Source organism: Poromitra crassiceps (assembly GCF_964638095.1).
Source record: "Poromitra crassiceps genome assembly, chromosome: 18".
Taxonomy (NCBI): Eukaryota; Metazoa; Chordata; class Actinopteri; order Beryciformes; family Melamphaidae; genus Poromitra; species Poromitra crassiceps.
The window spans coordinates 3,127,783-3,253,307 of NC_139636.1; the positions used below are offsets into that span (position 1 = coordinate 3,127,783).

The 125,525-nt window shown below is 44.3% G+C and overlaps 2 protein-coding genes across 3 annotated transcripts; both read right to left on the reverse strand.

The window, feature by feature from the left end:
- Positions 1–6,461: 6,461 nt before the first annotated feature.
- cep83 (centrosomal protein 83) lies at positions 6,462–12,975 on the reverse strand (the record flags this gene model as incomplete). The annotated part of the gene is made up of 2 exons (XM_083654149.1): positions 6,462–6,510; positions 11,150–12,975. The coding sequence occupies 2 exons, from the start codon at positions 12,973–12,975 to the stop codon at positions 6,462–6,464; spliced, it is 1,875 nt and encodes a 624-aa protein (XP_083510275.1).
- Positions 12,976–45,171: 32,196 nt separating this feature from the next.
- kitlga (kit ligand a) lies at positions 45,172–120,416 on the reverse strand. Of its 2 annotated transcripts, none has more exons than XM_083655055.1 (10): positions 120,115–120,416; positions 56,182–56,292; positions 51,841–51,897; positions 51,631–51,645; positions 51,059–51,266; positions 49,564–49,620; positions 47,801–47,904; positions 47,004–47,113; positions 46,275–46,339; positions 45,172–46,174 (listed from the first exon to the last, which is right to left on the reverse strand). In XM_083655055.1, exons 1-9 carry the CDS (start codon positions 120,127–120,129, stop codon positions 46,309–46,311), a joined length of 708 nt encoding a protein of 235 aa, XP_083511181.1. In that variant the 5' UTR covers positions 120,130–120,416; the 3' UTR covers positions 45,172–46,174; positions 46,275–46,308. The 2 variants fall into 2 exon arrangements, with proteins under 2 accessions (XP_083511181.1, XP_083511180.1); XM_083655054.1 differs by having other exon boundaries at positions 51,487–51,645.
- Positions 120,417–125,525: the final 5,109 nt, after the last annotated feature.

Sequence of the window (125,525 nt, forward strand, 5' to 3'; positions counted from 1 at the left end):
GCTGTAGGTAGCTTTTGCCAAGCCGTTTTTTGAGGATTCTGGCTCATTTTACAAGAGCCGAGGATTCTTTTCTGCTTGGAGTTTGTGAACACAAAGTTCACAAAAGTACTAATAGAATGTGTGCTTTCTCTGTCTAAAAGGGTTAGTTTGTAGAGTTAGTAGTTATGTAGATATTAGCCGTTGAGTACAGCATGGTTTTAGCGTCTGAGAGTGAAAGCTGAGATAATCGCAGTTTTGTGAAATTCAATCAAACAGGCAGAACAGTCACTTTAACCATTTATTTTTGGCATCAGTGAGAGATCAGACATCCAAACAATAGACCCTTCTCACGGGGGCCATTTTGTGCCGAAAAGGCAGGGCAAACACAGGTGCAAGCAGAACACTAATGAGGGTTTCCAAATTCCAATCATGGAAGTTGGAAACCCTCATTAGTGTTTTGCTTGCACCTGTGTTTAACCTGGCTTTTCGGCACAAAATGGCCCCCGTGAGAAGGGTCTATATAGTTCCGAACGCCCTCTCCTTCAACTCCTCCCTCCGTGGACGTGTCTAGTGGCTTTCAGCCTGCGTTTGTCACAAGCGAGTGCTCTGCTGCTGCTGCTGCGAGTTTGAGCAGACTCCCTCCCTGGCAGCGAGTTTGAGCAGCCTCCCTCCCTGGCAGCGAGTGTGGATAGGTCTCACTCGTCTCTTGGGTTTGAGAGCCCCGATGAAGCCCCGTGCGACTCTAGGCTTTATGCTGCCCACCCAGTCCATTTCTGGAACCCCCCACCGCAGCAGCGCGAAAGCGTCCCCGCCTACAGTATGAGAATGAGGCTCGTTCGTTTCTGACTGTAAAATCGCCAAGCCATTTCCTTGAATGGAGGAAGCAGCCGCGGGAGGCGGCTGCTTTTGGTTGACTTTATCTCTGTCGGGAGAGGACCGTCGCCACCTAGCTGGTCGGTAAAATAGATTATACACATTCAATACTTCCAATATCTCCATAGGAGACGCGGGGGGCATTGATCCACGTAGCACCGTCAAAAAAAAAAAAGTATTTTTTGACGACTCAACTCGTCGTTGGCAGTGAACGGTTGGATTCTGTTTGACGACTCAACTCGTTGTTGGCAGTGAACGTGTTAAACATGATCTATTTACCCCGCTCTGCTTTTGCACAACACTCGTCTTTCTGCTAGGTAGCGTTGCTTGAAAGTTTTCCAATGCTGCGGAGGGTTTGCCACGGCTTATCGAACCGTTTCTCCCTCATTTTCCGCTGCTTTTCCAAAGGAGAAGACGGGTCACATGACGTGCAAATGCGGAAAATGTGTTTCCATTACACTTTTGCGATAAACTACTATATCGACACGTCTGAAAAACCACCTCATGAGAGCGCAAAAACGTTTTGTGATATTTGAGAGGTTTTTCGAAATTTACGTGTTTCCATTACCCAATTTCTATTGCGATATTTAGATTTTGCGCATTTCTGAGGGTAATGGAAACACGACTAGTATGTCTATGTGGCTCTCTCTCTCTCTCACTCACAGACACCCCCCCCCCCACACACACACACACACCCCGTCCCGCATTCCAAGCTGGTCTGCAATCACCCGGCACATTCTGTTTTTTAATTCCGAATCTCTGTATTCCTGCTTTGTCGTAAAATGCTTTGTGCTGGGAGACTAAGTGAATTAACTTCTCAGACGCCATTTTTCATTGTGAATAGCAACACTACGGCGGCTCTGGGTGGTCAAACAACTGTCAAAATGATTTCATGGATGCGGAAAAACGCAGAAAATCGAACCTCGTCCGAAAACTTAAATGACGGACGTAATTGTCGGACTCGTGTGTCAATGATGATCGACACAAATGAGGTTGTTTTTTTTATTTTTTTGTGTGCGTCAATTTCGGACGAAAAAACGGACTCTGTGTGCAAAGTCTTTAAGTGTTAACAGGGGAGAGCGATCACACTGGCCGCAGCGTGTCGCCTCGCGACGCATGCAAGAGTTTTGGCGTGTTGAGAGTCAATATAAGTTGTGACCAGCGCAGCGCAAAACAGCAGAGTGAGGCGTGGAGTAAAACAAAGCACTTCTGGTGTGAATGCCGAGGCTCCTGCTCGATCCGTGACGCGCTGCTTTGGAGATGCTTCTGGTGTGATCAAGCGTAAGTAAGTAAATAAAGCTTTATTTATATGCGAGACCCAATCAGCCGCTAGTCATAGGAAGGCCAGCCTAAATGGGTTTTTAGGCATGTGGTGGCATGCTTTGTGGTGGTAAGATTTTGATTGTAATCTACTTTATGCATGTAGTTTGTTTTTGCTTAACTTTAGCTTGCTGCTCTCTTGACCAGGTCTTCCTTTCAGACCTGGCTCAATTTTATATAACTGTTCAAAATCAGGCAGTAATTCTAAACCTCCAGCTTTCATCTTAGTCCAAGACTGGCGTGACTCATGTTATTATTATTGACACGATGGGCACAGTAATGGGCTTTGGGATTGAACATGAGGCTGCATGTATTTCTTTCAGCGGATCAGAGAATATGATTCAGAGAAATCAAGAGTGTGAAAAGGATTTTCTAGGTCACAGCTAATTTAGCACGCAACAGCGCAGCCGGGAGTCATCTTCAGCGAGATGAGAAGATGACGTTTGACATCCTCTTGACCCCCTATGATTTGACCGCTTCCCATTCACACTCTAAATTGCACTCCTCTTAATGTCTCTCAGATCTTCTCCCAAATAATCAAATTGGCAGGTGGCTGCAGCATTCCCAACAGATGTGGAGGGGCCCAACGCCCAAGCATCCTTTCCAGTTTGGATAATCAGTTGGCAAATCTTGTTTGTCTCAGTGGAAAGGTCCCTTCCAGTTCCAGGTGTTGCTGACCATGCAGTGATACAGCGGTAAAGGTCGACATGGATTCATTATTCAACTAGCACATCTGTGTCAACTGTGCATATTGACACCTTGCTATACCCTTCCTTCACACCATCTCCTAGGTGAGGATGTGGGTATCAGCCTCCTCATGTGTGCATGGTGCAAGATCCGAAATATCTCAGGCTGAGTACAGAGGACTTCAGCATGATGGGTGCTGGTTATTTGTTTGTCAGTGTCAAGGGCAGGAAGGAGAACAGCTCAGCGTTGTTGTCGTTGGGGTACGGTGGCGCAGTCGGTAGCGCTGTCGCCTCACAGCTAGAAGGTCCTGAGTTCGATTCTCGCCTGGGACGCTGTGGGCGCTGGGGTTGTGTTCCCCCCCATATCTTCAGTGCCTACTGCCCAGGTGGGTTATCTCGTCGAAAGGGCCTTTCTGTGTGGAGTTTGCATGTTCTCCCCGTGCTCAACAGAGGGTTCCTCCGTACATAACCCCCCCACTAAAAACATGCAGAAGATCGTCATCGTCATCCGACCAGTGACGACAACATCCGAAGTTGGTCCCCGGGCGCTGGAAAGAAAAAGCGACCACTGCTCCTGGCCTGCCCCCCGGAGGAAAGGACAAGCCTGGATGGGTTAAATGCAGAGGACAAATTTCACCGGCCACCGTCAGCACGAGTGTGTGTGTTTGTGTCCGCATGCATGTGTTGGGTGTGTTCGTGTGACAATAAAAGGGTTACATGCTGCCACTCCGACGTGCTGCCACTCCGACGTTCTGCCACTCCGAAATATCGGCACTCAGAAAGGGATCATGTCTATGTTCCCCGGGTTCTATATTCCCCATTTTCCCACGCCAAACCTAACCTCCCCCCATGCCTAAACCTAACCTCCCCCAGACCCTAACCCAAAACCTAACCTCTCCCACCCCCACGCCTAAACCTAAGGTCGGCATTGCGGCTTCTAAGGTGAACGACCGCCAGTCCGAATAATGGAAGTTAACGTTCGGAGTGGCAGGGCTTCGGAAAGGCAGACAGTTACCCAATAAAAGACGGGCTTGTCCGTCTACTAACTGTTTAACATTGCAGCTGAAGCATGTATTAACACTATTCACTTCTCAGTCAGCAGCGCCAAGGTGTGCCTCGATCTCCTCCCCTCCTCTCGCCGCTGTGCCAAATGCGCACAGACACAGCCACGCAGGCAACCTGCCTGTCACCATGGATTCTTAATTCTTAAACAATTTCTGTTGTTAAAATCTGTAATCTCTGTCATCTGCTCGCTATATGTTTGTCAATTATGTTTTTATCACCATTCAATCAAAGAGTACAACTTGAAGTGTGAATGTCGCATTTTGGCACCATTGCATCTCATCGCGTCCAACACCTGACAACACCGACATGTTATTTGAGCCTTTCTTCTTTTTATTAGATTGACATTATCATGCAGTTTTGAGGATAAAGCAGCATTTCCCTACAAGTCCGAAAAGACAGGAAAGGTAGAACAATGAAAAGAATATAGCCTATTAAGGGTTCATTTCTCTTGTGCCTTTTATTGGGCCTATATATTTATGTATTTATATCATATAAGCATTTTATCTTAATATTTCTTCTTATTGGAGATCATAATTAGCCCTACAACTTTCACCTAATCATTTTCACTTTGATAGGCTATGGCGTATCAGCATGTGTTCATGTGTGTCTATTGGGCTAATTTTAAGAATGGCTTTAAATCTGTTTTTGCAAATGAACTATATGAAATATGAAATATAGACAGGAAATAACCAAATACCGTAAATGACCATTAAGCCCATTCATGACCACATGGAGTTAAATAATTAATCATCGAGATTTAAAAAAAAAACATTCCAGTGTTGGCTGGTAGACTACGATTGTTCCAACGTTCTAAACATTTCCAATTACTTGAGGCGGGGAGGTGCACGGGGGAAAACATACATGTACTTTATTGACACAGGAGAGATCATTGATTTTTTTTTTACAACAAAATATGTTAGGCCTACATATCTTTTCCAAATGCATTCACTGCACCACAGAACCATTATCTCTGCTTGTCAACAAAGGGAAACCGCGCACTTCAGTTGGACGGCGGTCTGGCATTTCAGCTTTGGAAATAATTTGTGTGGGATAAGGTGCGTATGTGTGCACTTCTCAGTGACTTGTCTTCCCCACTAAGCCACTGGGGGGCGCTGGACTTAAAGATGGGTCAAGGTTTGCGTAGATTATTTGCGTAAGTTGTCTTTTTTTACTTTTCAACAGTTTTGTTGTTACTATACGTCTGTGTGGGATACCTTTGCAAGACGATACTGGGTGGTGAAACACTGATTGGATGGTTTTAGTAGGGATTCTACGCAAGGATTGATAGGTGAGACGGTGAGACCCCTGCACTGACAAAATGTTTGGGTCCGGGCAGTTCAGGTCGCCCCCAATTATTGGCCAGCGCAAGCGGGCCCCATCTCTGGCGATTTGAGTGCCGATGCTCGTGAATGCTTTATCGCGCTGGCCATATGCTAGGTTCCGACCTAGCCTTGTTATATTTTAATTCCTGGTGTCAGGGAGTAAGTCAAAAACCTTAAAAAATTGGGCTCGTCTATATTTGGACCATAAATGTTGAGGAAGGTTAGCGGAAATGAATTCATGGTGCCAGAAACTAAAATATACCTGCCAAAAGGGTCCGCAGTACAGAAGTAAGTAGAAAGGGGATGTTCACATGGTCTTTTAACTGTGCATTCCCTTTGCTATGATGTACTTCTTTCCATGCAGCAATGTATCATTAAGGGAGTGAAATAGTCATCTGATTCATTGAGGGAATGATAGACTTCAGATGAAAAGTGAGCTGCTGAAGGGGAGAGATGGGATGAGGGACGTGTGGGATCAGGATGGGTGAAGCAGGGAAACCAGGGGGAGGGACAGCATGATGGAGTGAAGGAGAGAAATGGAGAGGCCACTGAGGAGCTCCACACATCTTCTTTCCAGATATATGTGGCTCCACACATCTTCTTTCCAGATATATGTGGCTGAGCGCTGTGATTAAAGGAAGATAAGAGACTTCACACCGTATATGTTTGCCCTCCTCAGCCACATAACTCATGATCCACTGGGACCCTGTTCTCCATCATTTTACATGGATTGACTTTTTTGTGTGCGTGTTTTTTTAGCGGGGGTTCCTATCTGAAGGAAACCCTGCAGGGGAGCACATGGAGAACATGCAAACTCCGCACAGAAAGCCTCTTTTGATGAGCCCATCTGGGCAGTAGGCACTGAATACATGGGGATGGAGACACACCGTCAGCACCCACAGCGTCCCAGGCGGGAATTTAACCCAGGACCTTCTTGTTGGTGATGTGGCATTGCGTAATGGTGACAGCTAGTGTGCCTGTGTGTGTGTGTGTGTGAGAGAGAGAGAGAGAGAGCGAACACCCAGCACAAATCAAAGCAAATTATAGCCTATACTGGGAATACTCAAACAAATTATTTAACTAAAATCGGTCAGATTTGCTGTGAAAAAAATAAACAGGAACAAATACAAAGAGGGGGTAATTCTGTCACGGGATAGGGTCGAACCCAAAAGCAGATGGACAACCGTGAGGAAAAATTACAAAGTATTTTTTTTTTTTAGATTTTCCGGTTGAGCTCTGGGTGGCAAGTCAGCAGGTTGATGATCCTGAGGACACACAAGGAAAAAGACGTCAGGCTAACAGGCAGACAGGCAGCAGATCAAAAAGGAATCAAAAATAGGCTTTTCGCAACAACTCTGACTAATACTGGCTGGAGTCAGGATCACAAACCATGAATGGCAATGTTCCAGCAGAGACTGATGACTGAGGATGGTTCTTATAGTGTGTGAGATGAATGACTGAGGATGGTTCTTATAGTGTGTGAGATGAATGACTGAGGATGGTTCTTACAGTGGGTGAGATGAATGACTGAGGATGGTTCTTATAGTGGGTGAGATGAATGACTGAGGATGGTTCTTCTAGTAGGTGAGATGAATGACTGAGGATGGTTCTTATAGTGGGTGAGATGAGTGCTGATTGCTGACAGGAGTGTGCTGATTGGTGATGAGAAGCAGGTGTGTAGGTTCAGGTGGGAGCAGCAGAATGGTGTTGTGACACTAATGGGAAATGCATTGACACAACACACAGACAAAACACAATTTCTCACCCTTTCACCATTATATACACTGTAGATTATGCTAGAAAATGGTCAGATATTATATATTACACACACACACACACACACACACACACACATATATATATATATATATATATATATATATACACACAGTATATATATATATATATATAACATATACATACAGTCAATTGTATTAACCTGGTAGTTGGTTTTCCTGGTCCTTGTGATCAACACTCTCCAAGCTTGTTCTGAAAGAACTTTGACATTAGCTTTCGGATAAATGCCTTCACCATACAGAAAATATGCAACCCCCCCATCCATAAACCTCAATGTAAGAATCAATTAGACAAAACAAGCATTGTACCTTCCCATGGAGTAGATAGATGGATGGGTGCTGCCGCTGGCGGAAGTGCCTGGTAGAAGAGGAGATGAACCTCCGTCAGTGGATCCTCAAAACAGCCACGAAGCCGCAAACACCTTGTTTTTCGTCTAAAAGACAAAAAGTTCTAAATTAAATGATAAATAGCAAAATTGCATTTTGTGCATTTTTCATTATTTTACATAAATAATTAAAAGTGGACTACAAACCAGTGCATCTGAAGTAGCCTGTCGGGGCCTATAGAGGCGCAGTATGCAGTTGACAGCCAGAGCCAAACGGAGAACCTAAATGGAGCCACATTGAGTGTGCAGTACTTTTTCCTCATTTTTCCCTGTTTGACTCCCTTCTTATAGAATCTTGTGCTGTTTACATAAAGGTGCAGGACATCTATCGAGTGAAAAAATGGGCCAACAGTGAGTAAAATAAGTAAGTAATGTGACAGGAGTAAAAAAAAAAAAAAGCCCAGTAACTGCAGGGTCAGAGAGTTAACATATGTCATAATTTATTGGGGTTAACACTGGACCAGCAGTCAGTGAGATTGTTGTACAGCGATGTGATAGAGTGTGCAGACCCTGAACGGAGTGCAGGGCGAGGTCTCTCTGCTCCAACTTCCTCCTACTTCTGAACGGAGTGCAGGGCGAGGTCTCTCTGCTCCAACTTCCTCCTCCTTGCTAAATTCCCACAATTGTTCTGCTGAGAGCTCTGAGAGACGAGGCCAGTGACCGTGCAGCTATATATAGCTTTTCTCATGAAACACAAGGGGAAAGAAAATACATTTGCCAATCCTGCCTCTTAAGTCCTGGAGACTTGTGTACAGTCGTGATTTAAATTGACCAGTGGTTTCACATGGAAAACGATCTACAGTAGATTGAATCTAGGTCACGTCTGTGTGACCGATGAGTTCAAATTCCTTCATGGTTTACAAGTTCACTATCCAGATTTTAACCGGAGGACTATCTGCCACAACAATATTTCATCACATCTTTGCTTTTTTTTTTAACCGTTATTTATACAGGGGGAGTCTCACTGAGAGCAATGCTCTCATTTTCAGGAGCGCCCTGTTCACATTCACACATTCACACACACACATTCACACCTGACCAGTAGGCTACAACCACACTCTGATCTGCTGGCCACTGAGCAGCTCAGCCCCACTGGAGCGGTTGGGGTTAAGGGCCTTGCTCAAGGGCAGCTCAGTGGTGGTAATGAGGGAGGGGCAAGTGCTACCTGCAGGGATGTGCACAGATGGACCCCAGGTGGTGCCCAAGCACCTGCCCTTTTGCCCTCTGAATGTGCCCTTTTTACAAGACAAATCCGCGACCAACATTACTGTGTTTCAGAGGCTCTAGCGGACCCATTTTTAAAGCTAGAGTGAAGATACTGATATCCTCCAAAACTAGAATGCCTAAGGCATCCATTGGTACAGTACCAACCATGTCAGGCTAGTTGGGAAGGGGGCTAAATAATAACATTTTGGCGAGGGAAAAACTGGCATACAATGCCTTCAACTTTTAAAGAGCATGGTGCAGGTTAGACACCACTTTGCATTAACATGTAGGACTTTTATGTAGCAATTAGGGTTCTCTTTTGTTTTTTGTTTTCCCCCCACACATAGCTGCATCTAGACTGGTTTTTGTGAAGCATCTGGCACACGCACATCAAAAAACCCAAATCTAGCAATAACACCTGTGACGATTTTAATACACAATAATCAATAAATGTTCCCTCGGAATTACCTCGGTAAGTCCAGCGTCTGTCCCGGTCTGTCCGTCCATCGAGAGGCAGCTCGCTGCAGTACATGTCCTCCACTCTGCAACTAAAACTCCTCCCCTCAGTCTGGAGCTAAAATCTCCTCTCCTACAGAGCTCCAGCGAATGCCACTTGTGTCCGTCTCAGACGATAAATTTATCTGCCTGACACCATTCTGCAGCCGGGTTACATCAGCGGAGAAGGTCGGTCCGCTGTGCGGTCTGATGGCTCTCCAAAATTATATTTGCAAATAGGCGTTATTTTGAAAAACATTGCATATTGGGGGCAACTAGTTACGTTTGACTACTGAAACGATTAAAAACTTCATCAAGTGCCATATTAACCATAGATAGAGAGCTCAAACTAAACAGAAAGTACAAGAAAACTCGGCTCCGCCATTTCCCCACTAGAGGCAACTGAGTTTTTTTTTCTCCGCCGAAATGCATTCAGGCGAGGCCACGCAGCAGCCAAGCTGCGTATGCGAGCTGCAGGGCCAGCTCGGTGAGCTGCAGGATGGGCGAGGCCACCCAGCGGCCGAGCTAGCGAGCCCGCGCAGCCGGCAAGCCTAGGAATCGAGCACGTGAGATGCCTAGTAACCTACAAGAGACATCTCATACACATAACAGGGCAAAAATGTGCGTTTTATCATGTCATATAGCTTCAAGGAGAGACAGTTGTCACAGAGTGATGTGTTTGACATGTGATTGTCAGGGACCCCCTTGTTTAATTATAATATGTTAATTTACGTCTTTGCATCAGAGGGTCAAACAGGAAGTGGGAGTGGCTTAGAGATTATATCCATGGATTTCAGGTGCGCAGCCCCCTCTCTGCCATGTTGGTCTGCCAGTCTGATCAGGAGGCCACGTATCGCTCCTGCTCTCCAATTCTCTAGTGATCCCTTTGTTTCCACGTGTATGGGTGTGACTGTGTGTGTGATATTATTTTGAATTAGCGTCCCTAATCTACTGGACGGGAGCTGCTGATGGCCAGCTTCCATACTACCGACTGGGCTGGCCATACAAGCCGGGCTGTCTAGGTGTCAACGCCCCGGCCTGCTAAGGTAAGCTGCTCTCGACCATATTGGTGGCTTCTTGTTTGATATTTCTGTGCAAAGACGTTCTGTGTTGTTGTGGCAAGGTTTGGAGTGACTAGACACGAGCTTGAGCCTGTATTGAGAGCCAGACTCTGTCACACAGTTGAACTAGCTGGAATAAACCAGAAAAATTTAGTAGTTGAAGTATAGTATAGCCTATAACTGAGTGAATAAAGATGAAGGGTACATTATTGTCATTGCTAACTTTGCTAGCTACTTGATGTTGTTACCCTGTGCTACCTAGCTTACCTAAGGTTGACTTTGTTGTTGGGGAAAACTGTAGGAGTGCAGAACCGCCTGTTGGATCAACGGTGGATAGGTCATTTGGTGACAGTATCAAATGGCAACTTTGATGATATATTTCAAGTGCGCGTTTATTTATTTATTTATTTGCGTTGAAGCCGTGGGTCTCCTCCTGTGCGTAATTATGCAGCTGAACCTTAAGTTCATGCTCACCTGATCCAGCAGCTTTTAGCCCCCGAATCGCATGCTACAACCCGAGAATATGAACTTGTATATTACTGTAACACTCATTAACAGTGTGTCATAATGCATTCGCCTCTGCAACTTTGCAATAAGACAGTATTCTGTGTGTTATGGAACGCATCTGTACCAGCGGCCAATAACGATGCCACAACGACAACTGGGCCAAGTTAGAGAAAGCATGTTGTAAATCAGAATGTATGGGACTCTAGTGGAGAAAAACAAAACAATTGACACTCCTCCTGGTGGGTGTGGCCAGCGGCGTCCTGCAGCGCCCTCTGCCAGCTGGGTCTCTAGGTCCAACTAGCTCGTCCTTGTGGGCCGCCTGCACCTTCCTCACCAGCTCCCTCTCCTTCTTTGGCAGGAGCTCCTTCTGATGCTCCACAGTCCCCGAGAGCACCTCTTGGTCTGTCTGCAGGACGTTGACCTACCCTTGCAGTGTGTGTCGACCTACTGTACCCCTGCAGTGTCTGTCTCTCTCTCTCCACAAGCTCCTCCAGCTGCTGGGTGTCCTCCAGGTCCTGCAGCCTGCGATGCAGCAGAGGCAGTTCCCTCTGATGCTGCTCTTCCAGGTTGCTGGATACGGGCACCTTGGAGCTAGGGATGAGCGGGGGATGGAAGGGGGCAGGTGTGGAGGTCAGCAGAGCAGGGCCAGTGGCAGAGGGAACCAGGCCGGCCAATAGGAGAGTGCCGGACTCGATGTGTTGTCGCTGCCACTCCTTCAGCTGCCAGGGGAGCTGTGCTTGCTCTTCCGAGTACGACAGGCATCTCTTGGCAACACTGGCCTCCAGCTCAGCTATCCTGGCCTCCAGCAGCTGGATCTTATCCCGCAGCCTTTTCTCCCTGTTGTCTGTCTTCTTCTGGGCCTGTGCTGCCCTGTGCAGCTTATCCTTGGCCTGGCTGTATTTCTGCTGCAGCTCGGCCTCTCTCCCCTGCAGCTGGTGCTTCTCCTTCAACCACTCCACACGACACTCCTCCACCTGCCTGTCGACCTTGTGCTGGCCCCTCTCTGCCTGGCCGCGGGCTGTCCTCAGCTCCTCTCTCACTCTGTCCAGAGTGTCTCCCAGCTGCTGGTTCATCTCCAGCAGCTCGCCTTCAGAGTGAGACAGCTTCCCCAGCTGGACGCCCAGAGCCTGGTTCTGCTGCCTCAGGTCAGCCAGCTCTGCTTTCCGTCTGTCCAGCTGTGAGCCTTGCTGCTGCAGTTTGATCTTGAGGCTTTGCAACTTTCTGTGGGCTGACTGCTCCCCCTGCTGGGCACTGCATAGACGCTCCTCCCACTCCTCCTGGTGGGCGTGGCCAGCCGTGTCCGGCAGCGCCCTCTGCTGCTCAAGCTCTGCCAGCCGCATCTCCAGGTCCAACTTGTCCTCATGCAGCGCTGCAGTCTTACGGAGCTCATCCTCGCAGGCTGCCTGCATCTCCCTCAGCAGCTCCCTCTCCTTCTCCACAGTCCCCAAGAGCACCTCCAGGTCAGTCCGCAGGCCGTCGACCTGCGCCTGCAGACTGTCTCTCTCTCTCTCCACCTCTCCTCTCCCCCGGGCATTCTCCAGCTTGACGTTGTCCACCTCCCTCTTGTGTGAGTGCTTCAAACTTTCCACCTGGCAGGTGAGGGCGTTCACCGCTCTCTCAGCTTGGTGCAGTCGTCCGGTCACCTGGCTCTTCTGATCGTGGCTGAGCTGTAGCTCGCCCTCTAGATGCACCAGCTGGAGACGCAATGACTGGCGCTCCGCTTCCACTGTCTTCATGTTGGCCTGGGACTCGGCCAGATTGAGGAGATGGACCAGCAACTGGGCCTTGTCTGTCAGCAATGCCTTCACGCGCCGAGCGTCGCCTGCTGGGTTAAGGGACGCAGCTGCCAGCACCTCTTGGTCCCCCACCAGACGACACATCTCTGCCTCATAGCAAATCCTCCTCTCCTCCAGTGCTCGAGTGTGTTCTTCTCTCTGGTGGTCAAACTGGGACTTAAGGGATGTGAAGTTGTACTGCAGCTTTTTGTACTCTGACCGGTACTTCTCTGCCTCCTCCTCCATCTTGTTGAATCTCTTACTGATCGGATCGTACTGTAGCTGCTTCAGCTCGGCCTGTGCCCGCATGTGCTCCTGCTGTAGCCTGGTGTGTTCCTCCTTCAGGGTCTCATAGCTGCTCTTGTAGTTTTCACACCTAATCCTCTCATCAACCAGCATCTCCTGCAGCTCCGTCTCTGGCCCCCCTGTGCCGCTGAACTCCCCCGGCCTGGGCTCCGGGGTCAAGAAGGACGGGCCCAACTGGCCAAGGGTGGACAGTTTCATCTCACCCCTCCTGTTGACAAGACAATGACTCTGTGCGTAAGTAGAGAATAATTTATGACATCACTGATGATGTCACAATGGCTCTTTCTCAAGTTGCAACAGTCCGGGAAGGATTTATGACATGAAGTGATGGGGTGGTGCATCATCTCCAGATGGTGATGAGATCGTACAGAATGTAGAGGCAATCAGTGGATTTATGACATCAATGATGAAATGATCAATCTTACTACTAGATTTCAAGATTCAAGATTTCAAGATTTTTTATTGTCACTCCGTAGTACAAGTATCACGTGTGAAATTCTTGTGCTGTGAACTCCGTTTACAACATAGTACAAATATAACAGGGCATATGAGTGCAAAAACAACAAGAGACACAACAAGCAATAAGGCAGTAGAGTGATAAGACAAGTCAGAGACAGTGGCATAATCACTGCACATAGGTGCACATGTCATGTGCATACTTGGACGTACTTAAACATTTTGAATTCGACGTATTTGACGTACAGGTGCAAATAGCATATACCTAATTAAACATACAATTAAACATTACACATACCTAATGGTAGCATCTACAGTGCGGTACAGTACAGCTACTACACTATTTGTGTATGTTAAGGAGTCTCGTGGCCTGCGGGAAGAAACTGTCCCTCAAGCGATTTGTGCGTGCTTTTGGGACCCTCTATCTTCTCCCTGAGGGTAACAGGGAGAACAGGCTGTTGTGGGGATGGTTTGTGTCTTTGATGATATTCAGGGACCTCCTGAGGCACCGCTGGTTATATAGTTCCTGCAGTTCTGGCAGCTCACCTCCTGTTACGTGCTGGGCTGCGCGTCTCACTCTCCGTAGCGCCCTGCGGTCCATGGTGGTACAGTTCCCGTACCAGGTGGTGAAGCAGCCAGTCAGCAGGCTTTCAATGGTGCCTCTGTAGAAGTCCCTAAGGATTTCTGGCCTTAGCCCAAATTTCTTTAGGCGCCTGAGTCCGTGTAGTCGCTGTTGGGCCTTTTTGACAACAGTGGCGGTGTGACCGGCCCATGTCAGGTCCTGGTGGATGTTGACTCCCAGGTACTTGAAGCTGTCCACCCTTTCCACCACTGTGCCGTTGATGGTGATTGGGGGGTGTGCTGGCAGGGTGGGTGACGCGTTGGGGTTTTGCTGTTGTCTTTCCCCTTTGAAGTCTGTGGCAGCGTGGAGTCCTCTCCACAGGTGTCTGGGGTTGTTGGAGTCCAGTTTCGCCTCCAGCTGCCTGCCGTATTCTCTCCGCGTTTTTTTGATTGTGATTGTGATTACTAAAGCCCGGGACAATGACATACTCCATGCTGGCAGCGAGAGGAGCTCCGCATTCCAATGAAACGCAATTAAAAGTCAATGGAATGCCATTATGTTCAGTAGACTGCGGTTTCACTCTCAAACGATTGTATCACACATGAATAGAATCGCCAATCCTGTTTTTATTGGATGTAAATAGGCCTAGATCTGTCTCAAACACAGCACATTACTTGAAATGACTAAAAACTAACAGTTAGAAATCAAAGTTTACCACATGGGTCAAGAAATGTGGTCAAAACATGGCTCAGTGTAGCCTACTTACTTCTACATTTAGGGGCACTTTACACGAGGACGGTTTCCTATGGAAACGGGGAATTATTGTATCGTTAGTGCCTCCCGTTAAGACGGCGACGGCAAATTCGCGCTTAGGAAACGACACATTTTAAAACCACCCTCCAGAGTGGAATTGTTGGTGACGCTCCCCGCTGAGCGCTCCATGTAATCACTTTGGAACGGCACATTTCAGAAACTCTGACGTGCCTGCACAGGCGACACACGCGATGCCGTGCGCGAGTTGGCAACCAAATACAACGTCAGTATGAATGAAGTTTGGCAACACTCAGAATTAAGCTACACTGCGGCCAACTTCAGTTACATGTTCATAGCGTTACTGCTGCGAGGAGCCGATGGCTGTACCCGGTCGGCATTTAACGTTAGTTACAAAAGCAGTCGACAGTGTTTTCTCACTGCCAGTAGCAGTAGGGTGACAGATCACAGTCAGCTGGCCAGCGCTGAATGAGGAGCCTCCCGGTCCTCGCTGCTCGTTAAAGATTTCCAATAGGCGTTATTCTGATAAACTGGTCACGTATATATTACATTCTCACCCGACAAATATTAAAACTTTAACAGTTTGGGGTTTTTTTTTAGCTTGAAAAAAGCTTTTTGGCAAGTCTAAATGACTGCGGAAAGTGTACTCTACTTCCGCGTTTAAAGTGAAATTACGTCATGCAGTAAGCGTCCTTGTATGGGCAAAGAATAAGGTGATCACACTGCCACCTAGCGACCTGGCATGTACATTACGGCGTTTTAAAAATTCAACAGCGCTCATGTAAACAGGGAGAAGGTGTGAAGGAAAAGGTGTGAAGGAAACGCTATTGTGTCGTTTCTTTCAGAAACTGTCCTCGTGTAAAGGGCCCCTTAATTTCTCTTCCCGTCTCTCCCATGGATCTATTGTCTCCCTGCAAAGCGGAGCAGAGCGGTGCGGTGCGCTGCTAGAAAAATCTGGCGACACGCGTTTACGGCTGCGGTGGCCCCGCCCCCACCGTAATGACGTCATATTGGCCGCACGGCCCTCGCGGTTGGAAGCGTGCATGGAGTATGTCCTGCCCTTAATACGGCGGCGTTTAGTACTATAAAATGGCGGCATTCTGAGCATGCTCATTTGAGCAATTGTGGGTGAAGACAGTTCACTCCCAGGGCGTCCGGGTAGTAACGGTAGATTCCCTGCCTACCAACATGAGGGTCACAGGTTCGCGCCCCCCTGTTACCTCCGGCTTGGTCGGGCATCCATACAGGTACGATTGGCTGGGTCTGCGAGTGGGAAGCCGGTTTGAGGGTATGTGTCCTGGTTGCTGCACTAGCGCTTCCTCTGGTTGGTCGGGGCGCCTATTCGGGGCGGAAGGGAACTGGTGGGAATAGCTCGATCCTCCCATGTGCTACGTCCTGCCGGTGAAGCTCCGTGCTGTCAGGTGAAGAGAAGCACCTGGCAACTGCGCATGTCTTGGAGAAAGCATGGTTCTAGTCTACGGCTCTCCGGGGATTGGCAGAGGGTGCGGAAGCGATCGGGGCAGCAGGGGGGGAAATTGGACACATGACCTAACCACAAAATATGTTACCGTGATCAAATGTCAAGTAGATGGCAGGCTCTCCCCCGTATCTGATGTTGGGCTGCCACCCACTCAAGCCTGCGCAGACATGGATGCACACTGCTCATGCATGCACACGCACACACACACACACACACACACACACACACACACACACACACACACACACATGCACACGCACAATCACACAGACAATTATATCCGTGTCTGGGATGTGAAAATCCAAGCGTAGCATGCTGGTACATTAGCTCTGGTTCAAAAGCTTTGCTTTATGCAATTGAAACCTCAAATGAAAGCTGAGAGAGACAGTTTTCCCCCACTCTTACTGACATCTATGAATATAACACAGCTCAAACATTTCAGCTACATGTTAGAATATATACATCTATGAATATAACAGCTCAAACATTTCAGCTACATGTTAGAATATATACATCTATGAATATAACACAGCTCAAACATTTCAGCTACATGTTAGAATATATACATCTATGAATATAACAGCTCAAACATTTCAGCTACATGTTATAATATATACATCTATGAATATAACACAGCTCAAACATTTCAGCTACATGTTAGAATATATACATCTCTGAATATAACAGCTCAAACATTTCAGCCACATGTTAGAATATATACATCTATGAATATAACAGCTCAAACATTTCAGCTACATTTTGGAATATACATCTATGAATATAACAGCTCAAACATTTCAGCTACATGTTGGAATATATACATCTATGAATATAACAACTCAAACATTTCAGCTACATGTTAGAATATATACATCTCTGAATATAACAGCTCAAACATTTCAGCTACATGTTAGAATATATACATCTATGAATATAACAGCTCAAACATTTCAGCTACATGTTAGAATATATACATCTCTGAATATAACAGCTCAAACATTTCAGCTACATGTTAGAATATATACATCTATGAATATAACAGCTCAAACATTTCAGCTACATGTTAGAATATATACATCTCTGAATATAACAGCTCAAACATTTCAGCTACATGTTAGAATATATATATATCTCTGAATATAACAGCTCAAACATTTCAGCTACATGTTAGAATATATACATCTCTGAATATAACATGTTGGAATATAGCAGTATTTAGAAACCATGTTCCTTAATTCAGGTCAACTAAGGATAGAATTGAAGTCAGAATTTGTGTTTGGTTAGGCTTAAAACAGGACACCATCACAAAGTTCTGATGGGGTTTCTTTCCCTTTGGTTTGGCTTCCTGGTCAGTCTCTTCTTGATCTAATGAGATCACAGTCTCTGGATCCCTTTGAAGATGACTGACTTCATTTTGTTTTTGAACTCAAGTGACTTCTATTTCCCCGATTCAATTAAAATGACTTGATCTATGACCTGACACTCAATTACCAACTGAAAAGACCATGCACGGTTATAATAAGCAGACCTTTTAGGCCTTTGAAGAAAACTGGTTCACATTGATTTGAAAATGCTGTTTTCCCAGTATAAATTGAAAAAACCCAAGTAATCCAAATTATTAAAGCAACATTTATCAAGTGCCCTTTAAAGTTGTTACAGTATACTCGATTTATCGATGCTATCTTGGAAATCTCTTGCACCCAAATCTTTACAGTAAACAACATTCAGTTATATCTGATCATATTTTTGTGCAATGACTGTAACGGCTACATATAGTTAGTTACACATCAGAGGATTGGGTATATTTGCATAATCTCTCAAAAAGAATGCCTGTTTTTCTCTCTCTCATTGAGAATTATCGACCAACAGTTTTAACAGCTAAAAAAAACTGTGGTATTTAGCATGGAAGCTAAAAAGTCCATCTTTTGAAGTCAAAGCTAGCTTTAGTTTTTGAGCAATGAGGCATGTAAAGCATTTCTATAATGAGAGACTAGAAGGAAGGTATAACAAACTTTAATGAATGGACAAACAACATTTAGATTTGGCGTATGACTGATGTGATGTCGCTCCTCCTGAGCAAGAGGAGGACGTCACAGATGTATAGGATAGAGAACCCCCCATAGGGAGTTCTACAGGAGTCATGACATAATAATAATAATAATACATCAGATTTATATAGCGCTTTTCCTAATGCTCAAAGACGCTTTACAATACACACAAAAAAAACTTTAATAGAGAAAAATAAAGAAATAAGAAAGGTGAGAGAGAAATGTACTTTGAAAAGCAAGGGTAAAGAGGTGGGTTTTGAGGGCTTTTTTGAAGGATGACAAGAGTGTCTGCCTGATGGATATGGCTGGGGAGGGCGTTCCAGAGGGTGGCGGCAGCTGCGGCGAAGGCCCTGTCGCCCCAGGTCCGGAGCTTGGTTTTGATGGGTTGGAGGAGATTAGCGTCTGCAGACCTGAGGCGGCGGGTAGGCAGGCATGTGATGGTGAAGGAGGTCGGAGAGGTAGGGTGGGGCCAGGTTGTTGAGGGCTTTGAAGGTGATGAGTAATATTTTGAAGTGAATCCTGTATCTGATGGGGAGCCAGTGGAGATCGTGGAGGATGGGGGTGATGTGGTCAGAGTGACATGGTGGTGTTCAGGGGAGGAGGCGGGTCGAAACAACTGTAACGGGGTAGAATCAGCGACTGCGGGTGACACACAAGGTGAGTTACACACAGACAAATACTAGGGGCCTGATATAAACTACTACTCCATTCATGTGATACTCCATTCAAGTGATTGGCCAGCAGGCCAGAGAGAGGGAAAGCGTGGGAGACAGTGATTGGACAGGATTGAAGGGGCGTGTCTATTTATAACTGAGTGACATAACCTGAACAGGTTGGCTGCAGGGAAGATAAAGATGAATGTAAGGAATCAATGAATTAATGAATAAGATAGTTTAATCAGGTATTGACTAAGGTAGCCTTCATTTATACATATAAGTAGGCGCACTCGATTCCTCCATCACTGATGATGCCACAATGCCTCTTATGACATCACTGATGATGTCACAATGCCTATGACATCACTGATGGCATCACTTCCGGGACAAAAATTGAAACAGAACATTGCCCACTTGCTCCCTTTTATAATAGATTATGTCCAGATGAACAATTTATGCTACATAAAAATAAAAATAAAATGCCCCAATAGGGATTTGAACCCAGGTTGCCAGCGTAGAAGCACATTACTCTACCACTGCGCTATCTAAATGCTAAGGGAAATGGTGGCACGTTGAACTAATTTACCATTTCTAAACATGGATCCCTGTTCACTTGTTTTTTCCAACAGTCACGTCCAACCATGGGACAGTTTAAAAAACGAAACGTAATTTATTTCATTCAAACCTTAATCTTGAAGAATCATTGAGGTTTCCATAAAATTCTACAAGAGCGTGCACAGCCAGCAGTAACGTTACATAGGGCGGGCTTAATTTTCTCCACGCAGCGCTCCTGCACACCACAGCAGACACAAATACTGTAGGCTACATATAACGTTATTAAAGGAACACTCTGCCCATTTTCAACCAGCTTTGTATCATTAGAACATCAGTAGTATATCGGAAAACTGTAAACGGTTTTGAAGTCTGTCATTTAATTTGGTTGAAAGCTGGTTGAAAATGGGCAGAGTGTTCCTTTAATAATAATAATAATAATAATAATAGATTGGATTTAAAGCGCCTTTTTCAGACTCAAGGACACTGTACAATTTAAGAGTAGTAAAAAGTAGTAAAAGGCACAAGTAAAAAGTAAAAGAAACAACAACAACAACAACAAAGAATAAAATAAGAGGGGCTAAAACAACTGAGGGATCATGCTACTCAGGACCCTGGCTGTGCTGTGGGAGGGCGAGGCGGGAAGAGGTGAGTTTCCAGTCTGTTTTTGAAGGTGGAGATGGAGTCAGAGTCCCGGATGGAGGAAGGGAGAGAGTTCCAGAGCTTGGGGGCAGCAGCTGAAAAAGCTCGGTCACCAAGGGTGGAACGTTTAGTGCGAGGGGTGGAAAGGAGTCTGGTTTCTGAGGAACAGAGACCACGTGTGGGGGTGTAAAGGTGGAGTCAGTCAGTCAGATATAGGCCACGCAATGATTTATAGGTGAGGAGGAGGATCTTGAAGGTTATGTGGTGTTTTATGGGGAGCCAGTGGAGTTGCTGCAGAGTGGGGGTGATGTGTTGCCATGGTTTGGTTATTATGGCATACAGTAAACATGTTTTTGATTTAAAAAGTGGGTGTCAACTCTTTGTGGAGTGGACATCACAGTGTGACTGTCGATCACAACAATTTCACAACTAAATAAGTGTCGATAAAATATTCAACAACAAAAAACAAAGACATGCATTGCTGTTAGTGTTGGTAAAAGATATGTGATTTGACCTAGATAACAACCATTTAGTTATCCTCGTGAACATTTCAGTGGCAAAGTATTTTTCTCTATGATTGAAATAGGGTGATATTCTGGGCCAGATGATATGACTTGATCTATCTGGATGCTATCGGGGTCTCTCGATTGGTCCCGGTCCATCCATGCTTGCTGGGTATGAAGATGTAAGGCCATGTTAGCGGAGCTTGCAACACCATATTGGGGTGCTACTTCCAGACTCAGAATGAAGGCTGAGTCTTACATTAAGGCAAAATAAGCACTATCAGTAAACAGTATTAACAAACAAATTAAAAGGAAAATACAACCAAGTTTCAAAATCACTGATTTACAGTGAAAGTACCAAAATCTGGCAATACTAATTGAAGTTATTTTTATTGCCTAGCCTCTGCATAATCAATGAAGGGTTGCCAGGTCTTACGGAATTTCTTGATGGAGCCTCATAAAGTGAATTTGAGTGTTTAAGGTGTTGAAAGGCTCGGATTATCAAGGTACAGTAGAGACCTCTGGGCACAAATGTCTGATGGGCCCCTAGCCAACTTGGTTTGGTATGATAATACTATGTTTAATGTAGGTTCTCCTCACAAACACACACACACACACACACACACACACACACACACACACACACACACACACACACACACACACACACACACCAGGAAAGGAAATAAAAAAAACATTTGCCCTTGTGAAATATGTTTTGGGGGCATTTTGGATCATTTCCAGGGCAATTTTATCAAAATGTTGGGAAATACCGTAGTTTCACCTGTTGGATGACAGACCAATGATAATGAATCACTCTTATCCAAGCGTATTCTATTTCTAAAAGTTAATAAACAATCACAGTTAAAATCTCCTATAATCTAAACAAATTTTAAAAGCCATAGTGAGTAATCATGTTACAAATGAGGAATTTGTCTTTGTGCAGTATGCAGCACATGCGATCGCAGCAATAGCAGAAGATGGAGCAAACAGAAACTAGAACGACCGCACTGCAGATATATGCCTCCGCCAATAACTGAGCAGTCGACATGCATGTCTGTCCGGACTTTGACGTTTGAGCCAAATGTGAAGAACGTCCCTCCCCACACAACCTCCAACATGGTTGCTGTGAGTTGGTCTGCTTAGCACTCCATGTTCTTAAGTTAAAACTCATGCCCCAGGCTCAGTAAGATCCCTACCTATCAGATCCTAACACAGCAGAGTGGCATTGTGGGAGTTGTATCTCTTCCGTCCTGATGCCTCAGGCAAGTAGTCATTACTGTCAAAGTCAATCTACTATGAAAATGATTGTCTCCCTTTGGGCTGTCTGCAGCTCCTAGCATGTTACTGTTCATCTTTCATTCATGCAATTTCACTCAACAGTGGATTGCATGAATGTACTCTTGGAAAATCAGCTTTTTTTTCTTTAGAAATTAGGCTACATGAACTCTCTCCTTTTGTGAGAATGAATTTGGAAATCTAACCAAACAATATGCAACAATAACTGTCATTCAACTGTTGTAGCTGAGTTGCAAAGGGATCCAGTGGCAGCTGGTCACTAGAGGGCGCGAGGGCGCTGGCCCCTCCCTCCCTCTACAGATGGAGAAGAAAGTCTATGCCTTAAACATGTTAAACATAGTCTAAATTAATTCCATAATGCAAAAATAATGATAAAACAATAATTGCTTACTCACACAATGCGCCTGGTACTCTGTCTGTGCCTGTCAGCACTACAGCAGGCTCCAATCTGTGTGAATTACTGTCCCCGCCTGCTTTGGGCACCTACAACAGGTGTGTATGTGGCCGATTCGGCCAATTAAACATTTAATAAACACATGAGCTGAGGCTGATCACTAATTTGTATATTTCAGATTGCCCACAGGGCGCATATCTCAGCGCACCTGACCAATCAAGTCTGTCCTGGGAGCCGAGGAACGATATCAATTCGCTGTGATTAAATGTTGGAGGGCAGCTTGCTGGACTTTCAGGAAATGCTGCAAACTGCGGAAATCAAATGAAATCGAAGACATTTGGGACTTATTCGGTTATTTTCCTTACAAAAATACTCATTCACTGGAAGAGAAAAGAGGATAAAAGCCTGCAAATGTGCGCAATGATTTTTCTGCTGCCGGAGGAGTGGAGCAGACGAGGTGAGTAGTTTCGGGAGATGGGGGAACCACACACAGCGGGAAAAGGAGCGAGCAGAGACCCGGTCAGACAGAGCGTGCTATTTGTATCAGCATGTCCTTGATGTATGACTTCGTGAAAATCACAAAGAACTCCGTGACAAACTTCCCAGAGAGAGAGGAGGTGAGTTGTGTAGTTGTGTGTCGTTATATGCGGCTGCAGTTACATCTTGCCTCCGACGTGGGTTCACTGACAGCATTCCCTCTCTTGGCTGTCTGCACTAGTTCTCTGCCTCCCTCTGTCTATAGCGTCACGTGACCGCTGAGCCGAGGAGAGAAGCATAAATGCAGCAACATGAGCGACACTTTATTTTTCGTCTGCGACCATATGCTGAGCGACACTTTATAATAAGTATAAATTAAGCTTTAGTTCTAGATTACAAATTCTAGTCAAAGTGGCTGCTGTATAATGGTATAATTAGATATTATTAACTCTACATGTGCACAATTAATCAAATCCACATTTCACTGAAATATGTGGTGCAAAACTGTGAGGGCGTGAGAAAATATTCTACAGGTGTGCAACTCTCATTGCATGAATCCACATACTGATGACCGGATGATGCAATGACTTCACATCATTTGATATAGTGAAAATAAATGTTTTTTTTAATATGTGCATTGCTTTGCTGCTTGTTTTTTCGATTATTTTTTTTGTAAAGCACCTTGAATTGCCTTTGTGTATGAAAGGTGCTATATAAATAAAATTTGACTTGACTTGACTTGATTCACCTGTTTGCAAGGGGCACAGAGGAACCCTCTCCTCCAGGACCCCACTTCGTCAACCACTGCACCCATCCACCTACTACAATGCCATCATCTGTCATGCTCAGGCCACGGTGTGGCCTGCTCTGCCTGCTGAGTGACTATTTACTGAGGAGCTAAACTCAGTGGACATTCAGTTATTTACTGTACAGAAATTAGTTATGTTTATCTGCTATGTTGTGTGTGATGTTTCCTGAGGAGCTAAACTCAGGGGACATTCAGTAGTATACTGTACAGAAATTAGTTATGTTTATCTGCTATGTTGTGTGTGATGTTTCCTGAGGAGCTAAACTCAGGGGACATTCAGTTATTTACTGTACAGAGATTAGTTATGTTTATCTGCTATGTTGTGTGTGATGTTTACTGAGGAGCTAAACTCAGGGGACATTCAGTTATTTACTGTACAGAGATTAGTTATGTTTATCTGCTATGTTGTGTGTGATGTTTCCTGAGGAGCTAAACTCAGGGGACATTCAGTTATTTACTGTACAGAGATTAGTTATGTTTATCTGCTATGTTGTGTGTGATGTTTACTGAGGAGCTAAACTCAGGGGACATTCAGTTATTTACTGTACAGAGATTAGTTATGTTTATCTGCTATGTTGTGTGTGATGTTTCCTGAGGAGCTAAACTCAGGGGACATTCAGTTATTTACTGTACAGAGATTAGTTGTGTTATGTTTGTTCCTTGTGTTGTCTCTGTCTGTTCCCCACCTGTTCATGTTCCCTCGTTAGTCTACCTTGATTCCTCCCACCTGTTGCCTATGTGTCTGATTAGTCTGTCCCATTACCTGAGTTCTCCCCACCAATCAGTTCTCCCATTTTGCCCTGTGTTCCTGCCTTCCCAGCTGTCCCTCGTGTGTCATTAGTTAGCTGTCTATATAAAAAACTCTCGTAACGGGACAAGCCCGTCTTTTATTGTCACACGAACACCACAATACATGCATGTGGCCACAACACACTCATGCTGCCGGTGGCCGGTGAAAAGTGTCCTCTGCATTTAACCCATCCAGGCATGTCCTTTCCTCTGAGGGGCAGGCCAGGAGCAGTGGTCGCTTCTCATACAGCGCCCGGGGACTAACTTCGGATGTTGTCGTCACTGGTCGGATGACGATGATGATCTGATCTTCTGCATGTTTTTAGTGGGGGGGTTATATACGGAGGAACCCCCTTGGGGAGCACGGGGAGAACATGCAAACTCCACACAGAGAGAAAGGCCCTTATGACGAGATACCCCACCTGGGCAGTAGGCACTGAGGATATGGGGGGGAACACAACCACAGCGCTCACAGTGTCCCAGGCGAGAATCGAACTCAGGACCTTCTGACTGTGAGGCGACAGCTCTACCACTGAGCCACCGTGCCCCCGTATATTGTCTGAGTCTGTGTGTGGTGTTTGTCGGTTCATTGTCTATCTGTTCCATGGTGTGGTATGTATCAGCAATCCTGTCCCTGTGTTCTGTCTGTTTTTGATATCCTGTTCCTGAGTAGAGCCTAGCCTCCTGCTAGTGAGTTTTGTTATTTTGATTCATTCAGTAAAGACTTATTTGCTCCTCAAATCCATGCCTGCCTGGTCTGCCTTGCCTGCTGCCTCTCTCTCTGCATTTGGATCCACACACAATACACCATCTAACCAAACATCATCTTCATGATGGATTTAGTGTCAGGATTAATCTGGTTGACCTTCAACTGCCACAGGTGCTGTGTGTGTGTGTGTGTGTGTGTGTGTGTGTTGTCACTCTTATTTAAATCACAAACTCACTCAGTGACTCACTCAGTGACTCACACATACACCTGTCTTGAAAAAAAACCTTTTGGAGCTTCAGGTGAAAGTAAATATGTGAAAGCGCTTCCCTCCCTTAACAGCTGTCACAGAGTTTCCCTTCAACAAACATTCAACCCAGAGCTGCTCAGTGGCAAACGGGACCACGCATGCGTGCGCCTGCAAACCTCTTCTGGGTCATAAGTCAAATGAATAAATAAAATGCAATGAATCCTGCGGCACAATTCAGTGATTCAGTCACTACCGAAAGTATCATTGGCTTGCACAATCCTTGGCTGATAACGTAAAAACTTAAATCAAACAGGAAAAAATTAGGTAAACTTGTGGAGAACAGTTGTTGTCTTTGATATGGAAATTACTTTAACAGAGCTGTCCAAAAAAATTGCCTTAAGCAATCAATGGCACATGTTTGGGCAAAAGACTACAGCACGCAACAGAAACTGAGTCACGGGAAACACGTCTCAATGCCAAAGTGTGTCTTGCTTAAACCTCGCTCTCTCTGGATGAACAACAACAACACATTTGTAACGGATGCTGTTATTATATAAGGTTGGACGTGCATCCCGTGCGTCACCTGCCTCTGAACATGTAATGAACTATTTGTTACTTACTGTTTTTTAAGGTCTTTTGCATCAACAGATTCTCATGACCTTGGAATTATAACGTTCTTCTTGGGCAGGTCAATACTGATTTTGTCACATTAACCTATTCTATGAGTGCTTGTCGACATATGTGGGGTGTTATATTTTGAAAATTATTTTTGAGTCTGTAATTTCGAAAACAAATGGACCCCTCTCAATTTAACTCAATGGATGCTGAAAACTTTGAAGCCCAATATCTCGGAAGTTGTCAGAACGATCGCTGAAGGCAGACGGAACCTTATCATTCTAAGCTCACGTGACCGCAAGACATTGTGAACAGTAGGATCAGGATTAGTAAAACTAGGACTAATGTAATCCTCTTATGTGGTGACACTTTTCAAACAACTGCACAATCTCAGACAATCTGTAAATGTAAGTAGGAAAAGCTCAGAATTGTCACATTGAAGTCAAATGATGTCTTTATCCGTGCCAAATCCCACACTCTCCGCATAACAAAAGAAAGTATTTAGTTGTAAGTGATAGTGTGATTGTTCCAGACTGAACATGCATACTTGGCACTGCCAGCCTACAGCCTCTAGACATGTAAGATAGCAACCCATCCTGAGTCTTGGCTATCCAGTGAAGTGTGAACCAAACACAGATTCCTTCCAGCAGACCACTTGAGATGAAATCCAGAACTTATCTAATCAGAAATCTACTCACCCATGTGACCCTAGCTTACAAAAACAACATTAATAGATCAAGTTCTACGAAAATGAGAATGAGAATACCGGCACTTATATATATATTTTTTTTTTCTTTCTAGGCAGTGTAGACTGTTAAAGTGGAAGTCAGAGTGGAAAGAGCTACTGTTACTACTGCTACTAAGCAAAAACTGAAAAAAGAAGTCTCCCCACGATGAAAGTCTGACGATTGAAATGTTGTAACCTTTAACTAAATACATTGCAACGGAGTTGACGGCATGTCAACTCCTTCTTTGTGTTCAGTTCCAAAAACATCATCAAAATGCGACAACTGCCAACGCTAATAGCGTCTGTAGAATAGAATAGAATTCCCACACATGTAGGGCCATGCAGCAAAAGTTTGTCAAAATCAGACGAGTTTATTAGCACATTTCATACACAAAAGGCAATTCAAAGTGCTTACACGAGGTATGTAATACATTCGATAAGAAATACAGGATGCGATAAAGAACAAAACAAAAGAAAAGAGATACAGTAGTGCATAAGGGAGAATACATAGAGAACTAAAATGTATCAAAAGAGAATAATAGGCTGTGCAGAACAAACAAGTTTTCAGTCTGGTATTAAACGTGGTCCCAAAGTTGGGGCGCTTGTGAGACAGTATACAGGGCTTATGTATTCACATGTAAAGAATGCATGCTTGAATATCTTGCACACCAAACAATTTGAGAACCTTGATATACATTTTTTCTCTGGCTCCCTCTATGATCTGCTACAGTACCCTTCACAAAAAGATCTGAACTGTTTAAAGCTCTAAGATAAGATCTAATCAATTAACAATAAAGTCCGGTGTGAACCGTCTTATTTAAAGCTGTAAGATAAGATCTAATCGGGTTTACATGGACTATAGCTGGTGAGTCATGCTTTGCAGAAAGCTAGTCATGCTCCTGCATACAGCCTATAGAGTCTATGCACCAGTGCACATATGTTGCATTGTGTTAAGACGTTAGCCATCCAAGTTATTCTGCTAGATGATACGCTTATCTACCGTATTCATTACATATTTATTGTGCCACATCTGAGAAAGAACAGGTGTCTTTCATGTCATAATACTAAAAGAGGGAGATAGCTTTTGTTTGTATTTTTTGTCAGCTGGCTTTCAGTCACAGTATTATCAAGTTTCACCTTTGAAATGAGTCAAAGGCTAGACTGAATAGGGAAGCGCTGCTTTCTACAAGTCTAGATAATGTGGTAACACCCATTCAACTCCTTTTGTTGATATGTTTTTAAATAAAGTGCCTCGAGGGAGACATTTGGTTTTGGGAGAACTATTTAATTACTCTTACAAGTTTGGCAAGTGTACAAATTGGCGTTTCTTCATTTGGGGTTATTCTGTGTCGTCGATCATTCAACATTTCACAACCGGACATGTACAGTATAGGAGGCTATCATGCTCCGCTGAGTGCACTGTATGCATAATGCAATCCCACACAAGGGGCATAAAAACACAAAGCACAAAGCTTCTGTGCACTCCGTTAATCCCACTCTGAGTCAACTAGCCGCTGAGCAGACGGTGTGGTGGGAGAGGCTGCCTGTGGGGGCGTACTGTACAGCTGACCCATGTTCCCTCCAGAGCGGAAACGCGGCCGCGTGGAAACGGGAGCCTCTCCAGAAATAAAAGGCTGGTGATGGCTGATTCATCTTCACATCGAGGAGGACACTGAGTCACACAGTGGAGAGGATGACCTTAGATCAGATGACGGGGGCTGGAGTGGCCGCGCACCCTCGCTTCGCATTGAGGTGACACTGAACAAGAGCTCTCAAGGCCCCCCTTGTCTGACTGACTACCCCCCCCCCCCCGCCCCCCCCCTCCCCCCCGGGGTCCCTCCGACGCAGGTGATGCATCTCTTTCTCGGCTATTGTCTGTCTCGCTGACTGTCTCCCTGTCTTCCTTTCTTTCTTTCTTTCTTTCTTTCTTTCTTTCTAATTCTTTCTCTCTCTCTCAACTGTCAGACCCTTTCCTTCTCTCCGGCTATGTTTTACGCACAAAGATAATTCTGTTCTTAACTCAGTTTTGAGACAACGCATGCAGTAATTGTCATAACTGCATGGGGCAGAATAACGGAGTTAAGCTCATCCTCTGATTATGAGGAAGGCAGTTAAGATGCCTTGGCTGACTCCCATGCAAAACGGTTACTGTGGCACTGTGGTTTACACCGTCTGTGTAGACCTGACCAGCATTAAGGCTACAGTTTGATGTCAATTAATGTCTTTTTACTGGTCAGCAGGTGTATCTGTGGGAAGGACATTACTGGTCAGCAGGTGTATCTGTGAGAAGGACATTACCGGTCAGCAGGTCTATCTGTGGGAAGGACATTACTGGTCAGCAGGTCTATCTGTGAGAAGGACATTACTGGTCAGCAGGTCTATCTGTGGGAAGGACATTACTGGTCAGCAGGTCTATCTGTGAGAAGGACATTACTGGTCAGCAGGTATATCTGTGAGAAGGACATTACTGGTCAGCAGATCTATCTGTGAGAAGGACATTACTGGTCAGCAGGTCTATCTGTGAGAAGGACATTACTGGTCAGCAGGTGTATCTGTGAGAAGGACATTACTGGTCAGCAGGTCTATCTGTGAGAAGGACATTACTGGTCAGCAGGTATATCTGTGAGAAGGACATTACTGGTCAGCAGGTATATCTGTGAGAAGGACATTACTGGTCAGCAGGTCTATCTGTGAGAAGGACATTACTGGTCAGCAGGTCTAACTGTGAGAAGGACATTACTGGTCAGCAGGTGTATCTGTGAGAAGGACATTACTGGTCAGCAGGTGTATCTGTGAGAAGGACATTACTGGTCAGCAGGTGTATCTGTGAGAAGGACATTACTGGTCAGCAGGTGTATCTGTGGGAAGGACATTACTGGTCAGCAGGTGTATCTGTGGGAAGGACATTACTGGTCAGCAGGTGTATCTGTGGGAAGGACATTACTGGTCAGCAGGTGTATCTGTGAGAAGGACATTACTGGTCAGCAGGTCTATCTGTGAGAAGGACATTACTGGTCAGCAGGTCTATCTGTGGGAAGGACATTACTGGTCAGCAGGTCTATCTGTGGGAAGGACATTACTGGTCAGCAGGTCTATCTGTGGGAAGGACATTACTGGTCAGCAGGTCTATCTATGGGAAGGACATTACTGGTCAGCAGGTCTATCTGTGGGAAGGACATTACTGGTCAGCAGGTGTATCTGTGGGAAGGACATTACTGGTCAGCAGGTGTATCTGTGGGAAGGACATTACTGGTCAGCAGGTGTATCTGTGAGAAGGACATTACTGGTCAGCAGGTCTATCTGTGAGAAGGACATTACTGGTCAGCAGGTGTATCTGTGGGAAGGACATTACTGGTCAGCAGGTCTATCTGTGGGAAGGACATTACTGGTCAGCAGGTATATCTGTGAGAAGGACATTACTGGTCAGCAGGTCTATCTGTGGGAAGGACATTACTGGTCAGCAGGTGTATCTGTGGGAAGGACATTACTGGTCAGCAGGTGTATCTGTGAGAAGGACATTACTGGTCAGCAGGTCTATCTGTGAGAAGGACATTACTGGTCAGCAGGTCTATCTGTGGGAAGGACATTACTGGTCAGCAGGTGTATCTGTGGGAAGGACATTACTGGTCAGCAGGTGTATCTGTGGGAAGGACATTACTGGTCAGCAGGTGTATCTGTGAGAAGGACATTACTGGTCAGCAGGTCTATCTGTGAGAAGGACATTACTGGTCAGCAGGTGTATCTGTGGGAAGGACATTACTGGTCAGCAGGTCTATCTGTGGGAAGGACATTACTGGTCAGCAGGTATATCTGTGAGAAGGACATTACTGGTCAGCAGGTCTATCTGTGAGAAGGACATTACTGGTCAGCAGGTCTATCTGTGAGAAGGACATTACTGGTCAGCAGGTGTATCTGTGAGAAGGACATTACTGGTCAGCAGGTCTATCTGTGGGAAGGACATTACTGGTCAGCAGGTGTATTTGTGGGAAGGACATTACTGGTCAGCAGGTGTATCTGTGGGAAGGACATTACTGGTCAGCAGGTGTATCTGTGGGAAGGACATTACTGGTCAGCAGGTCTATCTGTGAGAAGGACATTACTGGTCAGCAGGTCTATCTGTGAGAAGGACATTACTGGTCAGCAGGTGTATCTGTGGGAAGGACATTACTGGTCAGCAGGTCTATCTGTGAGAAGGACATTACTGGTCAGCAGGTGTATCTGTGAGAAGGACATTACTGGTCAGCAGGTCTATCTGTGAGAAGGACATTACTGGTCAGCAGGTGTATCTGTGAGAAGGACATTACTGGTCAGCAGGTCTATCTGTGAGAAGGACATTACTGGTCAGCAGGTGTATCTGTGAGAAGGACATTACTGGTCAGCAGGTCTATCTGTGAGAAGGACATTACTGGTCAGCAGGTACTGTATATCTGTGGGAAGGGCATTACTGGTCAGCAGGTGTATCTGTGAGAAGGACATTACTGGTCAGCAGGTCTATCTGTGAGAAGGACATTACTGGTCAGCAGGTATATCTGTGGGAAGGACATTACTGGTCAGCAGGTCTAACTGTGAGAAGGACATTACTGGTCAGCAGGTGTATCTGTGGGAAGGGCATTCCAGGACAGGACTCTTCTCTTAAGTGGTTTATTGGTGGCAACAGGGAGGCTCAATCACAGGGTATCAAAGGTTTAAGTAAACAGCTTAACCTGAATAAGACCTCGGCCGGGCTACTCTGCGCATGTAGACGCAGCCTCTTTCTTTCTGTGTTTGTCTGTCTCTTCTTCTGGCACTCACTCACTCTCTCTCTCTCTCTCTGTCTCTGTCTGTCTCCCTCCCCCTCTCCCCCCCAATCTTCTATCTCTACCTGTCTCTCCCTCCCTCCCCCCCTCCCCCCCCCCCCTCCTCTCCCAAAGCTTCTGAGGGGGGGGCCTTCTCCATTTCACCCTCCTGCCCAGAAAAATCAATATTGGGAGGCGGCCTGAAAGACCTTTCACAGGAGTATTACAGCACAGCCCAGTGCTCCGATAAGCCTCCTGTTACGTCCTCTCGGGACGGGGCTGGCCAGGCCCGCGCTCCCCACCTGGGGGGGGAGGCATTCTCTGCTGGCCGCAGGGAAGAGCGCCATAAAGGCCAAGACGTGGATCACCAGTCTATTGGTGCGGGCTATTAGTAACCTTAGAGCCCCTGACCTGTGACTAGGGTCCTGTGCTGATTCCCACACACACACACACGCACATAGACACACACACACACACACACACACACACACACACACACACACGGAGCGAGTGGGAGGGGCCACACACAGAAAAGACAGTTTATGACGATAAAGAGCTTTGTCACGCATTCAAGAGAGTGGATAATGCCTTTTTTTGTTGTTAATGTATGCGCCGTCACTGGAGAGTGGAGAGCGGAGCACTCAGATCCCTGCTTTCATCACGACGCCCTTTCACTGTCTTTGCCTGTAATGACTGTTGTTGCCCGCCCGCCCGCCCACACACACACACACACACACACACACACACACACACACACACACACACACACACACACACACACACACACATACGTACACACACACACACACACACACACACACACACACACACACACACATACGTACGTACACACACACACACACACACACCTTACCTACCGCCTACGCAAACCTCACACCCACATACCTTTCGTGTTGTGATTTATGAGGACACGAATGTGAGAAAAATGTGACACATGCTGACACATGTTGCTGCGGTGTCTCTGAACACTATTAAAAACATAGTGGGCCAATCAATGTGTTTCAGCTCCGGAAACGCGTTCGACAACATTTTAATTCTGATTTTACGATGACGATGTGGGCATTTGATCACTAGCCAAATCGCATTCAAAAAGCTTCCACAGCAGACCACACAACACAATCAAACAACTGTTAAATATATCCCTGTATCAGATGTATTAAATCCCACAGCAAAAATCATATTGAGATGGATTAAGGCTGTAAAAAGCTGCCTGTGCAAGGTCTGGTGATTGGCTTCAAAACTGAAGCATTAACTATGGGATTTTGTAACCAAATGCTATAAACACTTTCAAACTTAAAGTTGCTCTTTCTTAAAGGATGGCTTTGCCGATTTTCAACCTGCTTTGTATCATTATAATCTTGGTAATATAAAGCAGATGGACAGTGCTTACCTTTGGCATATGTTTTCTGCATCCACGTTTGTCTGCCTGCAGAAGCTCCGCCCCTGCCATCTGATATGGGTCATTAACCCTCGTTAAGGCTCTTGATGCGTGGATGTGGCATACAGAAAAAAATAAAAAGAAACAATAACTGCCGCCCTCGAAGAACATCTGTTCACTTCCGTCTCCAGAATGTCACGGAAGTGCTGGAATAACTGCTGAGCTCTCGGTGCAGCAAAACATGAAGAGAAGGTAAAGCCTGCTATCTGCATCATTATTGACATTGTAATGATACAAAGTCTCTTTAAAGGCGTTTTTTGAAAATTGGCACATTGCTCACCTTACCCAATAGGCCTATGTGACAACACCAAAATCATCCCTTTGAGTAGATAGCTCTGTCTGGTGCACATTCTTCATATTTATGGGGGCACAGTGGTAGCCCTGTCGCCTCACAGCAAGAAGGTCCTTGGTTTGATTCCCGCCTGGGATGCTGTTGGTACTGGGAGAATGTCTTCCCATGCCTTCGGTGCCTAGTGCCCTTTCCCTTGAGCCCCACATCCGTCAAATCGTCAAATCCTCCTTCTACCTCCTCCGCAATATCGCAAAGATCTTCCCCTCTCGTTCATTCATGCTCCACTGCTGAAACACTCATCCACGCCTTCATCTCCTCCCGTCTGGACTACTGTAATTCACTCCTTTATGCATGGCATCAATGCCACCCTCATCAACAGACTCCAACTGGTCCAGAACGCAGCCGCCCGACTTCTCACCCATACCAAATCCTGGCACCACATCACCCCATCTCTTCTCCACTGCCTTCTCTTAGTTGAATACGGGGGGATTCAGTGTTTAGTGTCATCTTTGTCCGCTATGTGTTCACTAACATCACCGCCTCCCCCAGGGTTTATGTTGTGCATTGTAAAGTGTCTTTGAGATCTGGAAAAGCGCTATATAAGCCCCATTTATTGTTGTTGTTATTATTATTATTATTATTAGTGCCCAGGTGGGCTATCTCGTGAAAAGGGCCTGTCTGTGTGGAGTTTGCATGTTCTCCATGTGCTCCCCTGGGGTTTCCTCCATATATAACCCCCCTAAAAACATGCAGAAGATCGTCTAACCAGCGGCGGTTGGAAGAAGTTGGTCCCCGGGTGCTTCACTGCAGCTGCCCACCGCTCCTGGCCTGAACCATGGAGGAGGACGAGCCAGGATGGGTCAAACATGGAGGACAAATTTCACAGCGCCTCCAAAGCGTGTGTGTGTGTGTGTGTGTGTGTGCGTGCGCGCGCTGGCTGCTGTGCACATGTGCATGCCACGATGGTGTTTGTGACACATGAGGACAGGGTTTGTTTGTCTGTCCGATTTAATTAGGGGTTTGGTAAAATAGACAACAGAAGTCAAAGTCAACAAAAAAGGAAGCTCTCTTTGAAATCACTTTGCGTGGCAGATCTCTCTTCCGTGTGATTTCAAGCACAACAGCTGCTGTAGTTTTAGCGCCGTCGATTCATAAAGCGCCTCATTAATGATGACGATTGAGTGGGATTTATGATGCACGGTAGGGTATTTTTTCAGTACATCCAAATGATCGAAAGTTACCTTCTTGTGTTGTATCCCTGAGGGAAAATGTCTGGTTGGTAAAACCTGTTTCTAACAGACACATGGTAATCAAAACAAAAACAAAATGCATGGAAGGGCGAGCATGTCTGGGCAATTATATCATTTGACTTTGACAGGAGTGTTCTTCTCCTTGTCCACAGTAACCTTCCATTCTGCCATTTGCCAGATAATAGAGTCCTTTGCTCTTATGTACTGTAAACAATATCTGGGTGGGAGAAACACTGTGAATCGCATTACACTTCCGAGAAACAGCCCAACTGAAAACAAATTCATTTACAAAAAAACAAGACTCCTTTTTGAACTGAAACCCAAGTCGCATTCACAGATCCATGAGGGAGTGATTCATCACGCTCACTCGCTCAAAGATCCAAAGACAGTGTGGTCGCTGTCCAGCTGGCTCTCACACACACACACACACACACACACACACACACACACACACACACACACACACACACACACACACACACACACACACACACACACAGCTGGCTCTCACTCACCACAAACAAGGAAGGGCCGGCTTCCATTATGCTCTTCCTTCAACGCTTTGGACCTGTCCTGTCTGACTGCAGGAGAGGATGGGAGAGTGGAGACTCCTGGCTGTGAGGTAGCATCTGACTGCAGGAGAGGATGGGAGAGTGGAGACTCCTGGCTGTGAGGTAGCATCTGACTGCAGGAGAGGATGGGAGAGCGGAGACTCCTGGCTGTGAGGTAGCATCTGACTGCAGGAGAGGATGGGAGAGTGGAGACTCCTGGCTGTGAGGTAGCATCTGACTGCAGGAGAGGATGGGAGAGTGGAGACTCCTGGCTGTGAGGTAGCATCTGACTGCAGGAGAGGATGGGAGAGTGGAGACTCCTGGCTGTGAGGTAGCATCTGACTGCAGGAGAGGATGGGAGAGTGGAGACTCCTGGCTGTGAGGTAGCATCTGACTGCAGGAGAGGATGGGAGAGCGGAGACTCCTGGCTGTGAGGTAGCATCTGACTGCAGGAGAGGATGGGAGAGCGGAGACTCCTGGCTGTGAGGTAGCATCTGACTGCAGGAGAGGATGGGAGAGCGGAGACTCCTGGCTGTGAGGTAGCATCTGACTGCAGGAGAGGATGGGAGAGCGGAGACTCCTGGCTGTGAGGTAGCATCTGACTGCAGGAGAGGATGGGAGAGCGGAGACTCCTGGCTGTGAGGTAGCATCTGACTGCAGGAGAGGATGGGAGAGTGGAGACTCCTGGCTGTGAGGTAGCATCTGACTGCAGGAGAGGATGGGAGAGTGGAGACTCCTGGCTGTGAGGTAGCATCTGACTGCAGGAGAGGATGGGAGAGTGGAGACTCCTGGCTGTGAGGTAGCATCTAACTGCAGGAGAGGATGGGAGAGCGGAGACTCCTGGCTGTGAGGTAGCAGCATCCATGGACGTTCTGATCGTCGGTGTGGGCCGTGTTTACGAAACTGAGGGGTTGACAGCGCATGGGTCAGCAATGAATAATGAATGCATCAATCCTCAATCCTGTGTTTGTACTGAACCTGGTTCCTGAGGTGCTACAGTATCTCCAACAGCCCGTGAAGCTTTGTCATCACAACCTCTGTGTTTTATTTCATTATAGCATGATACTCTTTGTTTATTGAGGGAAGGGTTTCACTGAGCACACATGCTCTTTTTCACCACTTTGCTTCATAAGCAGGTATAGCGTACATTCATCAGTATAACCTCCAGTCCACTGTTCTCAGGGCTGATGTTGCTTAGCATCAGCAGGAGTCTTTGAGGGTGTGGAGGTCACTACAAGTTCACAAATTCACCTTTTTCAAACATCTTCACAGGGGCACAGTATGGGCCAATGATCTTCAGGTCACAAACCTGCTTCTACAACATTAAGGGAACAATCAATAATAATGTACTGGCACAACATTACCATAATATATCAGCAGGCGTTATCAGCAGGCGTTTGCTGTTACGGTACCTCAATGGCTGCAGACAGTTTAAGCTAAACAGTTTAATTTGGTCCATACTCTTTGTTTTGATGGAAATGCCTCACCTCCAGGCATTTCAATATACAGTACGCCCAAGAGCTCTACCCTGAACTACCTCCAGGCATTTCAATATACAGTACGCCCAAAAGCTCCACCCTGAACTACCTCCTTGCGTTCGGAATTTAGACAACCATGAAGAATGTGCGACCAAATGATTTGCTTTACAAGACACCTCTGCAGGCGTGCGAGCTGCAGCAGTTCTGCGAGGTAGGCGTCAGGCACAGGTAGAGGTAGGCTTGACTTTAATCTCAGAATTCTGACATCAATCTCAGAATTCCGATTTTAATCTCACAAGTCACCTGACTTTTTCTCTCTCAGAATTCCACCCATTTAGAATTCTGGCTTTATTCTCAGAATCCATGAACTCAGAACTTAAATAAATGTTTCACATGCGATGCGCTTCGGTAGTTTTAAATTGTGTGTGGTGTAAAACAAACAAACAAACAGGCGACCTCATTTGAATTCCAGGCGACCCCAAGGTTGGGAGCCACTGGTCTATACAGAGAGCTTGGACCAGTGGAGCTGTGATCACTGACATGATTTATTTATTTAAAAGGTAATTGAATTAGTCACAGTCATGGGAGCTCCCTTCACACAAATTGCTTTGTTTGATGATTTCATAAATTGGCATGGCATGCTGGAAGAGCAGTGTGTGATCTTTGGAAAGAGATGAGCTCAGATATGGGCTGCTCTGGATATGGCTCAAAACCAGACACGTTTATGTCACTTCTGGCACAGCACTGAACGTCATGCTATACAGTATGTCTATTCATAGTGGCACAATCACACATTCAAACATGTCTATGATCAATGGACTTTCAGTAGTCTTCCTGTTTTTTTTCCTGATAGCAAAGACAATATTGCAAGATATGTCAGTATAAGCTCATGTTCTTGGCCTCCGCAAAACAGTTGTACCAGGAAATCGTAAAACTGATTTTATGATGTCCCAAAACCAATTTCAACAATTGCTATATTCAGTATTGTTGAATATATGTGTGTGTGTGTGTGTGTGTGTGTGTGTGTGTGTGTGTGTGTGTGTGTGTGTGCGCACACACACACATATATATATATATACACAGTATATATACTGTATATATATATATATATATATATATATATAATATATACACATATATATACTGTATATATATATTGTATACATATATATGTACTGCATATGTACAGTATACGCGTGGTAACTGCAACGTGCTCCTGGCTGGCCTACCTGCCACCGACATCCGACCGCTTCAGCTCATTCAGAACGCTGCAGCCCGTCTGGTATTCAACCAACCCAAATTCTCTCATGTCACTCCCCTCTTCCGGGACCTCCACTGGCTTCCCATCTCAGCTCGCATCAAATTCAAGACACTGGTACTGGCCTACAGGGCAGTACACCAGTCAGCTCCCCTGTACCTGCAATCTATGGTCAGGTTCCAAACCTCTCACCGCTCCCTTCGCTCCTCCACCAGTGCGGGGCGCCTCGCTCCTCCTTCGCTACGGGCGCTCAAAAGTCGCTCATCCCGATCTCGACTCTTCTCCTCCCTGGCACCCCAATGGTGGAACGAGCTGCCACCTTCGGTCAGGACTGCTGAATCACTGCCGATCTTTCGGAAAAGACTAAAGACTCACCTTTTCAGGCTCCACCTGGGCCCTTCTTGATCTAACTTCTTTCTCTCTCTTCTTTCTCTCTCTTTATAAAAAAAAAAAAAAAAAAAAATCTAATCTAAAACTTGTACCACTGTTCCTTCAGGATTTGTAGTTGTCATAGACTGTGCTCCATAGTTGATTGCTCTATTGCTGACAAAAAGTGTGTTATTGTAAGTCGCTTTGGATAAAAGCGTCTGCCAAATGACGAAATGTAATGTATGTAAATGTATATGCAGTAGTGATTCCCACCTCCTCCAGTCTGCATGTCGAAGTGTCCTTGGGCAAGCTGAACCCCAAATTGCTCCCATTGCTGTGCCAGCACCCTGCGTGGTAACCTGCCGCCATCGCTGTGTGAATGGATGAATGTAAGCGCTTTGGATAAAATATAAATGCAGGCCATTTTATACATACACACACACACACACATAGGCTTTTTCTTTGTTTTGTCTGGAAGGAAGAGGTGATAACCATTACAATAACACTCTCGTACGGTCACTCATGGAATTTCCCTTGTAAACACTGGTAATCATTTACAAACATTCTGTGTCAGTACAATATTTCTACCTTATGTGAGCCTCAAGAAGATTATGAAATATGATTAAGAAGAGAAGGGTTTATCATAATTGAATCTTCTGGGACCTTGCAGCACTGAAAACTTCAAGGCAAGAGATGTGATTTAACAATTTTCAAAGACATTTCTCACTATTCACTTACAAAAACTGACTTCCACCCCAAAGAAGAAAGGGCATTTTCTTTGTTTTGTCTGGAAGGAAGAGGTGATAACAATGCGATTAACGGTCACACCTTATGGAATTTCCCTTATACAGAGATTGTGAGATATGATTAAGAAGAAGCTCAAAAGGCTCAGATTTTTATGGTTATGATAATTTACGCTTCTTTGACCTTGCAGCACTGACAAGTTCAAGGCCAAGAGATGTGATTTAGCAATTTACACTAAATTTTTCATTATTCACTTATAAAACTTTAGACACAACACATTTTTTCTCAGCAGCCTTTTATCAAGGTATCCTGGAGGAAATTGTGATTTAAAGTCTGAATTTTGACAGGTTAAGAACATTCTTGTGTAGTGCGTATAAAAAGCAGTTGGTTTCTGTGAAGATAGCGTCTTTGCTCTATCAGTCTGTTTCTTGGCAAAGTAACTTGAAAAACACATATTGAGCAAGCGCACGCTTTTCTTGGACGCCACTTCAATGTAATCACAACTGCCGAATCTTCACTCTCAATATTTTATTTTTGAATCGCTGATTTTAAGATTGTTCAAATTAAAAAGGCTCTAAATAATCTTGGCCCAGAAACAGGTTATTCATAAAAGAATAACAAAATTATGCAGACATTCCAAAATAGGTGCCTTATAGGTGTACAATACATTTACATTTTAAAGATGTACAGTACAGTGGTTCTCAAACTTTTTCACGTCAAGGACCCCTAAACTGACACAAATTAGACCATGTACCCCCAGTTCATCAGATTTTGTCCCAGGGTCCATCATCTGATACGGTTTTTGTTTAGATGTTTTATTACAGAACGTGTAGTGAAAATAAGTCATCCGCCTTTTTGTTTTGGACCCCCTGGAACCCCCTCAAGGACCCCTGTGGGTCCTCGGACCCCACTTTGAGAACCACTGTAGTAGAACATTGCATGTCAAAATCTGGTCATCTCTGGTTGTCTCAAGCTGCTTTCTGGGTTGAAGGGCATAGCAATTCAGTTTGAAACTTGTACTGTAGATCTTTATCCTGGAGGCTCAATGGCAGTCGCCTAACTTGTCTACAACTTACTACTTAGCCAGAAATGAACAAAATGTTAGTTTGCCCCGGGTGCGATTCCCTGCTGAGACAGGCCCCTTGGGATTTCTCTTCATGTGATGTTCAGCCAATTGTAGAGTCAAAAACATCAAACAAACATCAATAAATAGCAGTTGTGTACTTTATTCATATCTCATATGTTTGTTTACATTTATACAAAAATACAGAATACAGTAGAGTTTCATCCAGAATCTCAACCGGACGATAATTAAATTTTCTTTTTGGCACCCAGACTTGTTTCCTGCTGAGAGCCATTTGATTCTCCGATTGAAGTGGGATGGATCAGATCACTGGAGCCTGACAGCACTGCTCTGGATGCAATGCACACTAGACCACACAACGACCCATAGGACCACACAACAACCCATATGACCACACAACAACCCATAGGACCACACAACAACCCATAGGACCACACAACGACCCATATGACCACACAACAACCCATATGACCACACAACGACCCATATGACCACACAACAACCCATAGGACCACACAACAACCCATATGACCACACAACAACCCATAGGACCACACAACGACCCATATGACCACACAACAACCCATATGACCACACAACAACCCATATGACCACACAACAACCCATAGGACCACACAACGACCCATATGACCACACAACAACCCATAGGACCACACAACAACCCATAGGACCACACAACAACCCATAGGACCACACAACGACCCATATGACCACACAACAACCCATATGACCACACAACAACCCATATGACCACACAACGACCCATATGACCACACAACAACCCATATGACCACACAACAACCCATATGACCACACAACAACCCATAGGACCACACAACAACCCATATGACCACACAACAACCCATAGGACCACACAACGACCCATATGACCACACAACAACCCATAGGACCACACAACAACCCATAGGACCACACAACAACCCATATGACCACACAACGACCCATATGACCACACAACAACCCATATGACCACACAACGACCCATATGACCACACAACAACCCATAGGACCACACAACAACCCATAGGACCACACAACAACCCATAGGACCACACAACAACCCATATGACCACACAACAACCCATAGGACCACACAACGACCCATATGGGAGCAGAACTTCAGGGAGGTTGTTTTCTTTTCTATTGCATGGAGTGTGTGGTTGCTGACTGCCATACATCAGTATAGACTGTGTTCTGTCATACATCAGTATAGACTGTGTTCTGTCATACATCAGTATAGACTGTGTTCTGTCATACATCAATATAGACTGTGTTCTGCCATACATCAATATAGACTGTGTTCTGCCATACATCAATATAGACTGTGTTCTGCCATACATCAATATAGACTGTGTTCTGCCATACATCAGTATAGACTGTGTTCTGCCATACATCAATATAGACTGTGTTCTGCCATACATCAATATAGACTGTGTTCTGCCATACATCAGTATAGACTGTGTTCTGTCATATATCAGTATAGACTGTGTTCTGTCATACATCAATATAGACTGTGTTCTGCCATACATCAATATAGACTGTGTTCTGCCATACATCAATAGTGTTCTGCCATACATCAGTATAGACTGTGTTCTGCCATACATCAGTATAGACTGTGTTCTGCCATACATCAATAGTGTTCTGTCATTCATCAGTATAGACTGTGTTCTGCCATACATCAGTATAGACTGTGTTCTGTCATACATCAGTATAGACTGTGTTCTGTCATACATCAGTATAGACTGTGTTCTGTCATACATCAGTATAGACTGTGTTCTGTCATACATCAATAGTGTTCTGCCATACATCAGTATAGACTGTGTTCTGCCATAGAGACAGTCGGCATGTGTGGGAACGCCCACAAAATGTTATACGGCTGGGCGCGCGAGTGGGGTAAAACCGCCCATACTGTATATCTCAATGGGCAGACTCACCAAAGGAAGGTGCTGCGGCTCTACACTACAGGTTTGGGGATTCTAGAGCAGAACACAAGACGTCTGCTCAGATGTGCGTTTACTGCGGTGGTTAAATCCCCGATTGTGTCTGCCTGGGCAGGGCAGCTGAATTCTAACTTTGCTGAATAGATAGAACGGGAGATTTACCCCACCCTGACCACGCCCCCAGCCAGCTATCCCAGGGTCTATGATGAGACATCGCCTTAACCTATACATCAGTATAGACTGTGTTTTGTCATACATCAATATAGACCGTGTCCGTGGCTCTCAGATAAACAGGAGAATGGGAGACCATGTTTTCGTTCACAGCTTAGGCCTTTTTCAGCTCATGATATTCATAAAAAAAACAACTTTTGACATTTACCTTGTTTGTTTGTGGCTAGACTAGCCTGTTGACTAGACTAGACTGTTGTCAAAATACTGGGCACTGCATAGTGCATATAGTCTTCATGTAGAGAAGCAAAACCTATAGTTGATTGGAACGTCTCAGGTTTAAACTGCCATAATGTTCCAATGTTGTAAAAAAAAAAAACTTTTTTCTTGAATGAATCAAATTCTCTTGCAGTTTTAACACGACAACAATACTTACCACACCGAAAATTTCAGCTATTCACACTGAAAATTACTTTTGCTCTGAACTATATGAACACCAATGTGGTATACTTTTCTTTTCAAACACAATTTTGCACAATAAATATACTCTCCTCCTCCTAATAGAAAATTCCCAACAGCATAGTCCCACATACAACAAGTAGGTTTACCAGGTGAACGCTTTCCTAAAAGTTACAAAGGCTAAAAGGTAACATGCAGACAGAAACGTCACAGTCACTGCAATCTTTTGACATACTGTAGCACTGCTGTTCCTGAACATCCTCTTGGTGCAACGTCGACAGGTATGATGAGGGATGGGAGGGGCAGAGGTCAAGCCAAATCAGTTGTCATGGGTTTGAGTTGATTTTCAAAAAAGAAAAAGAAGAAAGGGGGGGCCGGGGGGGTAAACATTGCTTGACAGGAGGGATTGTGTTGGTTATGGTTCTGACGAGACTGTTCTAATCTGCTGTGTAATTATCTACACTTTGTTCTACCGCTAGAAACATTGACAGGCTTTGACAGTTACCCATTAAGTCAATTACACCATTCAACAAGGCACAAAACCAAGAATGGACATGGTACAATGTAAGACCACAAACATGAGAGAAATACTTGACATAGATACAGGAGTAGATGTTTCTGTATTTGTGTTTGTGTATTTTCACTGTCGGCCGAGCGGGGAGACACGGTCCCATGATGCAAAGGTCCGAAGTGTCCTGTCCAAATCTGCTCGAGTAAGACACAAATGTCCTGTCCAAATCTGCTCGAGTAAGACACAAACGTCCTGTCCAAATCTGCTCGAGTAAGACACAAACGTCCTGTCCAAATCTGCTCGAGTAAGACACAAATGTCCTGTCCAAATCTGCTCGAGTAAGACACAAACGTCCTGTCCAAATCTGCTCGAGTAAGACACAAACGTCCTGTCCAAATCTGCTCGAGTAAGAAGACACAAACGTCCTACCTGCTCACTGATTGTACCGGCTCTGTAGGAGTAAGACACAAACGTCCTACCTGCTCACTGATTGTACCGGCTCTGTAGGAGTAAGAGTAAGACACAAACGTCCTACCTGCTCACTGATTGTACCGGCTCTGTAGGAGTAAGACACAAACGTCCTACCTGCTCACTGATTGTACCGGCTCTTTAGGAGTAAGACACAAACGTCCTACCTTCTCACTGATTGTACCGGCTCTGTAGGAGTAAGCTGTATTTAAAACTGTTAAACCTTGACAGATGGCAGAATAAGATCTGTGATCACTGTGACAGGGAGCACAAACTTGTCATGCATCTGAATGGGCCTGAGGACTGCTGCCATTGCTGCATACCACGGCAAGATCCATGCTGCTTTTAGCAGTGTGAGCGGCCTACCTCATTGTCATCATTATCATCTTTATCAACCTTTATTTAATCAGCCAAGTTCATTAAGAACAAATTCTTATTTTCAATAGCGGCCTGGTGATTGTCAACTATTTGGATTTGCCTACAGGTACAGTAAATGAGTCCTTGCCACAATGCTTTGAGAATCACTCTAAAACTCACCAAACTTGATGAAAAACGCACATCACTTTTTGGAACGGGACACCATTGTGCTACCTTTAAATGTGTGAAGGGGGTGATGGTGTACTTCCTTAGATGGTGTACTATTGTGCAATGGTGCAGCTTTAAGGCAGAAACTGACAATTAGGTTTGCATGGCATTTCTGTGCGGCGAGGTTTGTGGATTGTGGAGATACACAAGGTAACCTGATGAGGTTTGTGGATTGTGGAGATACACAAAGTAACCTGATGAGGTGTGTGGATTGTGGAGACATACAAGGTAACCTGATGAGGTTTGTGGAGACATACAAGGTAACCTGATGAGGTTTGTGGATTGTGGAGATACACAAGCTAACTGACAAGGCAGCTGGATTTGCGTGAGATCATGAGGTCACGATCACACGACAAATCCATGCTGCCACGCTTCAATCTATTGGTTTGAATTCGAACCACCAGTGGTTCGGACCAATCAGCGTCCTCTGAGCCCGTGATAGACAGATGGTTCATCCAATCACGTGCCAGGTATTTTTGGAAAGTGCCTGCCCCTTTGAAAGTGCCTGCCATTTTCCCAAGCGACTTGTTCACATAACTATCGGGAAGCGTCAGGTTATATCCAAGGTGCATCGTCTAGAAATGCCAAAAAAACAACAGTGGTATTTCTTGAACATTTGGATAGTGTAACACGGTATACTAAACTCTATCTGGAGTAGACTAACTGGCCTCGGCAGATTGCCTCTACACGTTTTACTGTGGAATTTTATTGTGTAAGCCCAACATTGATACCAGACAAGGCCAAGCCAAGAAAGGAATGATTTCATCTAATAATGTGCAGAATAAACTAAGATGATTGATTTGATATGCCATGGTGTCTGCTCTTCTTTGAATAAACACAGAGTGGAGCACTGCGGATTTGATAGTTTGGCGCAAGATTCCCATCTTATTTGTAGATTCATTCTTCATTCGTTTGAACTCTCCCAAAACCTTTCATGTCTCTCCCAGAACTACGTTAGACCTTCATTTTTCTTTCCTTTTAGATTTTTTTTATTTTGATCTTCCTTATATAGAGGAATGGCTGTCAAGAATATCTTCTGTAACAGTTTGTAACTTGTAATTGTAAAAGATATTGTGAGTTAAAAAACACCTTCTCTTTCGCTAACAAATGTTATGGGAGACCCATCCATCAGTGTCTTACATGAGCCTCTGAATCCACCATTTTCCTTTTCATAAAAATCCTGGATAGAATTAATCCCTGATATTCATTAGTAGAATGTTGCAGCTTTTAATGGTCTAAATGTAAGTTAGTCAAAGCAGCATATTTCATATATGTGTCTCCATGTAATCCATTCACACAACAACATTACCCAAGTCATACACCAATAATTACACCATCATACAAGGAAATGTCACAAACAGGAGTGTGGTTTTTGGGCTTTAAGATATCCCAGGTGTTTACATGTGTTGTTATACTGAACTTGAAACAACTAATAGATGCATCCTGTACATTGTCCTGTAAATGTGCCGATGTGGACACATTCCTGCTTAACAAAGACACTCTTAATTGATCACTTGAAACGTTGTCACTTGTATCAACAGCAGCAGCTCAGTGCTGCCACCAATAAATAAATACATCATACATCATGGGTCCATGGCTAAACCAGACAATGTGAGTACATCTCGGAACTACAATGTTCTACAATGTTTTAACATCACGTTCTTTGGGAAACCCGGAATAAGAGGAAATAGCAGAGCTGTTGAGAGTACATGAGGGTCACCAGAGGTAGTAATTCATGCCTCAGTTCATACAAGAGATAACCAATGTCATAGTCTATCTGCTTTGCTGTTGAAGATGAACTGTGGGCCCGAAGTACAGGCAGACTGTAGCAAAGTGCTGACGGGAAGTTCTCTGGAAGCAAAGTTTTCCCAAAGTGTTCATTATACAGCAGCTTCTGATGGGTGGTTCCATCAGCAGGTTCTGATGGATGGTTCCATCAGCAGGTTCTGATGGGTGGTTCCATCAGCAGGTTCTGATGGATGGTTTTGCGAAAGCCAGAAAATCCAGGAGGCGGGGCAAAGGGTTTACATGTCTCAATCCTTTCTGATAAATGTCATGGTCTTTTTGAGAGCATGGGGTTAATGTAGTCTGACAAGAAAGGCAAGCTTATCCATGGTAGCAGGCGAAGCCATTGTCAATCTGGAGAGCATTCTGAGATCTCACTATGGAAGTCAGCTTCATGTTTGTTGGGATCACCTTTGGTCACCAAGAGGAGGACAGAGCGGAGGCCTAGGAGAGAAAGTACGGGCAAACGTTTTAGACTCAAGTGTCAAGTTACAAGAGTAGTTTTCTTACATTTTTGTTTTTAATATGACATGAATGATCTCACCAGTGATGCTGAAGAACATTGAAGGGTGTAAGGATTACACGATCTGAATGACGTTCAACTTGTTTCTGTAATTGGATAAAAATATAGAAAAAAATAAAGACGCTGGCCTAAATGCATGCTGTGATCTATAAACTGCAGTTTACGAGGATGACATTGCAAGCAACACGATCAACGAGGCAGAATTCCTTTCATTTCTCTCAGCGCTGAGCCAACAGGGAGACTTGGCCAATGTGGACGCTCAACCAGCTTGGCAGCCAAGAAAAGTTGGCCATGGCTGAACCTTTTTGTAATCATCAGCTGTCAACAGCCTTCCTTACCCTTTCCCTACTCATGTCATTTGACCATAATTTCATGGTTCAGATAATTCTGCCTGACAAGTGCAAAATGGAAGCGAAGTTGTTGAAGTTAGCCATTCAAAGCAAGTTCTCTACATAACATTTGAAAGACTACAGGAATACATTTAAAAAATGGTTGCACCATCACCGATGTTGATGTATATACATATATATATATATATATATATATATATATATATATATATATATATATATATACACACACAATATAATGGTACTTAGTCTGATAAGTTTGGGAACCCCTGCCTAGCGCATCTATCGGTATAGATCAGCCAAAGTTGCTGGCTGTGTGTCCAGGCAATGAGTTTCAGGAAGGGGGAAGTTACTTGCACTATTTATGCATGCACTGCAGGGCGAAAAAGACGAAGCTTACTTTTCCGATGTTTCAGCATCTAGTGGCGCTGCAGTGCCTTCTGTCTCTGTGAAGAGTCCTCCTTCCCCAGGTTCCTGTTCAAGAGCTTCCTGGTTCCTTCTTGATCTCATCTGGGTGGGTAGAAAGTCATACTTAACATCAAGGCAATCCCCTCAAAGTTCCAAATGAAAATCAGCAAAATCCAACTATCCTACAGAGCCTGGCTCCAGAGAAATGACCTCCACTGAGTTGGTTGCTTCGGCTCTGGCATTGTGACATGCAACAGTGATGTAAGTGTTTTGGTCCATGAGGGAGACTTATTGATTAGACAGTCAGCGGCAATAAACAGCGTAATGGGTGGGACTAACGCCATTGTCAAGTGTGCCAGATTCAACCAAATCAATGGCGACCACTACACACAAGATAGATGATCCTGAGGCTGTTCTAAATCGATCAAAAGTATCAATTACTTTGAAATCCCAACAGCACTCAGCTTTGAAGGCATTTATTCAAAGGGGTGATTTTTTTTTTTTTTCTATATTTTTTTGGTTCTCCCGACTGGATTTTATTCAGGTGGATATGTTGGTCTCTATAGTGATTGGTTAGGGAAAATCTAATGGAAATGGAGGCAATGTCAGACTGAAGAAGGAAACAGAGTGTAATGACTGAGTAGAAAATTCAGTCTGATATCAGGCTAGAAGCTGTCATAAACAAAGCACTTTCCACACACAATAAAAAATACTGTTAATAAACAATCACATCTGCTCATGAGGCTCCGGAAGTTATAGCTTAGCGCCAGGGGTCAGAGGTCAGCTCACCTTCTTCCACACAAGCAGGAATACAATGGCTGCCACTGGAATGAACAGTAACGAGAGGAGGCCTCGCTCCACCACCTCAGGCAGGAGCCTCATAAGCTGCTCTCCTGGGAGAGAAAGAAACAAACAAACACAAACAACACAACGTGTTTAACCACTTCTGTTCTGCCAGAAAGGATCATTAATGTGACACGGGAACATGTGTTACATCTGTCTTCTGGAAGCTGGGGCTTTGACCCAAATCAGTTGGAAGGGTTGATTATTTCAGCTTATTCTGGACAGTTAGAATTATTGTTATTAGCGTCTATCCATTCCTGTCTATAAATTAAAAAATGAATCTTGCTGTTGGTGAACAATGTAACACACGTTGCTGAAGTAAAGCATTGAAATGGAGGCTGTGAGTGTCCAAACTTTGTTTGTTCTTATATTCTGGATTTCACTTTGTGCAGCAACTGCCCAGAATGGCTTTTTGGACGTTGCTATTTGTCTTCATGTTGTGCGTGTGCTGTGCATGCTTTCAGATGCCACGTGCGTGGTGGTGGAGAACATTTGCATATTGCATACAGAGTAAAGCCTCAGCCAGATGAGACATGAGGAATGTGCCCTGCAGAGTGCATTCATCATGTGACAGTGGCTTCAGGGAAGTTCGCTGAGAATGTGGCCAAATACTGTAGCAAGCAGAACGCTTCCTTTCCCACACAGCAGCTGGTTCTGCTGCTTCTGTAACAGGACCATCCCCAGCCTGACGCCCAGTGGCGTGCCTGACCAAGTTGGTGCCCTAGGCAAGATTTTTGCTGGTGCCCCCCCCCCCCCCCCCCTCCCCCCTCCCCCAAATAAAATATAATAAAAATGATATCGCAGCTAATTCCACCACTGCAGTGCAGGCTCAGAATGACCCTTCCCCAGTGGCGCTGGAAGTACTTTTAGGTAGGGGGTGCTGTAAGAAAGGGACTCTCGGTGCTGCCCGCGAGGGCAGCAGCGAAGAAAATTTGACGTTTTTTGGACTTTCATCCATATTTAGAAGAATATTTAATTTTAAATTAACATTAGGATTATACTGTTGTGATGTAATTATTCAGTATCTTCTCCTTTTCTCACTCACTTTCATGTAAGCACCTGCTCTCCCTTTAGTCGTTTTACACTACAACAGACAGCAACACAGGCATAAACACTGAACTTATTATTATTATTATGGAAAAACAGATTATGATGAAAATCAAACACTTTTGAAGAGAGAGCGTATGAAATAAGATTAGAGCTGGGAAGCACAAACTGTTTTTTAATGCATCTTGTTGGTGGTATAAACACAAGACAGCCAAATCCAACAATTTCGAAAATCCCATTTCTTGCCACCAGGGGGTGCTGCAGCACCCTCAGCACCCACCTTCCAGCCACCTTCCCCCACTCTGGGAAAAAGCTCAGAGCAGGTAGAAGGGGGCGCGGCCGCGCAGGGGGTGGGGTGGTATGGATTAGGGACCATGGTGAAAGTGCTGCAGCCCAGGCAGCCAGAAAGCCAGAATTAGAAAAATGATTTCACTATTATTTAAAGACTTAAGATGTTGTTCTGCTTATTTTTTGTCTACTATTGTAAAATAATAGTAGGCCTATTATCATGAAAAAGTATTTGTAATTTTTTTTTTTTTTTTTTTTTTTTTACCCTCTCTGGCGCCCCTAACGGCTCAAGCGCCCCTAGCATTTGCCTAGTTCGCCTAATGGACGGCACGCCACTGCTGACGCCCGACGCCCACTGACAAATACAAACTTACGTGATTCGCAGTTTGCCGGATCACAATCTGCTGCATTATTGGAGGACGAGGGTGATTCTGGAAAAGAAGAAGAGATTGGGTGATGAGTAGGGTACACAGATGGGGACTTGAGACTTGGACTTGAGTCGCACTTAAGTCACACACACACATTGACTTGAGACTTGACTTGGACTTGTGACCAAAGACTTGAGAGTTGACTTGGGCAATTAATAGCTCAAAGATTTGAGACTTGACTTGGACTATAGCTCCAAGACTTGAGACTTGACTTGGGCTATAGCTCCAAGACTTGAGACTTGACTTGGGCTATAGCTCAAAGACCTGAGACTTGACTTGGGCTATAGCTCAAAGACTTGAGGCTTGACTTGGGCTATAGCTCAAAGACTTGAGACTTGACTTGGACTTGCAAAAAATGACTTGTGAGCATCTCTGCTAGGTAAGTATCAGTACTTGATACATGTTCCTTTAATGTATCGAACGAAATAACCCAGTACCAACTTCTCCAGGCAAATAATACCTGCATTCAATCCTTTTTGTACACAGATCTAGAAAATCACAACTATTTGTTGTTGAAAAAATCACAACTATTTGTATGGTTTTGCTCACAGCTAAATCACCACAAGCATTCTTTGGTTTATTGCGATGGTGATTGGCCTAGTACTGCAGCAGCTACAACCCATACACAGTCTGTGGTGGTGAAGTTGAGCGGTATAAAGCAGTAAAAAAAAAAGGTATTGAATGAAGTACTCTGTTGGTATCGGTATCATTTGAAGGGTACTGGTATTGGTGCTGGTATCGTCATTTTGTCAACGATACCCAGCCCTATAGTGATGGGTTCGGGGTTACGAGAGAAGAGAGGGCCAAGAAAGAGAGGGGGAGAGATGTAAAAGAGGAGAAGGTGGAGTGTTAATGCCCCGATGATGAAAACAGTTCATTGTCAGGTGCTAAAAAGTCACCTCACCACCGCCCCCCCCCCAGGACAAAAGATCTGATCCGACCACTCGGCCAAAGAAAAGCCAAGCGCTTGGGAAGATTGGAAGATTGCTCTGTAATCAACACGTATACAATACTGCGGTTTCGGCCCTTTTCTTCCTTTCACATGCGCTACCTCGATGTCCTCGGGGAACATCTTCCCTCGCTGCTGTGACTCAGCCACGTCTCAACGGGCCGCTGAGGCCGTTTGAGTTTTTATCTCGCAAAGTTCTCGTGAAGAAATAATGGTTCCTGAAAGAAAAAAGAAGCATCTAAAACTGCCACAAGAGATCTGTCCTAAAAAAGAAAAAAGAGGCTCTTCACAATAGTCAAAAGGGTTGGCGGCAGTTTAGAAGCAGATCACGCAGGCTTGTGAGAGGAATGTTGCTGGTTTTGAATCTCGTGTGTTTCTTTTGTGCTTTGCACCGCTAAGGCTGCCAGGTGTGGATGTGAGTAATGGATATGAAGCAGATTACGCTGAAAAAAGAGCAAACATGTTGAGCAAATTAATGAATTCAACATTCACCTGTTGCTGCTGCTGCTGTTGTTGTTGTTGTTGTTACTGCGTACGTTGCTATTGTGTACGCTGTGGTGGGACAGGGAGGCGGATCACAGTCATCTGAATCATTTTTTAACTGCGCAGCTATAAGGAAGTCTTCCACAAAGTCAAAGTACCGCGCTGTCGGCCACCTCTCCGTTCTGTAGTGGCACTCAAAATCGTACATGGCCAGCTCCTGCAAATATACGAAAACCACAGTTCATTCATACTGTAGAAAGTCACGTTGATGTTTTATTTGTTTTCAAAGGTACAGTTGAATGATTTTGAATTTAGTGAGGTGCGGAAAGATTTAAAAGTTGCAAAAACGGCAAAAGTAGCCAACAAATCCCCCCAAAACACATAAATGATCTTTGCACACACTAACAGTACAACCACAATGATAGACATGAACTTACCACTGCGGCTGAGCCCATGTAGAGTCGCACCTCTTGGAGCATTTGCACAAAAATGCTAATATCTTTTCTGTTGGATGAAATGTTCCCAAACTTATGTGCTAAATCTTTTAAACTCTCCTCCAAGTAGAAAACATTTAACTTTACCCAACACATTCCACCCTAGAATAAAAAAAAAAGCAACATAAACTGAGTTAGCATAAGGGATGATTATGGAAAATACATAATGTAATAGATCAGAACTGTTTCTTGCTTGTATGCAGACAAACAGACCTAATAGATGCACAAAAGAAACAATGATCACTACAGTATCATTTGCTGCATAAATAACTGGAGGCAGTGATCAGGTTATCTCACCTCTTCTTTTGGAATGTACTGCACAGGAATTCTGTAGTCTTTAGGAATATTTTCTCTCTGTAAAACAAAGGAGCATAAAAACATCAAAACTAAGAGGAAATGAATGTCCTAAACAGATATCATACCTTGGCTTGAATCAAATAAAAGAGAGTATATTTTGTTTCATACAATAAGAAAACAATGAGCCAAATCCAATCCAATCCAATTCAACAATATATTTACCGTAAATTCCGGACTATAAGCCGCGGCTTTTTCCCCGTTTTTTGGCCCCTGCGGCTTATATAACGGTGCGGCTTATCTATGGATTTTTTCAGCAAAAAAAAAAAAAAAAAAACGGAATTCTCTCTTCTTTAGCACTCTTTCTAACTATAAATCCACTTCTGTTTTAATTTCCTCTCTTGCCCTCTTTTCACCACACCGCGGACACTGTGTGCACTGTAAAAAAAAACACAGGTGGTGTTGTGTTATGTTGTTTTGTTGAAATGTTAATAAATGGGAGCTTCCTCAAACAGCCATCTCTTTCCCGACAATCCCCTCTGTGCACGAACCCTTACATATGGTAATTAAACATTAAAACACAATAAAAAAAAAAAAAAAAAAAAAAAAAAAAAAAAAACATTAAAACACCTGCGGCTTATAGTCCGGTGCGGCTTATATATGTAACAAACAGGCAATTTTGCTGCTGCGGCTTATACTCCGGTGCGCCTTATAGTCCGGAATTTACGGTAAATAATAATAGTAATTGCTATTCTAGTAAACATAGGAACAAAAACATTTTTTTTTTCCAGATTTTTTATCCCATGTTTTATCCCCCATTAGTGCTAATTTTAATTTATTTATCCTGGTTGCTACTCCACCCTCTGCCGATCTGGGGAGAGCCGAAACTGGCTCGGTTGCAACTTTCAGTTGCAAAGATAAAAAGATTGTTTGCTCTCCTTTCTTATCTTTTATTTCTTATATCGGTTTGCCAAATTCTACCATTATAAGCTTTTTTCCTCTGCGTTGGCCTTTGCAAAGTATATCAGTTTTGCATGTGCGTGGGTGTGTGAACTCATAAGTTATAAGTTCACACACCCACGCACGGGCAAAAGTTTTAAGCTCAACTCCTTTTCGCAACTGTTTATATGTTGAAATGCCCTTGCGGTTTAGTGTTCGTGGGGCAAACCCAGCACAAAGCACCAGACTGCAATCTGCACAAATAACTTTGATTATTGCAATGACACGTCATTACCATCAGGCCTTCATGGCTCAGTGGCGTGCTTCACATTTTGGCGGTTAGAGAGAATTCCCCCATTATCAAGAGGTGGTGATATCATTAACAAACTCGTCCGTAGAGAAGGCTATCGGATCTAAACACTGAACACCATCGAGCTCTATGGTCTAAAATGAATCTGTCTTGTTTCCTGTGATTGTTCTTTTATATATTTATTTGTTTCTTTAATGTCGGGGTTCTCAAAGTGCGACCCGCCAAGAGTTAGGTGACATGATGGTATTTGGTCCGATTCACGTCTTTCAGAGGCTGTACCGGGTTCAGTTTTAAAGCCATATGAAACTAGATGACCTAGGGCAGGGGTAAATGCTAAACTATTTTCACTATAGAGAATTGCACAGTTGCTCATTTGCAGTGTTGGGCAAGTTACTTTCAAAATGTAATATACTACATATTACTAGTTACTCTCATTTGAAAGGAATAAGTTACTTTACAATATTACTTTCTGTGTAGAGTAACTCGTTACTTATTACACTACTTTTGCATTACTTTTACCAAAACAACAGCAGCAGCAGAATGACATCACCGCCCCGGAACCATCCCAAAAAATAATTTCAACCGCCTTGAAGTCAGTGTAAACAATCCAAAATTCTAAATGGTATTCTTTGCCTTTGTTATTGTCATCTGTAGTGGTTATTTGCATAAAAACACACAGTTTGATTAGGAAATGATTGTATCTTTTTTAACACGTTCACTGCCATTGACGAGTTATCTCGGCTTACAGAATCCGACGGTTCACTGCCAAGGACGAGTTATCTCGGCTTAAAAAAAAAAAAAAAATTTTGACGGTGGGACGTGGATCAACACTCCCCACGTCTCCTATAAAAATATTGGAGTCAGCGAACGTGTACAACCCATTCCACGGACCCACGAAGTGGCGACAGTGCTCTCCCAGACTAGAGGAAGGCAAGCAAAAAGCAGTTTCCTCGAAGCCATTCTCATGAAAATGGATTGGCGAAAACGCTTTCGTTTTCGCGCTGATTGCTCGCATAATAGATTACGGGTGGAACACACTTTGAAACACGCAGCATAAATATGACCAGAATCGCAAAAGCTTCATCAAAGCTCTCAACCAAAACTCCAAGAAGCGAGCGAGTCCATCCAGACTTCCTCAAAGAGCGGCCGCGCAGACAGGCACACAGCAGCAGCAAAGCAGTGAGACTGGTGACAAGCTTGTGACATGCCCGCTGCAGCCAAGAAGAACGCCCACGGAGGGAGGAGTTGGAAGCAGAGGGGGGTTTCCTGCTGTTATGGAGGAAATTACTGTTCAAAACTATTGTTTAGATGTCTGACGTCTTACTGATGCCAAAAATGAATGGTTAAAGTGACTGTTCTATCGAATTTCACAAAAAGCCGTTTATCTCAAAATAATTTTTCTGACGCTGAAACCATGCTGTATTCAACTGCTAATGCTTACATAACTACTAACTCTACAAACTAACTCTTTTAGACAGAGAAAGCACACATTCTATTAGTTATTTTGAGATATTGTGTGTTCACAAAATCTTAGCAGAAAAGAATCCTCGGGTCTTGAAAGATGAGCCAGAATCCTCAAAAAAACCCTCTGGCAGAACCTACCTACAGTAAAAAAAAAAAGGCTGGCAGTGAATGTGTTAAATATGTGCTTTGATTTAATCAAATGTAACTCAATTTGTAACTTGAGTTACTTGACAAAGTAACTGGTATAATATTACTGAAATCCTATAAGTAATAAGTTATATTACTGAGTTACTGCTCAAAGTAATATATTACATGTAATATGTTACTTTTGTAATGAGTTACCCCCAACACTGCTCATTCGTAATGCACAGTTACAGACAGTAGATCTGATCATTTGTTTGATGGTAGCTGAGATAACCCTATGTGAAAATGTGTTAGTAAATGTACCTGTAATTGTTTACACTAAAAGAAACAGGACATTTTGGAGGTTTTGTCATTTATAGTTTTTTTTTGTCTGGCCCACTTGTGGCCTGTTTTTTTTAAATCCATTTTGAGTAGGCCAGATCGATACTCTGTCTTTATTCTCCCTCACTCTCTTCCATGCTTACACACACACACACACACACACACACACACACACACACACACACACACACACACACACACACGCACATGCACATGCACGCACGCGCACGCACGCACGCACACTTGAGTTCTCAGTTTCAGCCTGAGCCCAACGGGACCTGCTGACGCAACCGGCTCGGGCTGACAATGTATGCTAACAGGTCGGGCCAGGTCGGGCTTGGGCTTCAACTTACTAGGGTCGGCTCGGGTCGGGTTTGAATTTTTTCAGGCCCTACTATATAACTCTAGTACCAACCTTGTCATGTTAGCTTGTCAGGACGGTGGCTAAATAACACTCCAAAGTTAGGCTCAATTTTGGCAAGGGAAAAATAACATTTTCCAAAGGGGTCCTCTTTGTCACTGCCTAATGTTGGCAGGTGTGTGTGTGTGTGTGTGTGTGTGTGTGTGTGTGTGTGTGTGTGTGTGTGTGTGTGTGTGTGTGTGTGTGTGTGTGTGTGTGTGTGTGTGTGTGCGTGCGTGCGCGCGCGCGCGTGCGTGCGTGCGTGCGTGCGCGCGCGCGCGCGCGTGTGTGTGTGTGTGTGTGTGTGCGTGCGTGCGTGCGTGCGTGTGTGTGTGTGCGTGTGTGTGTGTGTGTGTGTGCGTGTGTGTGCGTGTGGGTGTATGTGTTAAAACATCTACAAATGGACAAACAGGATTTTTTTCCTCCTCCAGAAAACACAAAAGTAATGATTTGATTTATGGTTTCTTGGGCGGCCCTCAATCCAAGGTTGGGTCCCTAAATTGGCCCTCAGTCATTAAAACTTTGAGAACCCCTGTTTTAATGTATTTCTATATGTGGCATTATGACATTGGCTGTACTAATGACATATTGACCATGCCCCACCAATGAGAAACTGTGATCTATGTGTCGGAGGAATGAAGGAGCGTCAGTCCATTTGCACCTAATAAAATAGTTAAATAGACCGTGCGCTCCAGAACTAATTTTTTTATTTTGGATGGACTTCACTTGAATTTGTTAAAAGATGCAGGGATGTTCATGTTCTTACCAGAACAGAGAGTCTAGAGATGTCATCTGTCACTGGGTTGACGTCAAATGCACTTGAATGTACTCCAAGCGTGATGCACAGCAGTAAATGGACACAGACGCGTATCCAAATCTGCAACACAAGAAAGACAAAAACAATTAAGACAATTAGAGTCACATTCTCAACTGCAGGGCAACATTTCCATTTAGGCTGTTCTGGTTCTGCAGAGAATTACAAAACTCTTTAAAAAGCACACTAACATCTCTTATCAGGACAGTATTCTAACAGTGGTGACGGTCTTTTACGCTGTTTAAGTTACAGTTTGTTTGCACATCTGTTCTTGAACAGAGCTCAACAAAGTGGTTGCTAAGAGACACTTTAAGAATTGGTATGAGTGATGATTTTCAGTTAGCATATTCATATTGGAATGAGCTGTTATGCGGTCACATGTAAGGACAGTTCACCCACAAAGGTAAACTCTGTCATCATCTCCTCCCCCTCATGCCATTGAAACACAGGTGAAGTTAGCTCCTCCCCCTCATGCCATTGAAACACAGGTGAAGTTAGCTCCTCCCCCTCATGCCATTGAAACACAGGTGGAGTTTGTCCATAGAACACACACAGGGAGGTTGCCAGCACAACTCCATAGAGAACCAGTCACCACTGACTTGAGTACAGTACAACTGTTCTCTCAAGTTGTGCTGGGAACCTCCCTATGTGTTATATGGACAAAATGTACCTGTGTTTCAACTGGCATGGGGGGGTCACTTTTGGGTGAACTCTTCCTTTAAAACAGCTTTGACTGAGTAAGTCAGAGCTGGAGACCCTGGAGGTGATGTGCCATGGGTGCCTCAGGTATGTCTGGGTTAACCATGCCTGTTGAGCTGAACAAAGCAGAGATATCTGCCCCCAAAGTATGACAGGTGAAACTCGGCACCAAACTTGCTTGAGTGACGTCACTGATGACATAATCACTGATGACATCACGATTCCTTGTGTGACATCACTGATGACATCATCACTGATGACATCACAATTACTTTAGTGAGATCACTGATGCCATGACAATTGCTTGAGTGACATCACTGATGACATCATCGGTGCATAAAATATCGCTATGGGCAGTAGAAGAAGAAGAAGAAGGGTAATGAAACATAAAGGAAACCAACTGCCATAAAACAAAGAAGAAAATATGTATTCATTTTGTGTGTGTACAAGATTCATTCCAGACCTCTGAAAAGTGTATTGCAAATTTTAGAGGTGATCGGAGCAACGAGTGTGGAGATAAATGTGCTCAGCCGGACGGACAGACAGACATTTTGTGATTATAGTGCAAAATAAGGTGCTAATAAGTGGTTTGTAATTACGAATAATAAACCAATACTATGCATAATTAATAATCAACTCATTATTATATAAGTTAATTTGTCCCATAATCTAAAGTGTCTCGAGGTAAGGTTTTGTGGACCATGCATGCTCTTTTGCATCAACTCCCTGAGACAGACAGACAGACAGACAGACAGACAGACAGGCAGGCAGGCAGGCAGGCAGGCAGACAGACAGACAGGCAGGCAGGCAGACAGAAAGGCAGGCAGGCAGGCAGGCAGGCAGGCAGGCAGGCAGGCAGACAGACAGACAGACAGACAGACAGACAGACAGACAGACAGACAGGCAAGAAGGTCGTGGGTTTGAACCTCCAGCCCGGTCCTTTCTGTGTGGAGTTTGCATGTTCTCCCCGTGTTTGCGGTTTCCTCTGCATGCTCCAGTTTCCTCCACAGTCTAAAGGTATGCTGTGTTTGTAATCTACACTGTGTAGATCTACACGGTATAGGTAGATGACATTGCTACTAATGTGTAGTATCTATATGATGTAATATGTAACCTATGTTGTGTGTAGATATATGATGTAGGATAGACTGTGATGGTGCCTATGCAAAGCCCTTTGAGACATACTTGTGATAAGGGGCTATAAACGTAACTGAACTGACTGAACAGAACAGGTAGGCAGACAGACAGACAGAATCATACTTGCTCAGCTACAAATCGTGTCTTCTACTGCCTTGCTGAAGGGCAACAAGGCGATAAGTAGGGGTGCTCCAAAAAATCGATTCTGAAAGGATCGCGATTCTTAATGCCACGATTCCTGGATCGATTCCAAACTCCCAAGAATCGATTCTTCTTTGTATTGTTAAAAAAAAAAAAAAAAAAAAAATTACAGTGCACCTGAAGGCAACATGCAAGATACCGGCTGAATAAGTGTCCAAATGTTCATGTCATCTGTGTACTGTACTGCATCTTATCTGAAGAACATAAGGGGGGAATTCCCCCCTAGTTTGCAAAATGAATTTAGGCCCTGACTGCAATACTTCAGAAGTTGAATTTGAAGTTCAGCATTAATACATTTGTCATTTTTTGTCTTAGATTTACCTTTGTGTGTTATTGCAATATAAAACTACATAATTGAGAATCGATTCTAGATTCTGGAATCGAGAATCGTTGGAATCGAGAATCGTTGGAATCGAGAATCGATTCTGGAATCGGATCGTGACCCCAGGAATCGGAAATCGGATCGGATCGTGGCTTAGCCGGATCGGAGCACCCCTAGCGATAAGCCTTCATGCGACCTCACGTCCCTCTGTTGCTATTTGCCCGTCAGACAAAACCACAACAGGAAGTGAGTGGAACAAAGATCCACGAGGGGCAGGAAAGGCAGACGCATGTTAAGGGCAGATGACATTTAATTGAATTCTGCCTTGCTTCTGCTTATCAAAGCTAATGGTCTTTTACATGGCAGGGCTTCTGCATGTTGGACACAGTAAACAGCCTTGCTTTAGTTTGAAAGGAGATGTAGGCCATGTCGTCCAGTAGGAACAGTTAGTTATGTTCATAGCCTTATTACCACATCACAGTCATATACTACATCATTATATCTACACACAACATAGGTTGCATACATACTACACGGCATATATTTGGACTGGAGGAGGAAACCTCCACAAACACGGGGGGAGAACATGCAAACTCCACACAGAAATGACCAGGGTGGAGATCCGAACCCACGACCTTCTTGCTGTGAGGCGACAGGGCTAACCACTGAGCCACCGTGCCGCCACCTGTTTTGACTTGTGACGCATGATGAGAAAGAGACTTTATTATGGGCAAAATACTGTTTATACAGCGGCTGAGACTTGAGGTGAAATAGACTACATTCCCTCAACAATACCATGTTGTCAGAATAGTTGTGACTTTTCTTCAGATGGTGTCTACAGGTCTATTCACATAGGACTTGCATTATGTGTGAAATCACTTTTGCCCCAGATAGAATTGGGTCAGGATTTATTTAGTCACTTGATTTAACAAAAGCACAACTTGAACAACTTGAAGTTTGCAACGGAAAAACTTTCATCCACAGATTCATCTCCATTTCTTTGCCCAGGAGGAAGGGAGAAATCACGCATCCAAAGCAAATTACAGCTGAAATGATTGATGATTATTGATGATTATGATTAGTATATCAGTTTGATCTCTATCCTCACCAAAACCACAGATCATCTGCGCTGACATTTCCTTTACAAATTCCAGACACATGGCAGACTCACGGGATAAAGATCACTGAGGCTCTTGCCAATCATTTCAGAAACACCAGAGGTGCCAAGGTAACATCAGACATGTGTGAATAGGGCTCAGGTGACATCAGAATCAAACTCTTTGCTGTAACTGCTAAACTGATCAAAACCCAAAGCGGCCTGAGCTGCTGGTTCAGCACATCTGGAAGTGTGAAATCACAGATGGAACTGCATGTTATGGGGCCAACGCCACAGCAAGCCGTCTCATTTCTCCATGTGCTTTGACACCGCTTGAATTACTCACGTCACTGCACGCTGCAATGGATGCAATGAAACTTCTGGGGAGGACAAAGTAGGTAGACACACCATAGACAAAGAAAAATAGGATAGCAATCCACACTCTCAAAAATATATCTTGATTAATTTACTTTATATGTGCAGATTTCCCACTTTTTTTGGTTGTTGATTTCATTCTAAATCGATGCACCATGGATTATTTTATGTCTCTTTTTTTTACGCGGCATATGGACTTTCTCGGTAACTTATTTCAGAAAAATTGACTAAAATAGGTCAATATGCTTGTTTTTAATATGCTCTGTCTCTAGGGGGCAGCAGGGGTGGACTATTTATAAAAAGGCCACTGGACAATTTCATCATCTGGCTCCAAGAAAGTTACCACTAGCCTACTTGCAGATGCTCTGTGTGAGTTTCAATTTGTTTCATAGCTTTATACTGTAGAAGCTATTTTGGATGCATTTGGGTTCAGTGAGTGATATTTTCATTAGAAGCTCAATGACACTGAGCAGAGACACAGTAGGTAAGGGGTGATCCAGAGACACATTACTGTAGTTAAGGGATGATCCAGAGACACATTACTGTAGTTAAGGGATGATCCAGAGACACATTACTGTAGTTAAGGGATGATCCAGAGACACATTACTGTAGTTAAGGGATGATCCAGAGACACATTACTGTAGATAAGGGATGATCCAGAGACACATTACTGTAGATAAGGGATGATCCAGAGACACATTACTGTAGTTAAGGGATGATCCAGAGACACATTACTGTAGATAAGGGATGATCCAGAGACACATTACTGTAGTTAAGACTATTATATTGTAGCATTGTCAGGAACCAGGCGAGAGTCAGGATATAGTTACCGCACTTTATTTGGTTTCACACAGGTCCGGGGGCTACTGTCAGCCGTAGCCCACGCCTAAACAAACCCCACAAACACACACCCAAAACCCCGCTAGCTCCCTCCTAGCTCTCAGCTCTCCCCAAACACAGCCGTCTCTCTAAGGCTCACGCTCCAACTCCCCGAGCTGTTCCCCTCTCGCCCACAGCTCCCCTCCCCCCAGCCAATCACAGGTGAACCCCCCTCTCACCCCACCCACTGGCTATATGTCGCCTTCACAGACCCCCGTAAATCCCCACAGACATGTCAATCCCACCGTTAACCCCCATGCACAGAACAGTATCACACACTTACAGTAGCACACAAACCCAACCCGCTACACTTCCCCCTCACATCAAAGCTTCTGGCCCACCAGAAGCACACTAGTCCCTCTCCCCCCCCAGTGGGGTTACTCCTCCGCCGGGTGACTCTCCTCAGTCCCCCCCCTGTGTCCCACAGTCCTCACACGCACTGCAGTAGTTCCGCACATCCTCCTTGTGTTTGCCCCAGTAGTGTCCCCCACGAACACGGCAGAGCGTCTCCTCAGGCCCGCGATGCCCGAGACAGCCGAGGCCCTTGTGCGCCCACCGCAGTACCAGCCCTCGGAGGGAGCTGGGTACAACCGTCTGGAACCCTCTTTTCCCGTGCTCCCCCCTCCCCAAAACTCCATCTTCACTCAGACGCAGCTTCGCAAACATATCCCACAGTCCTTTCGTGGCACCGGAAAACGTGTGAATCTCCTCCACAGGGGGCCGGTGTCCGGCCACCACCCACGTATACACCGGACCGATATCCGCGTCCTCCGCCTGCCTGCGTTTCCACTCCTCCGCTTCGACCGACCAAATAGCCATGTCGCCCGCCAGGTCCACATCTGAACACTCCCCCTCTTTCTCCGCCTCTCGCCTGCGCTCGTCCTCCTGTCCCCCTCCCCCAGGGGGCGGCGTGTTCAGGACAGCAGGGAGAACACAACCGGCCGCGACCACCACCTCGGCTTCCCGTACAGCAACCGTGGGGGGCGTAGCACAGCTCGGCTGTGCCGGTCCCTCCGGCGTTAGTAGCGACACCTGCTCACCTGGAAATATGAGCGTCGCTCTCCCGATCCTAACAACGTTCTCTTCCCCCCGGCTTTCCACACTCTCCCCAACCCGTGTCTCTTCCCTGACCTCCACTGTCTCAGTGCAGTCTCTGGCCAAATGTCCAGGCCTCTTACACGACCAGCAGAGTCTCACCTGCCAGCCGCCTGCACGTCTCTCCTCTCCCGCCGTCCTCTGCCCCCCGACAGCCTCCTGACACCCCCTGGCCAGATGCCCGAAGGCTCCGCACGACCAGCAGACACCCGGCCGTCCCCAGTATCGTTGCTCCGCGTACCCCGTCTGTCCCTCGGAACCGCTGCGACACCACCTCGCCAGGTGTCCATGTCCCCCACAAGTCCAACACTCTTTGCGGCTCCTCCGTCTGCTTCTCTCCGTGCTGCGCGACCTCCCGTAGCAGCTTCATGAGCCCCTCTGCCCAGGCAGGCGTCGCCTGCAACAGCCGTCTGATCTCCTGCATCAAGCGGGCCTCCACGCCGGCAAGTACCGCGCTGAGCTCCTGCTTCAGGCGGCCCTCCATGCTAGCAAGCACCGAGCTAAACTCCGGGGTCGGTAGCTCCTTTTCCCCCCCGTCCACCGACAGGCGTTCTTCTATACGCACCATTCCACGTGGTCCTTGTAGCAGCTAGCACACAAACAGCTAACCGCTAACGCCAGGTCGCGCTCGAGTCTTCCAGTCTTAGTTTTTCTTCTGACACCAGTGTAGCATTGTCAGGAACCAGGCGAGAGTCAGGATATAGTTACCGCACTTTATTTGGTTTCACACAGGTCCGGGGGCTACTGTCAGCCGTAGCCCACGCCAAAACAAACCCCACAAACACACACCCAAAACCCCGCTAGCTCCCTCCTAGCTCTCAGCTCTCCCCAAACACAGCCGTCTCTCTCAGGCTCACGCTCCAACTCCCCGAGCTGTTCCCCTCTCGCCCACAGCTCCCCTCCCCCCAGCCAATCACAGGTGAACCCCCCTCTCACCCCACCCACTGGCTATATGTCGCCTTCACAGACCCCCGTAAATCCCCACAGACATGTCAATCCCACCGTTAACCCCCATGCACAGAACAGTATCACACACTTAGAGTAGCACACAAACCCAACCCGCTACAATATATTAGAGTTCTCAACGGGCCTGAAAATCCAAACCAAATCCAAATCCAATTCATGGGTACTCACCACGTGATGAAATATTAATCCAAATGCAGAGAAATTATCTTTTTTTTAAGGTAATTAGATAGCATTACTTTCTAAATATGGCTGCCAGGCATGCACGACATACAGCGCATGCTCTGTGTACAGCGGAAGCGCTCTTTACAGGCAAACAAGGAAGTAACTCGGTGTGGGGATTTACTCCGAAAATGAAGTTTCACGTAACTATGGATTAATATTTCATCTAAGTACCCAAAGCACATGTATTTTGGCACTATTAGATATGTGTTTTTTGTGTATTTTGAACGGGTGTACCATTGGCCTCCATTATATGGCGATACTAACTTCACGACTGTGACGGTAAAGGCATGGTGTACCTTGGTTATGTGGGGGGGATATGGCAAATGAGCCGAACTCCTGAAAAAGTGGCGTATCCCTTTAAAGCCATTTTTCTCACGTTTTTCTTTCAGACACATAACAGATTAAAATACTCATAACGTTTGATCTGAGAGAGCTAACGCAGTCATTCAAAAAGTTATATACTGTACAGCAGGCCTATTCAACTGGCGGCCCGCGGGCCGGATCAAAATTCAAACGGGCCGTATCCGGCCCGCGGGCCGCCAGTTGAATAGGCCTGCTGTACAGTATATAACTTTTATAACGCCAGAGTTTGATATAAAAAATTATTATTATTATTATTTTCTTTTCTTTTCTTTTTTCGGTGGGGGACAAAGATCTATGACTGGCCCGGGAGAAGCTTTTTTATTTCATTTTTCCTTGTTTGTTACATTACAGTGTTTGATTTTCATCATAATCTGGTTTTCCATAATAATAATAATAAGTTCAGTGTTTATGCCTGTGATGCTGTCTGTTGTAGTGTAAAACGTCTAAAGGGAGAGCAGGTGGTTACATGAAAGTGAGTGAGAAAAGGAGAAGATACTGAATAATGACATCACAACAGTATAATCCTAATGTTAATTTAAAATTAAATATTCTTCTAAATATGGATAAAAGTCCAAAAAACATCAAATTTTCTATCGGGCAGCGTCGAGATTCCATTCCTTACAGCACCCCCTATTTAATAATAGTTCCAGCACGGCTGCGAAAATGTGGTGGTGGGTTGTGTCAAGTGTACATATAATGGCTCGGGGAACGGTCCGGCCCCCGGCCCCTTAGGTTTCTGACAATGCGGCCCCCTGAACAATTTAGTTGAATAGCCCTGCTGTACAGTATAGGGGAGAGTTTCTAATTTATTGAAATTTAAATGTCAAATTCTTACCATGTGAAGGGGTTTTGCAGACCACCACACATATATTTTGCCTTTACTAGACAGGACAGCAGATTGACAGGAAAGACCACCACACATATATTTTGCCTTTACTAGACAGGACAGCAGATTGACAGGAAAGACCACCACACATATATTTTGCCTTTACTAGACAGGACAGCAGATTGACAGGAAAGACCACCACACATATATTTTGCCTTTACTAGACAGGACAGCAGATTGACAGGAAAGACCACCACACATATATTTTGCCTTTACTAGACAGGACAGCAGATTGACAGGAAAGACCACCACACATATATTTTGCCTTTACTAGACAGAACAGCAGATTGACAGGAAAGACCACCACACATATATTTTGCCTTTACTAGACAGAACAGCAGATTGACAGGAAAGACCACCACACATATATTTTGCCTTTACTAGACAGGACAGCAGATTGACAGGAAAGACCACCACACATATATTTTACCTTTACTAGACAGAACAGCAGATTGACAGGAAAGGCAGGGAGGTCATGTGGCAAAGGGCCAGGGGCCAGATCCGAACCCAGGCCGGTCGCGAGGACCACCAGGCCAGGCAATGGGGCACCCCAGACATGCGTCAATATTAATAAACTTTGAATAAACAAGTGAACAGCGTTCTTCTCTGTGCTCTGTGCAAACAGGCACTGCACTACTAGTGTAGTGTTAGTGTGTAGTGTAGTGTAGTGTAGTGTTAGTGTGTAGTGTAGTGTAGTGTAGTGTAGTGTAGTGTAGTGTAGTGTAGTCTACTTAAATCTAATAATGTATGACATGGTGGCATGTATAATGTTCAGACACACATGCGTACACACGCACGCACGTACACACACACACGTACACACACACACACACACACACACACACACACACACACACACACACACACACACACACACACACACACACACACACACACACCAACCATGCAGGTGTAAACTTCTCCCCAGAGAGAACAGCCTGTTAAAGTTAACATAATGTATATCAGTACACATTGTCATGTTGAAGCAGAGCAGCTACATGTACGGTATGTCTCACACACACGCACGCACACACTCACACACACACACACGCACGCACACACTCACATGCACGCGCACACACACACACACACACACACACACACACACACACACACACACCTCACTGACTCAAAGTTGTCATCATGATATCATTGGTGAATATTTGCTAATGTGTGTGCTATGTGTCACAGCTGCATCTGACTGATCTATTGACTAATTGACAGTCATTTCATATTGCATGTTCTTGCGAGTTGTTGGTTAAACTCAGCCCCTCCAGTATAAAGGCCTGTTAACCAGCTCCGCCAGTGGCGTGTCCAGCCCATTTTGACTGGGGTGGCCCAGGTGGGGGCACAGACTCAAGCAAGGGTGGCACTGAGTGCAACATTTCGGAAGGGAAATTTCGCTTAAAATTTGGATTGTTATTTAGCCCCCTTCCCAATCAGCTAGCAGAACATGGTAGCAATGGATGCCTTCGGTCTTGTAGTTTAATATGATATCAGTAGCTTCACTCCAGCTTTGAGTTCAGCGCGCTGCAGCCTCTGAAAGACAATGATGTCGGCGACAGATGCCAGCTCCCTCAGGATTATGGGGTGGCACCTGGTGGTGGACACTTGATACGCCCCCTGCGCCAAGGGAGCTACTACTGCGGTTAGCACTTAGAGCGTCCCACCTCCACCCCTGGGCAAGCCCCTAACATGGGTCACACAGAGGAAACAGGGCCAATTAAGTGAACAGATGAACATGCACAGCAGGACGTGATGTCTGAGTGATGAAAGCAATATGGTGCCGCTGTTTCTGTCCGTTTCAGGCTCTTTATGAGACAGATTTAGAGCCCATCAATCCCATAACACACTCTGACACATCTGGAGCAGTGGGGGAGCTATGTGAGGCTGCTCTTTGTTGGATTTTAGTTCAGCTTTTAATTCCATCCTTCCCCACAGACTCTGGTGTCCAAGCTGACAGACCTGGGCCTCCCAACATCAATTTGACTTCCTGTCAGACCGCCCCCAAAAGGTTAGAGTAGGCCCCCAGCCACACCTCCACAGCTCTCAGACTCAGCACGGGCTCCCCCCAGCCACACCTCCACAGCTCTCAGACTCAGCACGGGCTCCCCCCAGCCACACCTCCACAGCTCTCAGACTCAGCACGGGCTCCCCCCAGCCACACCTCCACAGCTCTCAGACTCAGCACGGGCTCCCCCCCAGCCACACCTCCACAGCTCTCAGACTCAGCACGGGCTCCCCCCAGCCACACCTCCACAGCTCTCAGACTCAGCACGGGCTCCCGCCAGGGCTGGTGCGGGGTGACACCCTCTACACCTACGACTGTGCCCCCGCCCACCCCAGCAATACCATCATAAAATTCTGACGACGATACCACCGTGGTCGGACTCATCTCCGAAGGGGATGAGTCGGCCTACAGAGGTGAGGTGGAGCGGCTGACAGGGTGGTGCAAGGACAACAACCTGGCCCTCAACACCACCAAAACCAAGGAACTGATCATTGACTTTCGTAAAAATAAAACAGACATTCAACCTCTCCATATCGGCGGTGACAGTGTGGAGAGGGTCTCGACCTTCCGGTTCCTGGGCGTCCAGATCAAAGATGACTTCTGCTGGAGCGCCAACACCATCTCCCCCAGAAGGCTTTTTGCCACTGCTCCATTGAAAGCGTGCTCACATACATACATGTGTGTGGTACGCCAGCTGCACAGCAGCAGAGAAGAAAGCGCTCCAGAAGGTCATCTCTTCCGCCCAGAAAGCGGTAGGCTGCCCTCTCCCCAGTCTGGAAGACCTCTACAGTTCCCGTTGCCTCATAAAAGCAAAAAAAAAAAAAAAAAATCAACGACCCATCGCACCCGGGAGTCGGGACACTGCCTGTTCGAGCTGCTGCCCTCGGGCAGGAGACACAGGGTAATCAAAGCCAGAACAAACCGCCTAAAAAACAGTTTTTTTCCTAGAGCAGTAATCACACTGAATGCTGTCTAGATGCACTAGGGGCTATTTGCCCCCCCCCCCCCTTTTTTTTGCTGCTGTTCCTTAGTGCAATAGACTACTTGCACAACTCCACTACTTCCTGAAATGAGTAGGGCATCTTGGTTTCCTGTCCTGCACTATAGAGCCTGACTGAAATAGGCCACGCCCATCACGGGGGAAAGGCTCCGTTCATTTCCACACACCAGCGTCATTTTCCTTAAATTAAACATAGCTAAAAGCTGTTGTGTTAAAAGCTGCGCAGACAACAAATGTAAAAAATCGCCAGTTAAAAGTTTTTTTGTACTCCTGAGCAAAACAAGGAAGCCATTGAGAATTGGCGAGAAGAAAAATGTGGATCTAGCTGTCAAGGAAGTAAGTTGGAGTGTTCATCTTCCGTATATACGATCTTTTTCCGCAACACGCAACCATGCACGTGACATAGGAGAACGCCAGGATTGGAGGGGGGGGTTTCTGTTTTCCCCCGTCTTGGGCGTGGTTTCTGAATGATGACGCGTTACGCAGTGTCTCTATTGGATGAACTGATTAAAATGACAATGACAAATAAAGGATCTTGAATCTTGAATAAGCTGCAGGGGCCAAAAAGATGTTTGTTCAACTCTGAGAGGGGCCACACAGGTCCCGCGTCGCCCGGTGGAGGTTAGAGGTTCAATTCCCCCCGGAGCCATCCCATGCTAAACGGTCATGTTTCAGTCATTCTGGTCATGTCGCTGTTACCAGCTCCGGATAAATACATCAAACAGCTTGGCTCAAGAGGCGTATAATACAAACAACAACATTTTTACAAGATGCATTTCCCTCTGACCAGGTGGTTGTGTTTTCGCCCGTGTTTGCGTGTTTGTCTGTTCTGTCGGCCATAAAACCTGATGGACAGTTCAGCCTTGGACTGGATCTGGGATTTCCGCCATCAGGTGATTAACGTTTATCGTTTCTGACAGACACTTTGATCCTGATCCTGAGCGGATATTTGCTGAGTCAACAAATCAATGTAAGTGATATGAATGATGGCTTTGGGTGTGACAGCAAGCTGGATATTCAGCGTTGGCGGGGTTTGCTCTCTCCAAGTTTCTAAAATACTTTTCTCTTGCAATCTTACAATGTTATGAAATGCATGGCTTAGAGGATGGTTGAATGGAAATCTCATGGACAGTCGTTCTCCTGCGCGTGTGTTGCATCAATCTAAATTTATAAGGCCAAGAGTACATTTTTAATATGAGTGATGGGACGTCACATCTTCTTTTAGGATTTAATTCGTTCTTAAAGTGTAACTTACCCCCAAAACACTTTTTTTCAGCTTTTAACCAATATATATGACTTTGGGGGTGGTGTGTGAAGATTTCTGGTCAAAATCACCACATTTGAGACCAAACTGTTGCCATTGTACCATTTATATCATTTTCAGCCGCATAACTGGCATAAGTGCCCTCTATGGGTTGAACACTGCTTTTTCTTTTGCCCTCAAATGAATGGGAGATTTGGTACAACCTGACGTCACGTTGTCCCCAAAGACTATGGGATTTCAAGATAGTTACTCCCCTACTCCCCCTGTACCCTTTCCCGGCTCCTCACAACTCCAAGCCTATTCCCATGATGTCACAAGCATTTTCCTACCAATATGGTGCTACAATACACACAGCTCATTGGCTGTTTGTGTCACTTGTTAATTGTTAAACTTGTTAATCACCTGTTAATTGATTACAAACGCCTGTTATTTTCCTACCAACTCCTATGTAACACAATACTATCAATAAACGCCACTATAATCATAAAAGGAAGGAAATGGCATTGTGTTGCTGTAAATCATTCCCAACCTTTTTCATACTAAGGAGCCCTAATTTAGTTCACATTGTGGCAATGGACCCCCATATGATGAGATTTGGTCTCTCAGATGCAAATCTGATTTTTTATTTTTATTTTTTTATGTAGCCTAGATATGATTTAACTACTCAACCACTTGATTGTGCAGAGAGAGAGAGAGAGGAGGAGGGAGGGGTTATTGTGTGTTTGCAGCAGCTCCGAGCCCCCTCACCAAAGTGAGCCTCCCCTCACACAGCGACTTTCATCCCCGCCGTCATTTCCGCAAACAAATCTCATTGCAGTTTAGCACACATGTAAAATATAACGCTATACTACGACGTGACAATGTGACAAAGCTGCTCTAAACACATCGGCTACTATTATATATTTCCCTGCATCTCATACTGAGATTAGATCGGTATTAAGTTTGGACAGACCGGAATGGATTGAGCCGAGGAGGAGGAGGAGGGAGCTCTGCTGCTCTGCCCTGCGCTGCGCTGCGCTCGAGAGGAAAAATCAGAGGTGCAGTACAACTTTGAACAAGAATCACGAAAAGCCCCCAAACGAAAATTCAAAACAGATTTCATGGCGCGGTATATGGCAAGTTGGACGAGGGAATGACGTGGAGAAATCTCGCATTGTGATTACATGAGCGTGAGAGCGGGGCGTTTGTCCTGACTATTGTGCTGTGCTGCGGTCTCGCGTCACTAGGCTCTTTTAACGATAGTTACAGAGCCCCACATACACACAAATGGGAGCCAAATAAAGTGAATTTCTAGTTGGCCACTGAATGACAAAATTGATATAACTTTCAACCATTTTGAGCAACGCTGTTTCCATACAGGCCACCAGCGTTGGCTAGTTGTTGATATTTATAAAGATTTTGGAGCTCTCATAACTTTGTCTTGTGATGTTTTGGGGAAACTGCGGGGAAACTGTCATGGCGTCGATTTCCGGAAAAAAATCCTGAGCTGAGCACAGCCAAAGAGTATTAGTGAGACAAGAGGATACGTAATTTCTTGGTTTTTCCCATAGGTTTTTTCAAATCAAGCAGCATGCCGTTTTGTTACATATCTGGGTGGTAAGTCCCCCTTTAAGAACAAAAACAAAAAGCTTCATACTATGTAGGAAATCAATGTTGGCAGAATCATCCCCTGAAAATAAACTACGGTAACCTATAGGTGAGAAGGAAAGTATTTCCCTAAAACACGCACGCAGGCAGGCAGGCACACACACACACACACACACACACACACACACACACACACACACACACACACACACACACACACACACACACACACTCTCTCTCTCTCTCTCTTAGCTTAACGTGACCTATGACATTTTCTGGATGCTTTGACTGTATCCAAAGCACTTTGTATTTTTGCCAAATGTAGCCTCTGAGAGGCCCTCATCACATTAACTTCAAACACCTGTGCAGAAACCAGCAGCTAGCTTACAGCGTTGATGCAAATTTGATCGTTTTGTTGTTAAGTTTGATTTATTTAGCGGACTTACTGTTGACGTATGGTTGAAAGAAGAGGACGCTGTAAGCTAGCTGCTGGTCTCCGCACAGGTGTTTGCAGTTAATGTAATGAGAAGCTAATGTGTCTTCGCCAAATCCCCAACATGCACATGCCCTCTGGCGCTGGAATACTGTTGCTCGACATGGCGTGGCTTCATTTATTTCTCCGTTTTTCTTGGAGCTAAACATCTGGGTCAAACATGTACCACGTCAGGGCACCACTAGGTGTCCCTATATAACCAGCTATTAAACATGCCTATAGGCTATGTAACAGCTAACGACGTTGTTGTCTGTCAGCTCAGACCGGCGGAGTGATATTTTAGTGATGAGGCGGCTACTGTAGGTGTGCTGTTTATGCTGATTTGAGAACGGTCCAAATGTCTAGCTGACCAATCAGATTGCTCGGTCAAAACCACGTGTTGTATAATAGATCCTCCAGACATACGAAAGATGCTGCAATGTGTTTCTGCTGACTACGCTGAATACACTGCATCTCAGGACTTTAGCCAAAGAGCCCCCATTGTTCATTTAATTCCCCCCAAGAAAAGAAAATGTCAGCAGCAACAACAGAATGTTGGCTAGACGGACAGAACAAAACAAAGCTACACTAACCTCCACCGACACTGAACAACTCAGCCCCGATGTGCTTTTACACCCAAAGACATCATTCCAGACAATCAATCAACCTTTGGAAATTGATACATGAATTTTCTTGACTCTGCAGACATCCCCTTAGGATTTATCATCAAGTCTCTGTCAGTTTCATGGCTACAGTCTCATAATCCTCTTAATGGTGAAACTCCCAGGTCCACTTCTATACTTCCTGTAGGCCCAGACACACCGAGCTGACGTCAAGCTAGCAGCAATGAAGGCCAACTGTTGCGTTGCCTCTCGTCACCTGTGTGTCAGGGCCAAAAAGTACTGGACACACCGCAAAGAGACTACAGCTGACAGTCTAAACACGTACGTCCTGTGCCTGCGTGAGGCCTACTGTAGGACTGCGGACAAACCATTGATACATACATGAGTACGAAGCAGCGTTTGCCTAACATTTTCACACCACTCTCGCTCACGGTTTGGTAATATACCGTAGCTACTTCTAATGTCTGATGAAAAAGAAATTGCAAATGACTCCAGTGTTGTCAGCCCTTTGCCTGAGCCTTTGCTTGGGGGAAGAAAGGAAGTATGATACGACAGGATCAAGAGGTTTTCCTGATCAGATCAGATGAGATGACGTTGAAAAATGAAACAATAATTGGTGATGTGTCCTCTCTCTCCCTCACTCATGAAATGAGAAACGATGAATTGCTACATACTTTGCAACACGGACATATTGTCCAAATCCCACTTTCTGTCATGCTCTGTTTCTCTAGTGAATGGCTTCAAATGTGCACATTAGAAGCACTGTTTACAGTGATAGTCTGAACCTGGCTGAGAAGCTCTACCTCCCTTTCCCAGGTCTCTTAACACATACTTAGATAAAATAAAAATAAAACATATTTATAAAAAATAAAATAAACATGTTGGAAATATGATAACCTGAAATCCAACCCCTGCTGATGGAGCAATTATCAGCAGCAGATACAAGATAACTTTGCAAGTCTGAAAAACAACAGCAAAACTTCTCGCCCTCCCTAATTCCATAATAATCCTGTGCAAATACATCATAGTGGCAGCTTGGCATTGGTGCAGGCTCTGCACACAGCAGAGAGGGGTCAGTGCAGGCTCTGCACACAGTAGAGAGGGGTCAGTGCAGGCTCTGCCCACAGCAGAGAGGGGTCAGTGCAGGCTCTGCCCACAGCAGAGAGGGGTCAGTGCAGGCTCTGCACACAGCAGAGAGGGGTCAGTGCAGGCTCTGCACACAGCAGAGAGGGGTCAGTGCAGGCTCTGCACACAGTAGAGAGGGGTCAGTGCAGGCTCTGCACACAGCAGAGAGGGGTCAGTGCAGGCTCTGCACACAGTAGAGAGGGGTCAGTGCATGCTCTGCCCACAGTAGAGAGGGGTCAGTGCAGGCTCTGCACACAGTAGAGAGGGGTCAGTGCAGGCTCTGCCCACAGTAGAGAGAAGTCAGTGCAGGCTCTGCCCACAGTAGAGAGGGGTCAGTGCAGGCTCTGCACACAGCAGAGAGGGGTCAGTGCAGGCTCTGCACACAGTAGAGAGGGGTCAGTGCAGGCTCTGCACACAGTAGAGAGGGGTCAGTGCAGGCTCTGCACACAGTAGAGAGGTATCAGTGCAGGCTCTGCTCACAGTAGAGAGGGGTCAGTGCAGGCTCTGCACACAGTAGAGAGGTGTCAGTGCAGGCTCTGCACACATCAGAGAGGGGTCAGTGCAGGCTCTGCCCACAGTAGAGAGGGGTCAGTGCAGGCTCTGCACACAGTAGAGAGGGGTCAGTGCAGGCTCTGCACACAGTAGAGAGGGGTCAGTGCAGGCTCTGCACACAGTAGAGAGGGGTCAGTGCAGGCTCTGCACACAGTAGAGAGGGGTCAGTGCAGGCTCTGCACACAGTAGAGAGGGGTCAGTGCAGGCTCTGCACACAGTAGAGAGGGGTCAGTGCAGGCTCTGCACACAGCAGAGAGGGGTCAGTGCAGGCTCTGCACACAGTAGAGAGGGGTCAGTGCAGGCTCTGCTCACAGTAGAGAGGGGTCAGTGCAGGCTCTGCACACAGTAGAGAGGGGTCAGTGCAGGCTCTGCACACAGCAGAGAGGGGTCAGTGCAGGCTCTGCCCACAGTAGAGAGGCACCAGGTAAAGGCTCTGCACACAGCAGAGAGGCAGCATCAATCAAACGTCTATTAAAGAAACTGTGTGACGTTGGTGAATGCAGTGCATAGAGAAATTAGCTTCTAACTCAGACAGCGGCAGTTAAAGTCTCGCTGTGTGGGAAAAGTCCATGAAAAGCTGGGTAGGTGCCCTGGAGCAAGGCACTTAACTCATTGAGTGCCAGCCACTTTTGGAGAACGGACGCTCCCAGTGCCAGAGTTTCAGAGCGTTTTCAGTGATTTCTCGAGGCCCACAGAATATTGTGTGATATTACTATGTAAACACCGAACACGCACAAAGAACGAGGAGACTCTATTGTATCATCAGCAAAAAAAGTTTATTGATACCATTTTCCGTTCTTTAGTTATCAGCCGGAGAAGATAGGTTGTTTTCAGCAAAAACAGACGTTTCAAATTAGAAGCTGAGATGAAGCTGAGATGAAATGAAGCATTTCAAGCACATTCACTGACTCTGAAGCTAATATTTTCTGATGTAGTGACGTGGTGTAGTTGTGTGGTGCCCTGCGTGCCCCACCCCCCTCTCCCCCCCCCAGCTGCAAACTCCTCCCCACACTAACACACAGCCTAACACGCACCCAGCGTCTATTTTCGGAGCGCTCCGTTTTTGTGCGCCGGCTCCCAGCGCGACACTGAAAAGCCAAACCGGACTGCTGAGAATGGTTTGGCCCTTCGGCGTCGGGTGCTGCTTTTCTGGCGGCTAATCGTGTGGAGAAACTATGCAGCAGAGACAGAGGGGCTCAGTTGTGGGCGCGGATTGACTGCTGTTCGCAGCTAACGTTAGCTCCAGCCAGAGCAATCTATACGGCTCTGGCTCCAGCATCGGTTTCCGTTTCATCACGGGGCTTCTTCTGCTGTTTTTCCTCACCTTTCTCTAATCTGGAGAGCACTGTCGCCACCTAATGGGTCCGTAAAATAGGTTATACACCTTCAATAGCTCCAATATTTGTACAGGAGATGCATGAGGCTTTGATCCACGTCCCACCGTCAAAAAACGCATTGGACGCCGATCGACGTCATTGGCACTCAACGTTACTATTTGATTTGACGGTGATCGACGTCATTGGCACTCAATGAGTTAAGCTCCATTGTTCCAGTGGAGCTGCTCAATGGCTAAGTTGTGCTTGTCCTGGGCAAGTTAGTTAATAAAGTAGCACTTTATTAATTCATTACCTCATATAAGGACAGTTGGTTGCTCTGGCAAATCCATACCCATCTTACTCGGAATCACAGAATCCTTTTCAAGTTTCTCTGGGTGTCGGGTGAATTGGACGAAGTCGGAGGCCCTTCTTTCCCTGACCTCCTTTTGCTCCAAATCATTCTTTCAAGCTGGCTCATTCCAATAAGCCACATGAGGGAATGAAGTAGTTGGAAATCCCCTTTCCCAGGCAACTTAGGGACACGGTGACATGGAATTTTGACCCACTCCAAGATAGAATCAGCACAGACATGGAAAGATGGTCTCCGCTTTATCTCTCATTGTGGGGTGAGGTGAATATTATAAAGATGAATTGTGCCCCCAAAGTGAATGATCTTATCCAGTCTCTTCCACTGACTATTCCTACTAAACATTTTAAGCAATTTGATATACTCTGCAATAAATTCTCCTGGAATGGTAAAAGGCCAAGATTGCATAATGGTAAATTACAAAAGCCTGTGGAAAGGGGTGGTTTGAAAGCTGACCACTGAAGACAGGAAACGTGATTTGGAGGTGGAGAGGTCCAGACTAGTATCAGCCCACAGCTGCAATACAGGTGAGCTATCTGCTGCTTAATCATCTTGCATTTATAGATCATGCTCCGGCTTCTGATCTTTCTTTCTTCCGTTAATATTCCAATTCTAACTAGAGGATCTGTTGGGACAGTATATTGTCCATAGCATTAGATGGAAGGCATGAATCTTAGCTGTTGAAGAGACAGACCACATAGTAAATATTACAACTAACAAACCCTGTGATGAACATTCTTCTATCCTGGAAATAGAAAAAAAATGCCTCTAGCAAGTGAAAAAAGTATCAATTTGTGCAACACACACACACACACACACACACACACACACACACACACACACACACACACACACACACACACCTCCTCAAACACACACACCTCCTCAAACACATGCACTGTCAGCAACAGAGCAGCACTCTGCAGCAGTGAAACACTGGGTAGCGGTGATATTTGAATGACAATGGGCTGCATTGTGCGTGCTGTTTAATGGTTGGGAACCCACGTGAGTGCACTGTCCAAAGCAAAGGTTGCAGTGTGTGTGTGTGTGTGTGTGGTGGGGGGGGGCAGTTTGGGGGAGTACGTCAGCCCGAACAGCCAATAGGTATCTGGGGTTTCAACCTGTAGAGGGCAGTCAATATGCATATAGATTCAAATAGTTTGCACTAACGTGTCAGGATTTGGACCTGAGTCCATCAACAACACTACTAAATTCCCATATTTGGTGTCCAGTTACTCTTTAAGAATCCCAAAGAAAGCGTCTCATCTAATGAAAGTGAAGCATTATACACTGTACTGCGATAGAATGCAAAATAGAATTCCATCTTATCATGAGCAATTATTGTTCAAACAAATAATAGATGACAGAATATCTTGTTTAAATAAAAGCACTGTATAAACTGATCTAATTTCCTCACTGGGGCCAAACAGCAATAAATGAAAGGCTTTGGCGAGGAAAGCAAGATGAGTTCGATTCATTCACACATTTGAATGTTAACCTCACACTCTTTCAGAGGCCGTCAAAGACCGTACAGCCAGTGTGGATCTCAAAGTGACAGAGAAAGCCAATCACACAGCTCTGTTATTAGGCTCATATCAGACTGAATCAACTCTCTATACTCCTTTTCCTTATCAGTCTGACATTGCCTCCACTCTAACCGATCTCCCTGGGGGAAATCCCTGAGGGGGATCACAGTTTTCCTAACCAATCACTAGAGACCAACAACATTTCCACCTGAATATAATTTAGTGGTGAGAACGCAAAAAACATCTCCCCTTTGAATGAATGCATTTGAATAAAAGCAGAGTGCTATTCGGATTTCAAAGTAATTGGTACTTTTAACGGATTTAAAACAGCCTTGATAGCAGCGTCGTTTATGTCGTCTAGCGGTCACCATATTGTTGTTGTTGTTGTTGTTGTGGTCTGGCGCACTTGACAATGGTGTTAGTCCCGCCCATTGTGGCATTTATTGATGCTTATTAGATAATTGTTCGTTCCCCTGGCGCTCATTGGACTGAAGGTTTTTTCAACATGAGAAATGGCTGTTGCATATCATGATGCCAGAACACAAGCAGCCAACTCTGTGGAGTGAGTGGATCTGAAGGTCTGGACCCAGGCAACTCTGCTATTGGAGCTGAACAATAAATCTGAAAACATCTCAATTTCAACATGACAGAAGCTGCAATTACAGTAAGTATTTACAGTAAGAGAGGGGGGCATCCAAAATAGATTTCAACTAGGGATGCACAATATATCGGCAATCATATCGGTATCGGCCGATGTTGGTCAGTTTTTAACATATCGGTCATATCGGTATCGGTCGGATGTTGCAATGTTAATATCGGTTATCATTATCAGCCAAATTCTTCACATTGATATGAAATAATGCAGTAAATCTATGATTTATGGGCTTTTCCAAAGGCTTTGCAAATAAAGAAATGCATAACTTTTTCAAATTCAGTGTTAACATGTGTTTTTCAGTATGTACAAAATGTGATGATCATAAAAATGTGGTTTTATACAGATCATATCGACATCGGTAAATATCGGTTATCGGCCATAACAGCAATGTTAATATCGGTTATCGGCATCGGCCAAAATTTTTATATCGGTGCATCCCTAATTTCAACCATCAATATTTTTTTAAATCCAGGACACTGATTTTGAACATTACCATCCCTATGACAAATATGGTGCCGATGAACAAATATCCTCTATGATCACTTTCCAACTGAACTCCAAACCAAAAGAGATGGATGACCAACCTCATCCAACCAGGCACCACTCTGCAGACTAGAGCCCTCTTGAGTGCTGAGGATGAGGATGATTACCCCCTAACTAACCCAACCCTAACCAGGCACCACTCTGCAGTGCAGACAGAGCCCTCTTGAGCGCTGATGATGACGATGATTACCCCTGTCTCATTTTCCATGGCCACTTTGAACCGCAGGCATTATCAGCTCAACAGGCTCTCCAGATCCTCGAGCTCCGTGCTCCTCTACAAAATACATCACCTCCTAAGAGAGCAGAGCAGCATAGGCTGTGTGATATTAGTTCCCATGTTTCATAATGAGGATTAAAATAGGCTGTGTGATATTAGTTCCCATGTTTCATAATGAGGATTAAAATAGGCCATGTGATATTAGTTCCCATGTTTCATAATGAGGATTAAAATAGGCTGTGTGATATTAGTTCCCATGTTTCATAATGAGGATTAAAATAGGCTGTGTGATATTAGTTCCCATGTTTCATAATGAGGATTAAAATAGGCTGTGTGATATTAGTTCCCATGTTTCATAATGAGGATTAAAATAGGCTGTGTGATATTAGTTCCCATGTTTCATAATGAGGATTAAAATAGGCTGTGTGATATTAGTTCCCATGTTTCATAATGAGGATTAAAATAGGCTGTGTGATATTAGTTCCCATGTTTCATAATGAGGATTAAAATAGGCTGTGTGATATTAGTTCCCATGTTTCATAATGAGGATTAAAATAGGCTGTGTGATATTAGTTCCATGTTTCATAATGAGGATTAAAATAGGCTGTGTGATATTAGTTCCCATGTTTCATAATGAGGATTAAAATAGGCTGTGTGATATTAGTTCCCATGTTTCATAATGAGGATTAAAATAGGCTGTGTGATATTAGTTCCCATGTTTCATAATGAGGATTAAAATAGGCCAGACGTTCAAAGAAAAGAGCAGGCTGCTGCTGCTGCTGTCCAGCAGATGTCCTATCACCTAGTCTGTGGTATAGGCCGAGCTCAGAGATGACCCAGGGTTAGTTAAGACCAGGGGGAGAAATCAACTCTTCTCTTTTGGGAATGTTTTTCCCTGTTTCTCTGTGCATTTTGGTCCTTTTCAGGGGGAATTTTATTTGTCTATGAAACACATTGGCAAGTAAATGGTCAATTTTCTTTACTAAGAGAGGTGCTGTTTCCCACTCTCTATCTCCAATCAGTCCATCTTCCATCCCTCCCTTGCTGAGTTTTTGATGTTTTGGTTGTTTTATGTTTGTTACTGCGATGCTTTGTGCTGACTTTCCTGACTTTTCCTGACGCGAGACTTTCCTGCCGCTGGCCTGTGGACTGACTTGACGAGAATTGGTGCCACTGACCCAAAAGGAGGAAATGGGATCCCTGTAAATACTGCTGGAAATAGCCTGGGGGAGATTGGCAGTCTGATGTTTCTTTATATATATATAATGACGATATGGGTCGAAAACGGGAAGAAAACTGTCTATTTACATGGAGGAAGAACACGCTGCCATGTGGCCCCGACGGAGCGCATTCAAGGACTGGCTTGGAGTACTATTTCGATCACAACAACGCCTACGACGGTCCAAATCGCTGCGGAGAACACTGGGTGAGTCATCAGATAATAATTAATGTGAGGAGAGGGCTCCAGGTTAAAAAAAAAACGAAATTCTCCTTTAAAGGAGTGTTCACACTTAGTGTAGAACAATAAATATAAATCTCAAATCTCAGCACTCCAGCCATGCAGCTCAGAGCCCAGGGCAGCTGCTGTCCTGTGCTTCAATGGCCGACATAGAGCCTGGGTGTTGGCGCCATGTAGGAGGTAGGTTGTTAAATATGGTTGGCTTTGGGCTGGGTGCAGCAAACAGGGGCAAAGCTATTGATGACCCAGGCTCAATGTCTTCATTGTTCAATGAGGGCAGGAGAAAATAACATCACTGTCTAGTCAAGCTGTCTTATCTCAAGGTTGAAATCATAAAGATAGTGACACCAGCAACATGCCTGCGGCAATATGTATCTCATTAAAAAGCAGCATATGTCGTGTGGAGGCTGTTACCAGGTCAAGACACAGTCATGGCTTTGTATGATAAAGGCCAACTGTGTGTAAGGAATGGACATTTTAGGTTTTATCTTTATACAGTAGCTACAATAGCTTGTATTCAATCAGCTCCTACTGTTACTATTTATTCTAATATTGAAATGTGACTCTTTAGATTTACTTTCTGGCCAAGCAACAATACAACAAAATCGAGAGGCGGAAGAGGCCGAAATGAACTGTTTACGGCCTTGACACCAAACAGGAAGTGCAATAGTAGATTCTCACAGTCTAGTAGCTACCAGGTTCCACTTTATCCTGGTGTAAATCACATTAATTAGCATCAGTCTGCTAGCGGCTGCTTAGGTGCACTTACAGAGGTTAGCTTATAGAGGACCGGGGACCCAGACCGTTACTCAAAGTCATACAAAATCGAACTGACGAGTGTGTAGGTTAGTGCTTGTGTCTGAATATAGCATGCTTATAGGCCTATGTTTTACTTCTGGATGAACATGGTGATTATTAAAAAGGTAACATTTGTAACATTTTAAGCTCATTAGTTGACAAGCAACAATTCACCTGTTTCACAGATGTTTCACAGATGATCTATAGGCTACTAGTGTATGTGACAATTCATGAACATACCTACATATTACACGAGTTGCAGGTGTGTGGAATGAGAAGCAAACACAATCTGTTTGTTGAACCAACTAATAAGCCGTTAAAACATCTACAGACAAAGCCAAACAGTTGAATTGTTGAATGTCAACTAATAAATAAGCTGTTGAAATGTTACACATACTCTGTATACTCTCTATTCACCTTATCATTTGCCCATATCAGGAGGCTTCTGCTTAAGTCATTTTGTAATCGTTATTCCGTTTTAGACCCAGAAGTAGATTACTCCTACCTTTATCATTTTTAGACTTGCCAAAAAGCTGTTATCAAGCAAAAAAAGAAAACTGTTATAAAGTTTAAAAAGAAATTCGGATGAAAACTTAACATTCCAAATATGCGACCGGTTTATCAGAATAATGACTATTTGGAAAAATTTTAGGAGCAGCGAGGAGCGCTGGCTGTTTGACGGGTCTGACTAGCTAGTATCTGTCAACCCCTACTGTAGCTACTGGCAGTGAGAAAACACTGTCAACGTGCTTTTGTAACTAGCGTTAAATGCCGACCGGGTACAGCCATCAGCTCCTCACAGCATAATAACGCTATGAGCATGACTGAAGTTGGCTGCAGTGTAGCTGCTGAATGTTGCCAAACTTCATTCATAGTTTACAGTTTAACGACGTTTACCGGCCGGCTAACGCTGAACTGGCCGGTCTGAACCGTGTGTCTTACACGGAAGAGAAAAAGTGGGCGTGGCAACATAAGGTGAATAGGTGGACGATCCAAAAAAAAAAAAAAATACCTAGTCTCACCAACAATGGAAAACAAAATGTAATGGAAGAGGAAAAAAGCCGATAGAACTTTTCTCTGGCATTTGTCCTGAAAGCTCCAACCTGTGATTTATGAACTGTGCCTCCTGTTAGAACTCTTCCTCCTACAATACCACTACCTTTGTTTACATAGTGATTTATTCCTGTTAGAACTCTTCCTCCTACAGTACCACTACCTTTGTTTACATAGTGATTTATTCCTGTTAGAACTCTTCCTCCTACAGTACCACTGCCTTTGTTTACATAGTGATTTATTCCTGTTAGAACTCTTCCTCCTACAGTACCACTGCCTTTGTTTACATAGTGATTTATTCCTGTTAGAACTCTTCCTCCTACAATACCACTACCTTTGTTTACATAGTGATTTATTCCTGTTAGAACTCTTCCTCCTACAGTAGCACTGCCTTTGTTTACATAGTGATTTATTCCTGTTAGAACTCTTCCCCCTACAGTACCACTGCCTTTGTTTACATAGTGATTTATTCCTGTTAGAACTCTTCCTCCTACAATACCACTGCCTTTGTTTACATAGTGATTTATTCCTGTTAGAACTCTTCCCCCTACAGTACCACTGCCTTTGTTTACATAGTGATTTATTCCTGTTAGAACTCTTCCTCCTACAATACCACTGCCTTTGTTTACATAGTGATTTATTCCTGTTAGAACTCTTCCTCCTACAGTACCACTGCCTTTGTTTACATAGTGATTTATTCCTGTTAGAACTCTTCCTCCTACAATACCACTGCCTTTGTTTACATAGTGATTTATTCCTGTTAGAACTCTTCCCCCTACAGTACCACTGCCTTTGTTTACATAGTGATTTATTCCTGTTAGAACTCTTCCTCCTACAGTACCACTGCCTTTGTTTACATAGTGATTTATTCCTGTTAGAACTCTTCCTCCTACAGTACCACTGCCTTTGTTTACATAGTGATTTATTCCTGTTAGAACTCTTTCTCCTACAGTACCACTGCCTTTGTTTACATAGTGATTTATTCCTGTTAGAACTCTTCCCCCTACAGTACCACTGCCTTTGTTTACATAGTGATTTATTCCTGTTAGAACTCTTCCCCCTACAGTACCACTGCCTTTGTTTACATAGTGATTTATTCCTGTTAGAACTCTTCCTCCTACAGTACCACTACCTTTGTTTACATAGTGATTTATTCCTGTTAGAACTCTTCCTCCTACAGTACCACTGCCTTTGTTTACATAGTGATTTATTCCTGTTAGAACTCTTCCCCCTACAGTACCACTGCCTTTGTTTACATAGTGATTTATTCCTGTTAGAACTCTTCCCCCTACAGTACCACTGCCTTTGTTTACATAGTGATTTATTCCTGTTAGAACTCTTCCTCCTACAGTACCACTGCCTTTGTTTACATAGTGATGTATTCCTGTTAGAACTCTTCCCCCTACAGTACCACTGCCTTTGTTTACATAGTGATTTATTGCTGTTAGAACTCTTCCTCCTACAGTACCACTGCCTTTGTTTACATAGTGATTTATTCCTGTTAGAACTCTTCCTCCTACAGTACCACTGCCTTTGTTTACATAGTGATTTATTCCTGTTAGAACTCTTCCTCCTACAGTACCACTGCCTTTTGTTTACATAGTGATTTATTCCTGTTAGAACTCTTCCTCCTACAGTACCACTGCCTTTTGTTTACATAGTGATTTATTCCTGTTAGAACTCTTCCTCCTACAGTACCACTGTGTAACCCAGGTCACAAATGGTGGTTACCATGGAAACATGTAGTCCTGTGTTTTCCTGTGGGCGGAAACATGTAGTTCTGTGAATGACACCAATATCAGCCAATCAGAGTGGCCGGTGTGAGAGCTCAGTTGATTACCTGCAGCAGGTGCCCTGAATCACTGAGATGAGGGTGGCTGCTGTGGGGAGCAGAGCTGCAGGTTTGTAGAGCTGGTTATCATCTTACAATTCAATCCATAATGTTTGAACATGAAGTGATTGATTGCAATTTACTGAATCTGTAGATGTCCACCGTGCCAGTGGTGCCAATATTTGACAGAAACTCTGATTGCTGAATTGGTGAGTGATTGTTTTTCATCATGTAACAGCAACTAGCTGCTTTATCCATGAAGTGGTTTTGACCATGTATTTTCATTTATATGATATTATGTATTTCTTTATTTTGTATTGTATTAATGCGAAATAGTTGTGTGATTATACATAGTTCTGAACCCTAGTCCTGGCCTTGTGTGCTTATACAGGCCAGGTTTATTTGACTCTATCAGATGGCGAGCTAACTCATGGAGGCCCGGAACCTGAATGGAACTCGAACTCGCAACAGCAAACTCATTCCTACCTGGGCGGTAGGATTCCTACAAACCCAAAACCCTCTCATCTCATCTTCCCAATTCACCCACACACACACACATTGCCAGCATATCCCAACTCACCCAATGACTTTGACTGACTCTACTTTGAATGACAATGGACAATTCCCTGGACTCTCTCAACTTCCCTGTGCTGGAAATGGACATATGGACAGTGGTGTAGTGGATAGGTGGTGAATGAACATTAATATCAGTTTTGTTTGTTTATTGTTGCTTTAGATTCTCCGACAGATGTGTGGTGTATTGAGAGGAATTATTTGCAGTATATGGATACTTACCTTGTCATCAATACTTACCTATGTTGGATCCAGAATAGAGGTGCATCATCGCAATTGATTCTTGACCCTTTTGACCTAACCTTAAAGGTACGATCTGTAGAGTAAATTGGGTTAAGTCCCTGACTATTGAATAATCGAGTGGATATCCTTATAAATGTGAATTGTGTTTCTAATGCAATCTCTTGGCCATAATCTGTTATGTTTGTTTATTTCTTTGCTTTATAATTATATGGTACCTTTTCTTCAAATACATCACCGCCTCCTGAGTCTTCCTTTATTGTCATCAGTGTAATATTGCTCCTCCTTACTCCTACCTTGAATCTTCTGATTAATCTTTTCCAATATTATAATTTCTACACATAAATACAGTAACAGTATGCTACATTAATTTGGCGAGCTAGCCAGGAGGAGGTTACTGATGTACAACATTTAAGGAATTACTCATATTTGAACATTTGAGTCAAAAAATAAAAAAAATAAAAATGGAGGTATTTGAAAAACTGGGTATCAAAATTCAAAATACAGTGTTGGTTAGTGTGGTAACAGACCTAAAGGAAGGTGAAGAAGTTATTGATTTTCTCAAACAATATGGCTCCATTATTAAGACCGTAATAGTGGATGACTTTTCGTCAGAGTTTTACCAAACCTTGATTGTAGAATATGACTCTGACAAAGCTTTAATACCCTTAGAGCCAATACTACCATACACTTATGTAACAGAGAATGAGGAGACTTCCTATCATATTAAATCGCTAGCGACTGCCGTTGCTGAAGATGTGAAAGATGTGGTAAATAGCAAGACCCAATCATATCTTGCTGATCTCAAAGCGCTAGCTAAAAGGAGTGGCACAAACTATGCTGAAGTTCTTAAAGACATGATGTCTCATATCTCTGAGTCTATGGTTGAATCTAATGGAAAAGAGTCATCTGAGGAACCACCTGAGGTGGGTGAGCTGAAAACTTCACCCCCACCACCTCTGAAAGTTTCTCCGACATCCAACCTCACCATTCCCACTTGTGACATCAATCCCCCTGAAGTACAGCGATATGTGGTTGAACACGTTGTAAAGAGTGAGGATAATGCAATGCACATGCTTTCATCCCAGAGACTCAGAGCTTTTTCAGGCAAGGTACCAAGACCTTCTCATGAAGCAGACTATGACACATGGCGTTCCAGTGTTGATTTAATTATGAAAGACCCTGCTGTGTCAGACCTGCAGAGGTCAAGAAAAATTCTTGAAAGTCTTCTACCGCTGACATGGTCAAGCACTTGAGTCCTGACACTTTGCCCACTGTGTATCTACAGCAGCTTGATTCAGCTTTTGGCACAGTTCAAGATGGCGACGAGTTGTATGCTAAGTTTATGGACACATTTCAAGATGCAGGTGAGACGCCTTCAGCCTACTTGCAGCGTCTCCAAGTTGCACTTAATCTCACTGTTAAAATGGGTGGCATACCTCTTGCTGAAGTGACTAAGCAGCTTCTTAATCAATTCTGTAGAGGATGCTGGGATAACTCACTCATCTCAGAGCTCCAGCTGAAGCAAAAGAAAGCAAAGCCCCCATCATTTGCTGAGTTGTTACTGCTTTTGCGCACAGAAGAGGATCGCGGTGCGGCTAAAACAATGCGCATGAAGCAACATCTTGGTGCTGCAAAGCAGAAAGTGACATCTCATCGGCAAGTTGCATACGTGATGGAGAGGAGAAAGGGGCGTGTGCTGCATTAACTACACTTACGCAGCAACTCGCCAAGCAAATGGCAGACATGCAGGCCCAGTTGGCAGCTTTAATGGCCAACCAGCAACAGGCGAAACATTATTATCCTCCCAAGACGGCTCATACAACCAAGCAGTATGAACGACCAAAATCTGAGAGATTTGTTAAACAGCCTATGCAAGCCTCCCAGAGGAAATCAAACCCCAGACCGAAACCAGGTTATTGCTTCCGATGCGGAGAAGATGGCCACATCAAACCTCAGTGTGATGGTGAGCCAAACCCTACATTAGTTGCAGAGAAAAGAAAGCAATTAAATGAAAAGTGTCAAAAATGGGATAAGCAAAACTCTGCCAGTGACCATTTAAACTAGAATCAGTTCCTATTGCAGGACGAATGGGGACTGGAACAAATCAATCATGTCCTGCTGAAGATAGGCTCAAACACTGTGCTTATCTAAAACAGTCAAGCCTACAGAACCCCCTTGTTAAACTGCCTAAAGGATTAGTTGGTTCAAGATGCACAGCTGTAGTCAACATAGCTGGTGCTGATTTCAATTGTCTTCTAGATACAGGTTCTCAAGTTACCACAATTCCAATGTCATTTTACAATCGGAAACCTGTCACATGAACAAGTGCAACCTCTTCACAATCTGTTAGAGGTGGAGGGGGCAGCTGGGCAGTCTGTTCCATATCTAGGCTATGTTAAAATTACTGTTAGATTTTCCAAAGACTTTCTGGGAGAAGATTTTGAAATAGAAACTCTTGCCCTTGTTGTTCCAGATGTACGGCCTGAAACCCCATCATCAGTTCTGATAGGAACCAATACACTTGATGTACTCTACGAGCAATACTGTGACAGAACAGGCACAAATCATCAGCCTGGGCAGTATGGCTACAGGGCAGTGCTCAAAACACTGGAGTTACGGCACCAGCAGAGCAAAGATGGCAATCTAGGCATTGTGAGGATGGTCAGTAAAACTCCCACCCTCATTCCTGCGGGCCACTGTGTCGTCCTTGAAGGTTCAGCAAAGGTTCCCAGCCTTTCTGGAGTGCGCTGGACAGTCGTGCAACATCCCACCGAGTTCTCCTTGCCTGGTGGCTTGTGTGTCAAGACATGTCTTATTACTCTTCCTTCTAAAGCACCTCACAAAGTCCCTGTTGTGATCACCAATGAAACTGACCAAGGCATTACTCTTCCACCCCTCTGAGTTATTGCAGAGCTTGGAGCTTTTCATAGCATTCTTTCTCAGCAGAGTGTGACAAACTCGCCTGTATCTGAGGAAAATCAGAAATCACAGTTGACCTTCAACTTTGGTGATTCTCCATTGCCTCCCGAGTGGAAGGAGCGGATCACCAATAAGCTCAGTGAAATGCCTGAAGTATTTTCTCATCATGATATAGACTTTGGATGTACAAATAAAGTGAAACATCACATCACCCTGCATGATGGAACTCCTTTCAAGCATCGCGCCAGGCCTATTCATCCTCAGGACATTGAGGCAGTTCGCAAACATCTTCATGAATTGCTTGAGTCCGGTGTGATAAGGGAGTCGGAGTCACCGTTTTCTTCACCCATAGTGGTCGTGAGAAAACGTAACAATGATGTACGTCTTTGCATAGACTACCGGAAACTGAATCTTCAAACTGTGAAAGATGCCTATGCTCTTCCCAATCTTGAAGAGACCTTTTCAGCTTTAACTGGATCAAAATGGTTCACAGTGCTGGACCTGAAGTCTGGATATGACCAGATTGAAGTTGATGAGGCTGACAAGGCTAAGACAGCTTTTGTTACACCCCTCGGATTCTGGGAGTTCAACCGTATGCCCCAGGGCATAACTAATGCGCCCAGTACATTCCAGAAATTGATGGAGAAATGCATGGGAGAGTTACATCTGAAGGAAGTACTTGTCTTTTTAGACGATTTGATCATTTTTTCGGACACTTTGGAAGAACATGAGATCCGGCTAATGAGAGTACTCAACCGTCTAAAAGAGTATGGATTGAAATTGTCTCCAGAAAAGTGCAAGTTTGTCCAGACATCTGTTCGCTATTTAGGACATGTGGTATCTGAAAATGGTGTGGAAACTGATCCAGAGAAAGTCAACGCCTTAAAAACCTGGCCAATTCCTAAAAACTTGAAGGAGCTGAAGTCCTTTCTAGGCTTCTCAGGCTACTATCGACGCTTCATTAAAGACTATGCTGCCATAGTTAGACCCCTTAATGAACTCACTTGCGGTTATCCACCACCATGCAAATCCCGCAAGGCTAAGAAAACCTGTGATCAATATCATGATCCAAAACAACCTTTTGCCGGTCGATGGACATCTGACTGTCAAAATGCTTTCCATATTCTCATTGACAGACTTACTTCTGCTCCAGTTCTTGGTTTTGCAGACCCAAGCAAACCTTACATCTTGCATACCGATGCCAGTACTACTGGACTGGGAGCTGCTCTATACCAAGAACAGGATGGGAAACTGAGAGCCATTGCTTTCGCCAGCCGTGGTTTGTCACCAAGTGAATCTCGATATCCAGCCCATAAATTGGAGTTCCTGGCACTCAAATGGAGTGTGACTGAAAAGTTTCATGACTACCTGTATGGAGGTCACTTTACTGTAGTTACAGACAATAACCCTCTTACATACATACTTACCTCTGCAAAGTTAGACGCTGCCAGCTACAGATGGTTAGCTGAATTGTCTACATTTTCCTTTAAGCTTCAGTACAGGGCTGGAAAACAAAATCTAGATGCCGATGGTCTCTCCAGAAGACCACATGAGACCCATCTGAATGACAGCCAGTCGCAGAAAGAGCAAGACCGCATAAACCGTTTCACTCAGCAACATCTGTCTGATTCCAGCTCCAGGGAGGTGATCTCCCCAGACGTTGTCGAAGCAATCTGTCAAAGTTGCTTGGTCAGAAGACCCAATGACTCAGTTTTCAACCAGTATGATATCACTCTGGTAGAGTCTCTTGCAATTTCTGCTGATGTAATTCCTGACAGTTATGTCAGGGAGGATCAACACGGTTTACCTGTCATTCCTTCTCTGTCCCACCTCGATCTCAAGGAGAAGCAGAGAACAGATTCAAGCATTCGTGAGATAATTATCCAAATGGAGTCTGGAGAAAATATCCCTCCAACTGTAAGGAACGAGCTTCCTGAACTTCCACTTCTTTTGAGAGAATGGAATAGATTGGAGCTGAAACATGACATCCTGTACCGCAGGAGACAGGATGGTGAACAAAATTCATATCAACTTGTTCTACCTGAAGAACTGCGTGCACTTGTCTTGCAGAGCTTACACAATGACATGGGTCATATGGGTATAGAGCGAACTCTTGATCTTGTTCGTGCAAGGTTCTATTGGCCCAAAATGGCTGCAGCTGTGGAGTATAAAATCAAGACATGTGATCGCTGCGTCACTCCGAGATCGGACGAGATCGGGCGTGTTCAACGTGGTATGGCCGTAAGCTAATGGACGACACTTTCCATCGCTCCTCATGCTTCTGCCCCACCTTGATTTCAGAATCAGCGTTTTCCTCTCTCAATCTTGCATCCTCAAACTCCTGACTGGGTCGGCGAGCCCATCTGGGCGACGTGTGGGCAGGACGGACGGGAGGAACGTGGGGAGTCTGGTGCTGGTACGGCGCGTGGATCCTGCCGTGCTGCGGTGAGTGCAGGGGGGAAGTCCAGGGTGTGTCGTGGTGGAGGAGGGAGGGGATCTCTGGGCGGCATGAGTAGCTGCGTAACAGGCGGTTTGAAAGGTCGTGCTTTTCTGTAGAGCACGGTCCTGCAGCACTGGCCAAGTCGAGCTCCTCCTTCGAGCTCCTCCTTCATCTGAATGTGCCTTACTACGCAAAACGCTGGGAAACACCTCATCTATCACAGAGGCAGTAGTCCTTCCTTTCCTATGATTTCTTATGGTGACAAAACGGTCTGTAAAAGGTTGACAGGGTGAAGGAACAGGTTTCTGATTATTTTCCACTGGGGTCAAACTGAACTCCTTCTTCTTCTTCTTCAGCCTGATGGGTGTGGGCAGGCTCATGGGGGTGAGATTGGTCTGTGGTTTTCGTATGGAAGAGAACTGAGATCCACGCTCAGAAAAAGATGAGTGAAACCTATCAAAACTGTCCTTGTGAGTGAGGACATATTCGTCAGCGAGGATAGCAGCTGCAGATAATTTTTCCACCTTCTGCTCATTAATGTAAATCGCAATTCTGCAGCTGTGGAGTATAAAATCAAGACATGTGATCGCTGCGTACGCAGAAAAGCTCTTCCTGAGAAAGCAGCTCCCTTGGTGAATATAAAAGCAACACGTCCTCTCGAGTTAGTGTGCATGGATTTTCTCAGTCTTGAACCTGATACCAGTAACACCAAAGACATTCTGGTACTAACCGATCACTTCACCAAGTTTGCAGTTGCTATTCCAACTCCCAACCAGAAAGCCAAGACCGTTGCAAAATGCTTGTGGGATAATTTCATTGTGTATTACGGGATACCTGAGCGTTTACACACTGATCAAGGACCTGATTTTGAATCTCGACTGATAAAGGAATTATGTGAAGTGTCTGGAATTCAAAAGTGTCGCACAACTTCATACCATCCACGGGGAAATCCTGTTGAAAGATTTAACCGGACATTACTCAACATGTTGGGAACTTTGGAAAACAAGCAGAAGTCAAAATGGAAAGAATATGTAAAGCCCTTGGTTCATGCATATAATTGCACTCGCAATGAAGTAACAGGATTCAGTCCTTATGAACTCATGTTTGGACGTTCACCTCGACTTCCTGTTGATTTAGCTTTTGGTTTACCTGTGGGACATGATCAGCACAAATCTCATTCTCAATATGTGCAAAATCTCAAATCTCGCTTGGAAGAGAGCTACCAAATAGCTTCTCGGAATGCTCTGAAAACAGCAGAGAGAAACAAAGTTCGCTTTGACAAAAAAGTGACCACCTCAGACCTGGAAGTGGGAGACAGAGTGTTGGTCAGAAATGTGCGTATTCGTGGCAAGCATAAACTCATGGACAAATGGGAAGCTGATATCTGTTGTGATTAAGCGTGCAGGAGATCTGCCAGTCTATACTGTGAGACCAGAGAACAAGGAGGAGGGCCCTAAACGTACATTGCATAGAGATCTACTTCTTCCTTGTGGGTTCCTTCCCATGTCAGCAGAGGGAGACCTTCCTCAACCTACACCTGTCCGTAGGCCACAAACACGTAATCATCATCCAGGTGATGATGAAACTGAACCTGCTGACATTGACTGTTATGAGGATGAGGACTCCAGTTCTTGGGTCCTGAGAAATCACGTCCAGCCAACAGTTACATTTACTGTGGATAATAATCCCAAGGCTGGAGAGGAAACTGAAACTAACAAAATTGTTGATTCCAATGTTGACCCTGTTTCTTTATCACCTGATCTTCCATCACAGTCAGTCGTGAGCCATTTGCCTGGTGCTGAAGAGGACTTGTTTGAAGCCATTAACGTGGAACACGCACTTGAATTCACCGATGCAGAGCACTTAATGGAATCTACTGCTGTGGAGGACTTACCTGAAGATGTGGAGGAAAACCAAGCTGATGTCTCACTGGATGGAAACATACCTGATGGAGAGATGTCTGAAGAACATGAAAATGATAATATTGACAAACCCATTGAATCTGTTGACATTTCAAGTGATGAAGCTGAAAGTTCACCTAGACGTTCACAAAGACACAGAGAACAACCTAAGAGGTTTCAGTACCATCAGTTAGGCAATCCTTTAATTTCCATTGTACAGACTCTTTTTCAAAGTCTGTCCACTGCCTATACTGAAGCCTTAGGTGAAAATAATTACCCTCCTTGTTCAAAAATCCATGTAGTGTAATCATTTAACATGCAACGGGACGTGCATGGATTTAAGGGGGGAGAATGTAACCCAGGTCACAAATGGTGGTTACCATGGAAACATGTAGTCCTGTGTTTTCCTGTGGGCGGAAACATGTAGTTCTGTGAATGACACCAATATCAGCCAATCAGAGTGGCCGGTGTGAGAGCTCAGTTGATTACCTGCAGCAGGTGCCCTGAATCACTGAGATGAGGGTGGCTGCTGTGGGGAGCAGAGCTGCAGGTTTGTAGAGCTGGTTAACATCTTACAATTCAATCCATAATGTTTGAACATGAAGTGATTGATTGCAATTTACTGAATCTGTAGATGTCCACCGTGCCAGTGGTGCCAATATTTGACAGAAACTCTGATTGCTGAATTGGTGAGTGATTGTTTTTCATCATGTAACAGCAACTAGCTGCTTTATCCATGAAGTGGTTTTGACCATGTATTTTCATTTATATGATATTATGTATTTCTTTATTTTGTATTGTATTAATGCAAAATAGTTGTGTGATTATACATAGTTCTGAACCCTAGTCCTGGCCTTGTGTGCTTATACAGGCCAGGTTTATTTGACTCTATCAGATGGCGAGCTAACTCATGGAGGCCCGGAACCTGAATGGAACTCGAACTCGCAACAGCAAACTCATTCCTACCTGGGCGGTAGGATTCCTACAAACCCAAAACCCTCTCATCTCATCTTCCCAATTCACCCACACACACACACATTGCCAGCATATCCCAACTCACCCAATGACTTTGACTGACTCTACTTTGAATGACAATGGACAATTCCCTGGACTCTCAACTTCCCTGTGCTGGAAATAGACATATGGACAGTGGTGTAGTGGATAGGTGGTGAATGAACATTAATATCAGTTTTGGTTGTTTTGTTTGTTTATTGTTGCTTTAGATTCTCCGACAGATGTGTGGTGTATTGAGAGGAATTATTTGCAGTATATAGATACTTACCTTGTCATCAATACTTACCTATGTTGGATCCAGAATAGAGGTGCATCATCGCAATTGATTCTTGACCCTTTTGACCTAACCTTAAAGGTACGATCTGTAGAGTAAATTGGGTTAAGTCCCTGACTATTGAATAATCGAGTGGATATCCTTATAAATGTGAATTGTGTTTCTAATGCAATCTCTTGGCCATAATCTGTTATGTTTGTTTATTTCTTTGCTTTATGTTTATACTTATATGGTACCTTTTCTTCAAATACATCACCGCCTCCTGAGTCTTCCTTTATTGTCATCAGTGTAATATTGCTCCTCCTTACTCCTACCTTGAATCTTCTGATTAATCTTTTCCAATATTATAATTTCTACACATAAATACAGTAACAGTATGCTACAACTGCCTTTTGTTTACATAGTGATTTATTCCTGTTAGAACTCTTCCTCCTACAGTACCACTGCCTTTGTTTACATAGTGATTTATTCCTGTTAGAACTCTTCCTCCTACAGTACCACTGCCTTTGTTTACATAGTGATTTATTCCTGTTAGAACTCTTTCTCCTACAGTACCACTGCCTTTTGTTTACATAGTGATTTATTCCTGTTAGAACTCTTCCTCCTACAGTACCACTGCCTTTTGTTTACATAGTGATTTATTCCTGTTAGAACTCTTCCTCCTACAGTACCACTGCCTTTGTTTACATAGTGATTTATTCCTGTTAGAACTCTTCCTCCTACAATACCACTGCCTTTGTTTACATAGTGATTTATTCCTGTTAGAACTCTTCCTCCTACAGTACCACTGCCTTTGTTTACATAGTGATTTATTCCTGTTAGAACTCTTCCCCCTACAGTACCACTGCCTTTTCTTTACATAGTGATTTATTCCTGTTAGAACTCTTCCTCCTACAGTATGATAGATTTCTCTCCCAAATCTATGGTATTTTGATCAAACATTTCTCCATAGGCCCAGGTTGGACTCAACAAGAGGCAGATACTTCAGCATGGCGGCCCTACATGCTGATATGAAAATATGCAATTACAGAGATGATCTTGTCATTTGTTAATTCAAATATATCTTTAATTATGTTTAAATGTTCTGTTTTAGGTCATCGGAGGAGCGGCTGAGTTTGTGTAATGATGAACTTTCTTCATTTCCATTAGGAGACGTGCTGGCCTTGGGGATTAACCAGTAGAGGGTTTAGTGGAAATTGAACAATGTTTTGTGTGTGACAAGCTGTTGTTTTAAGCCTTGTTTAAGGAAGGTCTGGAGAACATTACACAGGGTCTCGGATGGCCGGGTGGATAAGCTGCATAAGGACGGTCATTTAGGATATGGTCGGGGCAGAGGTCACGGAGATCGGCTGACAAAAGGACATTCTTTTAATGTCTCTGCTCAGTCACTTAGTCACTTTGGGATAGGGACTGGAAAACAACACAGAGTTTATGGCTTTCTCTAAGACAAATGGCTGCAGAACATCAACAGGGGGGGGAGGCACATTCCACAAAGCACCACAGGATGCAAAGTTTTAGTGAGAAGGATCATAACATTGTATTCATATATATCCTACTGATTGACTGAGTGGGTTTTGATATCTGATATGAAATAAAGTTTAGACTATACATTCGATGTGCTAACCTTTTTCCCCCAGAAATGAGGACAGGCTCAAGGACACAGCCCATGTGAGGAGAGGTTCCGGGTTCGAATCTCAGACGGCCCGGCGTTGGTCCTAGAGGAATATTAGATGCTCAGCAGAATATAGAGTGTGTCTAGAACAGTAATGGAATGGGGTCAGATGTTGTATTTTGGTGTGTTGAATAAACTTCAATTTGCATTACTTGCTATACAATAAGGGAGCTACAGTATATAATAACTAGATAAATATTAGCCTATTGTTATTATTGTAATTATAGAATGGGAAATAAAGGAATAGTCGAATTAGTTGATAAGTGGTATTTGATAAGAGTTTCTCATCCGGTTTAAACGGGGTGAGTTTTTCTCTGATTTGTTGAATTTAACTATAAGAAACTGTCCTCTTGCTCTTTTTTACACCTCCTAGAGGTGGTTTTCGACCAAGAGGATAGTAAGTCTGAACTGTAAGATGTTTAAATCCAGTTTAGACTGGGATTAGCCCAAATATAGCTGAATTTGATCTTATCCAGAATATAGTTTAAGTTTATCAAGTCTAACAATAACCTTACATAATGTTCTAAACCATAGGACTTTAATAGGTAAATAGCTAAATTAGCTGACCCAAATATAAGTTGAAAATAGGAATTTAAAGTAAATATATTAACAGATGCTTTGGTAGATAGGAACCAATAGATAACTATTTCAAGGAGAAGGTTAGTGTGTGACCTCCAGTGGAAGCCAGGTCACAGGATGTGGACAAGAGGGGGAGAAAAACACGCCGGCCAAATAGGAGTGACAGAAGGGAGAGATCATATGACCAACCAATACCAGCACAGCAGTGAAGGATGACACTAGATGGAGGAGGAACCATACCGGAAGACAGACGCCCCCAAAGGAAATGCAGTTTAAAAGGACACGCAAAAGATAAGGGAGGGGTCGGTTTGCAGGGGTCTTCTTTTGACCTGCTACATATTTTGCTGTGAGGGAGAGACCACTGGAAAATCCACCTCAGAGATCTCTGAATGGGTAATATAAATACTTGATCTGTCTTTGTACTGAATATGCTAAATCCTCTATATAAAATAATGTTCTAAATATCAGAATTGCTTGTTGTATTGATTTTTCATATATCTGGAATGATTGGACACACTGGAAAGGTATTAACATATGTCACACCTTCTGATTGGAGTGAGCTGTTTTTAATTAGGTTGAACGAGGTACAGAGAAATCCTTTCCATCAAATGGTGACCCCGACGTGATTATGATCCATATTTTGAAAAAGCAAGCATTCTGATCAAGCATTTCAGGAAAACAGTGGCTTAACATCCCGGGAAAATATCAATATAGGGTTTACGGATTACCTTTTTCATAAAAATATCTGCATTGGCTATTCTAAATTATTGTTACACTAACTGGATTCCACAAATGCTGTAATTTATCAATCAAATTTAGGAACCTGTACAAAGCTGGTCAGACACGTGTTTTGATATTTTGGAAAGATTTGTAAAGTGACCGAGCGCGTGTGAGGGTCGTAATTAACCCCAAGACCATTGCCCATGACCGAGCACGTGTGAGAGAAGTGATTAATCTCAAGACCATTGTCAGACCGAATGCATGTGAGGCGAATAGTACATTATTATTATGATAATACTAATTTTCCAAGACCATAGCAAAATGTGTTATTTATACAGAACCGGCGTGTTCTGGGGGAGTCCGTTTTGTACAGAGAGCATTAAGGCTCAGGTTTTTGCGTTTTATTGTAATATATTTCTGAAGGTTTTGCTATATTATGAATTGTGAAAAATCAGCTATAGAGAAGATCATAAAAGATTATTTATAATGGGGAAGAAATAACACAGAATTGTCTAATAATAGTAATATCGATATCCATATTTTGAGTTGAATTTTAGATTCTTCCAATTTATGTTGCTATGTAAATTAGACACAAAGGTTTATGCTATAAATTCAAACAACAAGGTGAATTTAATGCAAGATTAGGTCACGTTGGGTTAGTATTCCTTTGTATTTTTGTGTTATACTGCTTTATGATCCATAACTTTGCTGTAAGTTTGAGAAGAAGAGAATGAATGTAAATGATTTTTAAATTCACTGTGCAGGGACGCCTGTCACAGTGGAACGGTAATATGTAAGAGTATAGTATATAAATAGAATCAACAGTATTTTGACGCTTATGAAAAAACTGTTTGTGGAAAAATACACCACAAGTTGATGCGCGCAGCTTCTAACCAAGGGTCCGGGTGCAGCCAAATGGCCGCGGTGAGTGGGCTCTGGCGTCCATACAGGAGAAACCTGTGAGTCTGTCTGGCGGAGTTGGGCTGCAGAGCGGAGCACCATAGATAGCCTATGAGTTATTTTGCCATCAAATTGGCGTAAGGTCGCGCGACAGTTCAAAATAATAGCGTATGCTTTTAACGTTAGATTTATTTAGAAATATAAAGATATGGAATGGGATTAATGGCCTATGGCCTATGGATTATGCGAATAGATATAATAGGCGTCACATAATATGTCCTCCCAACTAGTAGACATGATGTATGCGTGAGACGGGGTAGATTATATAAGCATGACCGGCTCTTTACGCATTCAAAGAAATATAGCTCAGTTGGTAAAGCGCTCGGGTTTGAACCTGTGAAGTGTGCGGTTCCATAGTAGCCTAATGGAACAATGTCTGTATGTAGTAAACGATTGACTGTTAAATCAAAACAGACATCGACAACCTTTATTTAGTTTTTGTCTGTCCGTCAGTCTGTCTGTCTGTCTGTTTGGTTGTCTTTTATCTGTGGGTCGCTCGTAGTGCAAACTTCACATGTCGTTGGGCAGAGAATGTGTGTGTTTGTGTGTATGCGCGAAAGGGGAGAGCATGAGGGGGTGTGTGTGTGTTTGTGTGTGAGCCATGTTAGAGAAGGAAGCGGAGTTTCCGGCTGTTTCCAGCGGAGGGAGAGGATTGCTGACGCCGCGGAACCCCGAGAGACGGGTCCGGCTCGAGGGGGGCTAAGCAGCTGTACAACAGGTAGACGTGGTTTTCTTTCAGGGCTGGTACAGTACGGGCCAAGGAGGGTCTGACAGCGAGCAGAGCACCAGACGCGACTTGCACCGGGCGGTGGCGAGCCAGCAGCTACCAGAATGAATAGGAGGGTGTTTCACGCTACTTTTGTCTGTTAAAATGAAGTTGGTAATGTACAGTTTGATCCAAGGGGGACAAACCCTTTCAGAGGAACTTGTAACACCAAACTGTCTGTTTTGCTGCAGCTCGCAGTGCTGTTTAGTCCAGGACCTTGCTTCCTGGATCTGTTGAGAGGTGGAGGGGGGCTGCTCCGTGAAGCTCCAGTCGGGGAGCTCCGTTGTGTTCAAGGTCTATATGATAAGTGACCTGGGCATGCGCAAAGACTGGGCGTGTCTAAAAACACACCATGTCCAAGAATGTTGTCCCTTGAGAAGGTCAAAGAGGGCAGCCCTTTCCTAAGGGTGGGGCTGCACGAGTGGGGTAGGCTCTTTGAGCAAGGCATTACATCAGGGCAGCGTTGCTTTGGCTGATTATGTAGGCTATAAGTTCCATGTTTGAGTTGATTTGAGTGTGATAATTTGAGATAGATAGGATTTTATGTTACTGCATGAGTGATGGGTAGATGCCGGTAGTAAAATTTGATGTTGTGAATGCATTTAGTGGTGTAAGGAGACAGATAGGATTTAAGTGGGTTGGTATGAGTGATGAAGTTTGTGTAATGTGGGATTTTATGTGGATTGGGAATACAATGCTGATAGTATGGGGCGTGAACGTTCATTGTTTCTATGGAGAATGAAAGCATTGATTATAATATTTAGATTGGCGAAATGGTGCTGTGTTTTGTCGGTGTGGCTGTGATATGTGAAATGATGTCTGTTCAGCTTTGGAACATTTTTGATGACATCATTTGTGGTAGGGCTAGCCTACTGGAGTTTCAGTGTGGATCAATTGGCGGGGAGGATTCATTAATGATTACTCGTTTGAGGTGTCAATTGATCTGACCATATTGATAGTTGTGTGATTAATTTAGACCAAGGGGGGTCCCCATACATTGTGGAATGCATGGTGGATGAATGCGGAGAATATAGAATGGACCCAGATGGAAGGTTAAATCTCAGCAAAAAACACACTGACTCAGATATAATAAATTATGAAAAATAAAATAGATTGGACTGGGAAAGTACAGAAGTGGGGAACACTGAACACTGCACATTATATAGTAATACGTACTGAATAGGAAGTTTGCAGTGACACATAAAAGAACAATAGTTATATGATGAGTTTGTTTAGTTGACAACTTTGCATAAATGAAGGGTTTGTTGATTAACTTGAAAATTCTCTCTGTTGTCTCTATAGAAGAACTAGCTCAAACCCAGGTAAGATACACTATCATTTTTCCGTTTGAGAAAAGCTACACATAGTTAAATTTATACTTAAAGTACGCTGGAGATGTTTTTAAAAGTATTTATAAATAAGTCAATGCCCTCTGAGGACAGACAGTCTTGAGTTTGCGTTTGGAGTATTTGTGAACAATGTTGGCCCTCACTGTTTTACCTAGTGGGGTTATGCCATCCCCAAAATTACTCAAGTGAACTGCCAGGGGTCTAGCCCGCCCCTCCCCCACTCACAGCACCTTCTGGGGTTACCCTCCGCCCCATTGTTTATTGCCACAAGTCTACAAGGTCAGTGCATTGTCACTCTGTAAGCTATGAATGTTCACTCAGGAGTCATCTTGTTTATGAGGATGCATTGCAATCAAATTATAAAAGTAAACAATTGGATATGTACTCACAGAGTATCTCAAATATTATCTGCCATACAAGCGACTTGTTGTACTAATAAGAATACAAGAAATTATTTTGTCTAAAATACAGGCACATTGTGAAATCAAATGTTTGCAGCACAGGTCCAATCTTGAGTATGTGGGTTTCATTTTTGCATAGTGCGATCTAAGCAAATAGTCTTATGCACTTATTTGGGTGCAAATTGGGACAAGGGGGCAACCAAAATATGACGAATTTGGAAATGAATACATGCACTAATGGGGTTAAGTTGTGTTTGTGCTGAGGTTTAATGTTGTCTAAGTGGGTTCCAGGAAAAATATGGGAACAGTTATGCTACTGAATGAACTGAATGTTGTCGTTAGGGGGGTTTCAACTGGGGGTTATGTTAGATTCAATAAGGAGCAAAGATGAAGAGCCAAGTTGAAGAATATGTTTAAGATAACTCAAATCACAGTGCTATAATATGCTATGTTTCAGGAGAAGTAATTGGACCGTCCGGTGCCGCATTGGGACGAAATAATGGAGTAAAGTTCACACCTATAGAATAGGTGTGAAAGGGGGATTGATAGATTTCTCTCCCAAATCTATGGTATTTTGATCAAACATTTCTCCATAGGCCCAGGTTGGACTCAACAAGAGGCAGATACTTCAGCATGGCGGCCCTACATGCTGATATGAAAATATGCAATTACAGAGATGATCTTGTCATTTGTTAATTCAAATATATCTTTAATTATGTTTAAATGTTCTGTTTTAGGTCATCGGAGGAGCGGCTGAGTTTGTGTAATGATGAACTTTCTTCATTTCCATTAGGAGACGTGCTGGCCTTGGGGATTAACCAGTAGAGGGTTTAGTGGAAATTGAACAATGTTTTGTGTGTGACAAGCTGTTGTTTTAAGCCTTGTTTAAGGAAGGTCTGGAGAACATTACACAGGGTCTCGGATGGCCGGGTGGATAAGCTGCATAAGGACGGTCATTTAGGATATGGTCGGGGCAGAGGTCACGGAGATCGGCTGACAAAAGGACATTCTTTTAATGTCTCTGCTCAGTCACTTAGTCACTTTGGGATAGGGACTGGAAAACAACACAGAGTTTATGGCTTTCTCTAAGACAAATGGCTGCAGAACATCAACAGGGGGGGGAGGCACATTCCACAAAGCACCACAGGATGCAAAGTTTTAGTGAGAAGGATCATAACATTGTATTCATATATATCCTACTGATTGACTGAGTGGGTTTTGATATCTGATATGAAATAAAGTTTAGACTATACATTCGATGTGCTAACCTTTTTCCCCCAGAAATGAGGACAGGCTCAAGGACACAGCCCATGTGAGGAGAGGTTCCGGGTTCGAATCTCAGACGGCCCGGCGTTGGTCCTAGAGGAATATTAGATGCTCAGCAGAATATAGAGTGTGTCTAGAACAGTAATGGAATGGGGTCAGATGTTGTATTTTGGTGTGTTGAATAAACTTCAATTTGCATTACTTGCTATACAATAAGGGAGCTACAGTATATAATAACTAGATAAATATTAGCCTATTGTTATTATTGTAATTATAGAATGGGAAATAAAGGAATAGTCGAATTAGTTGATAAGTGGTATTTGATAAGAGTTTCTCATCCGGTTTAAACGGGGTGAGTTTTTCTCTGATTTGTTGAATTTAACTATAAGAAACTGTCCTCTTGCTCTTTTTTACACCTCCTAGAGGTGGTTTTCGACCAAGAGGATAGTAAGTCTGAACTGTAAGATGTTTAAATCCAGTTTAGACTGGGATTAGCCCAAATATAGCTGAATTTGATCTTATCCAGAATATAGTTTAAGTTTATCAAGTCTAACAATAACCTTACATAATGTTCTAAACCATAGGACTTTAATAGGTAAATAGCTAAATTAGCTGACCCAAATATAAGTTGAAAATAGGAATTTAAAGTAAATATATTAACAGATGCTTTGGTAGATAGGAACCAATAGATAACTATTTCAAGGAGAAGGTTAGTGTGTGACCTCCAGTGGAAGCCAGGTCACAGGATGTGGACAAGAGGGGGAGAAAAACACGCCGGCCAAATAGGAGTGACAGAAGGGAGAGATCATATGACCAACCAATACCAGCACAGCAGTGAAGGATGACACTAGATGGAGGAGGAACCATACCGGAAGACAGACGCCCCCAAAGGAAATGCAGTTTAAAAGGACACGCAAAAGATAAGGGAGGGGTCGGTTTGCAGGGGTCTTCTTTTGACCTGCTACATATTTTGCTGTGAGGGAGAGACCACTGGAAAATCCACCTCAGAGATCTCTGAATGGGTAATATAAATACTTGATCTGTCTTTGTACTGAATATGCTAAATCCTCTATATAAAATAATGTTCTAAATATCAGAATTGCTTGTTGTATTGATTTTTCATATATCTGGAATGATTGGACACACTGGAAAGGTATTAACATATGTCACACCTTCTGATTGGAGTGAGCTGTTTTTAATTAGGTTGAACGAGGTACAGAGAAATCCTTTCCATCAAGTACCACTGCCTTTTCTTTACATAGTGATTTATTCCTGTTAGAACTCTTCCTCCTACAGTACCACTGCCTTTTGTTTACATAGTGATTTATTCCTGTTAGAACTCTTCCTCCTACAGTACCACTGCCTTTGTTTACATAGTGATTTATTCCTGTTAGAACTCTTCCTCCTACAGTACCACTGCCTTTGTTTACATAGTGATTTATTCCTGTTAGAACTCTTCCTCCTACAGTACCACTGCCTTTGTTTACATAGTGATTTATTCCTGTTAGAACTCTTCCACCTACAGAGGCCTGAGGCCTGTACTACAAAGCAAGATTAGTGGTTTAGCGAGGTAACTTCAGGTTTAAACCTGGTTTAGCCGTACTACAAAGCAAGTTAACTTCTTACCGACATATATTTATTTATATTTTTTACCTTAAACTGAGTTTACGGAAGATTGGAAGAACTCACTCTGATAGCTCCAGAACATGACATCACTTTACATTATGACATCATCTGTGAGATATGACATGATCAGTGGAACCATCAATGAGTGACATCATCAGTGGCATCATTAAAGATGACATTATCAAAAATATGACATCATCACTGTGGCATCATCACTGTCGGCTCCCCAATGATGATATCATCTAACAGTCAGACATAGGACCTAGGAGGCTACTATACAGTCAAGGTACAGTACTTTAAAGATACAGTCAGACACATTATGGACTTGATAGGAGGCTACTGTATCTTTAAATCATTCCCCGCCATTAACCTGTTTTCACATGAACCCGTCTTTTCACCGCCATGCGATAGATGGAGCTCTTGGCCACCTTATGAAGTGCTACTATACTCCTATAATCGCCCGCAAGCCAGAGTTAGTCATACAAAACCAGCAAGCATCCTCCGTAAAAATCTCCCTTCATCGAGGAAGCTCATAAAACACATCCGGCCTGGTGCCTCAAAGCGGTGAAACGAACAGCTTCCCCCCGAGCTCCACGCACTGTCACACGGGGCTCGTGACAGTCACTCAACGCTGAAGGATTTCTTCCACCAGAAGCTGGTAAACGCACACCAATCACTTCTCCTGTCAGGTAGATTAGTAATCCGCTTTGTGAACCCTCACATAGTGTAAATTTTAGCCGTCAAATATGCCCCCAGACCACACGTCTCTCACCAGGAAGCACGATGAGAGTGTGACCCGCCCCATCCGCTCTCTAGTGCAGGGTGAATCTCTCCCTCGCTCCTCTCTAGTGCAGGGTGAATCTCTCCCTCGCTCTCTAGTGCAGGGTGAATCTCTCCCTCGCTCTCTAGTGCAGGGTGAATCTCTCCCTCGCTCTCTAGTGCAGGGTGAATCTCTCCCTCGCTCGCTCTCTAGTGCAGGGTGAATCTCTCCCTCGCTCCGCTCTCTAGTGCAGGGTGAATCTCTCCCTCGCTCCGCTCTCTAGTGCAGGGTGAATCTCTCCCTCGCTCCGCTCTCTAGTGCAGGGTGAATCTCTCCCTCGCTCCTCTCTAGTGCAGGGTGAATCTCTCCCTCGCTCCTCTCTAGTGCAGGGTGAATCTCTCCCTCGCTCCTCTCTAGTGCAGGGTGAATCTCTCCCTCGCTCCGCTCTCTAGTGCAGGGTGAATCTCTCCCTCGCTCCTCTCTAGTGCAGGGTGAATCTCTCCCTCGCTCCTTTCTAGTGCAGGGTGAATCTCTCCCTCGCTCCTCTCTAGTGCAGGGTGAATCTCTCCCTCGCTCCGCTCTCTAGTGCAGGGTGAATCTCTCCCTCTCTAGTGCAGGGTGAATCTTTCCCTCGCTCCTCTCTAGTGCAGGGTGAATCTCTCCCTCGCTCCGCTCTCTAGTGCAGGGTGAATCTCTCCCTCTCTAGTGCAGGGTGAATCTCTCCCTCGCTCCTCTCTAGTGCAGGGTGAATCTCTCCCTCGCTCGCTCTCTAGTGCAGGGTGAATCTCTCCCTCGCTCCGCTCTCTAGTGCAGGGTGAATCTCTCCCTCGCTCCGCTCTCTAGTGCAGGGTGAATCTCTCCCTCGCTCTCTAGTGCAGGGTGAATCTCTCCCTCGCTCTCTAGTGCAGGGTGAATCTCTCCCTCGCTCCTCTCTAGTGCAGGGTGAATCTCTTCCTCGCTCCTCTCTAGTGAAGGGTGAATCTCTCCCTCGCTCCTCTCTAGTGCAGGGTGAATCTCTCCCTCGCTCCGCTCTCTAGTGCAGGGTGAATCTCTCCCTCGCTCCTCTCTAGTGCAGGGTGAATCTCTCCCTCGCTCCGCTCTCTAGTGCAGGGTGAATCTCTCCCTCGCTCGCTCTCTAGTGCAGGGTGAATCTCTCCCTCGCTCGCTCTCTAGTGCAGGGTGAATCTCTCCCTCGCTCTCTAGTGCAGGGTGAATCTCTCCCTCGCTCCGCTCTCTAGTGCAGGGTTAATCTCTCCCTCGCTCTCTAGTGCAGTGTGAATCTCTCCCTCGCTCCTCTCTAGTGCAGGGTGAATCTCTCCCTCGCTCGCTCTCTAGTGCAGGGTGAATCTCTCCCTCTCTAGTGCAGGGTGAATCTCTCCCTCGCTCGCTCTCTAGTGCAGGGTGAATCTCTCCCTCTCTAGTGCAGGGTGAATCTCTCCCTCGCTCGCTCTCTAGTGCAGGGTGAATCTCTCCCTCGCTCCGCTGCACAAAAGGGGTGTTTTTCTCCGCTTCCTGGTGGGAGACGGATGTTTTTGGTGAAAACGACCTAAATTCAAGTGTCGATAGCTAAAGAATGGATGAAGGCAGAAACAAACTTTTCCCCCCCATTAAAGTAAGAGGCTTTGGTTCTGTCTTTTGGGATATTCTGCTCATACAGTAGAAGAAAATATTCTGTGGGTCCCGGAAAATCACTGAAAATGGTCAGAAACCCTGGCGGCGAATGAGTTAAGGTAGCTACAGTACTTTAAAGATACAGTCAGACACATCTGGACTTGATAGGAAGCTACTGATGCTTCGTGTTCCATCACACCCTGACACTGGCGTGCAGCAGGGAATGTGTTACTGAGCACAGTTTGGAAGGGGAGGATGAAGATGAAATGCATTTGGAGTTAGTATTCTCTTCCCCTGTTGTTTTCTTTGCATTTAATATTCCCCCACGGTCCCTTTAGAGTTTAGATAGCCACATCACTTACCAAGTCAATAAATAACTGCTTGAGGACGGCCCCTTGTTAATATGCAGCAAATGAAGGGGGATTTGGCGTGGAAAAGGAAGTGATTCCAGTTGTGCTGTTTTTTTCTTTTCTTTTCCAGATTCGCTTACAGATGTTACAGATGTACGAGTTTGTCCCCCGCAAAATAAAGACATCTCTTTCACGCACAGCAACCATTTTGTGTCTCAAATGCAGCAAGTAACACAGGTGCAAGCAAAACATTAATGAGGGTTTCCAACTTCCAATCCATTTTCGGTGTTCCAATGTTTTGGTTACACCTGTGTTACTTCCTGCCTTTATCTAACTTGCTCCACTGTAAACCTCAACCCTCGGCTGACCTGGTGCATTGCTCCGTGTACATACCATGTAAATGCAACGGCACATGGTTCAAATCCGGCACAGGTTCAAATCCGGCCCAGGACCTTTGCCTCTCTCTATTTTCAACTACTCAAGTCAACTTAAAGGCCGGCTTTACCGTGGGGAATATGAATATATATTAATTCTTAAAAAATCTTAAATTTCGAATCCGTTGAAATTTTTTAAATTGCTTGTTCACAGCCAGAGGAGAAAAAAAAATGGAAAAAAAAAAAAAAAAAAAAATGGGCCAGGTGACGCGTTTCGACGCGAAACGCGTCACCTGGCCCAATTTTTTTTTTTTTTTTTTCATTTATTTCTTTCTCTGGCTGTGAACAAGCAATTTAAAAAATTTCAACGGATTCGAAATTTAAGATTTTTTAAGAATTAATATATATTCATATTCCCCACGGTAAAGCCGGCCTTTAAGTCAATTTTATTTATATACAGTATATCGCCAAATCATAACAAAAGTTATTTTGAGGTGCTTTACAAATAGAGCAGGTTTCAGGACCAGCCAGGCTCTTTATTTTAGACCCAACAATTGAATTGAAACAATTTCCCTACAAGAGCGAGCACCTGCCGGCAGCAAGGAGAGAAGCCCTTTACAGCAACGGGAAGAAACCTGGAGCACACTTGGCTCTAGGTGGGCATCCATCAGGCTTCACTAGTTGGGATGAGAGAGAGAAAGAGAGAGGAAGAGCGAGAGGAAGAGGGGGGGAGAAAGAACGAGGGAGAGAGAGAGAGGGATGGGGGTGAGAAAAAAAGAGAAAGGTAGAGAAACAGAGAGAGGGGAGAGAAAGAGAGCGAGAGAGAGGGGTGAGAGAGAGAGGGAGAGAAAGAGAGGGAGAGAGAGAAGCCGGGGTGCACAGTAGCAGCAGTAACAGCATTGATACCAAACAGCTATAGTCAAAGTAAAAACATGATGTAATACTATATAATAAAAACCTGAAGGTGCACAAATGTGCAGGTAATCAAAGAAGCTGCTGCTCTGTACGAAGATATCAAGTGTGTGTGTGTGTGTGTGTGTGTGTGTGTGCGCTCGCGCGTGTGTGTGCATGCGTGTGCGTGTGTTTGAGCCTTTGAACTGATCTAATTTATCCCTGAATCTACAGTATGACGTGTGCTTTATTATGGCTGCCTGGCTCCCTGAAGTTAACGAGCTCTTGGAAATTAATTGTGGACCACTTATGCAAATCTGACTCATGTAGCGTACTATGTAGCCTGCTTTGATCACACCAGGCTGATGAACAACAAAACAAATTAGCCTAGCATTGAAAAGCCCTTTCACGAAGGAAGTTATAAAACCATGATTCTGATGTAACCTTTAATTCAAGACTAATAAACTTCAAAATGTTTTTTTGTCACGATAGCAGCACAAAGTTTAGTCACATTTCAACCATGACCATTGAAATATCCAAACTTAGACCATCACAAGATTGACATACTTTTTTTCGTGACAAAAATGTTTCCAAACAGCCCATGAACTCTGGGTAGAATGAGCACCATTGTGAGCACTTGTATGGCAAATAAAATAAATTAAAATGATTCCATGTGCATTCAAATTTGATTGGGACAATGTGGTATTGACCGGGCCTGTACACACTGTCATGTTTGTTCACTAAGAATACACAGTTTTCAAACTGGGTTTCACGCAGTCTTCTGACACGTCCTGGGGGAGGACTTGATCATCTGGTTAACCATAGCAAATTGCAATTTCATAGAGATGTGCTATTGGCGAAGAAGCTTTCCACAAGATTGAAGCGAATCAAATCCATCTTTTCATCAAATTTAGGATGATGATATTTGTGAAAATATACAGGGGTTCTGCGCGTGAAACTGATCTCAAGTTCCTGTTACTGTAATTATGTGAGTTTGCAGTGGCGCGCGCGCGCCTTTAACACAGAACTAGGGCACATAATGCACGGCCACATGCAGCCTGCAGGAATATCTACAGTATAACTACAGCAGTGTGCTAATTTAATGAGATATTTACAGTATAACTACAGCAGTTCTACATTTCCGACTGTGCCTACACTCCATTTGATACAGCAGGCTAGTGGAATGGAGCTACCGCGTGAAACCAAGTCCACTACTGTAGGCATTTTACTGGAAATCTCCCTTTGATACAGCACATTACACGTCATAGAAAAAAATTACACAAAAATCTAATTTCAAGTAAATGCATGTACGGATAGAAAATTAAGCCCCCCTGGGGATTTTAGATCTAAGGTTAGATTCTTATATCAAGTGTGGCATCTGCATTTTAGATTCCAGGCTGTAAGTCAATGGTGTTGTGTATCCAGAGTGACTTAGAATCACAGTGGAGCAGTAGAATAACATTAAATTCCTGTTTCATCGCCAGTTCAAATAACTTTGGATTATGAAGTGTGCAAAGGTTCAATTAAGTCACAGCTCGTTGGAACCTTGAAAAACCTTTTGAAAGGCTTTCATAATGCTGTGTGTAAAGGAGCAGTGAGTTCTCCAACTGAATTTCAAGCATGAAAATAACCAAGGTTACGAGGTTTTCACCATTCTCCTTTTGACAACCAAGCGGGTAGCTAGCTCGTAGCTAGCTCGTAGCGCCGTTCCTGAAGCCAATGCAAGCGTCTAAAACCTGCATTCTTTCGAATGACCTGCACGGGGGCGACTCCACTGGCTGCAAAAAGGGGTTTGATTATATAGAAGTCAATGGGGAAATGACCTATACTTCTTACTTGATTTATGACCTGATTAAACACTTTCCCAATGAGTTGACAACAGCGAAATATTCCTCTGTTTTCCGAGAACGATCATGTATGTCAGAGAGAGAGGCGCAAGAAAAAGAAAAAGAATATCCCCACTATATAGCCTACGGTATCTTTACCTCAAGCCCAAGTTCACAAGACAGAATTCAAGTCTGTTCTTGGAAATCATAAAAAACCCCAGAGAAAGTGAGTCATTGTTGAGAAGTTTGTAATTGCCTTTTACAAGCCACACATTAGTCTCGCAAATCAAATCACGGTGCCTTTGGCTCACAGCACCTGTCAATCCAACCCTCAGGACAGACCCACCACCACCATGTTCCAGCAGCATCTGACAGAACGGACCCACCACCATGGTCTAACACCACCTGACAGCCAGTCACTCCATAAAGTCCCACATGACAAAGCTCCACGTTATATTTCACATATTTGACACATTTAAACCCTCACTGTGCAGACAAGCCCAAGCCAGGGTCTAAAACATTTGGGATCAAAGCTAACAAAGCTTGCATGTCAAGTTGAAAAGGCAAAAGGAGGAATTCCTAACCGGCAGTGTGATGTCAACCCTAACTGGCAGCATGTCGTCAACCCTAACTGGTTTTTGAGATCTTAAAATATTGTTTTAAACACCCGACATGTCCTACTCCTTACTGTATGTGTGGCTTTGGTTTTCCTGTCTGGCTCCCTTGGTACGCACTAAAAATAAGATCATGTGGTTTTGTAAAGATTTCACACGCACGCACGCACGCACACACACACACACACACACACACACACAGACAGACAGACAGACAGACAGACAGACACACACACACACACACACACACACACACACACACTCTTGATGACAGATGAGAAGCAGTCTACAGGATGAGTCTCATATAGTGATTTGATGGACATCAACCAATAAGCACTTTGATGTTTGTGGTGATGAATGGACCCTGACTCTAACAGGACAGAACAGACTCTGTACCTCTCACACTGTGTCCCCTCACCTGTAATGGCTCATGTGTCATGACTCTAACAGAACAGAACAGACCCTCACACTGTGTCCCCTCACATGTAATGACTCATGTGTCATGACTCTAACAGAACAGAACAGACCCTCACACTGTGTCCCCTCACATGTAATGACTCATGTGTCATGACTCTAACAGAACAGAACAGACCCTGTACCTCTCACACTGTGTCCCCTCACATGTAATGACTCATGTGTCATGACTCTAACAGGACAGAACAGACCCTGTACCTCTCACACTGTGTCCCCTCACATGTAATGACTCATGTGTCATGACTCTAACAGGACAGAACAGACCCTGTACCTCTCACACTGTGTCCCCTCACATGTAATGACTCATGTGTCATGACTCTAACAGAACAGAACAGACCCTGTACCTCTCACACTGTGTCCCCTCACATGTAATGACTCATGTGTCATGACTCTAACAGAACAGAACAGACCCTCACACTGTGTCCCCTCACCTGTAATGACTCATGTGTCATGACTCTAACAGGACAGAACAGACCCTCACACTGTGTCCCCTCACCTGTAATGGCTCATGTGTCATGACTCTAACAGGACAGAACAGACCCTCACACTGTGTCCCCTCACCTGTAATGGCTCATGTGTCATGACTCTAACAGAACAGACCCTCACACTGTGTCCCCTCACCTGTAATGGCTCATGTGTCATGACTCTAACAGAACAGAACAGACTCTGTACCTCTCACACTGTGTCCCCTCACCTGTAATGGCTCATGTGTCATGACTCTAACAGAACAGAACAGAACAGACCCTCACACTGTGTCCCCTCACCTGTAATGGCTCATGTGTCATGACTCTAACAGAACAGGACAGAACAGACCCTCACACTGTGTCCCCTCACCTGTAATGGCTCATGTGTCATGACTCTAACAGAACAGAACAGAACAGACTCTCACACTGTGTCCCCTCACCTGTAATGGCTCATGTGTCGTTTTACAACACAAAATACACACTCACAGCTGGCATATGGGGCGAGTTGTTCCACACTCCACACAGGAGACACAGCCCACATCTGAATGATTAGAACACGGAGACCCAGACTCATACAGAACTTAAAAATTAAATCAAAAACAGCACTCACAGATGTCTATAGTTAAGTTAATAAGTTTAAACTTTTAATGCGCACAGCAGCAGTATAGTACAACGGACGCGTTTCAGCCTCACAGGCTTTCCTCAGCGTTGCTACAAACAGTGGGTGTGACCCATATAAGTAGAAGCCAGGGCCATGCTGAATGAAACCAGCTGTTGAAAATGCATGCATCAATCAATCAATCAATCTCAAACATTAGGGTATATCTAGAACAGACAGAGTGGTCAAGAACCTACATAACAAATAAATAAGATGACCACACAGCTAATCAGAATACATCGACATGACTGATTAAATCACTCACAGATCCTAAAAGAAATAAATCTGTGAACAGGTATTCAAGTATCAAGACAAATATAAAAAAGAAGTATCAAGCCAAATATAAAAAAGAAGGTAGATAAATATGGACAATTGTAGATATATACAAGTGTCAATCTGTATAAATGGTATCTGCCACAACGAGATAAGTAATACCAAAAACACATTAGAAGTAGCCTATGAGAAAAATATAAGAAAAATTTAAGAAAACCCCTCAGTCTAAATCTGCTTGACAGGAGCAGATGACCCATCTCAAAATGTGTAAGCATGACCAATCACAAATCAAAACAAGGGATCAAACCACTTATAAGACACAAGAGAGCAATAATTCTTCATTTAAACCCTTAGGATGCTCAGTCTGTAAGTGGTGTATCCAATATGCTTCTCTCTGGAGAAGTTTTCTCTCCCTGTCTCCTCCTCTCAGAAGTGGCCCCACTGACTCAATCCCCATAAATCGCAAGCTACAAACGCCATGGTCATATTTATTAAAATGTTTGGCAACTGGAGAATTCTCGTCACCCCTTCTGATGCTGCTCTTATGTTCGGAAATTCTAATTCTCAGTTGTCTTTTTGTTTTCCCCACATAGTACAAACCACAAGGGCATTTTAAAAGGTAGACAACATGAGTGGACCGACATGTGATTCTATCTTTGACCATCATCGATTTCCCCGTATGGGGATGTGAGAATTGATTACCTTTAATCATGGCGTTGCAGCTTACACAATTCAAACAAGGAAAGTTACCTGGGGGAAGAGAATTTAAGCTGGAAGCTGCTCTGATTGACATGGTCGGAGCCAATGACAGATTAATAAGCCGGGAGCGGACATCCGGCAGCGACTGACACAGTCGCTCCAATGGGAGAGCAGCTGTAGAGCAAGGGAGGGCTACCCGCTCCCTCAGATCCTCCTCCTCCATCCATCTCTCTGTCCCTTCTGCCCGGCTCACCACCATGGGGAGCAGAGCTTTCAGCCGCTCTGCTCCCAAACTCTGGAACTCACTCCCTCCTGACATTCGTAACATTGACACCCTCCCCCTGTTCAAATCCAGCCTCAAAACTCATCTCTTCAAAGTAGCATATTCCCTGTAATTTCCATGGTGTTTTCTTTGTTTACTGTTTAGTTTCTTTGTTTTTGTTCTATCTTATTTCCCTTCCACTCTTTTATATTATATTTTATGCTGTTTGCTTACTTGTTGCTCTGCATCTGATTTTACCCTGTAAAGTGTCCTTGAGTGACCTGAAAGGCGCTTTTAAATAAAATGCATTATTATTATTATTATTATATCCCAGTAGCCTGTTTCCGTGCGGCCAGACTTCTCTCACAGGAGGGAGGGGAGGCTGGCCAGCAGGTAGCACACGATGTGTGGGCAGTGGGCACACACACACACACACACACACACACACACACACACACACACACACACACACACGCGTATCAGCACTAGTGATTCTAAAAATTGACGCCCCATCACCAGAGACCAGCAAGCATATCAGCAAGGTAAATGGAGTGCACTCAGCTCCAACAGCATGCACTCTCTGGCTCATTAACAGCATGCACTCTCTGGCTCATTAACAGCATGCACTCTCTGGCTCATTAACAGCATGCACTCTCTGGCTCATTAACAGCATGCACTCTCTGGCTCATTAACAGCATGCACTCTCTGGCTCATTAACAGCATGCACTCTCTGGCTCATTAACAGCATGCACTCTCTGCTCCAACAGCATGCACTCTCTGGCTCATTTTGACACAGAAATGCATCCCTCACAGTGAAGAGCCATCTCCTCCACTTCAGACAGTATTTCAAACTTCTAGCACCACTACACAGTGCTGTTGGGGATAATATAAACTTCTAGCACCACTACACAGTGCTGTTGGGAATAATATAAACTTCTAGCACCACACAGTGCTGTTGGGAATAATATAAACGTCTAGCACCACTACACAGTGCTGTTGGGGATAATGTAAACTTCTAGCACCACTACACAGTGCTGTTGTGAATAATATAAATTTATAGGACCACTACACAGTGCTGTTGGGGATAATGTAAACTTCTAGCACCACTACACAGTGCTGTTGGGAATAATATAAACTTCTAGCACCACACAGTGCTGTTGGGAATAATATAAACTTCTAGCACCACTACACAGTGCTGTTGTGAATAATATAAATTTATAGGACCACTACACAGTGCTGTTGGGGATAATGTAAACTTCTAGCACCACTACACAGTGCTGTTGGGGATAATGTAAACGACAGAACATCAGCCCTCTTTTCACATTTAGCCTGGTATTTCACATCTTTCCAAACATGCAGCTGGTTACCCAATCTGGACCCCCAGAGTCTATCAGTCTGACGACTAATAAGACTGTGTCTGGGACAGACCATGTTTCCGGTGTAGAGCGGACGTCCGCACCTACACTTGCGCTTCTGTGCGCCGCAGTCATTGTTTACGATCGTTCGATTGAGGCGAGAATGCAGTTGGAGTTGATCAATTGATATTTTTTGTAGGTGTTTTAGGTCCAGCTGATATTTCAACTCATCTCTATCCACCTTATTTTTGAATCCCCCGCTGTAAAATAATTATGGGTGCAAGGTCCGGTCTAGAACGTGACTGATTGTTGCAGCTGGCACATTTCCTCAAAACTCCGACGCTGGAAAAATTTGCTTGTCACAACACTCGTTTGACGACTTATTTGAGGGAATGAAATAATGTTATCTAACATCACATCCACTATTTCTGTTGCTCTTTGAACAACTTTGTGATATTTATCGGTGAGATTTCTGGCCAAGCTGGATGTGATTTGCTCTGTTCGCGGTTCGCCTGCCTGCAGCTTTGAAACATGGTTTACAGACGGGCTATGTTGTGTCCGTGTCAACAACGTAACGGTGGGAGGAGGCTGGGAGGATTACACCGGAAGAAGCACCCATATTTCACATAAGGCATCACGGCAGCTAGGAATAAGGTGGATAAACGCATGAGACGTCGTCAGACTGTAAACAACCACGGTAGAGGAAGTCTTGGCGCGGACGTCCACTCTACACGGGAAACCCTGAAATATCGGCCATCTGTCCCGGAGTCTTATTAGTCGTCAGACTGATAGACTCGGGTGTCCAGATTGCCGGTTACATACTGTAGCTGTTACATACTGTACATACTGTACATACTGTTACATACTGTAGCTGACAGCTGTTGAGGCAGGAATAAAGATGAAACACATTCATTATATTGTTTCAGCTTCAGTTTCAAATCCCAGCCAGTTTTCAACTCTCTCTTCCTCCAAAGCTTCCTGCTGGTATCTAAGGACAGGGGGAAAGAGGAGAGCTTTCTGGAAGTGAGTTCAAACGAGGTGTGCATGGTGTGTGTGCAGGGGGAAAGATGGGAGGCGATTTATTCCATTTGCCATAATAGGCCTAATGCCAAACTGTGCTAGCTTTGACATGCACAAAACCTCATTCAATCACAGAGTAGTATTTTCCCTTTCCCCGTAGGCTCCGCACACCCAGGACGATTTTCCATGAAGTCATTTGCTAGACAGTAAAACTGAAATGAACAATATGTCCTAGAGAAATGACAGAATAGGTATATTTCCACTGACCAAAATGGCCTATTCGACACGGCTACTTCCTGGAGACTCGGCGCACCGGGCACCAACTCTTCCCCGCTCTCGCCACCGGACCGGACGAGTGAGTCCACCCACGGCTCGAGCTCGACTCACCACTGGGTCGCAATCGCTCATCGGCGGTTAAGGTTCGGGTTGGTTATGATTTCGGTCGGGGTTAGGGTTAGTGTTGGTTATGGTTTCGGTCAGGGTTATGGTTAGGGTTAGGGTTGGTTATGATTTCGGTTGGGGTTAGGGTTAGGGTTGGTTATGGTTTGGATCAGGGTTCAAAACGGAACACGCTGATGGGAGAACTCTCTCGGTTGAGAGACGAGCACGCTACCACAGGTCCACCTAACCCACGCCTATGCCCTAACGTGTCAGCAGCCCATTTCAATATCAGACTGTCTTTACGTTAAAGACCACTAGAGGTCACCACTCCCGACTCCACCGTGTCCACTGCACGCATGCAGTTACTCACACGACTGCAAGAGGTCGCAAAAAGGACAACATGGGTCGTTTTAACACCCTGGAAAATAGACATATGTTGTCGTGTTTTTGTGAGGATGGTCCAGAAGTGAAATAAAAAGAATTAAACCAAATATGATGTGTCTTTATTCACACTGTAGATTTATTAGTATGATCCTAGTTATCCAGTTGTGAAATGTCGCTGGAGATCAGCCACTGGTTAACTGAGCTAGAATATGACTGTCATGTTATCAGAAACTGTCAAGCTCAAGCTTGTAGAAGTTCATTATGTGTTTAACTCACTGACCTCGCAAGAAAAATTAAACCATAAAACCAAACCAAAGCTTTATCAGAGCGTGCATCAAATAGCACTGACAGACACTAATGCTGCACTGATGGATTTCCTCATTTACAGTGTTAATAACATCCAGGACACAGATGTGCAGCCAGGCGTTAGTGACTAAAACATGAGTCACAGAGCCTGCAGCAAAACTGACAAACCAACGTTCTTCAAGCTGCCTGATGCATCTGCTGACAAAACCAGAAAACACGGTGAAGAACCAAGGAATGTGATGGACAAAGGAATGTGATGGACAAAGGATTGTGATGGACAAATTCCCACCAGTTCCCTTCCGCCCCGAACAGGCGCCCCGACGGACCAGAGGAGGCGCTAGTGCAGCGACCATGCAGGACAGGACACATACCCTCAATCCGGCTTCCCACCCGCAGACACAGCCAATCGTGCCTGTATGGATGCCCGACCAAGCCGGAAGTAACACGGGGACGCAGGGAATCTACTGGTACACTACCTGGACATCACAAGCTCTCTTCTGACAACATTTTAGTCTTTCAAATTAAGATTAATAATGGATTTGACTGTGATTAATGAAGTGTACGTGACATTGCCTTTCCTGCATGCTTACGCAACATAATTACTTCATTCTAATGATGGAGAACGCCCAGTGATTTTGATTTGCATTTTGCCTTTTTCCTGCTGCACCCTGCTTCTAACCCCCCACTCTGCTTTAGTAGCCACAGAAAACACTACACCCATGGATTATTGTGTGAAAATAATAGTGAAATTCTGATCCCTTTCATTATCAGGGTTTGACCTATGGATTTGCAGCTGTGTGGACGTGACCTGCCCAGCTGTGAGCATCTCAATCATCTGGCCAGTTAAACTGGAAAAGTGCTGTTAAACTCCCACTGACGTCCTGGGGTCTTCAACGCTGCAGCGCTTCCCCCCCGCATGGAGACGCTTAACCCCCCGCATGGAGACGCTTAACCCGGGCAACATTGTAAATCAGTAACCCTGGAGTTATGGTGGTTTCGTTTTAAAAATTCAATAGAGTTTGTGTCACACACTTTGCATTTGGTCAAAACCCGAGGTGTATATGGTTTCTACCTGCAAAGGCCAAACATTTGAAGAGAAGACGTCTATAATTTCACAAAATGTAGCCTATATCAGTGATTTGCAACGTGTGGTCCTGGGACCACTGGGGATCCATGAAGTGGTTCCAGAGGTCCCTAGCAAATTGATGAATTATTCATCTTAACCATTATTTCATTTACAAGATTTCACAGTCAGATAATGTAGAGGAATGACTTTTTGATAGTTTCTCTGTTAGCTCTCTAACTACAATACAGGGTCATGATGGCTTTTTGGACAAAATCATATCTAACAATACAAATATTCTCAGATTTGGGTCTAAGAGACAAAATCTCATCAAATGGGGGTCCATGGCTCTAGTGTGTGCAAAATGAGGGTACTACATAATGAAAAATGTTGAGAATCACTGGCCTATCTGACTGATTCCTTATACCTGCCATCGCTACGCCTTCAGATACCTGAGGGGAGAGGGCTTCAGCCAATGACCTTTCTGTACCCCACACCTCCCACCCACCCACAGACACACAGCACCACCCACACTGTGTCCACCCCTCCCCAGAGATTTGGCCTTCAAGCAGGTTTATGTGTTGGAACTTGTGTGTTTTAGCACAGCAGACATCAGAAACTAGTGCTATCTACTGGCATGCTGGGTCCAAAATGTTCTCTCTCTCTCTTTTTCTCTCTCTCACTCACTCACACACACACACACACATACACACACACACACACACAGCGTGTGAGTTCCGCTGAGTTTTGACTCACAAGTCTCTTGGACAGTCTCATTTATCACAAAAGGTTTTGGCTCGGCTCTGTTCAGAAACATTTTACATCCTGGGCATGTGGTAGGCTATTAGAAAGCAGTAGCGGCTGGTGCATTTTTGTCCAGGGAGGGCTATACCAAATATAGGCCTGGACAATGGGGTTGAAATCAATATGATAATCATAAGGATTATTCTCAATATCAATATCATATGTTTCACGTATGCAAAATCAGTGTTCATCTCATTGAACTGAATGGTGATGTCAAACAAACCTTACATTTTCAAATAATATTCCTGCCATACCTCATTTGATCAGTTTTTAAGTAGCCTAACATTTGCTTGTCATCATCAATTTAGACAGCAGAAATGTCACTATTAAAATAACTTCATATCATCACGATGATTCTACTGAAAGACAACAAACAATAATAGGCTATTGAATTATCCACTCCAGCCCTAAATCAAGCAAGTAGTAACGGACGTTAGCCTACTAGTACCTTCTGAATCATATGGGCAACAGATTAGTAGGCATATCAATCACGGAGCAGATGACAGAAATAGACACAGTAACCTGGTCAGCAGCCCTCTGATCTCTACATCAAACTTCCCTCATTATAGCTTTAGCATCCATATTTAACTACGGTACTTGAAAAGCACATGGCATAAACACTGAGTTACATTACATTACCTATGAGGAAAGCACGTTCGTGCATGCAAATAGAGTCCGTAAAGAATGCATTGCCGTCGCTCTACCTGGCCCCACCTCCACCTGGTCGCTAGATACCAGCGCCCCGAATCCCTTTGTTTTGAGAGCGAACTGCGCATGTGCAATTTACACAGATCCTGGCTTAGCACTGGTGGAAGCCGGAAGTCCCCGGACAGCGTCCGTGGCAGAAAGTAGTTGACCCAAAACAGTAGGCTACACATGTAGATCATTATGAATCTACATATTTATTGCAGATTATATACTCACTATCTAATATTCACCTCGCTCATAAAATATATATATATATATATATATATATATATATATATATATATATATATATATATACACGTTTTATTTCCCCCTCCTTCATGTGGGTGTAGGTGGGGCGGCGCCCTGGCGCCCTCTAGTGGCCGGCCGCCACTGTTCGAAAGAGACATTACATTGGCAATTCAAAAAAATACATTCTTAGGTGTAGGCTATACTTTATTATAAATATAATTGATAACACAGCTGAGAATGCCTTTTTTGAATTCCCAATAATCTGTTTATAGCTATTACAAATCTGAGCCTACAATCTGAGAAGCTGAGAGTCCTGATCCCCTTATGGAAAAAGAGCCATAGACTGATATAGGCTATAGCCTACAGATATAATATACTGTTATTATAAACTCACTGCCACATACACACCACACTGTAACTTTCACTTCCACATAGGCCAATAGGCTACACACCACACTGTAACTGTCACTACCACATAGGCCAATAGGCTACACACCACACTGTAACTCTCACTACCACATAGGCCAATAGGCTACACACCACACTGTAACTGTCACTACCACATAGGCCAATAGGCTACACACCACACTGTAACTCTCACTACCACATAGGCCAATAGGCTACACACCACACTGTAGCCTACAAGTCCCAGAACTCGCCCTCATGATGGTTCTGTGACTGCGTGGCCCGGGACGTCAAAGACAAACTACACCATTTTACTTATGAAGCTAGAAAATGAAGAATAAGTGACATAAATAAGAAAAACAAATAGAAGAATAAGTAGGCCTATGTTTATATTTTTTTCAATATTTTTCTTCTTCTAAAATTAGAGGTTGTAGTGGGGGGCAACAATCTGGGTTTCTCATGTGCACCCCCCCTATCCCCCCACCCCCCAGGAAAAATTATTGCCCACCCCTGGCTATAAAAAACAAGGCCTTGCCTTGCCAGGTAACGCAAAACATCACTTCACTAAAAAGACATGCAGGGCAAAGGAAACTATAAAAATGACAGGGACAATGCTCTGCACACATGCTTTCAACAGGAAACTTCAAAGGTTTTCCCCCCTTCCATGCTCGTGCACACACGCGCGCACACGCAGATCCTTACTGATAGTCTAAATATGAATATGCGTTTATGTCAATCTGACGTCTTGAGTAGCCTATCCTAACTGGGCAAACCACACAGACGGGCCAAGAACCCGCTATGCAAATGAAGGCGCAGCTTGATGTAAACCTGCCTGCCTGGATGCACTTTGGCCGTTTTTCTATTTGCGTAGGCCACACGCACGTTTTTAAGCAAATGTAAATCCATACATGGGCGAATCCAGTGTAGCTACCTACAGGATGCTAGCCTACTGAATAGGTGTCATGCAAATCAGATAGCTAAAACGCACGCACGCACGCACGCACGCACGCACGCACGCACACACACACACACACACACACACACACACACACACACACACACAAATAATTGTTTTCCTGAAATTATTATAGCCTACTGATTTTATTGATATTTGTTTCAAATTGATTGGAGTTATATTTGTCCACCTTTTAAATAGCCTATAGCCTACCTTTTATAGGATATAGGCTGTTTATTGAATAACCGATGAAAAGTGGTTAGAAGTGCAGGCACCTGAGATAGCCTACAGGCAAAGACGAAGGGGGGCTTATGGATGAAAAATGCCCCAGTGAGCCGAAAAGATCGACTTGGTCGCGATCATTTGAGCCGATCGTGTGGGAGCTTGCAGGCAGAGAGCCTTATCAAAGCTCGCCCCAGCTCCACAGTGAAGAGCACCTGGGACAGCAGCCCCTGCCTGGAGTACCCTAAACTATGACCTATGACCTCCAGTCCACCAGCGAGGCAAACAGCCAGCAGTGAACATCACAATATTTATTACACCCATGACCCACGAGACTCTGAATTTAAAAGGGAGTCAAGACAATTAGCCTATACGACAGTTGGTGGGCATGATTCACTGCAGCCAGCAATACATAAGAATCAATTAGCCTATAAGTGGCCATATGTTTTAAAGGCTAATCATTTAGTTTATTATGGGAATACCAAACCAGCTGTCCGTGTAACAGCAGTTCAACTTTAGGGCTACTTAATTGACCAGTGACAGTGTTGAAGTGGGTGACAGTTTAGCTTGGACTCTCTCTCCCCTGCCCGCCCGCGGGTTTTAATGTCACCATTGCATAATTATAATAACGTTCAGTAGCCTAGTAGCCTATACGCCTTCAGTCATTTATAAGCTATAGTTAATTATAAACTAATGACGAACTAATCATTTATAGGCTACAAAACATTAATATAGGCTGATGTAGGCTAGATTAAGTTGTAACTATTAAAAGTTTGTATATTCCAACCTGTCTTTATACATATTTGTTAATCGTGAACAAATTATGAGGAAATAATTAGTAGCCTAAATGAAAAAAATAATTAACTAATAGCTTATAGGCCTACTAGCCTACTGAACGTTAGGCTATTATAAAGTGCTACCGTGAATAGTCACAACTATGCCAGACTGGCGCCGCCGCAAAAATCAATTTATTGATTTATGAGCCATTAAGTCTGCCCTGCGTGCGGAATAAGGAAGACGTGGATAGGACAAGCTGCTTAAATTCCAGACAGGTGGAACATTTTGAAACGAGTTAAAGGAAAGGAAAGTTTAGAGAGAATTCGCAATAGGCTTCACTGCTACCCGCAATCCACGAGTATGAAACATTTCCTCCGGTAGCCTACACTACCCCGACACGCTTTGATCCAGTAACAGTTTAATAGGCTACAGTAGCTTGTGAAAACCTACCAGGAATTTGCCTTGAATGGGTTATTTCTGTAGGCGACACAGAGGCTACTCATGCCTATAATGACCTATTAAAGCCTCATAACAAATGTTATAGAACTTTAATTGTTTCCATAAACCATGTATCTGCGGACTGCACTGCTCACAGTGGAAAGCTAGGCTACTGCCCTGCGTCGCAATGCAAAATGCCTTTAAAAGTGAAAGCAAAGCACGGGAAAAATCACTTACTTTTGACTTCTTCATATGGAACGAGAGGAGTAAATCCAGTGTACGCGAAAGCCTATTTTATCTTACTTCTACGGGGAGGAAAGGGGTTGTCATCATCCCGTGTGCACATATCCAATGCCTCAGTCAGTAGTATCCAAGCAGGGCAGAAAAAGAACAACGAAGAGGAGATATCCTAACGTTAAACCTTTGCAACCCGTAGGCTAATAATGTGGCGGGCGGGTGGCATCGATCCACCAAATATCTAGTGTAGTCAGTGAAAGTTAGATCCAGAGACTGACGGACTGACAGCGGCGTGCAGAGCAGCACTGTGCGGACTGACGGAAGGAGTTGGAGACTCCTCGGCAGGACAAGCCTTTATAATGATGCGTAAAAGCGCTCCAAGAGCCGCCCTCTGACGGGCTGCTCTACACAGCATGGAGTTCACTCAACACCAAACCACTACATCCTGGATAATCGAAACGATACGCAATCATATAGATCTTTAGACCATAGCCTACTGCAATCACCTGTGGTATCACAAATGTCCCCAATGAGACCTAGTGCGTCTGCAGTGCCTAGTAATGTAGTGACCTTATGGTAGCCTATGGGATTTAGCAGTGCTTTTTCTTTTTCTTTTCTTCCATATTAAGGGCCACTCATTTAGTCCACACTAGGGCCACAGACCTCCATTTGATCAGATTTGGTCTCTCAGACCAGAATCTAAGATTATTCTATTTTCTACGTTAGATATGATTTGGTCCGGAATTTCAAGACTGTCTATAGTATTGTAGGTATAGAGAGGTAACAGAGAAACTGATCAAAACAGCCATTCTTCTACATCTTTAATTTTTTCAACTTCTTTTAAATGAAATAATGCTGAGGTTTAACATTCCGAAATTTGTTGGGGACCTCCTAGAGAACCGCCCGCCACAAGGACCCCTGGTGCCCCCCAGCAGTCGCGTAGGGTAGTCATGATGGGCCCCAGTGCAAGCAATTTTGTAGTAGGCTACATGCTAGTTAAGTACACACACACACACACACACACACACACACACACACACACACACACACACACACACACACACACACACACACACACACACATATATATATATATATATATACACGTGTATGTGTGTGTGTGTGTGTGTGTGTGTGTGTGTGTGTGTGTGTGTGTGTGTGTGTGTGTGTGTGTGTGTGTGTATACCAACATATGTTGGATTTTACAGTTGAATGAGTTACTTAGGCTATTTTATGGGGTAACTAGAGGGGTCATAGAGCAAGATATCAGAACCATGGACAGCGCTCTGACACCCGGTAACTAGTCTCGTCTCCCAGACGTTTAGAGACTGAGAACTGAGTCTACCCGGTAACAGACAAGGCTGCGTTTCCCAACAAAGAAGCTTCTTAAGGAGTTAAGAAGCTTCTTAAGGAGTTAAGGAGTTAAGAAGGCTCCAAAGAAGTGTTTCCCAAACGCCTTCTTAACAGCCTTCTTAACACATCGCTAAAGAAGGCTCTTAAGAAGGGTTCTGTGAAAGGTGCTATATAAATCCACAACATTCTTATTATAAAAGGAATCCATTCTGATTAGAGGAATATAGCCTACGGTAAAACATTTAAAACACAAGTAACCATATTACATAGAGGAGAGATTTTCAAGTGTTCCCCAATTTTAAACACTAAAGGGTGCATGAAAGAAAGGAAAAAGGCAAAAACACAACAGTGGACACTATATTATTACCTCCTTTTGCCTGACACGGCTGAATCTGCGAGTGTTTCGTCGTTAAGAAGGTGTTAAGAATGCCCCAGACCCTTCTTACAAAACCTTCTTAACGAAAGATCATCTTAGGCTAAGAAGCAATTGGGAAATGCATTTGCTTCTTACGGGAAGGGTTAAAGAAGCTTCTTAGCGCTAAGAAGCTTTTGGGAAACGCAGCCAATCATAGTTTTTAAGCAACACCTGAGAGCAGAGGAGCTGTCTATTTCACTGTGGTTCTGAAATGACCACTGACTTTAACATGTTTAATGTTGATGAATGTTGATGTTATGTTGAATAAGCATAATATCATTCTGAAAAAATGGCATGACATGAGATAGGCCTAAGTTGTTGGAGAGCTGCGCTGTCCACGGGCCCCTCTACCCCAGGGGCACCAGTGCAACCGCACTGCCTGCACTGTCTATATTTACGCCACTGGCCCCCAGAGCCCACGTTGAGAACCACTGTATAGTATCACTCATATTCCTATAGGGACTAATATGAGTAATACGATGACAATGTCACTCATATCATTATGACAAAATTAATGACATTGTCAGAGTAGTCCCTACAGGGACTTAGGCTGCTTTCTCACTGGGAACGATTGCTTTCATTTTGTTTTGTTTCATTCCGTTCCGTTCCGTTCCGTTCCGTTCCGTTCCGCACCCGGGAACCATTGCCCCCCTCTCCTCTCCCCCGATGGTCAGCTTTCACATTTAATATTTCTTCCGCGCTCGGAAACGGAACAGAGTGCACTTGCGTCATCAACTATGCCTGGAGTTTATCCTCGCCCGTGTGTTGTCTATGAGTTCCGGAACGGTTGGCTTTCACACTCGCAATTGTTCCGTGCCCGGGCACGCCAAAGCGCTCCCCAGACCACCTTTTCAAGTGGATCCTGTCACGGTTCCCTGTTGCGCGCCCAGGCGCGGAACGCAACGCAATGCAACGTTCACACTCGTCAAATGTTCCGAAACTGGGGTCAATTTGGGGACAAGTGTGATCAGGAACGGTACCCGAGCGCCAGTGTGAAAGCACCCTAAAACTGTACGAGTGATACTGTATGTTATAGAATGGAATTTCACCACTCCTCATCCACTATATAATCATTATAACAGCTTATATAAACCAAATTGAATGAAACCAAGAGTCCAGGAAGTGTCTTATAAGGGCCTGTGTCCACCTACCGTCTTTTTCCGACGTTAAACGCTGGGGAAACGCTGATCTCGGCGCACAATATAACAAGGAAGCAGTCTGAAACTAACGTTAGCTCAGTGCGGTAGTAGCTTGATAGCTGACAGCTAACATTAGCAAACAACACACATACAGTGATTTAGCTCAACACTCACCAGAAATATTAAGTGTCTAGCCAATCTGCTCCCACAATTGAGCCTTTCTGTCTCTGTTGCGATAGTTTTTTCATATGATTAGTTGCCAGAATAGGAGCACCCAACACCAGCGTCTTTCTGAAAAGTTAAAATATTTTCAGCTGGGAGCGCTGGGAGTCGGGCGCACAAAAACACCAGAGCGCTGTGAAAATAGACGCTGGACGCAGCGCACTTTCTCTAGACGTCTGTGTGCGCCCGCATACGCTCTCCCCCCATTGGAAACAATTGAAAATAGACGCCGGAGCTGATGAAAAGGCGCTAGGTGGACACAGGCCCTAAAAGTATATTTAAAGCCATACATTACTTTGGCAATGTATGTACACATTTTGGTATGTCAAACAGAGTCCCAATGTATTCAGTGGCGATGTCACTGCAAGGCAGCAAAAGAGAGGAATGGGATGATCTGTTGTAAATGTGTGTGCGTCGGTGCAGTTTAACTGGGAGACTGTTATCAATCGTTATGGAACATGATGCACTGTCCAAGGTTTCAGCAAAAGGGAGAAATCCTCAATGCCACTGGGGTGAATGTATGTGTGAGATGTCACTAATAAGTCATACCATTAATTATGCGTATGCAAATATAGCTTATGCCAATGGCACTTCAATTTTCTACAACACTGTATGATGTGTCATAGTATCACTCATATTCCTATAGGGACTAATATGAGTAATACGATGACAATGTCACTCATATCATTATGACAAAATGAATGACATTGTCATAGTACAGGGACTACTACTACTGTATATGAGTGATACTTTATGATGTGTCATAGTATCACTCATATTCCTATAGGGACTAATAGACTTGTCTGTGGCAGGTTACTCAACACTGAGTGAGTTTATGGTGACTGTAATGGAGGGCTTGGTTCTCAGGATTCACTTTGACTTGTCACCATGGGGCATCGGTCAGGATGCAGAAATATAGAGTGTCCAAACAGGTTTGGGTCCAGTTGAAAGTATTTATTGGTCCAGCAAACAGTATCTGGGCAATGAGGAAACACAGGAGGAAAACACACAGGAGCTGCCCTTTAAATGCAGTGCTGTCTGTGCATCATGCCGCCCCAAGTTCAGAACAGTGACCTTGGTACAGTATAGACCTTATTCGCTAACCCCGGACAGCGCCATATTGTTGACATACCGTCCTGCAGCTGACAATTATAGTAACGGCCTTATTGTCATTTCTGTTCCATTACAAAATAACGATAGTGATGACATCAATAAAAACCCCAGAGTTGTTGTTTGTATGCTGCCGTTAATGCCTGTAATAATAAACAAAAGAAAAAACGAGGTGAACAGACTTTGCTGTGAGGAGCTGTCAGAAAGTTTCACCTGTCTCTCCCAACTATCCACCCACCTCTCCTGTGCTGCTGACGTATCCTCCGTCTCGCTCCCTTCACGTCTGTGGACGGTAGAGATAGAAACAAACCACGGGGACTTTATTGCTGTCATTACTACAGCCTAACGCAGGTCACCATCCGAACACAATTGGAACGATACGGGTAACGCTAACGGCGGCTAGCTTCCTATAAACGCTGCTCTCACATAGGTTGTCACTTAAGAGCTGCAGCGCTATGTCGGGAACATGGCGGCGGTGGGCGTGCCCGCACGTGAGTGACGTCACTCGAATGAGGTCTATTGGGATTCTTTATTTACTACCAGAGGTGAGTTGTTTACACATTGTCAGTCTGTGTGTGTCATCATGGCAAAATGTGGTCCTGGAAACATCTATTGTAGTGGGAACTACCACAGAAGCTGTTTTGAGTACTTTTCCAGGTGATTAGATATGTCTGTCTGTGAACAGATTTGAACACTGTGCAAGATGCAGTTACGAAACTTAACAAATGTGGAGTTGAAATCAAAATGAAGGCCGAGCTCGAAAATGGGTGAGATTTATGCCCCTGGTACACATTCAGGGTGCAGCTGGTATGATCCCATCACAAGTCGGTGTAGTTTATAGATGATCATGGTTTGACAACATAAACATTCTAAATTGCCCCCAGCTTACTTCCAGTTGCAGTGTTTGCTAATACAATAGCTGACAGGACATAAAAATAACAACGGGAAAAAAGAAAATATTTTTTTTCCCCCCCCCGTTATTTTTTGTTCTCGCTTAAACCAAATGTTTTATGGTCACTCAAGATTCTCTGGAAGACGTTTTGGCTTGGTTCAAGCTTTAAAACTTTGGATTTAGCTAAATGTCAATGGAGAAAATGGACGCGGAACTTACTTCCGGGGGGCAAATTACGTCACAAAAGGTCACGTGCCCGTTGAGCTCTATGACGATGAGT

Excerpts from the sequence above, each read along its gene's own strand:
- kitlga (XM_083655054.1), bottom strand. Across the intron at positions 47,905-49,563 it reads TCCGGCAAACTGCGAATCAC|GAGAGCAGCTTATGAGGCTC; the intron begins GTAAGTTTGTAT and ends TTTCTCTCCCAG. Across the intron at positions 47,114-47,800 it reads TCCTGCTTGTGTGGAAGAAG|ATGAGATCAAGAAGGAACCA; the intron begins GTGAGCTGACCT and ends CTACCCACCCAG.